General features: G+C 45.6%; 2 protein-coding genes across 3 annotated transcripts; one reads left to right on the top strand and one right to left on the bottom strand.

Moving 5' to 3' along the window:
• Positions 1–24,414: 24,414 nt before the first annotated feature.
• alg11 (ALG11 alpha-1,2-mannosyltransferase) lies at positions 24,415–36,886 on the top strand. Of its 2 annotated transcripts, XM_085999437.1 has the most exons (5): positions 24,415–24,855; positions 27,475–27,648; positions 33,109–33,342; positions 34,233–35,161; positions 36,453–36,886. In XM_085999437.1, the coding sequence occupies exons 3-5, from the start codon at positions 33,122–33,124 to the stop codon at positions 36,728–36,730; spliced, it is 1,428 nt and encodes a 475-aa protein (XP_085855563.1). In that variant the 5' UTR covers positions 24,415–24,855; positions 27,475–27,648; positions 33,109–33,121; the 3' UTR covers positions 36,731–36,886. The 2 variants fall into 2 exon arrangements, with proteins under 2 accessions (XP_085855563.1, XP_085855562.1); XM_085999436.1 differs by lacking the exon at positions 27,475–27,648.
• A 1,163-nt stretch (positions 36,887–38,049) lies between these two features.
• nek5 (NIMA related kinase 5) lies at positions 38,050–136,621 on the bottom strand. The gene is made up of 22 exons (XM_085999435.1): positions 135,793–136,621; positions 128,954–129,094; positions 121,642–121,738; positions 117,016–117,113; positions 109,389–109,472; positions 107,909–107,979; positions 99,338–99,424; positions 96,257–96,311; positions 94,107–94,307; positions 93,621–93,705; positions 78,670–78,794; positions 77,699–77,883; positions 77,061–77,139; positions 76,851–76,961; positions 75,620–75,703; positions 73,629–73,733; positions 72,214–72,294; positions 68,568–68,633; positions 67,153–67,294; positions 64,989–65,141; positions 56,903–57,020; positions 38,050–38,693 (listed from the first exon to the last, which is right to left on the bottom strand). The coding sequence occupies exons 2-22, from the start codon at positions 129,068–129,070 to the stop codon at positions 38,438–38,440; spliced, it is 2,400 nt and encodes a 799-aa protein (XP_085855561.1). The 5' UTR covers positions 129,071–129,094; positions 135,793–136,621; the 3' UTR covers positions 38,050–38,437.
• Between the last annotated feature and the right edge of the window lie 498 nt (positions 136,622–137,119).

Here is a 137,119-nt window from a genome sequence, read left to right as displayed (position 1 = left end):
AGCTCGGGTGTTGCGCTCTGCACCGCCGGCTTAGCGCCTAAAGGTAGTAGTGGAACGCCTCTTTTCGCGCTCCACCAACCTCTTAGGGCGAAGCCACTGAATTTCCGGCAACGGGGCGCTACTTTGGGGCGGGCGCTAACTTCGGGCGGGCGCTAAGGTTAGCGCCCCAAAACTGTCTATACTGAAAATCTAGGCCATATTGTTCTAAAAAAAAATGATTTAGAAACGAATTAACTTATCTAATCTCATTAATTTTCCTACCTTTCCCCGTTTTTCCAGGTAGTCCTCGAAGCCTCGGCTTCTCCTCCGCACCCACGCCCGAGCTAGGCACCTCCCGGCCGCACTCGAAGGCTGGAGGGGCGGGCCTCAACCCAGCGCCGCTACCTTACTAAAGGGTGCGCGCACAGCAGGAGCTGAGACGCGGCATCTCTATCTGGCTCGGCCGGGGGGCGGGGCTTGCTGAGCGTCAAGCGTTACCCTGGCAACCGGGCCCGCCGGCCGTCTCGCACAGCCGCAATCGGCGGTCTTCACCTCGGGGGGGGGGCGCGACCCTCGGGGGGGGCCGCGACCCTCGGGGGGGGGGGGCCGCGACCCTCGGGGGGGCGCGACCCTCGGGGGGGGGGGCCGCGACCCTCGGGGGGGCCGCAACCCTCGGGGGGGCGCGACCCTCGGGGGGGGTGCGACCCTCGGGGGTGCCCCCCGCACTCCCTCCCCTCCCTCCTCCCCCCCCCGCCCCCCTCCCACCCCCCTCCCTCCCCCCCGCCCTCCCTTCCCCCCCTTCCCCCTTCCCCCCTTCTCTCCCCCCTTAACTCCCCCTCCCTTCCCCCCCGCCCTCCCTTCCCCCCTCCCTTCCCCCCCTTCCCCTCCCCTTCCCCTCACCTCCCTTTCCCCACCCCCCTCCCTTCCCCCCCTTCCCCCGCCCCACCCTCCCTTCCCCCCCCGCCCTCCCTTCCCCCCCCCGCCCTCCCTCCCCCCCCCCAGTCGCTCTCTCTCTCTCTCTTCCAACAACAACATGCCCTCGAAAAAGCCTCGGCACCGCCGGGCACTTCAGCTAGTATCCTATGTAATTGCAACTGTATGATTTAGTTAACACTGCACAGCAAGAAATGATTCTTAAGATTCCATAAATTCTCATTCATTCAACATCAAATGGGATTAAATATAATTTTACAGACATTCTGCAAAGCACAAAGTATGTCCCTGTTTATATTGCCTGTCACGAGCTATGGGAAGGTGGGGGTGGGGAGGGTGGGGGCTGGTGGGATGGGGACTACAATTGACTTCAGTACTCCAGGCTAGAGAAGGGAAGAGCCAGTTGAACAGCCAGTTCGAGTCCTTGCTCCCAATTGCTATGCAGTGATCCCTATTGGCAAGTGTGTGTGTGTGGAAGTTGAGCAAGGGCATGCTGAAGCTCAGGCACAACTGAAATGTTCCCCATAGTCAAGTGGTCTACCACCATTCATTGTTTAGGCTAACCCAAGAAAAACGAACAATTGGGCAAGACACTTGATGGCTACAGATGCGTGTGGAAGCACAAACCCTTTATGAGTCAGTGACTCAGAGTGGAATGGTAAAAATTGGGGGGAAAGTAAGGATAGTATTTTCACAGCATTAACTGGATTCTTTAGTTTAAAAACAGCCATGTTTAAAGTACTGCTCAGGGTTTTATAGGCTTTATACAAAAACTACGGGGATGAATTTCCATAGGGGATCCCCAGCTTGTCTGCCATAATAGCCAACTGAAAACTGTAAAAAAAAAATGGCGTGAATGGTCATATACAGAGTTTGTGCCATTTTTCCAGGGTTTCCACAGCTCTTCCTCTGATGGATATGATCGACAAGGAGAACCCCCATGGAAATTCACTCCATATATTATTTCCAGAGGAGCTTGCATTGATTTACTGTGTCCAATGTTTAATTCTATTTGTTTTACATTTCAAAGTGCTCAATAAATATTACATTGCTAATTTGAATGGATTCTGCTGTGTGTGTTTTGGCACACAGTACATCAGAAAGAGCACTAAGGATGAAGCAGCATTGTGTGATGTACCACCTTTCCCTTGTGAACAAAATTTTTTAATTAAATATATTTTAAGAAATATGTTCGGGGATTTTGGTTTTAAATTTACATGTCAATGTTTGACAAACCTATTGGAGTTCTTTGAGGATGTAACTAGTGGAGTAGACAAAGGGGAACCGGTAGATGTGTATTTGGATTTTCAGAAGGCCTTCAATAAGGTCCCACACAAGAGATTGGTGAACAAAATTAGGGCACATGGAATTGGGGGTAATACACTAGCATGGATTGAGAATTTGTTAACAGACAGAAAACAAAGAGTAGGGATAAACGGGTCTTTTTCAGGATGGCAGGCTGTGACTAGTGGGGTACCGCAAGGATTGGTGCTTGGGCCCCAGCTATTCACAATCTATATCAATGATTTGGATGAGGGGACTAAATGTAACATTTCCAAATTTGCTGATGACACAAAGCTAGGTGGCAGTGTCAGTTGAGAAGAGGATGTGAAGAGGCTTCAAGGGGATCGCGACAGGCTCAGTGAGTGGGCGAGAACATGACAGATGGATTATAATGTGGATAAATGTGAATTTATCTACTTTGGTAGAAAAAACAGAAAGGCAGAGTATTTCCTAAATGGTGAAACTAGGCCTGTATTCTCTTGAATTCAGAAGAATGAGCGGGGATCTCATTGAAGCATACAAAATTATTACAGAGCTTGATAGGGTGGATGCTGGGAGAATGTTTCCCTTGGCTGGGGTGTCTAGAACCAGGGGCCACAGCCTCAGGATAAAGGGTAGGCCATTCAGGGCTGAGAAGAGAAGAAATTTCTTCACACAGAGGGTGGCGAATCTTTGGAATTCTCTACCCCAGAGGGCTGTGAAGGCTCAGTCATTGGGTATATTCAAAACAGAAGTTGATAGATTTCTGACTAGTAAGGGCATCAAGGGATATGGCGATAGGACCGGTGAATGGAGTTGAGGCAGAAGCTCAACCATGATCTCACTGAATGGCGGAGCAGGCTCGAAGAGCCGAATGGCCTACTCCTGCTCCTATTTCTTATGTTCTTATGTTCTTTTGTCAATAAATGGCACACTACAAAAGAATAGCAGTAAGTGGCATGGCAAGTGCACACTTTATTGTAAACTAATAGCTGGAGGCTACATTATGTTAATCTCTACATGCATCTGTGATGTCAACTCAGCTGGTATCACTCGTGCCTCACAGTCAAGAGACTGTGGGTTCTAATCCGACTCTAGGTCTTAAGCACATGACCTGGATGGGCATTCCAGTTCTGAGTGTTGAATGTTAAATAGGAAAGTACAAGACTGGAAAAGATTATACAGTCCATCTGACCAGTCCGAATAACTAAGATGCCTCAATAGCCCACTCTCTCTATCAAATTCTCCCTTACATTTTCCACATGACCTGTGTCCACTGATTGCTTAAGCATTCCATTCCACATGTTCACCACCCTCTGCGTAGTTAAATCTAAACTTGCCCTTCTAAGCTTAAGCCTAAAATTTAAGCAAATTAAATCTTGAATATATTATCGTGCCTTAATTAGTCAATTGCCTGAATAATCTTCAATAAACTCTCCCCTGAGCCTTCTCTTCTCTGGAGTAAACAGCCCCAGGCTCTTCAACTTCTCATATCTCAGTTGCCCTAAATTAGGTTAACAGTTTAGAGTCACGGGGGTAAGAATTCAGTAGCTCTGCGCCTCCCGTTAGCACCCTAAGAGGGCGCTAACGGGGCGCAAAGCAACTAGCACTCGGGCGCAGCGCCGCCAACGCCTCCCGTGAAATTCAGCGGGTGATTGGCAGTGGTGGTAACCATTAGCGCCCTGCGGCGCTGTGCTGCTGGCGATGATGTCATCGCCGTGCGCAACGCCCCGCTCATGGGTAGTGTCCCGACTTACCACCGGACGCTATGTCTGACGGGGTCAGGGGGGCCTACCTGCAGCCGGGGCGGCGTTAATTAAAGACGAGGTGCCGGGCGGCCATTTTTGTTGCTGGCCGCCTGCCAGCACCTGCCCTCTCTGCCATCCCCGGCCTCCTGACCCACCTCCCCCCGACCCCCACCGCGGACTGCCGGCTGCGTTCAGTGAGCCTGGCACTTCTCTTGACTGCCGGGCTCTTTTGTCGGCACTTCGATCCCTGGTTGCCCAGCTGGGCCCCGGGTCGCACTGTGCAAGGCTCCTTCCCTTTAAGAAGGGGAGGAAGGCCTGCAGTACCGCGGCGCAACGTGCCGCAGCATTCCCTCACAGCGCCCCAAGAGGGAGGCGGGGCGCTTCCAGTAGTGCCACACTTCCCTCTTGGGGCGCTACCACTCAATTTCGGCTGCGGGGGCGCTAATGTTTTCGGGGCACTAAAAGTAGTGCCCCGGCGAAGTTAGCGCCCCAAAGGGGGCGCGACTCAATTTTTCCCCCCATAGAGTCATAGGGGACGATTTTGCCGGTGCTCAGGTTTGGAGGCGGGATTGCTGGCAAAATCAAACGATTGGTAGTGGGTCCCGAACCAGCTTCCAACTTGCCTCCAATCAATCTTCCCAGGAGTCGGGCCCCTGAATTGCGCACACCGGTGGCAGCAGCGAGAGCGGCCCTGGGTGGAGACTGAGCACGGAGACCAAGGAGTTAACGAGCAGGGAGAGAGAATGCGGCCCAGGCACACTGGCAGCAGCAGCGAGAGCGACCCTGGGTGGAGACTGAGCGCGGAGACCGAGGAGTTAATGAGCGGGGAGAGAGCGAGCGGCCCAGGCACACCGGCGGCAGCAGCGAGAGCGGCCCTGGGTGGAGACTGAGCGCGGAGACCGAGGAGTTAATGAGCGGGGAGAGAGCGAGCGGCCCAGGCACACCGGCGGCAGCAGCGAGAGCGGCCCTGGGTGGAGACTGAGCGCGGAGACCGAGGAGTTAATGAGCGGGGAGAGAGCGAGCGGCCCAGGCACACTGGCAGCAGCAGCGAGAGCGACCCTGGGTGGAGACTGAGCACGGAGACCGAGGAGTTAATGAGCGGGGAGAGAGAGAGCGGCCCAGGCACACCGGCGGCAGCAGCGAGAAGTAAAAAGTAATCGAAGTGTGACGTCACCAGAAAGCAGGTAAGCGATTGGTTGGTGAGTATTTCTCTCTTTCTTCCAAACTTAATTTTTGTGGTTTAAAGTTTCTAGGGTATCTGTTGTGTAGCGGGGAGTGGTAGCAAACTAGGGCCCTTGAGTATATCATTTAATTGTAGTGTAATTAGTGGTATTGATTTGATTTAATTTAATTTAATTTGAATTAATTAAAGGGTAATTCATGGCTGAACAGCTCGGCCCCGTGGCATGCTCTTCCTGCAATATGTGGGAAATCAGGGACACTTCCTGTGTCCCTGACGACCATGTATGCGGGAACAGTATCCAGCTGCGGTCACTGACAGACCGCATTGCGGCGCTGGAGCTGCGAATGGATACATACTGGAGCATTCGCGATGCTGAGAACATCATGGATAGCACGTTTAGGGAGTTGGTCACACCACAGGTTAAGGCTGCACAGGCAGGAAGGGAATGAGTGATCACCAGGCAGAGTAGTAGGTGCAGGCAGGTAGTGCAGGGGTCCCCTGTGGCCATCCCCCTTTCAAACAGATATACCACTTTGGATATTGTTGAGGGAGGGAGGGAGCAGCAGCCAACTTCCTGGCACCGTGGGTGGTTCTGCTGCACAGGACGGGAAAAAGAGCGGGAGAGCTATAGTGATAGGGAATTCTATTGTAAGGGGAATAGATAGGCGTTTCTGCGGCCGCAAACGAGACTCCAGGATGGTATGTTGCCTCCCTGGTGCAAGGGTCAAGGATGTCTCGGAGCGGCTGCAGGGCATTCTGGAGGGGGAGGGTGAACAGCCGGTTGTCGTGGTACATATAGGTACCAACGACATAGGTAAAAAATGGGATGAGGTCCTAAAAGCTGAATCCAGGGAGTTAAGAGGTAAATTAAAAAATAGGACCTCAAAGGTAGTAAGCTCAGGATTGCTACCAGTGCCACATTCTAGTCAGAGTAGAAATAGGATATTTCAGGTCAATATGTGGCTAGAGGAATGGTGCAAGGGGGAGGGATTCAAATTCCTGGGACTTTGGAACCGGTTCTGGGGGGAGGTGGGACCAGTACAAACTGGATGGTTTGCACCTGGGCGGGACCGGAACCGATGTCCTAGGAGGAGTGTTTGCTAGTGCTGTTGGAGAGGGTTTAAACTAAAATGGCAGGGGGTTGGGAACCTGTGCAAGGAGACAGAGGAAAGGGAAGCAAGGATAGAAACAAAAGACAGGGAGGAAAAAAGCAAAAGTGGAAGGCAGAGAAATCAAGGGTGTAAATCAAACAGGGCCACAGTAAATAATAATTCTAAAAGGACTAAGAGTGTTAAAAAAAACAAGCCTAAAGGCTTTGGCCTAGAAATTCAGTGGCCTGCGCCCTCAGTTTGCGCCCAAAGAGGGCACTCAGTGGCTTTTGCGCCACTGGCCACACCTACCGCGATATTTAGCGGGGCGCTAATGGCGGCGTTAGCCTGTAGCGCTGCGCCGCCACCGATGACGTCATCGGTGTGCGCAGCACCCCGCTATCGCCCCGATGGCCATATTTGGTGGCGCCCGCCTCTTCAGCGCCAGCCGCAAATAGCAACTGGTACACAGGGGCCTACCTGTGGCGGTAGTGGTGCCAGTTAAGGTGGAGGTGCGGCCGGCCGCTTTTTCGGCGCCCGCCTGCCCGCACCTCCGTCCCCGGCCTCCTACACCCCCCCCACCCGCGGCATTGCCGGCTGTTTCCTGAGAGCCCGGCACTTCTCCTTGGTGCCGGGCTCATTTGCCGGCACTCGCGAGCGGGGGATCGCGCTGTTGCAGGCACCTCCCCCTTAACAGTGGGAGGAAGGCCTGCAGTGCCGCAGCCTGCCGTGCCGCCGCGCCGATATTCAGTTTCAGTGCCCCAAGCGGGGCGCGGGAAGCCTCGTTTAGCGGCCCTCTTCCATTTGGGGCGCAGAAACTGAATATCCGGATGGCGCAAGTGGCTCCGCACGCAGTGCTAATTCCGGCGCCCAGGCGAGCTTGTCGCCCCAAACTGAATTTTTAGCCCTTTGTGTCTTAATGCGAGGAGCATTCGTAATAAGGTGGATGAATTAGCTGCGCAAATAGATGTAAACGGATATGATATAATTGGGATTACGGAGACATGGCTCCAGGGTGACCAAGACTGGGAATTCAACATCCAGGGGTATTCAATATTCAGGAAGGACAGGAAAAAAGGAAAAGGAGGTGGGGTAGCATTGCTGGTTAAAGAGGAGATTAACACAATGCTAAGGAAGGATATTAGCTCTGATGATCTGGAATCTGTATGGGCAGAGCTGAGAAATACCAAGGGGCAGAAAACGTTAGTGGGAGTTGTATACAGACTCCCAAACAGTAATGCTGAGGTTGGGGATGGCATTAAATGGGAAATTAGAGGCATGTGCAATAAGGGCACAGCAGTTATCATGGGTGACTTTAATCTACATATAGATTGGGCTAACCAAATTAGTAACAATACTGTGGAGGAGGAATTCCTAGAGTGTATATGGGATGGTTTCCTGGGCCAATATGTCAAGGAACCAACTAGAGATCAGGCCACCTTAGACTGGGTATTATGTAACGAGAAAGGATTAATTAGCAATCTTGCTGTGCAAGGCCCCTTGGGGAGGAGCAATCATAATATGATCGAATTCTTCATTAAGATGGAGAGTGAAGTAGTTGACTCAGAGACTAGGGTCCTGAATTTAAATAAAGGAAACTACGATGGTATGAGGCATGAGTTGGCTAGGATGGATTGGGGAACGATACTTAAAGGGTTGGCGGCGGATAGGCAATGGCAAACATTTAAAGATCGCATGGATGAACTACAGAATTTGTTCATCCCTGTCTGGCATAAAAATAAAACAAAAAAGATGACTCAACCGTGGCTAACAAGGGAAATTAGGGATAGCATAAGATCCAAGGAGAGGACATATAATTTGGCCAGAAAAAGCAGCAAACCTGAGGTTTGGGAGCAGTTTAGGATTCAGCAAAGGAGGACAAAGGGATTAATTAAGAGTGGGAAAATAGATTATGAGAGTAAGCCTGCAGGGAACATAAAAACTGACTGTAAAAGCTTCTATAGATATGTGAAGAGAAAAAGATTGGTGAAGTCAAGCGTAGGTCCCTTGCAGTCAGAATCAGGGGAATTTATAATGGGGAACAAAGAAATGGCAGACCAATTAAATACATACTTTGGTTCTGTCTTCACAAAGGAGGACGCAAATAACCTCCCAGAGATGTCGGGGAACATAGGGTCTAATGAGAGGGAGGAATTGAATTAAATCAGTATTTGTAGGGAAATGGTGTTAGGGAAATTGATGGGATTAAAGGCCGATAAATCCCCAGGGCCTGATAATCTACATCCTAGGGTACTTAAGGAAGTGGCCCTAGAAATAGTAGATGCATTGCTGGTCATCTTCCAAAATTCTATAGACTCTGGAACAGTTCCCATGGATTGGAGGATAGCTAATGTAACCCCACTATTTAAAAAGGGTGGTAGAGAAAAAACAGGGAATTATAGACCGGTAAGCCTGACATCAGTAGTGGGGGAAATGCTAGAGTCCATTATAAAAGATGTAATAGCAGAGCACTTGGAAAACAGTGACAGGATCAGACAAAGTCTACATGGATTTACAAAAGGGAAATCATGCTTGACTAATCTACTGGAATTTTTTGAGGATGTAACTAGTAGAATAGATAAGGGAGAACCAGTGGATGTGGTGTATTTGGACTTTCAGAAGGCTTTCGATAAGGTCCCGCATAAGAGATTAGCATGTAAAGTTAAAGCACATGGGATTGGGGGTAAGGTACTGTCTTGGATAGAGAACTGGTTGGCAGACAGGAAGCAAAGAGTTGGAATAAACAGGTCTTTTTCTGAGTGGAAGGCAGTGACTAGTGGGGTACCGCAGGGATCGGTGCTAGGACCCCAGCTATTCACAATATATATAAATGATCTAGACAAGGGAACTAGATGTAATATCTCCAAGTTTGCAGATGACACAAAGCTGGGTGGGCCTGTGTGCTGTGAGGAGGATGCAGAGAAACTCCTGTACAGGTTGGGTGATTATACTGCATTTGCAATGCATCTGCCCAATGTGGATAAATGCGAGGTTATCCACTTCGGTGGCAAAAACAGAAAGACAGATTATTATCTGAACTGCAATAGATTGGGAAAAGGGGAAGTGCAACGAGACCTGGGTGTCCTTGTGCACCAGTCGCTGAAGGTAAGCATGCAGGTGCAGCAGGCGCTTAAGAAGGCAAATGGTATGTTGGCCTTCATAGTGAGAGGATTCGAGTACAGGCGCAAGGATGTCTTGCTGCAGTTGTACAGGGCCTTGGTGAGACCACACCTTGAGTATTGTGTGCAGTTTTGGTCACCTTATCAGAGGAAGGATGCTCTTGCCATGGAGAAAGTGCAGCGAAGATTCACCAGACTGCTACCTGGGATGGCAGGAGTGACGTATGAAGAGAGATTGGGTCGATTAGGCTTATATTCGCTAGAGTTTAGAAGAATGAGAGGGGATCTCATTGAAACTTATAAAATTCTAACAGGACTAGACAGGAAGGATGTTCCCGATGGTGGGGAGTCCAGAACCAGGGGTCACAGTCTAAGGATAAGGGGGAAGCCATTTAGGACAGAGATGAAGAGGAATTTCTTCACCCAGAGAGTGGTGAACCTGTGGAATTCTCTGCCACACAGGGCAGTTGAGGCCAATTCATTAAATATATTCAAGAAGGAGTTGGATATATTTCTTGAGGCTAAAGGGATCAAGGGATATGGGGAGAAAGCAGGGACAGGGTACTGAATTTGAATGATCAGCCATGATCTCATTAAATGGCGGAGTGGGCTCGAGGGGCCGAATGGCCTACTCCTGCTCCTATCTTCTATGTTTCTGTGATTATAGCCACTTAACTGCTTGTTAACAGGTAGTTAACAGGCAGTTAAGAGGCTTTTTCCAATTTTGCCAGGTCAACTGCAGGCATCCCGACGTCCGGACACCACGCCAGGTAAGTGTGGCATGTTGCGAGTCTACTGTAATGTTTCTTCATTGATGACAGCTGCAGAAGTGGTGTAAATGATCCCATGGTACACTGGTGAGTTTCAGAGGTAAGGAAATGCTGGGGAAATCATTTTTAATGTATTTAGACTTTTCTGTAGGTAATAAGGTTTGTAGTGTTTCTGAAAGCCCACCTCATTGGGAGAACCTCTCTCACCAGTGACAGATCGCTTCTGTAACCTCACCTGCAGCTGCCATCTGTTTTCTCCTAAGGAGGGAGTCTCTGGAGAGCCTGGGTGTAAGAGCTCATCTTTGTACAGTGATTGGCAGTGTTTGCAGCACCTCAATGCTGTCAAACACTGAAAAATCATCTGTCAAACAAAAATAAGTGTGTCCCCTTTAAGAAAAGCGGCAGATGACATGTCATCAACTGACATCATCTGACACCGGCTTTCTCTTAATTGGCGGGCTTAACAAGGCCAATTGACGCAAAATAGCGTCTGTGCGTCGGGCGTCATTGGGGGCGGGATTGGAACCCGCAAGTCAGGTGACCCGCTCCCAACTCACATCTTCAGGTAAGATCACGGCCATAGAGTCATAATGGCACAGAAGGTGGTCATTCGGCCCATCGAGTCCGTGCCGGCTCTCTGTAGAGCAATCCAGTCAGTCCCATTCCCCCGCTCTATCCCCGTAGCCCTGCAAGTTTATTTCCCTCAAGTGCCTATCCAGTCTCCCCCTTGAAAACAATGAGTGTCTCCGCTTCAACCACTTTCGTCGGCAGCGAGTTCCAGGTCCTCACCACTCGCTGCGTAAAACAGTTTTTCCTCACATTCCCCCGGTACCTCTTGCCCAAAACCTTAAATCTGTGTCCCCTAGTCCTTGTACCATCAACGAGTGGGAACAGACTTCCCCTGTCTAGCATATCCAAACCCGACATAATCTTGTACACTTCTATTAAATCACCCCTCAACTGCCTTTGCTCTAATGAAAACAAATCCAGCTTCTCCAACCTGTTTTTGTAGCTAAGATCCCCCATCCCCAGAACCATTCTGGTAAATCTACTCTGCACCCCCTCAAGGACCTTCACATCCTTCCTAAAGTGTGGTGACCAGAACTTCATGCAATCTTCTTCTTCTTAGGCAGTCCCTCGGAACCGAGGATGACTTGCTTCCACACTAAAAATGAGTTCTCAGGTAACTGATGATTCCAATGCGGGACCTACCGTCTCTGTCACAGGTGGGGCAGATGGTGGTTGAATGGGCGGATGGGTGGGGTGCTTGAGTTGACGTGCGCTCCTTGCGCTGCTTGCGCTTGGCTTCCGCTTGCTCCCGGTGAAGAGACTCGAGGTGTTCGGCGCCTTCCCGGATACTTATCCTCCACTTTGAGCGGTCTTGGGCCAGGGATTCCCAGGTGTCGGTGGGGATGTTGCACTTTTTCAAGGAGGCTTTGAGGGTGTCCTTGAGCGTTTCCTCTGCCCACCTGGGGCTCTCTTGCCGTGTCGGAGCTCCGAGTAGAGCGCTTGTTTTGGGAGTCTCGTATCGGGCATGCGAACAATGTGGCCCGTCCATCGGAGCTGATTGAGCGTGGTCAAAGCTTTGATGCTGGGGATGTTGGCCTGTGCGAGAAAACAAACATTGGTGCGCCTATCCTGCCAATGGATTTGCAGGATCTTGCGGAGGCAGCGTTGGTGGTACCTCTCCAGTGATTTGAGATGCCTGCTGTACATGGTCCATGTCTCTGAAGCATACAGGAGGGCAGGTATCACAACTGCTCTGTAGACCATGAGCTTGGTGCTGGGTTTGAGGTCCTGGTCTTCAAACACTCTCTTCCTCAGGCGACTGAAGGCTGCACTGGCACACTGAAGGCAGTGTTGGACTTCATCATCGACGTCTGCCCTTGTTGACAATAGGCTCCCGAGGTATGGAAAGTGGTCCACGTTGTCCAAGCCTTGTCATGGATTTTGATAATCGGGGAGCAGTACTGTGTGGCGGGGACAGGTTGGTAGAGGACCTTTGTCTTATGGATGTTTAGTGTAAGGCCCATGCTCTCATATGCTTCAGTGAAGGTGTTGACGATGGTTTGGAGTTCGACCTCAGAGTGTGCGCAGACGCAAGCATCGTCTGCATACTATAATTCGATGACAGAGGAAGGGACAACCTTGGATCCGGACTGAAGTCGAAGGAGGTTGAACAGTTTCCTGTTTGTTCTGTAAATTAGCTCCACTCCAGTGGGGAGCTTACTGAGGGGGAGATGGAGTTTTGCAGCCAGGAAGATTGAGAAGAGTGTTGAGGCGATGACACAGCCTTACTTGACCCCGGTCCATACTTGAATTGGGTCTGTGGTGGATCCGTTGGTCAGGATCATGGCTTGCATGTCATCGTGAAGCAGGCGGAGGATGGTGACAAGCTTTTGAGGGCAGTCGAATTTGAGGAGGACACTCCATAATCCCTTACGGTTGACGGGGTCGAAGGCCTTTGTGAGGTCAAAGAAGGCCATGTACAGCGGTTGGTTCTGTTCCCTGAATTTCTCTTGTAGTTGACGTGCGGTGAAGATCATGTCCATTGTGCCCCTTAGAGGGCAGAATCTGCATTGCGACTCTGGGAGGAACTCTTCAGCCGCTGGCAGAAGGCGTTTGAGGAGGATTCTTGCGATGATTTTCCCTGTGGCAGACAGCAGGGAGACTCCTCTGTAATTACTGCAATCGGCCTTGTCACCTTTCTTAAAGATGGTCACGATTACGGCGTCTCTGAGTTGCAATATTCCAGTTGTGGCCTAACCAGCGCTTTATAAAGGTTCAGCAAATCTTCTCTACTTTTGAACTCAATACCTCTATTTATGAAACCCAAGATCGCATATGCTTTGCTAATCACTCTCTCCCTATGTCCTGCCACCTTCCAGGACCTATGTACATTAACTCCCAGGTCCCTCTGTCCCTGCACACTCTTTTAAAACTGTGCCATTAAGTGTATATTGCCTCACCCTGTTCCTTCTGCCAAAATGCATCACCTCACACTTCTCTGTATTAAATTCTATCTGTCACTTCTCTGCCCATGCTGCTAGCCTTTCTATGTCCTGTTGCAGTCGATTGGTATCATCCTCACTGTTTGACACACCCCCAGGTTTAGTGTCATCGGTAAATTTAGAAATTCTATATTGTATTCCAATATCCAGGTCAATATATCTCAAAAAAAGCAGTGGCCCCAGCACTGACCCTTGGGGAACACCACTGTCTACCATACTCCAGTCTGAAAAACAGCCATTTACCACAACTCGCTGTTTTCTGTCCTTAAGCCAATTCTTTATCCAAGCTGCCACTGACCTACCTATTCCATGAGCCTCAATTTTGTTAACCAGCCTTCTATGTGGTAGTTTGTCAAATGCCTTCCGAAAATCCATGTAGACAACATCCATTGCATTTTCTTCATCGATCCTCCCTGTTACTTCATCAAAAAATTCAATTAGATTAGTCAAACATGATCTGCATTTTACAAATCCGTGTTGGCTCTCCTTAATTAGCTTAAACCTCTCCAAGTGCCCGTTAATTTTTTCTTTGATTATTGTTTCTAAAGCTTTACTCACCACTGATGTTAAACTGACCGGCCTGTAGTAACTAGGATTGTCCTTACACCCTTTCTTGAACAATGGTGTCACATTTGCCACTTTCCAATCCCCAGGCACCTCCCCCGCATCTAGGAAGATTGGAAAATTATGGCAAGCCCTTCCGCTATCTCCTCCCTCAATTCCCTTAGCAACCTGGGATGCAAACTATCTGGACCAGGCGACTTATCCACTCTAAGCATACCCAGCCTTTCTAGTACATCCTATCAATTTTCACCTTTTCCACTTCTATCGATATTTTGTCAGCATCCACCTCCTTAATAAACACTGATACAAAGTACTCATTGAGTATTCTAGCCTTGCCCTGCGCCTCTAAGCATATATCACCTTCTTTGTCGCGAATAGGCCCCAGCCCACCTCTTACTACCCGCTTACTGTTTACATGCCGGTAGAAGATTTTTTGGGTCCCTTTTATGTTAACCGCCATTCTACGCTCATATTCTCTCTTTGCCAATCTTATTTTCATCTTCACTCCCCCTCTCAACTTATTGTACTTGGTCTGGTTCTCCCTTGAAGAATTCACCTGACATGCATCATACACCCTCTTTTTATGTTTCATCATCTTCTCTATCTCCCTCGTCATCCAAGGAGCCCTTGCTTTGGTTCCCTTACCCTTCCCTCTTGTTGGAATGTACCTAGCCTGTACTTGGAACATCTCCTCCTTAAAGATCACCCATTGTTCCGTTACAGTTTTTCCTGTCAGTATGGTTCCATTTTACCCTGGCTAGATCCTTTTGCATCCCTTTGAAGTTAGCCTATTTTAGTTTAGAAGTTCCACTCTAGATTGTTCCTTGCTCCTCTCCATTGCTAATCTAAATCTTATGATATAATGATCACTCATACCCAAGTGTTCTCCCACAGACACTTGGTCGACCTGGCCCACCTCATTCCCCAGCACCAGTTCCAGCAATGCCTCCTTCCTAGTTGGGCCAAGAACATACTGGTCAAGGAAATTCTCCTGAACACATTTCAGAAATTTCTCCTCCTCCTTTCCCTTTACCCTTGCATTATCCCAATCGATATTTGGGTAATTAAAGTCCCCCAGTATCACCACTCTATAGCTCTTGCATATCTCTGCGATTTCCCAGCAAATTTGCTCCTCTACCTCCCTCTCACTATTTGGAGGCCTATAGAATACCCCCAATAGCGTGATCATACCCTTTTTGCTCCTCAACTCTAACCAAATGGATTCTGTCTTTGTCCCCTCAATAACATCTGTTATGTTCATTAATAACTAGTCGTTTTTATTAAGAACAGCTAGCTTTTGCTAGACACTTTATTGAGCACATGTGGACTAGGTACAGTATCTGTAGAGGCATCCATCTTGACTGCTGCCTTGTGGGTAGCCTGGTGCATCGTGGGTAGCCCACTCTTATATACATACAGCACCACTTAGTGTACCATTCCAGAATGACAGGTTACTGATCATTACATCCCCCTTTCTTTGAGGTTAAACAAAATCAGTATCAATCAATATCAATCAATAACAACATAAACATCTTCAACAGTCAATACATTTTCAATGTAGTTTTCTTTGTACTCAAAGATTAAGTCTATCAGGCTTTTTTACTTCACGTGTGGATCTTTTCAGCACAGGTAAGTCTGATGTGTTTTCATGAGAGCCTGTATGTGTATTTGTGTTAGATTGTTCTGGTGGTGAGTGACAAGGTTCAGTTGCGGCATTGTCATCGATTTGCTCTTCGATAGTCTCTTGTGTTTTTAGGAGGGAACGGCGGTTCCTCCTGAGAATCTGTCCTTCCTCAGTTCTAACAGTGTATGACCTTGGTCCTACTTCCTCAAGAACTGTAGCTTTCCTGTTCCATGCATCTGGATCTTCAATCCTGACAACATCATCCCTTGTCAATGGTTTCAGAGTTTTGGAAGACTTGTCATAGTATGATTTCTGTTTCAGCTTTAACAGTTGAAGTCTCTGTCTCAGTTCCTTACTCTGCTTTTCTTTTGCACAGCAGGGTAGCGTGGTACGCAACTTGCGACCCATTAGGAGTTCAGCAGGTGAAGAACCAGAGTCTAAAGGTGAGGCTCGGTAGCTCAGCAGGGCGAGATAAGGATCAGACTTGCTTTCTGTCGCTTTCTTCAGTAGCTGCTTGAGAAATTGAACACCTTTCTCTGCCTTACCATTCGACTGAGCATACAAAGGACTGGATGTGATGTGTTGAAAGTCATAATGTGCTGCAAACTGTTGCCACTCCTTACAGTTGAAGCACGGACCATTGTCGCTAACGACAATCCTGGGAATTCCATGTCTGGCGAAAATGGATTTCACATGCATTATGACACTGCTTGCTGTGGTGCTTGAGAGCAGCGCCATCTCAGGATAGTTAGAATAGTAGTCAATCACTATTAGATAGTCTTTACCATTTAAATGAAAAAGGTCCATACCAACCTTTTGCCATGGTGCTGTTGGTATGTCAGCTACTATCATTGGTTCCTTTGCTTGTTTGTTTTGGTGTTTCTGACATGTCTCACATTTGCCTATCATGTTCTCAATGTCCTTATTTATGCCAGGCCAATAAACAGTGTCTCTTGCTCTCCTTTTGCATTTTTCAATTCCGAGGTGTCCCTCATGAATCCTTTTGAGCATGTCTTGACGTAGAGCCTGTGGAATGACTATTCTGTTCTGTTTTAGTAATAGTCCACTTGCGACACTCAATTCTGACCTTATGTGAAAATATTTTGGACAGGAACCTTTTGGCCAACCACGATGAATGTTCTCTATTACTGTTTGTAATACTGTATCTTTTACTGTTTCTTCTGCTATTTGCTTTGATTTTGTGTCTGACACGGGCAGCGCAGCAGTGACCATACTCACATGAACATCCACGTCTTCTTCAGTAGAGCTCACATGACTCATTGTGGGTGCTCGGGATAGTGCATCTGCTAACACTATGTATTTGCCTGGTGTGTAGATCAGTTCAAAGTCATATCTTTGCAACTTCATCATGAGTCGTTGAATCCTTGGAGACATCTCATTCAGGTTCTTTTTTATGATGGCAACCAGTGGGCTGTGGTCTGTCTCAACTGTGAAGGTGGGAAGTCCATATATGTAACCATGAAACTTTTCTAGTCCAACTACCAAGCCTAGACATTCCTTTTCAATCTGGGCGTATCGACACTCAGTATCAGTCATAGACCTGGAGGCATAAGCAACAGGCTTCCAATCTTCACCCTCTGCTTGTAGCAAGACTGCACCTAGGCCATCTTTTGATGCATCCGTTGACACTTGGATTCTTTTTGTTGGGTCAAAGAAGGTGAGTACAGGTGTGGTTGTCAGCACTGTTTTGAGGTTTATCCACTCTTGTTCATGTCTTTCTGTCCATGCGAACTCATTTGTTTTACGTAGCAGGTCTCGCAGACAGGCTGCCTTGGCTGACAAGTTAGGAATGAACTTTCCAATGAAGTTTATCATCCCCATGATGCGTAGCACTCCTTTTTTGTCAGTGGGTCGGGGCATTTTGAGTATGGCGTTTACTTTTTCCATATCTGGCTCTATTCCTTTACCAGATAGATTATCTCCGAGGAAAGTGACTTCCTGGATGCCAAACTGACACTCGGCTTTGTTGAGCTTCAGTCCATTCCGGCGTATGCTCTGTAGCACTTTAGTCAGTCTCTAATTGTGTTCTTTCAGTGTGGAGCCCCAGATGATGATTTCATCAACATAGACCCGAACTCCTTCCAGACCTTCAATTATGTGTTCCATCGCTCTAGGAAAGATTTCAGATGCAGATATTATCCCGAAAGGCATTCTGAGGAAACAATACCTGCCAAATGGTGTGTTGAAGATACAGTATTTGGTGCTCTCTTCATCCAGTTTTAGTTGCCAAAATCCTTATGAGGCATTGAGCTTTGTAAAGTATCTGGCACCTGACATTTCACTGGTGATTTCTTCTCGCTTGGGAATCTGGTAGTGTTCACGTTTTATGTTTGCATTTAAGTCCTTTGGATCCATTCATATTCTTAGATCATTGTTCTTTTTCTTTACACATACCATGGAGTTAACCCAGTCTGTTGGCTCTTCGACTTTCCTGATGACTCCTAGTGTGGTCATTCTGTCCAGTTCATTCTTAAGCCGGTCACGCAGGGGTGCTGGAACTCTTCGTGGAGCATGTACCACTGGCTGAGCATCCTCCTTTAGCTGGATCTTGTAAGTGAATGGTAGAACTCCAAATCCTTTGAACACATCCTGGAAATGATTCACTACAGAATCCACCGAGTCATCTGGTCTGCTTATAGCACAGTTTATACGGTAGACTCTCTTGACCAGTTCTAAGTCCTCATGAGCTTTGTCACCCAGTAGTGAATCAAGTCCTTCAGCCACAACAGAAAACATGAGATGATGCACTTTGTCTTTGACTGTCACTTTAAGTCTGCATACACCTAAGCTATCTATTTTCTGTCCATTATAGTCCTTCAGTAGTACTGACTTTTTCTGTATTTTGGGCTTTTCTTTCATATTGTTAATGTCACTCATACTGATTAAGTTTGCTTTTGCCCCAGTGTCTAGTTTCAATGTAACTAATGTTCCATTTACCTGCAGTGGGATCATCCGTTTGTCCTCTTTTACTGCATTAACTTTATGTTCAGCATTGTTACTTCCTGAGGGCTGCACATTTTCTGTATCCTTTTTGATATTGTCACATGACACCATTCCTACAAAACATGTCTCACTTAAATCAGTGTCCTCAATCACATTAACTCGTTGCCCTTTCTTTGTTTTTACTTTTGAAAAGCATTGTTTGGCAAAGTGATTCTTTCCATTACACTTTGTGCACATTTTTCCAAACGCTGGGCATTGTCTTAACTGGTGTTTGTAACCACAGCGTTTACAATTAAAAATGTCATCCTCTGATTGCTTTTCATTTCTGTTCTGCCCACGTTTCTTCCCCTTGTAGGACACAGCACCGACAGCAGCATTATCACTCATTACAATCGCATCATTATTGATTTCACTGAAAGTCTTCGCGTGCTTTCGAGCTAGCTCGCTGGCTTGGCATATTTTCACAGCAATTTCCAATGTTAGTTCAGTTTCTCTCAACAGACGTTCCCTGACTTTTTTATCATGAATACCAAACACAATCTGGTCACGAATCATAGATGCTTTCAGCTCAGAGAAATTACATGTCTGTGCTTTCAGTTTCAGATCAGTCATAAAGCTATCAAAAGTCTCATTTTGCTGCTGTGTCTGAGAACGGAAGATGTACCTCTCATAGGTTTCATTCTTTTTGGGAGAACAATGTGTATCAAACTTCTTTAGCACATCGTCTAATTTTTCTCTGTTCTCCTCTGGATTAAATACAAATGTATTAAATACCTCTATCGCCTGTGGGCCTGCAACTGTGAGCAGCAACGCTATTTTCCTTGCATCTGGCTTCGTACCGTACCCGATGGCAGCAATGTAGAGTTCGAATTGTTGTTTAAAAGTCTGCCAATTGTAGTCAATATTTCCTGTGAGTTTCAAACGCTCTGGTGGCTTCAAATTCTCCATGTCGCGTTGCACAATATTCAGCAGATCTTACCAATCCTGGTACCATGTTATGTTCATTAATAACTAGTCGTTTTTATTAAGAACAGCTAGCTTTTGCTAGACACTTTATTGAGCACATGTGGACTAGGTACAGTATCTGTAGAGGCATCTTGACTGCTGCCTTGTGGGTAGCCTGGTGCATCATGGGTAGCCCACTCTTATATACTTACAGCACCACCTAGTGTACCATTCCAGAATGACAGGTTACTGATCATTACAACATCCTCCCTTTCCAACACTACAATATCTTCCTTAATCAGCACAGCCACCCCACCTCCCTTTTTTCCTTCCATATCTTTTCTGAACACCTTGTATCATTTAATATTAAGTGCCCAATGTTATAAATCTCATCATCAAGAAACTACTTATGGAATAACGCTGGACGGCCAGCTGGTGGCGCCGTCCAAGGAGTATAAATACTCGGGCGTGGGCCCCAGCTTTGTAAGACAAGGAACTAGTGAAGTACAACTAGACCTCCATGTTCTGAAACAAGTTGATTAAAGCCTTACTTTATACTCAAACCAAGTGCGTAGTGAGTTTTATTACGTCACCCAGTCTTCACTGTTTTTAAGCCACATTTCCGTTAGTGCCACAACATCATATTGCCACACGGCTAATTGTGCTTGTAGCTCACCTTATTCACCACACTTTGTGTGTTTACGTACATGCATTCTAAACCCATTTTTGAATTTTCCGTAGTCTTTCTTAGTCTGCTCCTATCTAATATGGTACTACTTCTGCCTCTAGTACTACTTTCTTCTCTAGTACTATCCAACATACTCACTCTTTTATGCACCTTATTCCTCTTTTCTACTCCTATATGCTGGTGCCCATCCCCCACCAAGCTAGTTTAAACCCTCCCAACAGCACTAGCAAACCTCCCCACGAGAATATTGGTCTCGGCTCTGTCGAGGTGTAACCCATCCGGCTTGTACAGGTCCCACCTTCCCCAGAAACGGTCCCAATGCTTCAGGAATCTAAAGCCCTCCCTCCTGCACCATCTCTCCAGCCACACATTCATCTGTTTGATTGCTCTTTTCTGCACTGCTTCCAATGCCTGGATACCATGCTGTAATATAGCAGCCAGAAGAGTATACAGTACTCTAGTTGTGACCTTACACAACAACTTGCATTTACATAGTGCCTTTAAGGTACAAATATGTCCCAAGGTACTTCAGAGGTGTAATCAGACAAAAATAGGTGCCGATGCTTAGAAGGAGATATTAGGAGAGGTAACAAAATCTTGGGCAAAAAGAGGTGTGTTTTAAGGGGGGGGCTTTAAAGGAGGGGGAGGCGGAGGAGTTTAGGGAGGTAATTTCAGAGCATGGGCCTGGATGGCAGAAGGTACGGCTGCCAATGCGGGTGTGAAGGGATGGGGGAATATGCAAGAGACCAGTCAATTATCACCTCCTGAATTTGTGCTCTATGTCTCTGACTATACATCTCAAGACCTAGTTAGCTTTCCGTCCTGTTGCCACACACTGTTGGTTTCAGCAAACTAGCCACCAATATTCTTAGATCTATCTCATTCATTGTATGCTTTAGCCTAGGGCCATTTTGTTTATATCCCTACTCATCTCATTGTTCTGCATTTGTTCAATTTAAATGGCACTTGCTTGTCATCAATCCACCTTGCCGAATGATCTGGTTCCCTTTGTATTTGGCTTGCCTTTCCCTAATGTTTAAACCCCCAATTTGGTGTCATCTGCAAACTTAGACAGCTTTGTTTCAATCCCCAACTTCAATACACACTGTAAACAGCAATAGCTCAGTGAACCAGTGGTCAATCTATGGAACATGCGCCCTAGGGAGTCGGTGGAAGCCAATGGTATTGGTTCATTCAAAAGGAAATTAGATGGATTTCTCTCAGGAAATAACATTTTTGGATACAGTATGGGTAATTTGAGACATAACAGATGACAAGTGTACAATTAGTCAACAACTCCATTACTGTTGCATCATGCGACTACCAGAATGGTAGACGGCGAACTAGATGGACCTTGGCCTTTTCTCATCTAGCAATTCCTGTGTTCCACTGATCCACTTGAACAGCAATGGCCTCAGCATTGATCCCCATGGCACCCTGCTAATGATCCCTTGCTGTGAAGGCACAGCACTATTCACAGCCACCCTTTGCTTTCACTGCTTTAGCCACTTTTCAATCCACCTCACATGCTTCTCGCCTTTTCCACTGCTGAAAGTACCATCCTTTGGATGAGATGTTAAACAAAGGCCCTATCTGCATAGCCCTGTGATTTGGGTCGATAGTAAAGATCTTATAGCAATATTTGAAAAAGAGCAGGATACTCTGGTCACCATTCTTATCTCAACCAACACCACCCAAAACAAATGAACTAGTCATTCATCCAAATGCTCTTCATAAGATGTTGCTTTATGTAAATCTATGTTTTCTTCAAACAAAGCAGATGATTTAGGTAAGTCACTTCAAACAAATCTATTGTACATTATGCGCATGGGGATTTTTCTGAGAGGTACCTTATGTGCTGTGGAAGCGCATTCATATTATTATACCACAAAAGATGTAGAACAAATCAAATAGAAAGGGTAGAATGAGTAAAATTATGCAAGCCATAGAAAATCCATTTGTATTGTGAACTATGACACAGATTCACTTTTGCAACAGATTCACTTTTGCAACAATGCAAATAGATTTGATAGAGGTGTTTAAAACCATGAAGGGTTTAGATAGAGTAAATAAAGAGAAACTGTATCCAGTGGCTGAAGGATAGAAGGGTCAAAAACAAGAGGACACAGAGTTTAGGTGATTGGCAAAAGAACCAGAGGCGACATGAGGAAGAACATTTTTACGCAATGAGCGGTTAGGATTTGGAACGCGCTGCCTGATAGGGTGGTGGAAACAGATTCAATAGTAGCCTTCAAAAGGGAATTGGATAAATACTTGAAGGAGAAAAAAATTGCAGGGATATAGGGAAGAGCGGGAGAGTGGGACTAACTGGATTGCTCTTTGAAAGAGCCGGCGCAGACTCGATGGGCCGAATGGCCTCCTTCTGTGCTGTACTATTCTATGATTCGATGATTCTATACAAAATTGCTTTGACCAAAAACTAATTATTTGAAATTCCAAGCATGCTTCAAAATACAAATGTGAGGTTGGACAGTTACTGTTCCATATTGTTTTTAAGATATATTTAACTACCAAAATGTTGCTGAATGTTAAAATGCAGCAGCTATATAATCTTCTTACAATAGCAAAATACTGCGGATGCTGGAAATCTGAAATAACAACAGAAAATGCTGGAAAGCCTGCTTAGTTTTTCCAGCGTTTTCTGCTGTTATATAATCTTCTTCCCTGATATCACAGGCAGAACCACCGATTACTTAGACCATCCTCTGCTCCAATCCAAAACTACAGGTAGTATCACAGCATCTGCAGATAGCACAAAGCCAATGTCTTGTGAACATGCACAACAACAAAGCATAAAAATAAGACTGAAAGGTATCAACAATACAAATATCGTTTCAAAGCCACAGGAAAGTCTTTGCAATAGATTTTAGACTTGGAATAGATTTTAGGACTACGGAAGGGAGAATTGATACATTATGTATACCATGAATTTTTGCAAAAACTATTGTTTTACTATTATCTCCCCAAAAACATACATTAAATATATTTAAGAGCCTTTTATTTAAGAGCGGGAGAAGCAGGCCACCACACGTGGAGCCGGCAACAGTGAGGAGGAGGCCGCGGTGAAGAGGAGGACGGAGCGGCTGAGGGACATCGTGCTCCCACTGCCACGGGAAGCCATTGTATTGACTCTGAACGCGGCGCTGTATGTATCGCTGACGCGTCCCTACGGGGAACAAGCATTCCATTGTACTTGTTACATATGGCAAATAAATCTAATCTGAATCTGAATCTGAATCTGAATCTGAATAAATTTAGATTTACAATTTTAACAAAATCTCAACTGATATAATGTAATTAGTTTGAGCCACAATATTTTAATAATTCAATTACAGGAATTGGTCAATTCTCCTAGCCTCTACCTCTCTCTCCTCCTTAAAAACCTACCTCTTTGACCAAGCTCTTGGTTACCTGTTCTAATATCTCCTTATGTGGCTCGGTGTCAAATTTTGTTTGAGAGCGCTCCTGTGAAACACCTTGGGACGCTTTACTATGTTAAAGGTGCTATATAAATGCAAGTTGTTGTTGTTTAAAACATACTAACTTCACTCCAGGTTAATATGCATATCAAAAAAAAAACTCTGAGCTTGTGTTAAATGGCACACAGCTCTTCTCCATCACGAAAATAAGTTTGGCAGACAATTTTTTTCCCCATGGACAGAACTGCCCCTTTAAATAAAAACTTTTTTCAGTCAGTACGTGTACATATTTTAATATAAAGCAAAGTTCCTCCAGATTGGCTACCCACCGATAAGAAAAAAAAATATGCAATATCCCAACAAGGACAAAAGCAGCCAAGCAAAAGGATAACAACATACACCCAATTACTTGAGAGGTTGCAGCCCCTCTTTCATTACTGCGATAAATGGCAGTTGGAAAGGTTACCTGTAAACATCTGACATGATTCTCTGACTATATAAGCTGTGTCTTTATGCATTTCTCCACTTCACCTGAAGAAGGAGCAGCGCTCCGAAAGCTTGTGATTTCAAATAAAGCTGTTGGACTATAACCTGGTGTTGTGTGACTTCTTACATCATTACTTGAAGGGGCTGCTCCTCGATTTTTGGTTGCACTTCAGTCCCACGCCCCTGATCTACGGTCACCTGGTGCGGAGGGGAGCGGGCAGGTTGGAGGACCTCCTTGTAGGCCTGCTCCTGGGCCTGGCTAAAAAAGCCATCAATTGGTCCAGGCAGCAGGCAGTCGAGGGGGTCGTTCAGCCAGATTGCCTGCCTCTCTTCCGCGGCCATGTTCGCGCCCGGGTGGCCCTGGAGATGCAGCACGCGGTGTCCGCCGGCACGCTTGAGTACTTCCGCGACCGGTGGGCGCCGTGGAGACTGGAGTGCGTCATCGATTTGGATAACACAATTTTAATTTGATTTGTTAAGGTTCATTTAAAATGTGATTAATTTACAGACAATTTGTTTTTGGTCCAATCAGAAGGGTACACCCAATTACAATACTTAGTTCCCGAGGTTTTATAAACAAAGCAGTGCCACACTCCGACTGTCCTAAACTCTAAAACATTTGCAAAATCAGAAACGACAACAGAACCGGGTTGCGGGACTGCAACAGCGCGGCGCCGCAGGGGGGCAGCGCATTCCACTCGCCTGTCACTCACCCACATCTGCCCCGGGCGGCTCCTGTTGGAATCGAAGGAGCGTGACGCCATCACGTCGCCCATGTTGAGCATGACGTCAACAGCTGGAAAAGAACGTTTTAAAAAAAACGGTTGCTAGGCGATCGCCTAACTTTTTTTTTCTTTTTGTTTAAAACAATGATTTTATGGGTTTTTTAATTGTAGAATCAATATATGTATAAATCCGGACAAGCAAGTTAAAAAAAATCCGCACCCAGCAGTTGGCAGATGCGAGAGCAGTCGGTTCCGGGGTTGAAGGTCAGCGCGCTGCGGTGTCGGAGATGGCCGCCGGTGGCTGGTGTCTGTGCGGCTTTCTGAGGTGAGCAAAGCGAAGCCCGTCTGTTCATCGGGTGGCAGCAGCCTGCCTGCGCGGGCCCGTGGAGCTGCTCTGCGTACTGAGGGCGCGCACATATTTTGGCTGTAAACTGTGCTCTCCCTCTCTGTCATTCTGTCAGATCAGGATATTGGATTACAACAGAAAGCGTTGTTCAAAAAGCACCAAGATGGGAGAGTTGGGGTATTTTCGAGGGATGAGCTTCGATGGGACGAATCATAGAAATTTACAGTACAGAATAAGGCCATTCGGCCCACCGTGCCCGTGCTGGTCGACAAAGAGCTATCCACTCTAATCCCACTTTCCAGCTCTTAGACATAGAAGATAGGAGCAGGAGTAGGCCAGTCAGCCCCTCGAGCCTGCTCCACCATAGCTGATCATCCAAATTCAGTACCCTGTCCCTGTTTTCTCCCCATACCCCTTGATCTCTTTAGCCTTAAGAAATATATCCAACTCCTTCTTGAATATATTTAATGTATGTATTGGCCTCTACTGCCTTCTGTGGTAGAGAGTTACACAGGTTCACTACTCTCTGGGTGAAGAAATTCCTCCTCATTTCTGTCCTAATTGGCCTACCCCTTATCCTTAGACTGTGACCCCTGGTTCTGGACTCCCCGACCATCGGGAACATCCTTCCTGCATCTAGTCTGTCCAGTCCTGTCAGAATTTGGTCCGTAGTCTTGTAGGTTACCGCACTTCAAGTGCGGTAACCTACAAGACTACGGACCAAGTGCGTATCCAAATACTTTTTAAATGTGATGAGGGTCTCTGCCTCTACCACCCTTTCAGGCAGTGAGTTCCAGACCCCCACCACCCTCTGGTTGAAAAATTTCCCCTCTAAACCTCCAAGCAATTACTTTAAATCTATGCTCCCTGATTATCGACCCACCTGCTAAGGGAAATAGGTCCTTCCTATCCACTCTATCTAGGCCCCCTCATCATTTTATACACCTCAATTAGGTCTCCCCTCAGCCTCCTCTGTTCCAAAGAATACAACCCCAGCCTATTCAATCTTTCCTCATAGCTAAAATTCTCCAGTCCTGGCAACATCCTCGTAAATCTCCTCTGCACCCCCTCTGTCTTGTTTTGCACACATTGTACAAAAATAATAACTTGCAGGACAATGGAGTATTACAGTTTAACTCTTTTATTAAGCATTAGGTCTGATGATCTTACTCATATCGGCACCGTGGGGAAAAAGCCTGGCATTAGGACCCCTAGCCTGGGTCTTCAAAACAATAGTAGTCCTTACAGATGCCTGCAGGCCAATGATAATTCACTATGCAAATGTTACACCCTCTAGTGCAATCACATCTTTCCTGTAATGTGGTGACCAGAACTGTACGCTGTACTCTAGCTGCGGCCTAACTAGTGTTTTATACAGTTCAAGCATAACCTCCCTGCTCTTATATTCTATGCCTCGGCTAATAAAGGCAGGTATCCCATATGCCTTCTTAACCGCCTTATCTACCTGTCCTGCTACCTTCAGGCATCTGTGGACATGCACCCCAAGGCCCCTCTGATCTTCTGCACTTAAAAAAAAAATGTTTATGGGACGTGGGTGTCGCTGGCAAGGCCATCATTGCCCATCCCAAATTGCTCTTGAGAAGGTGGTGGTGAGCCACCTTCTTGAACTGCTGCAGTCCGTGTGGTGAAGGTACTCCCACAGTGCTGTTAGGTAGGGAGTTCCAGGATTTTGACCTGGTGATGATGACGAATCAGCAATATACTTCTAAGTCAGGATGGTGTGTGACTTGGAGGTGGTGGTGTTCCCATGCACCTGCTGCCCTTGTCCTTCTAGGTGGAAGAGGTCGCGGGTTTAGGAGTTGCTGCTGAAGAAGCCTTGGCGAGTTGCTACAGTGCATCTTGTAGATGGTACACACTGCAGTCACGGTACGCCGGTGGTGGAGGGAGTGCCAATCAAGCAGGCTGCTTTGTCCTGGATGGTGTCGAGCTTCTTGAGTATTGTTGGAGCTGCACTCATCCAGGCAAGTGGAGAGTATTCCATCACACTCCTTACTTGTGCCTTGTAGATGGTGGAAAGGCTTTGGGGAGTCAGGAGGAGAGACAATCGCCGCAGAATACCTAGCCTCTGACCTGCTCTTGTTGCCACAGTATTTATGTGGCTGGTCCAGTTAAGTTTCTGGTCAATGGTGGCCCTCAGGATGTTGATGGTGGGGGATTTGGTGATGGTAATGCCATTGAATGTGATGGGGCGGTGGTTAGACTCTCGCTTGTTAGAGATAGTCATTGCCTGGCAGTTCTGTGGCATGAATGTTACCTGCCACTTATCAGCCCAAGCCTGAATGTCATCCAGGTCTTGTTGCATGCGGGCATGGACTGCTTCATCATCTGAGGAGTTGTGAATGGCACTGAACACTGTGCAGTCATCAGCGAACATCCTGATTTCTGACCTTATGTTGGAGGGAAGGTCATTGATGAAGCAGCTGAAAATGGTTGGGCCTAGGACACTGCCCTGAGGAACTCCTGCAGTGATGTCTTGGGATTGTGATGATTGATCTTCAACCACCACAAACCTCTTCTTTGTGCTAGGTATGACTCCAGCCAGTGGAGCGTTTTCCCCCTGATTCCCATTGCCTTCAGTTTTACTAGGGCTCCTTGATGCCACAATTGGTCAAATGCTGCCTTGATGTCAAGTGCAGTCTCTCTCACCTCACCTCTGGAATTCAGCTCCATGTTTGGACCAAGGCTGTAATGAGGTCGGGAGCCGAGTGGTCATGGTGGAACCCAAACTGGGCATCAGTGAGCAGGTTATTGGTGAGTAAATGCTGCTTGATAGCACTGTCGATGACACCTTCCATCACTTTGCTGATGATTGAGAGTAGTCCTACCATTTACAGTGTATTCCCTTGTCTTGTTAGCCCTCCCCAAATGCATTACTTTACACTTCTCCAGATTGAATTCCATTTGCCACTGTTCTGCCCACCTGACCAGTCCATTGATATCTTCCTGCAGTCTGCAACTTTCTTCTTCATTATCAACTACACGGCCAATTTTTGTATCATCTGCAAACGTCTTAATCATACTTCCTACATTCAAGTCCAGTACTGAGCCCTGCAGAACCCCACTGGAAACAGCCTTCCAGTCACAAAAACAGCCATCGGCCATTACCTTTTGTTTCCTGCCTCTGAGCCAATTTTGGATCCAACTTGCCACTTTGCCTTGGATCCCATGGGCTTTTACTTTTGTGACCAGTCTGCCATGATGGACCTTATCAAAAGCCTTGCTAAAGCCCATATAGACTACATCAAACGCACTACCCTCATCAACCCTCCGTGTTACCTTCTCAAAAAATTCAATCAAGTTAGTCAGACACGAACCTCCCTTAACAAATCCATGCTGACTGTCCCTGTTTAATCCGTGTCTTTCTAAATGAAGATTTATACTGTCCCTCAGAATTTTTTCAAATAATTATCCCACCACCGAGATTAAGCTGACTGGCCTGTAATTACTCAGTCTATCCCTTTCTCCCTTTTTAAACAAAGGTACCACATTAGCAGTCCTCCAGTCCTCTGGCACCACACCTGTAGCCAGAGAGGATTGGAAAATGATGGTCAGAGCCTCTGCTATTTCCTCTCTTACTTCTCTTAACAGTCTGGGATACATTTCATGCAGGCCTGGGGATTTATCCACTTTCAAAGATGCTAAGCCCCTTAATACTTCCTCTTTCACTATGCAATGTTTGCATCGTCCCTCTCTTTTGTAAAAACGGACGCAAAGTATTCATTAAGAACCATACCCATGTCTTCTGCTTCCACACACAGGTTATTATGGTTCCTAATAGGCCCTACTCTTACTTTAGTTATCCTCTTGTTCTTAATGTATTTATAAAACATCTTTGGGTTTTCCTTTGATGTTACAGTACTTGCCAATATTTTTTCATGCCCTTTGCTTTCCTAATTTCCTTTTTACTTTCACCCCTGCACTTTCTATACTCCTCTAGGCTTTTTGCAGTGTTGAGCCCTCGGTATCTGTCATAAGCTTCCCTTTTTTTCTTTATCCTACCCTGTATGCCCCTTGACGTCCAGGGAGCTCTAGATTTGTTAGTCCCACCCTTTTTCTTTAAGGGACCATGCTTGCTCTGAACCCTCACTATCTCTTCCTTGAATGTCTCCCACTGCTCTGACACTGATACACCTTCAAGTTTCTGTCTCCAGTCCACTTTGGCTAAATCACCTCTCAGCTTCGTAAAATTATGTTTTCCCTAATTGATAACTTTTCTTCCTAGTCTGTCCTTATCCTTTTCCATAACTACCCTAAATCTAACTGAATTATGAATGGTCTTTCTCCTTTTGACTTGTCTTGCTGTACACGCACCTATCGCCAAGATTTCTGAGGCTCACATAGCTCTATATATTGAAACGGCTTTCCAGTTTACTGCTCTTGTAAGTGTCATTAATATTTCTCTGATGTTGACAGTTCTAAATGTTGAGTGTGAGTTTTATAATCAAAGAGTACACCTGGCGCATCTCCTGAATATTGATTTAAAATTTTGCACTGGTTTGATGTTTAGAATTTAAAAGTTAAATTTTGCTCCTATTGTTTCTATCTGTTCACAATCTGTGTCACTTGCTGCTCATAGACATTGCTTCTAAAATTGCCCCCAATGTTGAGAGTCTTGAGAAGCATTCTACGTGATCAAATTGCACAGTTTCAGACTATGCAAAGTTTATCGGAAATAAGATTGTCAGTATCTTAGGGCCTAGGTGGCTGAAGGGAACTTTCAGCTATGGCCTAAAACAGGCGATAGCGGATCATCCGCCCATTATACACCCCGCCTGAATTTCCTTTCCATTGACTTCAATGAAAGGAAAATTGGACGATTGTTCTGATATCACCTTGTTTTATGCCATCACCAAAGGTTAAAATTACTGTCCCCCTCTCTCTCGATGTTGTGCAATATTTCTTGCCTTGCTCTATTTTGACAATCAACATGGGGAGGTAGCATGCCTGCATGCTGGTCACATGTTCTGTTTCCATTCAAAATGAATCAGCACACTACTTTCCTCTGAATGTGATAATGATCTCTGAATTAGCTCGGTACTGTATGCAAGTCTACTTGAGTATATGTTTAACAAATATAATATGGAAATATTCAGGAAAGATAGGCAAAAAGGAAAGGGAGGTGGGGTAGCATTACTGGTTAAAGAAGGGATTAACACAATTGTAAGGAAGGATATTAGCTCTGATGATGTGGAATCTGTATGGGTAGAATTGAGGAATACCAAGGGGCAGAAAACGTTTGTGGGAGTGGTATATAGACCTCCAAACGGTAATGCGGAGGTTGGGGATGGCATTAAAAGGGAAATTAAAGAAGCGTGCAATAAGGGCACAGCAGTCATCATGGGTGACTTTAATCTACATATAGATTGGGCTAACCAAATTAGTAACAATACTGTGGAGAAGGAATTCCTGGAGTGTTTACGGGATGGTTTCCTGGACCAATATGTCGAGGAACCAACCAGAGATCAGGCCATCTTAGACTGGGTATTATGTAACGAGAAAGGATTAATTAGCAATCTTGTTGTACGAGGCCCCTTGGGTCGGAGCGATCATAATATGATCGAATTCTTCATTAAGATGGAGAATGAAGTAGTTGACTCAGAGACTAGGGTCCTAAATTTAAATAAAGGAAACTACGATGGTCTGAGGCGCGAGTTGGGTAGGATTGATTGGGGAATGTCACTCAAAGGGTTGACGGTGGATAGGCAATGGCAAACATTCAAAGACCGCATGGATGAACTACAGAATTTGTTCATCCCAGTTTGGCATAAAAATAAAACAAAAAAGGTGACTCAACCGTGGCTAACAAGGGAAATTAGGGATAGCATAAGATCCAAGGAGAGGACATATAAATTGGCCAGAAAAAGCAATAATCCTGAGGATTGGGAACAGTTTAGGATGCAACAAAGGAGGACAAAGGGATTAATTAAGAAGGGGAAAATAGAATATGAGAGTAAGCTTGCTGGGAACATAAAAACTGACTGTAAAAGCTTTTATAGATATGTGAAGAGAAAAAGATTGGTGAAGTCAAGCGTAGGTTCCTTGCAGTCAGAATCGGGAATTTATAATGGGGAACAAAGACATGGCAGACCAATTATAAATACATATTTTGGTTCTGTCTTCACAAAGGAGGAATCAAATAACCTCCCAGAGATGACGGGGAACATCGGGTCTGATGAAAGGGTGGAACTGAAAGAAATCAGTGTTTGTAGGGAAATGGTGTTAAGGAAATTGATGGGACTGAAGGCCGATAAATCCCCAGGGCCTGATAATCTACATCCTAGGATACTTAAGGAAGTGGCCCTAGAAATAGTAGATGCATTGCTGATCATCCAACATTCGATGGAATCTGGAACAGTACCCATGGATTGGAGGGTAGCTAATGTTACCCCACTATTCAAAAAAGGTGGTAGAGAGAAAATGGGGAATTACAGACCGGTAAGCCTGACATCGGTAGTGGGGAAAATGCTAGAGTTCATTATAAAAGATGTAATAGTGTAATAGCAGAGCACTTGGAAAACAGTGACAGGATCGGACAAAGTCAACATGGATTCACAAAAGATAAATCGTGCTTGACTAATCTACTGGAATTTTTTGAGGATGTAACTGGTAAAATAGATAAGGGAGAACCAGTGGATGTGGTGTATCTGGACTTTCAGAAGGCCTTCGATAAGGTTCCGCATAAGAGATTAGCGTGTAAAGTTAAGGCACATGGGATTGGTGGCAAGGTATTGACTTGGATAGAGAACTGGTTGGCAGACAGAAAGCAAAGAGTTGGAATAAACGGGTCTTTTTCCGAATGGCAGGCAGTGACTAGTGGGGTACCGCAGGGATCGGTCCTTGGACCCCAGCTATTCACAATATATATAAATGATCTGGACAAGGGAACTAGATGCAATATCTCCAAATTTGCAGACGACACAAAGCTGGGTGGGCGTGTGTGCTGTGAGGAGGATGTCAAGAAACTCCAGGATGATTTGGACATGTTGGGTGATTGGGCAGAAACATGGCAGATGCAATATAACGTGGATAAATGCGAGGTTATCCACTTTGGTGGCGAAAACAGGAAGGCAGATTATTACCTAAATGGCAATAGATTGGGAGAAGGGGAAGTGTAACGAGACCTTGGTGTCCTTGTGCACCAGTCGCTGAAGGTAAGCATGCAGGTGCAGCAGGCGGTTAAGAAGGCAAATGGTATGTTGGCCTTCGTAGCGAGAGGGTTTGAGTACAGGAACAAGGATGTCTTGCTGCAGTTGTACAGGGCCTTGGTGAGACCACATCTTGAGTATTGTGTGCAGTTTTGGTCGCCTTATCTGAGGAAGGATGTTCTTGCCATGGAGGGAGTTCAGCGAAGATTCACCAGGCTGATACCTGGGATGGCAGGAATGACGTATGAGGAGAGATTGGGTCGATTGGACTTGTACTCGCTGGAGTTTAGAAGAATGAGAGGTGATCGCATTGAAACTTATAAAATTCTGACAGGACTGGACAGACTAGATGCAGGAAGGATGTTCCCGATGGTCGGGGAGTCCAGAACCAGGGGACACAGTCTAAGGATTAAGGGGTAGGCCATTTAGGACAGAAATGAGGAGGAATTTCTTCACCCAGAGAGTGGTGAACCTGTGGAACTCTCTACCACAGAAGGCGGTGGAGGCCAAATCATTAAATATATTCAAGAAGGAGTTGGATATATTTCTTAAGGCTAAAGGGATCAAGGGGTATAGGGAGAAAGCAGGGACCGGGTACTGAATTTGGATGATCGGCCATGATCGTATTGAATGGCGGAGCAGGCTCGAGGGGCCGAATGGCCTACTCCTGCTCCTATCTTCTATGTTTTCTATGTGTGAAAAGATAAATTGTTCCAGATTTTTAGGTGCTTTGGGCAGATTTGAGGAGATAGCACAGTGGCTGGACCACCGCCATGCCGCTGTGGGAGGTTGCTAGCCAAAAGGTCGCTAGCCAAAAGGTCAGCCATTTCCTATGTGAGAGAGTATGAAAAAAGAGGTCCAGTCACCCCAACATACTTCTGTTCATGTGGCTGTCTGCAGAGCAGCATTTATCTGAACAGGTATCCAAACTGGGAAAAGCTTACAAGCAGCGGTGGCAAGAAAAATCCAATTGTAATGTATAAATTTATATATACTGTATTTGCAATATATGTAATTCTATCCCTATAATGATTAGCTGTTGATAACCTGTTGTTCTTTCTGTTAGGTTTTTGTTTTCGATGATCATTCCTATGCTTTTCGTAACCGCTGGTTTATCATTCATCCTCATTGCTGTTTTGCTGTATATTCGATTCTGGATCTGTCCAAAGAAGAAGATATCACAGAGTCTGGGAAAAGATGGCAAGACGCCTCTCGTGGTGGCATTCTTTCACCCATACTGCAATGCCGGGGGTGGAGGAGAAAGGGTGTTATGGTGTGCAATAAGAGCGTTGCAGAAGAGGCGAGTCCCAATTTCTTCATTTGTCTAGTTGGCATTTTTGGTCATTTGCATCCAAAGGATAATATAGTTGTGGAATAATTTTAAATATATAGAATACTAAGTGAAATAGAAAAAATAATCCTGAGCACTATTTCAAGTCCAGTCATGACTGCAGAACGAAGGAGCAAACTGGTAAAAGGGCAAAGGCACAACAAAGCAATGCCTCATCCTTGTGTTCAAATCTCTCCCTGACCTTCCTCCTTCCTATCTGTGACCTCTTCCAGCTTTACATCCCTCCGAGGACTCTGCGTTCCTCCAATTCTGGCCTCCCATGAATCCCTTCACCGCGCCATTGGCGGCCGTGCCTTCTGTTGCCTAGGCCCTAAACTCTGGAATTCCCTCCCTAAACCTCTCCACCTCTCTTTCCTCCTTTTAAGAAGCTCCTTAAAACCTACCTCTTTGACCAAACTTGGTCACCTGTCCTAATGCCCCCTTTGGCTTGGTGTAAAAAAAAATTCTGATTATGCACCTGTGAAGCACCTTGGGACATTTTCCTACATTAAAGGTGCTATATAAATGCAAGTTGTTGTTGTTGTGCAAACATTTCCACAATGTAATCCACACTGGAGAAGTTTATACTGCAGCAAATATTTGCATCAATGTAAAGTTTGCAATCAGGTTTTGCAAATTTTTCTCTTTTTTTTGTAATTAAAATTGAGACAAATTTAAAATGCCTGATAGGATTACTACTGCAGTGATGGAATCACATCACCAATATTGTTAATGCATCCTTCTGTATATCAGAACTGTCAAGTATCCTGCAAAGCATTTTCCGTAACACTGCTACACATTTAAAGTCAAAGTCAGTGATTGTCCTGTTCTAAAAGATAACTTTTTTTTAAAATTCACAGTTATGAAGATATTATAATTGTCATTTATACTGGCGATCAAGATGCCACGGACCAAGAAATTCTTGATGGAGCTTACAGACGTTTTAACATCAAACTACCTCAACCTGTTCAGTTCATTTTCCTTAAAAAGCGCTATCTTGTGGAAGCTAGGCTTTATCCATATTTCACTCTGCTAGGTCAAAGTCTGGGGTCTGTTTTGTTTGGATGGGAGGCCCTTATGAAGTGTGTTCCTGATATCTTTATAGATTCCATGGGCTATGCATACACACTTCCTCTCTTCAAGTACTTGGGAGGCTGCCAAGTGGGTTGCTATGTTCACTATCCTACTATTAGCACAGACATGCTCTCTGTGGTGAGGGACAGGAATCCAAGGTTTAACAATGCAGCTTTTATATCTACAAATCCTATATTGAGCAATCTCAAACTTGTCTACTACTACATCTTTGCTTGGATGTATGGATTGGTTGGTTCTTGCAGTGACATTATAATGGTAAATTCCACATGGACTCTGAATCATATCCTTGCTCTTTGGAAAGCTGGTGACCGAACCCACATTGTCTGCCCACCTTGTGATGTACAGACGTTCTTGGATATTCCATTAGAAGATGACAGTAAAAAGACAGAACATTCCATTGTTTCAATTGGCCAGTTTCGGCCAGAGAAGGACCATTCTCTACAAATCAAAGCTTTCCGACAGTTCCTTCAGATGAAGAATGCTCAGCAGTTGGCAGTGAAGCTAATACTGATTGGAGGTTGCCGTAACGCAGATGACGAAGAGCGAGTATCTCGCCTAAAAGAACTGTGCGAGAATCTGGGAGTTAAAGAAAATGTTGAATTTAAGATTAACGTTTCATTTGAAGAACTCAAAAAATATCTATCTGAAGCCACTATTGGACTGCACACCATGTGGAATGAACATTTTGGTATAGGTGAGAATGCTATAATCATGTACATTTTACTTTAATATTGACTATATTTCAGGGATGGTTATTGCTAGATTAGTGTTCTCTTATTTTGACTTATAGGCCATTTTAAAGAACCTTACATACAAGTCTTGTGAAATTTAGTATTGTGCAACTCTGTACTTCAAATGCAGTTCTAAACAAACACGTTCGTCTTATTACTAATTATATAGCTATAATGCGATTCTTGGATGCATAACATTTTTTACAGTTATAGAATGTTTCTAGTTGGAGCAAATTAGCATGGTCCCTTGCTGTACATAAGTGTTAGCTGTAATATTCCATAATAGCGAACTGTCATCAGCTCTCCTTCCATGATTCAGGCCGATTGGCTCTCTTGCTCTCTCTGCTCTAATCGTGTTTGCACTCAATTTGGAAGGTAGCAAGCAATGAATTCCTAAAACAATTCCAGTATCTGGTTTCTGTTTACAGGTTGAGTTTGATCTAATTAATGATGCATCTGCTTAAAGGGAGTATTGGGTCAGGTGTTAATTCATTCCTGATGCACTGTACACTCAATAGGAACAATAGGCAAAGGAAATATTTTGTTGCCACTGGAACGTTTCCATTAAGAGGTATTTCGAGGTGTAGTAGCAGTACTTTTGTCTTTTAAGGCTTTATTGCCACAACCCAGCAAAGCCTCAACAATCCATTCAGTAGTAGCAACTGAGAGGAAAGAGATGTGGTCACAAAGGAGATTGAAATTTCAGTTGGGTGAAGGAAAATTGAGGCTACTAAATAAAGAATGAGGCCAGAATAGAGCCTCAGAATTTCGGCTTCAGAATCTTGTGGAGTGAATAGAGTTTTGGTACTTTTTTTACTAACTGCCTTGGTGGGCCTGACTAAGGCTAGGAACTCACTGTGCGCAAATCTGTATCCAGGCATCATTTAACGGCACACCATAAAGCTTCTGTACAAAGGGCGCCTAGCATCTTCCTGGAAAAAGTAGGGCAGTGGAGAGATAATTTTATTAGTCTACTGGACCAATACTTGATGGTTTTGAAATATTCAGATTGCCATTTTACAACAGGCTGTTTAGTGTTGCCAGTGTTACAGCATGGTTGTTCAATTTAAATGGAGCTCCTAATAAGTTTAAAGAAAAGTGTAGCTGCATTTTTATTTACAGAATAAGTTCATTGTACTTCAAACTGATATTTGCTGGAATATTTCCAGCAATGGTAACTATTGTGACTTACAATTCATGACTGGTGTATGCTCTATTATTGAACTATTTAATCATTCTGTACTTTTTTTGCAGGTGTGGTTGAATGCATGGCAGCAGGAACTATTATTCTGGCCCATAATTCAGGAGGCCCCAAGCTAGATATAGTTGTATCACATGATGGGGGTGAGACGGGTTTCCTGGCAGACAGCGAAGAAAGTTATGCTGACGCTGTGAATACCATTCTATCACTGTCGCCTGAAAAGAGGCTGGAGATTAGGAAGAATGCCCGCCAGTCTGTGAGCAGATTTTCTGACCAGGAGTTTGAAACATCATTTATATCTGCTGTGGAACTATTTTTTAGCACAAGATAATGTCATATGTAAATAAATGAAACAGTTCCCCACCCCCCTTTGGAAGAGGGAGGGGAAGTAAAATAGTGCACTGTAATGCCATGGTTTCTGTGTATTTGTAAATGTTACATTGTCTGTGTTGAAATATTTATATAATAAAGTAGCTTGTAAAACAAACTTGTACTTTGCTCTTATTTTGTATACAGGGAGAAAGAGAAAATAAATATGAAAAACCTATGTCTATGTTGACTTTCAGAACTTTAAAAACTTCTGTTAGCAACAGTAAATATATCCATAAGTGCAAATCTATTCAGATCAGATTTAAAGTTGTTCAGCGCAGGTTCAGGTTCCTTGTTTGCTGTTTCTCTATCCAGCAACACATCTGTGTGTCAGGAAGTATAAAGGAAAAAAACATGAATCACTGCTAGAATATTGATGAGCCGTAACTGGAAGATTAGTGTATTATTGTTAGATGAAGATGAGCAATAGCTGCTCAGTCACTCTCCTGCAAACTGATGTAATCCATGTCATTACACTGATTGGGGGCCAGCTAACTTCCCTGATAGGGAGAGAGAAGACTGGGGCAGTGATGTGGTCGTAGGCCTCTACGCCCCACTTACTGCCACTAGGTCACTCATGGAGGAAAATGCAGTCGGTAGTATACAAAATATTCTGGACATTTCCAAAAATAATATATTTAGCTGTTCAGACCTCTGTGTCCACACAGGTGTTTTCCAGTAGGGGTCAAAAGGTTTAGAAATGTTTGTACAAATATTGTTAAGTTTGAAGAGCAGCATCAATTAGAACTGCCCATGGCAATGTGTGCAGGGAGAGTAGTTGCGGCAGCACCAATAGGGCAAAACTGAATTTTGAAGATACATATCTGAAGATACTACAATTGGTCTGATTATGATTAGCTGCTTTCCTGTCATTTGTAATGTAAACTAAAATCATGAATCCTTTCGGATGAGAAATTAAACCAAGGCCCTGTCTGCTCTCAGGTGGACGTAAAAGATCCCATGGCACTATTTCAAAGAAGAGCAGGGGAGTTCTCCCCGGTGTCCTGGCCAATATTTATCCCTCAATCAACATCACAAAAACAAATTATCTAGTCATCATCACATTGCTGTTTGTGGGAGCTTGCTGTGCGTGAATTGGCTGCTGCATTTCCTACATTACAACAGTGACTACACTTCAAAATGTACTTCATTGGCTGTAAGGTGCTTTGGTGCGTTCGATGGTCATGAAAGGTGATACATAAATGCAAGTCTTTCTTAAACCTGCCAATCCCCTCCATGTTGTTTTTAAATCTTTCATAAACAGGACAAATTACATCTCAATATTTTTTAACATGTATTTTTGAGCATATATAGAGAGGCATAAGAGTTAAGATAATCCACATACGAATGACTGGAAAGCTACTCTTAAAAATGACTAATCGTTACTGATTTTTAAATAATGACTATACAAGTTAGCTGGATGGGGAACATCACAAATTAATTCTATCCTCAGTGAATAATGATAGGAAGAGGTTTCACAGTTGGTGGTTGTCTCGGAAACCATAGTCAAACGAAAAATGCACGTGAAACATTCAGCAATGCATTTTCACTCAAGTTTTTGTTTGAAATACAGGTATAGTTTTAGACAAGAGTGTGACAGCTTGTGTTTCAAGTGACTCTTGGTATTTCATCGGCTGTAAGAACATCAGATTAACCATTTGTATCATTTTCAAGCAGTTGTCACAATTTGATTTGTATAATCCTTGTTTGGATCAGGTGCAGTTATGTCCTTTTGATCACAGCAGTCCTCCGGCTTTTTTTCAGTATCAACAGCGAGCATTTCCCTGTGGCCTTCACTCTCCTGCTCTCTCTCTTCATCAGCTGTACTTTGGCTGATTCCTTTCTCATCCTGTGGATGCAGAATTAGGTCTTGCAAGGACTCCACTAGCTGCTCTCTCAGTTCATCTTCTGATTCTTCAAAATTTCTAAAGAAACAATAAATTCATACATATGTCAACAAGAATTCTACCAAATTAACTTGTGCAGTCACAATAATAAAATTTAAAGTGGTTAAATATTACAATATTGGAAGATTTTGGCAACACACAGCTGAAATGCCCATGGGTGCAAATCGTGAATAAAACACTAAAGAACCATCGAAGTTTACAACACAGAATAAGGCCATTCAGTGTTCTGGAGAGGTATTTACACAGGTTAGCTCATTTGCAAATCCGTTGTAGTGATTGGCGTAAAACCTGAAATAGATCACGCCCTAGCAGGAGAAGGCCATGGACCTCAGGGGGTGTCACTCTGCTCTTGCTGTGGGAGATGGCAATGTCGGGGGAATATTACCCATGCCGGGTGTGTGGTTATGGCGTCCCATGAAGAACTAGACAACCACAAGCCAGCATAAAACTGGATGGCCCTATCCTGCTGCTGCCTTGCTGTGATGGCAAAGGTAATAAATTCCCCAGCTCTTCTATAAAGTGCATCACCAACAACAACACCTTGCATTTATATAGCTCCTTTAACATAGTAAAACGTCCCAAAGCACTTCACAGGAGCGTAATCAGACAAAACTGAGCCACATAAGGAGATATTAGAGCAGGTGACCAAAAGCTTGGGCAAAGAAGTAGGTTTTAAGGAGCGTCTTAAAGGAGGAGAGAGGAACAGAGGCGGAGAGGTTTAGGGAGGGAATTTCAGAGCTTGGTGCCTAGACAGCTGAAGGCATAGCTGCAAATGGTGGAACGAAGGAAATCGGGGAGGCACAAGAGGCCAGTATTGGAGGAACGCAGAGTTCTCGTAAGGTTGTAGGGCTGGAGGAGGTTACAAAAATTGAGAGGGGAGAGATTTGAATACAAGGATGAGAATTTTAAATCTGAGGCTTTGCTGGACCAGGAGCCAATATAGGTCAGCGAGCACAGGGGCGATGGGTGAATGGGGCTTGGTGCGAGTTAGGGTACGCCCAACAGAGTTTTGGATGAACTGAAGTTTAGGGAGGGTGGAAGACGGGAGGCCGGCCAGGAGAGCATTGGAATAGAGCGTTCTTCGGTCATTTGATGAATGCATGCTCATACTGCAGCCTGCCTGATGTTACAGAGACCCCCTTGACTGCCTTTAATGAACCTGTGCCATAGAAGTTGAGTGTAGTCATCACCTTCACGGCCACTGGGAAAGTTAGTGCGGGCAGATGGCCGTGGCTGCAGGACCTCACGCAGTAGGTGGCAAAGCTATCCTATTGCCTCTTATACACATCTCCTCACTAAGGTCCTCATAAAACCTATGTTGTCTGTATATGCTACGGGGGGAGTGGGGATAATGGCCCAGAAAGTCGGGTCTCCACGGGTGAGTACACACGAGGTACTCACCCATAGGCCCAATGGAAGTGCCGGTTTCGTGCATGCACTGCGCATGCGCGGGAAACCGGAACTTCCATTCCCTTAAAAGGAAGGGGTTCAGAGGTGGAACGCGTGCACAGGAGAGGCAGCGCGTGCGCATCGAACTTACGTTTCTTTTGCAGGGTTTCTCCGGGAGGGTAAGTCTCCAGCAGTTACACTTTTAAAAAGCAGGTGCAAGGTAGGTGGTGAATTAATTAAAATTAAAACATTTTTTCCACAGGTTTATTATTTTTAAATACTTTAAAGAAAGGTAAGTTTATTTTTAGCCCCATTAGAAAATGTAATTAATTTTTTCAAAAATTTAAATTATTGTTTAAAATAGTTATTTCATGTAATTTATAGTTATTTTAAAAATGTGATTTAAAAAAAAAATTATTTGAAGTTTTAGTGATGTTTTGGGGCTTATAGTATTTATAGGTTTGACAGCTCTTCCTGTCAAACTTATGAATGAAGCATTCCCTGCTACCATTGGCTCTCCATGTTGCTGCCAACAAGAGTTATGTGTTTTAATTATCCATTGAAATGAGCTGAAAACAGCATGGAAATTCTCCGCCGAATTTTTGATTAGCTAGTTTTCTTATCAGTAGCAGGGATATTACTGTTTCTGCCAAAACCTGTACATAAAGAAATAAGGTTTTTGCACATCTGTAGAATTTTGCTGTGCTGAGCCAAAACATACATAAGTGGATACAGCATGAAAATGTCAAATTCCCGCCATTCAATGTTGTCTCTAATTTTTTTCCGTGCGCGATCCCTTGTGCGGAATCTTCCAGCGGCAACAGCTTGTGAGCGACCTGCGCGGGACCTCCCGATTGATGCGCAGCCGCATACAGCGGCACAATCCACACACAGCACCACTATCCAGACATTGGCTGAGAGCCTGCCCACTTCCTCCAATCCACACACAATGACACCTACCCGGCCCTGGCCCAGAGCCTGCTCACCTCCTCCAATCCACACACAATGACTCCTACCCTGCCATTGCTCTAGAGGCTGCTCACCTGCTCCAATCCACACCCACTGACTCCTACCCACCCATTGGCATAGAGCCTTATCACCTCCTCCAATCCACACCCACTGACTCCTACCCTGCAATTGGCCCAGAGCCAAGCCACACCCACTGACTCCTACCCTGCAATTGGCCCAGAGCCAATCCACACCCAGACTCCTACCCTGCAATTAGCCCAGAGCCAATCCACACCCACTGACTCCTACCCTGCAATTGGCCCAGAGCCAATCCACACCCACTGACTCCTACCCTGCAATTGGCCCAGAGCCAATCCACACCCACTGACTCCTACCCTGCAATTGGCCCAGAGCCAATCCACACCCACTGACTCCTACCCTGCAATTGGCCCAGAGCCAATCCACACCCACTGACTCCTACCCTGCAATTGGCCCAGAGCCAATCCACACCCACTGACTCCTACCCTGCAATTGGCCCAGAGCCAATCTACACCCACTGACTCCTACCCTGCAATTGGCCCAGAGCCAATCCACACCCACTGACTCCTACCCTGCAATTGGCCAAGAGCCTGCTGACCTCCTCCAATTCACACACTGACTCCTACCCGCCCATTGGCCCAGAGCCTGATCACCTCCTCCAATCCACACACAGTGACACCACCCATTGGCCCAGCTGCCAAGGCCCTAAACTCTGGAATTCCCTCCCTGAATCCCTCCACCTCTCTTTCCTCTTTTAAGACGCTCCTTAAAACCTACCTCTTTGACGAAGCTTTTGGCCATCTGACCTAATTTCTTCGTGTGGCTCGGTGTCACATTTGTTTTATAAAACCCCTGTGAAGCGCCTTGTGACGGTTTACTGCTTTAAAGACGCTATGTTAATATAAATTGTTGTGGTTGTTGCTGAGTGATTGGAGAGCTACAGACCTCTATCTGAATAGGTGTTGCATAATGGTGCGACATCAATCGTTGATCAGTGAAATCAGACTGATGGGTTTTTGTTGGGTGAGGTTATGAAGGCATATGGAGCAATGGTGGGTGAATGGAGTTGAGGTACAGATCAGCCAGGATCTCACTGAATGGCGGAGCACACCCGAGGGGCTGAATGGCCTCCTTCTGTCCCAATGTTCCTATCTTCCTGTAAGAGGTTTTTTGCAGGGGTGGACGCAGATGGAAATAAGGTTGGAAGGTGGTAGGGGGTTACGGGTGGTAAAATGAATGGTCAGAGATGGTCTTTGTCAGTGATTGAGACCATGCAAGCAGTGAGGCCAGGAGAGACGGCAAAGTAGAGGGGAGTATGTGATGGGTAGGGGTGTTTAAGGGACAACTGGAGGGCAGTAAAATTGGAGGAGAAAGGACAAGGGGAGTTGAGACGGAGATTGAAATGACCGAGGATGAGGAGTCACTGAGTGCAGAGGCTGAAGGAGGAAAGCAGGGAGGATATGTGGGTGAGAAATCTGGGGTGGTGGGCAACAGACAAGGATTTTAAAGGAGAGAAGAGTGGAACAAATGTCACAATGGACCGCTCTGATGTCACAACAGACTGCTCTGATGTCAGAGCAACTTCCTGATGATGACATCATTAAGCAGCTTCAATCCCTGACACATGAAGATCCCAATTTTTGGGGCAATTCTGCAAGAAATGTCTGTCCTACACTCCCATTTCCACATCTTTTGTCACAAGTACTTTGAGTGTCTGTGCAGTGGGTTCTTTATTAGGAACAAACAGCTGCTCAATCCAATATGGCTGCCAAGGGTTGGGAATGTTGCCTTGTCCGTATGGTCTGTATCTCAGGTCTGGTCCTTAACCCCCAGCACCAACCTTAAATGGCCAATCTGCGCAATTTTCCCTTGATTGACCTTGTTGAGCCCGCCCAGCGGGCTCAGCAGGCCAATTAAGGGCCACCTGGCAACAGGTGACATCACAGACTGCAATTTCATCTGTCAAGATTTCTGACAGATGAAATATCAGTGTTTTACAGCTGTTTGAAGCTGTCAAACACTGACAGTCTGATTTCTAAGATGAGTCCTTCTGCGCAGACTCATTTAGAAATCTCAGCAGCACTAAAAGCTGAAGGCTGTCACTTTTGACAGATCGCAGCCGTTCAGCTTTCAGTTCCGGCTGAGTGCTGCGCTCCCGACGGCTACAGGAAGAAAAGCTGCTAAGGTAAGTAAAGGTAAGTAAAAGTTCTTTACACACACCAAACACACTTACCTTTGCACTCATGCACCCATCACTCACTCACCTGAGCGCCAACATCGCGACCCCTCCAACTCATTCAACCCGACGGCCCGCTGCTCTAACCTGGCGTGGTTTGGAGCCGTCGGGAAACCCACACGAAACCCCTCAAAATGGGGATTAGGCTAAAAACTGCCTGTTAACTACCTGTTAACAGGCAGTTAATTGGCACTAATCCCTTCCCGCCTGGTCTCGGCGGGTCCCAGTGCGGGGCAGGTACCCGCTGCCCCTGAAACTTACGTGGGGCGGGGTTTTGGGCAGGATGGTGTCGGGAACCCCCAAGTCGGGATTTCCCCCCCCCCCCACACGCCTGAAACCCCGCCTGACGGCTCCCCGAAAATCTAGCCCAAAGTGTCTTAGGCTAAAATCACAAATGGGCAACCTGATTAACAAGCTCCACCAGCAGATTTGTTTTTCAACGGAGTCTACTGATGATCTTGCAGTGAAGAACCAGACTGAGATCCTTTGCTGTTTCAGAGTTTTGGCCCCAGCTTATGCAGACAAAATGGTGGAATTTCTCCTCTCTCAGTTAGAAAACGCTGACCAACAAATGAGTAGGAAAACGCACTGTACTAAAGCACCTCATCACATTGGTCTTATCGCATTTGGAGAGGAAGAAGGCTCAGATTGTGGCTGCAATAAAACCAGTCCTTCTAGACAAGAGCAGCAATCAGGAGAAGCAGCTGATTGCCCAGGTAATGTGTGTCATGGCCCAGCAAGGTTACCTTGAGCCCGAGGGAATAAAGGCAATGGTGCAATTCCTCATCCAACAGTGTGCTGCACCCATTGGTTCAGGGACCCTGGAACCACCCAATCATCAGCCATACCCAGTAACAGATGAAGAATTAGCCACACTGTGAAAGAGTGATGTGTTTGATCACAACTGCAGTGAAGATGGAGGATGACCTGCAGTGCAGTTATTCAGCACATATTGGGAAAAAGAAACTGCGTGCCGGTAGTGAAAGCTTTTCCTTTACTTACAATGAAGATGCCAATCTCCCTAAAGCCCAGGCACTGCTGACCCGGCTCCTCATTGTGTCTTGTTGCCCTTATCAGGGAGGAGGCCGAGGAGCTGCGACACTGAGTCTACTGAAAGTCCTGAGTCTCAAATGTCCACTCAGAGTCAGTGAGGTGGTGGGAAGATGAGCTGGCCCCATTAGTTGACCATTTACTGGTAAATTCAGAGGACACTCTGTCCCAATTGGAATGGGAGAATAAATTATTGGTGGTCTTGTGCCGAGCTTTAAATACGATTGATAACGAGGAATGGACATGTCAGCTCGCTGATGAAATATCAAAACAACTTAACACCGATCATCATTCCCCACAAGAGAAGGGCTTTATATATAAATCTCTTGCATCAGTGCTCCGCCAGACCCACACTAAGAATATAAGGCAGGAGCTTCACTAAATGCTACTGAGTGTGCAGCACAGTGAGAGTGCGGAGAGAGAGGGAGCAGCCCTCGCCATTAGTTTCTGTGCCATGGCACATTTTGATGAAACACTCAGTAACCTGGAGGAGTTTGCTAACTCCCACAGATTTAGGGTCAAGGCTGATGAGGAATCAGATAAAGCCAAGAGCATACTGCTTCTGTGCTTTGGGAACATGGCAGTCTGTGCACCTGAGGAACTGCACTTCACAATCGAGAGCCACATTCTGCCAGCTCTTAGTCATTTAATTACAAGTGGGCAGTGTAATGATCAATAACATGTCATTCTATAGTGGACACTAGGTGGAGCCGTAGAGCTGTATATAGCTGTATGTATAAGACTACACTACCCAGCTGTATGATATTAAGACTACATTACCCATGAGGCACTAGGCGACCCACAAGGCGGCAGTCAAGATGGAAGCCTCTACAGATACAGTACCTAGTCCACATGTGCTCAATAAAAGTGTCTAGCAAAAGCTAGCTGTGTTCATAATAAGAATGTCTATTTATTGATGAACATAAGAGGGGGGATAAAGGCTGAATCCAGGGATCTCACACTAAAGCTCAGCCTAATACAGACCGTGACTCAGATAGCCAGATCCCTATATATAAATCACTGGAGACTTCCCATCAACTTTATTAGAAACAGGGTGCTGCTCACATACCTGCAGGATCTTATCGAGGCCGAGCCACCAGAACTGCTGCAGAGCCCTGTTCAACAGTTAGCCATGAACGCCTGCACGCATCTCGTGAAACTACACAGTGAATCAATCCAAGCCGACACCTGCCAATTGATTCAAACCTGCCTGATCAGTACTTTTGGCTTGATACCTCCAGAACTGAACAATGACGAGGACACAAATGATAATACAAAGGAGACGGCCACGCTTTATACCCAAACCACAGATTCTCTGCAAAACTTTCTGAAGCAAGTATTACTTCAGCACCTGTCCCCTCAAGGACTTGAGGGCATTTTCAAACATGTAGAAGCCTGGATCAGTTCAACAAAAGACTATGAACGAGAGAGAGAGCCATGGAAATGACCTTGGAGCTTCTGAAACTTTACTGGAGGAAGCTCAATGCTAGTAATGTAGTTGATATACCTATCAATTCGTCCAATAAAAAGTGACGAGTTAGGAACGTAACTAAAGGTTTTTATTGACTAAATAACAGAGCCCACCCTCGTGGGTGATCGGGTCCAACAAGGAGGAATACCAGCCAGTCGACTACCTTTATACCTGGGCAGGTAGGTGGAGCCATGGGCGGAGTCGGAGGTGGTCAGCCCAGGTATAACAGCGCGACAAGAGGCGACCTCGTATAGTGATACAACAGTGAGAACAATACAACAGTGATAACTATAGTGTAACGATAGTGAACGATAAAAGTGGTTTACCACATTCACCCCTTGTTTAGATTTGAGTCCGGCGGGGTGAAGTGTACTACCAGTTCTGGTATGTCAGTCTGTCCGGAGGCCTCGTAAGCCTCTCCGATCGTCGCAGCGGCGGTGCTGCATTATCCAGTGTTAATGCTGGTGTCTGCGTGGTCGGCGAAGGCTCGTGGGGTTCCAGCATGCCGTCTACCTGGGCTGGAATTGGGGGGGTGGTGGGGGGGGGGGGTAAAGGTGGTGTCTCCGGAGTGCCCGAGGGTGCGAGGTCTCGTAAGGAGACAGTGTCCTCCCGCCCGTCTGGGTAAGCCACGTAGGCGTACTGGGGGTTGGCGTGCAGGAGGTTCACCCTCTCGACCAGGGGGTCCGTTTTATGGGCCCTCACGTGCTTTCGCAGCAAGACGGGCCCCGGAGAGGTCAGCCAGGTTGGTAGAGTGGTTCCCGTAGTCGACTTCCTGGGGAAAACAAACATTCGTTCATGGGGGGTGGCGTTAACGGCAGTGCAAAGTAGTGACCGGATGGAGTGCAGCGCTGTCGGGAGGACTTCCTGCCAGCTGGAGGTTGGGAGGCCCTTAGACTTTAAGGCTAAGAGGACGGCCTTCCATACCGTCACGTTCTCTCTTTCCACCTGGCCGTTCCCTCGGGGGTTGTAGCTGGTGGTCCTACTTGCTGCAATACCTCTCGCTAGTAGGAACTGACGGAGTTCCTCGCTCATGAAGGAGGAGCCCTGGTCACTATGTATATAGTTCGGGAACCCGAACAAGGCGAAGAGGTCGTTCAGGCATTTAATGACCGTGGTACTGGTCATGGCTGGGCAGGGGAAGGCAAAGGGGAAACGGGAGTACTCATCAACGATGTTGAGGAAGTACACATTGCGGTCAGATGACGGTAGAGGCCCCTTAAAGTCGATGCTCAGGCGCTCGAAGGGGCGGGTGGCCTTGATCAGGCTCGCTCTGTCCGGCCTATAGAAGTGCGGTTTGCACTCGGCGCAGGTCTGGCAGTTCCTGGTCATGGTCCTGACCTCCTCGATGGAGTAGGTCAGGTTGTGGGCCTTAATGAAATGGTAAAGTCTGGTGACCCCGGGGTGGCAGAGGTCGTTGTGGAGGGTCTGAAGTCTATCAATATGCGTGCTGGCGCATGTAATTCGTGAAAGAGCATCAGGGGGTTCGTTCAGCTTACCTGGCCGGTACAAGATATCATAATCGTAGGTGGATAGCTCGATTCTCCACCTCAAGATCTTGTCATTCTTGATTTTGCCCCTCAGCTTGTTATTAAACATGAAAGCAACCGAATGTTGGTCGGTGAGGAGGGTAAATCGTTTGCCTGCCAGGTAATGCCTCCAGCGCCGTACCGCCTCCACAATTGCCTGGGCTTCCTTCTCGACCGACGAGTGTCGGATCTCGGGGCCCTGTAGGGTCCTTGAGAAGAAGGCCACCGGCCTCCCCTCCTGGTTAAGGGTAGCGGCTAGGGCGAAGTCGGATGCATCGCTCTCCACTTGGAAGGGGATGGGCTCATCCACTGCGTGCATTGTGGCCTTGGCTATGTCTCCCTTGATGAGGGAGAAGGCCGCGCACGCTTCCTCCGTGAGGGGGAAGGATGTGGACTTCATGAGGGGTCTGGCTTTGTCCGCATAATTGGGCACCCATTGGGCATAGTAGGCGAAGAGCCCCAGGGTTCTCTTAAGTGCCTTAGGGCAGTGGGGGAGGGGTAGCTCCATGAGGGGGCGCATTCTTTCGGGGTCGGGGCCGATGAGTCCGTTCTCTACTACACAGCCAAGGATGGCAAGGCGCGAGGTGTTAAACACACATTTCTCCTTATTGTAGGTGAGGTTCAGCCATTGGGCCGTACGGAGGAATTTCTCCAGATTCACGTCATGGTCCTGCCGGTCGCGGCCGCAGATGGTGACGTTATCTAGATAGGGGAATGTGGCCTGCAGTCCGTTCTGGTCAACCATCCGGTCCATCTCCCTTTGGAAGACCGAGACCCCGTTGGTGACACCGAAGGGGACCCGAAGGAAGTGGTATAGGCGCCCATTCGCCTCGAAGGCGGTGTACTGGCGGTCCTCGGGGTGGATAGGGAGTTGGTGGTAGGCCGACTTAAGGTCGATGGTCGAGAATACACGGTATTGTGCAATCTGATTGACCATGTCAGATATGCGGGGGAGGGGGTATGCGTCCAGCTGGGTGTATCTGTTTATGGTCTGGCTGTAGTCGATGACCAGGCAATTTTTATCGCCGGTCTTAACGACCACGACCTGGGCACGCCAGGGGCTGTTGCTCCCCTCGATAATGCCCTCTTTCAGGAGGCGCTGCACCTCAGAGCTAATGAAGGCTCTGTCCCCAGCGCTGTACCGCCTGCTCTTGGTAGCGACGGGTTTGCAGTCGGGGGTGAGGTTAGCGAACAGGGAAGGTGGCGGCACCTTGAGGGTGGATAGGCTGCAGGTGTTACGCGGTGGGCGGTTTAACATTCGCTGGTTGTCGACTGTGAGTGGGGGGAGGGGTCCACCGTATGCTAGGGTTACACTTTGGAGGTGGGATTGGAAGTCCAGCCCTAGTAGGACGGCAGCGCAGAGCTGGGGGAGGACGAGGAGTTTAAAATTTTTATACTCCGTACCCTTAACCGACAAGGTCACAACACAGTAGCCGCTAATGTCCGTGGCGTGGGACCTCGATGCCATCGAGATTCGGTTGCGCGTTGGCAGGACAGGGAGGGAGTAGTGGCTCACCGTGTCTGGGTGGATGAAGCTCTCCGTGCTTCCGCTGTCGAACAGGCAGGTCATGGCGTGGCCGTTTACTTTGATGTCCATCATCGACTTGGACAGGTGGTGTGGGCGGGCTTGATCCAGAGTGACGGAGGCTAGTGTGTAGGTAAGCGAGCCGTTGTCGTCTGCGGGCGAGGCGGTCGTCGGGTCCGGAGGCCCGGTGGCAGTCGGGCGTGGTGGGTAAAATGGCGTCTCCCACGAGGTAGGACAAAATGGCGGAGAAGATGGCTGCTCCCATAACTCACATGAGGCACTATTGGGGTCGGTTGCCTTGATCAAAGATGGCCGCCCCCATGACTCACGTGTGGGGATGCTGGCCTCAGTTGCCTTGAAAGAAGATGGCCGCCCCCACAGTTCGCATGAGGCACTGCTGGCCTCTGAAGATCCGCTCCTGCAGGCCTTAGAGAAGTGGCCTTTCTTCCTGCAGGTTGAGCAGGTAGAGTTCCTGGCTGGGCAGCGCGACCTCGGGTGCTTCTCCTGGCCGCAAAAGAAGCAGCCGGCGGCCCGATCGCGGGTGCCCGATGTCGGAGCCGGTACCGGGGGTGGCGGTCCCGGTCGGGTCCGGGACGCCGACGCTGAGGTAGGTCCCGGGGGCGGCGCTGCGAAGGGTATTGCGGTAGGGGTCGGGCCCGAGTCCCAGGGTCGCGAGCAGTACCTGGAAAACGCCTCCTGGTCCTGATGGGCCACCTCTAGGGAGAGAGCGAGGGCTTCAGCTTTGTCCAGGTCGAGGTCTTTAGCTTCAAGCAGTCTTTGCCGTGAGTGGTCGGACCGTAGGCCTTTCACAAAGGCATCGCGGATATTATCTTCCGTATTTTCAACAGCCATCACCGCTTTAAAGTCACAGTTCCTGCCGAGTGCTCTTAGCGCCCGTAAAAATTCAGCTACAGACTCTCCTGGCTGTTGCGGGCGGGATCTTAGGAGGTGCCTGGTGTACATGTAATTTACTGGGCTCCGGTACTGCTGTTTCAGTAGGTTGATAGCGGCCTCGTATGTAGTCGTGTCCTGGATGAGTGCGTATACTCTCGGGCTCGCTTGGGCGTTCAGAACTCTTAGTTTGGATCTCTGAGGGACGCCGGATTCTTCCAGGTAGGATTCGAAGCAGCCCAGCCAGTGTTTGAAGTCGAGGGCTGAGTTTGCTGCCTGTGGGTTTAGATCCAGGTACGGTGGTTTGAGGGCTTGCAGCCAAGCCGGCTGGTGTGGCTGGTGTAGCCCGGTGTCTGAAAGCTGCTGTGGCTGTGCTTCTGGGAGGGCTTCTGGCTGGCCAGTAGTAGACATCTTTAAAATTTAGTCAATAAAATTGATATACCTATCAATTCGTCCAATAAAAAGCGACGAGTTAGGAACGTAACTAAAGGTTTTTATTGACTAAATAACAGAGCCCACCCTCGTGGGTGATCGGGTCCAACAAGGAGGAATACCAGCCAGTCGACTACCTTTATACCTGGGCAGGTAGGTGGAGCCATGGGCGGAGTCGGAGGTGGTCAGCCCAGGTATAACAGCGCGACAAGAGGCGACCTCGCATAGTGATACAACAGTGAGAACAGTGATAACAATACAACAGTGATAACTATAGTGTAACGATAGTGAACGATAAAAGTGGTTTACCACAGTAGTGCCTGGAAATAACACAGGACTCTGATTGGGCGACTGATGCCGCGTTGTGCAGACCCATCGCTTCCTGTCCAACAGATGGCCCTGGATTCTTTGGGGGAAAAATTGAGTCGCGCCCCCTTTGGGGCGCTACCTTCGCTGGGGTGCTACGTTTAAAATTAGCGCCCCCGCTGCCGAAATTGAGTGGTAGTGCCAAAAGAGGGAAGTGGGGCGCTACTGGAAGCATTGCTAGGGAATATTGCGGTGCGTGGTACTGTGGCACGTCGCGCCGCGGTATTGCAGGCCTTCCTCCCCTTCTTAAAGGGGAGGGGCCTTGCGCAGCACGACCCGGGGCCCAGCTGGGCCACCGGGGATCAGAGTGCCGGCAAAAGAGCCCGGTACTCAAGAGAAGTGCTGGACTCATGGAGCACAGCCGGCACTCCACGGGGGGGTGGGGGCGGGTCAGGAGGCCGGGGACGGCAGCGGAGGCAGGTGCTAGCAGGCGGACAGCAACAAAAATAGCCGCCTGGCACCTCGCCTTTAAATAGCGCCGCCCCAGCCGCAGGTAGGCCCCCCTGACCCAGTCGGACATAGCATCCGGCGGTAAGCCAGGGGACGCTACCGAAGATCGCAGCCGGGGCGCGAGTGGGGCGCTGCGCATGGCGATGACATCATCGTCGGCGGCGCAGTGCCGCAGGGCGCTAACGGTTTGCGCCGCCGCTAACCTTCCGCTGAATTTCGCGGGAGGCGTTGGCGGTGCCGCGCCCAGGCGCTAGTTGCTTTGCGCCCCGTTAGCGCCCTCGCTAACGGAAGGCGCAAAGCAACAGAATTTTTCCTCCTTTGTACATAATCCTGGCCATCCATTCACCAATCTAGTTCAGCAATCGGAGCAGTTAGAGAGACTGAAAAGAGTCAGAGAACAGTTGGTTAACCCTGACAATTCAGTCCTCTTGAACTCATGCTCTCAAATCACAGAGGTCATTTCCAAATGTTTGCCCCATGACCAGCTGGGCAACTTACTCTTCATGATCTTCAAAGGACTGCCCGACCAACACCCCAGCTGTTCCAATGCAGCTGCTGTTCTCATACAAACCACAATTAAACTACGAGGTAGTGAACTTGGGGACCAGGTCTCGGAGATAATTGACGCACTGAGACTTCAATTGCAATCAATTCCTTAGGAGCAGGTGAAACTTTCAGTTCTGTGTAATGTAGCCATTCTGGCCTCACACAACACAGCAACAGTTGTGTCCTTTCTCCTCACCTACTCTGTCCCTTTGGACAAGTACATCGGTGACATGTGGCGATCACTGGCTGAGGACACAGAATGTGCCATGAGAACAATGGGAGAGCTGCTGGACACACTGAAAAAGCTGTTGCCATTTGGGATGAGCAGAACCTGTCCCGTCAGTGAGAACGCGCCAGAGTATTCAACCCTCGAATCCCTGGCTGCCGGCTGTGGGCTGCGACAGATGATTACTAAGCCCGAGTCTGTATTATTCCCGCAGTTATTAAGCACCCTGCTCATTCATTGCAACTGTTCCATTCATGTTTCTCTGCTCAACAGTTTTGCTCCTGGTGATAAATTCAACCAGAGACAATTCTCAGCTGCGTTTGAAACACCTAAATGTAGAGATGTGTGTGTGAACTGTGTGAGGACATTAAAGGACCTGCTGGCTCGGACAAACAATAAAGAAGTAGCTACTTACATGGTGAACAGTGGAGGGTGGGACCAGATGAAGGACCTCTGCATATTTGGCAAGGGGGTTGTCTTGCTGGCCAGAGCAATGGTGCAATTTGCTGGCATCAGCCTGCCTGGCATTGTGGAAGAGCTGGCAGCTCAAATCCATACCATCCTTCTTTGGAGAGTTATTAAAATCTCCACTGGTTTCACAGCTGCAGCTCACAGACACTCTGGGGGGCACATTGCTAAGGTGTTTGCGTGATGTTTGTCCAGTTGCCCAGTTGCTGTGAGTCAGGGGCCTGGGCAACATTACAATTGGAGCCCATTGCTGGTCTCATCAAGTGCTGAGTCTGCTGGGGACCAAGGAGAACCAAGAGGAAGTGCTAACATTTGAGGTGCTGTCGTGCCTCTCCAAGAATGTAACTAAATTGAGAGGGAACGCCATCCAACACTTTGTAAAAAAAATCCTCACCAGCATTCAACCACTCTTTGACTTCGAGTGTGATCCAGTGTGGGCTGAAGTGATCACCATGTTGGGGAACTTGACTAAATGTGGAATCGGAGATTCCAGATCCTTCTTCTACCGACTGATCCATTCCAATCGTGTGCGTTTGTTGCTGCACCTGGACAGAGAGTGAGGAGGTCACCAGGTCTTGCAGTTTGACACTGCAACTGGTTGTCCCCTTCATTGGATCGGCCGAGGCTTCCTCATTAATCATGAACTATCTAGGGGAGCCTAAGGGAAACTACATGGATCTCCTAAGGGACCTTTCACGACAGCTGGTTGAAGATTTCCCCAACAGGATCACTTCCTATGCCATGGATTGCCAGTCCTTCCTCCACAACCCCCAGGAGCAGCTCCGAGCACATGCAGCGGCCTTTTCAACTTTACTTCTCCAGCAGTCAGAACGTGTCTGATCCACCCGGTGGCTCACCTGGTGGAACAGCTGCCTAAGGAACTGCTGCTGTCGCCGTCAGAATGAACCCTAAACACACAGGCCCCGATCGTCCTCCACCTCCTCGTCTTTGCATCAAACTGATCAATTTTCCAACATGACTTGTCAATATGTAAATTCATGAATTATAAATAAATAGATATCGTGTTGTTGCAACTCTCGGTCGATCTTCAAACAATGCAGGTTCCGTGGCTGTGTGACTGGAAGAGTGTAAACATACACACGCACACGCACCCTCACACACGCACCCTCACACACGCACCCTCACACACGCACCCTCACACACGCACCCTCCCTCACACACACACACACACACACACACACACACCCCCACACCCGTACTGAAACCACTCTTAGCAAAATCACAAATGACATCTTATGTGACTCTGAAAAAGGTAAACTATCCCTCCTCGTCTTTCTCGACCTGTCTGCAACCTTTGACACGATTGACCACTCCATCCTCCTCCAATGCCTCTCTGTCGCCGTCAGCTGGGTGGGACTGCACTCGCCTGGTTCCATTCTGATCTATCTAATCGTAGCCAGAGAATCACCGGCAATGGCTTCTCTTCCCACTCCCGGATCATTACCTCTGGTGTCCTCCAGGGATCTATCCTGGGCCCCTCCTATTTCTCATCTACATGCTGCCCCGGCCACATCATCTGAAAACACATGTACGCTGATGACACCCAGCTCTACTTCACTACCACTTCTCTCGACCCTCCACTGGCTTTAAATTGTCAGATCGCTTGTCTGACATCCAGTACTGGATGAGCAGAAGCTTCCTCCAACTAAATATTGGGAAGACCGAAGCCATTGGGCTGGATTTAGTGGGGGGTCAGTGGGCACGATTGATGGTGGGTCGGGTGGGAAAGTGTTATTTTCCCCAGCGGGTCGGGACCCCACTGTGAACCCACTGTCACACGCCTTTCCCCGATGTCGGGTCTGTCAGCGCTGAGCAGACCCGACACACAGCGGCGGGTTCACAGCAGGGGATCCAATTCAGGAAATTAGTGGCTTGTTTAGAGCCACTTAAGAATGAATTTCAGCTCACCTTCTGCATTTGACAGCTGGCCCACAAGCTCCACGCTGGTCGTGCACCACATCTGTCAAGCTGAGGCGGGGGTTCAGTGGCCATGAATCAGCTGTTGAGTTGACACAGCTTCAAATGTACAGTAAAAGCTCCCACCTTACAGAGATATCTTCCCTCAGCCACAAACTCTTCCTCACTGCATTTCCACAACAGATTCAACATGCTGCAAGTCTTTACACAAGTATCCATCCAGTCTGCCCTCATTACCAAAGTTCCTCTAATTTTTATTTGTACTGAGTGCACCACAAACTCCTCCGAGGGACTTTTTAGTCCCTGGGCAAATTTTACCACAACTTTCATTCACCTGAGCTAAATGGACAGCCAAGGGATGGAGTCTGAGATTGTTTAAAGTATGTCCTAGCAATCGTGCGTACCCTGAGCAAGCTTGTGAGTGCTAGGGAAGGATTCAAAGACATTGACAGACATTGCTGCACGCTGCCGCTCTGCCTTGATACAACTGTCCCTCAAGTCTTTGGCTCAATTCTACACCACAAAGCAACGTATTGAATCACAGAGAATAGCACAGCACAGAAGGAGGCCAATCGGCCCATCGAGTCTGCGCCTGCTCTCTCTCGCAGAGCAATCTAGTTTGTCGCACACCCCCGCTTTTTACCCATATCCCTGCATATTTTTCTCCAAGTGTTTATCCAATTCCCTTTTGAATTCCCTCAAGAAGTGCATTCCAAATCCTAACCACTCATTGCATAAAAAAGTTTTCCCTCCTGTCGCCTCTGGTTCTTTTGCCAATTGCCTTAAACCTGTGGCCTCTGGTTATCAGCATATCAGGAAACAGTTTCTCTTTATTTACTCTATCTGAACCCTTCACGATTTGAAACACCTCGATCAAAGCTCCTCTTGGCCTTCTCTGCTCCAAGGAGAACAACCCCCGCTTCTCCAGTCTGTCCACTTATTATTCTGCATGCATCTTAAAATATAATATTTGTCATTAGACCTGTCAATGCCCTGTTAATTTTTCTCCTTTAATGCGTAATGTTCACTCACTCTTTTTAGTTTTGTTGAGCGGAAAGACCCTTTCAGTCCAGCTGGCCAGCCCTGAAGTTCCAAAAATACAATCCTGTCCTGTTAAGTGCTGATGATTGAAGCCTCAGGATTCTAACGAGCAATTTTTGGTCGGGGTGGGGAGGGAGGAGAAGCTGCATGGAGCGATCCCAAAGACTGGGGATGGAAAACCGTGCCATAGGGGGGCGGGGGTGCTCCCCGACAAGGGGAAGGAAGTATTCGAAAGGTTTTCAATAAGGATTTGGGATATGTGACCTTCAGACGGTTTGCCACAAGGACCTAAGGTAGAGAAGCTCTGCTGGAAATTACATCCCAAAATGAGCACAGAAACTCAAATTCAACTAACAAACCCAGCACAAGATGTCAGAAAGACCCACATCCAAACTGAAGAGCTTCACTTGATTTTCTACCCGAGACCATCAGACCTCAAAACCCTTTCCCATAATTAGAGGCAAAATCTCAGCTTCAACATTACAAACGCAAACATTAGCCAGTTTGTTTTGTGGAGGGAGCACTTCAGATATGAAGCCGATAGAACTTGCTCGCAGCTACAGGGGACTTTGCTGCACGACTCAGCAAGTTTGGAGCAGGATTAACTTCGGTCCCCCGTGCTACCTGCAAGTGTTCAATGCTGCAATCTCTGCTTGGCAATTAATGTTCTACTCAAAAGCAGTTTCTAAAACTCATGGGGAGCACCACGGTCGTGACAAAGACTTTACACAAGACACACAAAGCCTGGCAGGATTAACGTCGATTTTACACCATTAATAGAAAACTATAAGCTGCACATTTATAAAATGATTTGTGGTCTACACAATGCAACTCTTGTTAACATAAGAAAGTGAGAGAGGGAGAGAGAGAGCGAGGGAGAGAGCGAGAGAGAGGGAGAGGGAAGAGAGAGAATGAGAGAGGGAGCAAGAGAGAGAGAGAGGGTGAGGGGAGAGAGAGCGAGAGGGGGAGATATAGAAGGGGAGAGAAGGAGTGAGATGGAAAGAGAGACCTAGAGGGAGAGGGGGAGAGAGGGAAGGAGAGAGGGGAATGACAGAGAGAGAGAGGGAGAGAGAGGGAGAGGGAGCGCGAGACAGAGGGAGAGAGAGGGGGGGGAAGAGAGAGAGGGAGAGAGAGAGAGAGAGAGAGGGAGAGAGAAGGAAGTCACAGAAATCACAGAAACCCCACAGTGCAGATAGAGGCCATTTCGGCCCATCGAGCCTGCACCGACACTAAGTGTGAGAGAGAGAGGGGAGAGAGTAAGCGCGAGACAGAGAGAGGGAGAGAGAGAAGGAAGTGAGAGAGAGAGGGAAGTGAGAGAGAGAGAGAGGGAAGTGAGAGGGAAGAGAGAGAATGAGAGAGAGTGTTCTTTCAGTGCTTTACTGAAATCCTAGGCTGATCTACACTCGCTACCACAAGGAGCTCTTGAGGCGAATAGCATTGATGCTAGATAAACACATGAGTGAGAAAGTAGATAAACACACGAGGGAGATGAAGGACTAAAAGGTTATGCTGATAGGGTTAGATAAAGAGGGGTGAGAGGAGACCCGTGTGGAGCATAAACACCAGCACAGACCAGTTGGGACGAATGGCCTATTTCTGTGCTGTACATTCAATGTAATATGTAATTAACTTTTGATTGTTTGAATGTTGGGAGGTTAACACTGAAAAAAGTGCAGTTAGTTTACGTGTCATCATCATCAGATCTGGGCTCCAGCCGTTCCTTATCTATTTCTATATCAGAGGCAGAATTTGATTCGGAATCACTGTTCTCTTCTGTTGGTTTCAAAGGAGTCAGTGTGCCATCTGTTGAACAGAAACACAGATTGATCAATAACCTGCACTGTGTGAAAGGGCAAGGCTGACTCAGCACACAAACAATTCATCTCCATAACCGTTCTCTCATTTTCATGTACCTGGTGTCAAAACAATAAAAATATTGATGGAATATTTGAATCCTAAACCTAATAAACATTTCCATTGATGGCTCAATTTGTTTATGCAATATATATTACATATGTAACTTTAATATATAAATAAATAAATATATACATATATAATATAGATTGTAATTTTGCTCAGGGGCTGCAACAGTGCCGCGGGACAGGACTCATTGGGCTCGATTTTCATTGGGCCGTTGAGGTGGGATTGGAGGCGTGTAGGGGGTTAAAATCGTGAAATCGGGGGGCACGAACCCATCCCGCCCCAAGCCATCAGCATTGCTTTCATCCTTATGCTGGTTCCGTTTGTGAAACTTGAATCTTTCTGCTATCAGCAGCGGTGTGGGGTTTAAATGTTCCTGTAGTATCGTTACTATGTCTTCAAAACTCTTTTCCATTGGCTTCGTTGGGGTTACTAGATTTCGTAATAAACCATACGTCTTTGCACCCATTAAATTTAACAATACAGACGCTTTCTTGTCATCTGACACCTCATTTGCCTTGCAGTATACCTCTATTCGTTCAACATATGTAGTCCAATCTTCGACTTCATTGTCAAATGCGGTGATACTGCCACTCTTCGGCATTTTGGGTGTGGTTTAAAATGGCGTCTCCCAATGACTTAAAATGGCGTCTCCCGCGCTTTCCTTCCTCCCCTGCTGCTGCCAACGGCACTCTCGGCGGTCCTTGTGGCAATGGCGGCACCTCGTGGGTTTCTGTGCATCTCTCTCTCCCTCTCTCCGATGCTGCTCGGCCCCTGAACACCGGCTGCGCCCTGTGCGCTCTGCCCTCTCTCTCTCTCCCCCGTCGACGCTGCTCGGCCCCTGAACACCGGAGCTGTGCCGCTCGGTCGGGCTCTAGCCCGCCGCTGTCTGGGAAGGGTCTGCGCACTACCTGTTGCCAGCCCGTTTCGCTGGACCACCTCGACTGGAAAGCCAAGCCTGGCTCTTGACAGCCTCCCCCGCAATTCTCGAGTCTCTGCTGGATGACTGGGCGGTTGCCTGTGGTTGACACCCGAGTCTCTGGCCTTGACCTCCAATCCACTGATCTCCAGGAACGAATCCCCGGGAGGTGATGCAGAGTTGCAGGTAGGTTCGAACTTGCCTTGTCGCCAATGTTGTGTCTGTGTATAATAAGACACAGACTGCAGGAGAAACGGTACAACAGGTGTTTACTCAACGTCGCTCACACTGAACTGATCTGTACAGATTACTACTCAGTGCTATATACAGGTATGGTCACTGCCGGTACTGCAGTATACATGAGCTGTAAAACATAGTTCCCCCCCTTAAAGGTATATACATTACACCTTCCTTCAGTTCTTGGGAGTCCCTCATCTCACCGGCACAGAAAGCAGAATGGACACAAGCTGTCAAGTTGCAGCATTCAGCTTTCTGTTCTGGAGAGATCTCTAAATCAGCCCGAGTGGAAGGAATTAACTTGGAGTACAGATTGTCAGTGTTTGACAGCTTCAAAGAGCTGTCAAATGCTGATATTTCATCTGTCAAAAGCTCTTGACAGATGAAATGTCAATCTGTGACATCACCTGTTGCCGGCTGGCCCTTAATTGGCCTGCTGAGCCCACTGGGCGGGCTCAACAAGGTCAATCAAGTGAAAATCGCGTGGGTTGGCCACAACTCGATGGAGGCGGGACTACAACCCCAAAAGTTGTAGTCCCGCCTCCTACACGCCTCCAGTATCAAAATCCAGCCCATTGTGTACGCCACTGACCCATGCCCATTTCCTGAGGTCAGCTCTTTATAATTATATTGAGTGGGCACACAACGTTGGGTGGGCACACAACGTAAGTCCCACCATCCATTTGTTTAATGCAATGGGGCTTGGAAAGGTCTGGCTGCTGCAGGGTTTAAAATTTAAAATCCTGTAGGGTGAATGGTCAGGCAGCAACTGGAAGACTTCTGAGAGCAGCACTGTAACAAAACAGGAATTATGGCAGCAAAGCCACCTCTGCTCATTTTTCAGATCTGCATCGGACCTGTGTGGGAGCAGCGGCAGCTTAAAACCGGCGGCAGTGAACGAGGCCCGACCAGAGCATTGGACCTGTGTGGGAGCAGCGGCAGCTTAAAACCGGCGGCAGTGAACGAGGCCCGACCAGAGCATCGGACCTGTGTGGGAGCAGCGGCAGCTTAAAACCGGCGGCAGTGAACGAGGCCCGACCAGAGCATCGGACCTGTGTGGGAGCAGCGGCAGCTTAAAACTGGCGGCACTGAACGAGGCCCGACCAATTCAACAGCGGGGAGAGAGGTAAAAAGTAATCAAAGTGTGACGTCACCAGGAAGCAGGTAAGTGATTGGTTGGTGAGTATTTCTCTCTTTTTTAAACTTTAACTCTGGTTTATAGTTACTAAGGTCTCTCTGGTGTAGCGGGGACTGTTGGTAAGCCAGTTAACTGTAGTGTAATTAGTGGGATTGATTGATTTAATTTAAATTAAATTAATTAAAGGGTAAGTCATGGCAGGAGAGCCCGGCCCCATTGTATGCTCCTCCTGCGGTATGTGGGAACTCAGGGACACTTCCTGTGTCCCTGACAACTACATGTGCAGGACGTGCATCCAGCTGCAGCTACTGACAGACCACATTGCGGCACTGGAGCTGCGATTGGATGCATACTGGAGCGTTCACGATGCTCAGGACATCGTGAATATCACATTTACGGAGTTGGAAACACCGCAGGTAGAGGTTGGACAGGAAGAAAGGGAACAGGTGACCAACAGGCAGAGTACTAGGTGCAGGCAGGTAGTGCAGGGGTCCCCTGTGGCCATCCCCCTCTCCAACAGATACACCACTGAGTACTGTTGGGAGGGATGGCTTATCAGAGGAAGGCAGCAGCAGCCAACTTCCTGGCACCAGGGGTGGCTCTGCTGCACAGAATGGGAGGAAAAAGAGGGGTAGAGCTATAATAATAGGGGATTCAATTGTAAGGGGAATAGATAGGCATTTCTGCGGCCGCAAACGAGACTCCAGGATGGTGTGTTGCCTCCCTGGTGCAAGGGTCAAGGATGTCTCCGAGCGGCTGCAGAACATCTTGGAAGGGGAGGGTGAACAGTCAGTTGTCGTGTTGCATATAGGCACCAATGATATAGGTAAAAAGCAGGATGAGGTCCGAAAAGCGGAATATAGGGAGTTAGGAGATAAATTAAAAAACAGGACCTCAAAAGGTAGTAATCTCAGGATTGCTATCAGTGCCACGTGCAAGTCAGAGTAGAAATAGAAGGATACTTCAGATGAATACGTGGCTAGAGGAATGGTGCCAGGGGGAGGGATTCAAGTTCCTGGGACATTGGAACCGGTTCTGGGGGAGGTGGGACCAGTTCAAACTGGATGGTTTGCACCTGGGCAGGGCTGGAACCGATGTCCTAGGGGTTTTGTTTGCTAGTGCTGTGGGGGAGGGTTTAAACTAAAATGGCAGGGGGTTGGGAACCTGAGCAGGGAGACAGAGGAAAGGGAAACAAGGATAAAAGCAAAAGATAGGAAGGAGAAAAACAAAAGTGACAATCAGAGAAATCAACGGTTTAAATCAAACATGGCCACAGTAAATAATAATTCTAATAGGTCTAAGAGCGTTAAAAAAACAAGCCTGAAGGCTTTGTGTCTTAATGTGAGAAGCATTTGTAACAAGGTGGATGAATTGGCTGCGCAAATAGAGGTAAACGAATATGATTTGGTTGGGATTACTGAAACGTGGCTCAAGGATGGCCAAGACTGGGAACTCAACATTCAGGGGTATTCGATATTCAGGAAAGATAGGCAAAAAGGAAAGGGAGGTGGGGTAGCATTACTGGTTAAAGAAGGGATTAACACAATTGTAATGAAGGATATTAGCTCTGATGATGTGGAATCTGTATGGGTAGAATTGAGGAATACCAAGGGGAAAAAAACATTAGTGGGAGTGGTATATAGACCTCCAAACAGTAAGGCGGAGGTTGGGGATGGCATTAAAAGGGAAATTAAAGAAGCGTGCAATAAGGGCACAGCAGTCATCATGGGTGACTTTAATCTACATATAGATTGGGCCAACCAAATTAGTAACAATACTGTGGAGGAGGAATTCCTGGAGTGTTTACGGGATGGTTTCCTGGACCAATATGTCGAGGAACCAACCAGAGATCAGGCCATCTTAGACTGGGTATTATGTAATGAGAAAGGATTAATTAGCAATCTTGTTGTACGAGGCCCCTTGGGTCGGAGCGAGCATAATATGATCGAATTCTTCATTAAGATGGAGAATGAAGTAGTTGAATAAGAGACTAGGGTCCTCAATTTAAATAAAGGAAACTACGATGGTCTGAGGAGCGAGTTGGGTAGGATTGATTGGGGAATGGCACTCAAAAGGTTGACGGTGGATAGGCAATGGCAAACATTCAAAGACCAAATGGATGAGCTACAGAATTTGTTCATCCCAGTTTGGCATAAAAATAAAACAAAAAAGGTGACTCAACCGTGGCTAACAAGGGAAATTAGGGATAGCATAAGATCCAAAGAGAGGACATATAAATTGGCCAGAAAAAGCAATAGTCCTGAGGATTGGGAGCAGTTTAGGATTCAACAAAGGAGTACAAAGGGATTAATTAAAAAAGGGAAAATAGAATATGAGAGAAAGCTTGTAGGGAACATAAAAACTGACTGTAAAAGCTTTTATAGATATGTGAAGAGAAAAAGATTGGTGAAGTCAAGCGTAGGTCCGTTGCAGTCAGAATCAGGGGAATTTATAATGGGGAACAAAGAAATGGCAGACCAACTAAATACATATTTTGGTTCTGTCTTCACAAAGGAGGACACAAATAAACTCCCAGAGATGCCGGGGAATATAGGGTCTGATGAAAGGGTGGAACTGAAAGAAATCAGTATTTGTAGGGAAATGGCATTAGGAAAATTGATGGGACTGAAGGCCGATAAATCCCCAGGGCCTGATAATCTACATCCCAGGGTACTTAAGGAAGTGGCCCTAGAAATAGTAGATGCATTGCTGGTCATCTTCCAGAACTCGATAGACTCTGGAACAGTACCCATGGATTGGAGGGTAGCTAATGTTACCCCACTATTCAAAAAAGGTGGTAGAGAAAAAGCGGGGAATTATAGACCTGACATCGGTAGTGGGGGAAATGCTAGAGCCCATTATAAAAGATGTAATAGCAGAGCACTTGGAAAGCAGTGACAGGATCGGACAAAGTCAACATGGATTTACAAAAGGTAAATCATGCTTGACTAATCTACTGGAATTTTTTGAGGATGTAACTGGTAAAATAGATAAGGGAGAACCAGTGGATGTGGTGTATTTGGACGTTCAGAAGGCTTTCGATAAGGTCCCACATAAGAGATTAGCGTGCAAAATTAAGGCACATGGGATTGGGGGCAAGGTATTGACTTGGATAGAGAACTGGTTGGCGGACAGAAAGCAAAGAGTTGGAATAAACGGGTCGTTTTCCGAGTGGCAGGGAGTGACTAGTGGGGTACCGCAAGGATCGGTCCTAGGCCCCAGCTGTTCACAATATATATTAATGATCTGGACGAGGGAATTGGATGTAATATCTCCAAATTTGCAGACAACACAAAGCTGGGTGGGAGGGTATGCTGTGAGGAGGATGTCGTGAAACTCCAGTACGATTTGGACAGGTTGGGTAATTGTAGTGCATTTGCCATGTCTCTGCCCAATGTGGATAAATGTGAGGTTATCCACTTTGGTGGCAAAAACAGGAAGGCAGATTATTATTTGAATGGCAATAGATTGGGAGAAGGGGAAGTGCAAAGAGACCTGGGTGTTCTTGTGCACCAGTCGCTGAAGGTAAGCATGCAGGTGCAGCAGGCGGTTAAGGCGGCAAATGGTATGTTGGCCTTCGTAGCAAGAGGGTTCGAGTACAGGAACAAGGATGTCTTGCTACAGTTGTACAGGGCCTTGGTGAGACCGCACCTTGAGTATTGTGTGCAGTTTTGGTCGCCTTACCTGAGGAAGGACGTTCTTGCCATGGAAGGAATGCAGCGAAGATTCACCAGGCTGATACCTGGGATGGCAGGAATGACGTATGAGGAGAGATTGTGTCGATTGGGCTTATACTCACTGGAGTTTAGAAGATTGAGAGGGGATCTCATCGAAACCTATAAAATTCTGTCAGGCCTGGACAGACTAGATGCAGGAAGGATGTTTATGATGGCCGGGGAGTCCAGAACCAGGGGTCATAGTCTAAGGATAAGGGGTAAGCCATTTAGGACTGAAATGAGGAGGAATTTCTTCACCCAGAGAGTGGTGAACCTGTGGAATTCTCTGCCACAGAGGGCGGTGGAGGCCAGTTCAAGAAAGAGTTGGATATATTTCTTAAGGCTAAAGGAATCAAGGGATATGGGGAGAAGGCAGGGACAGGGTACTGAATTTGGATGATCAGCCATGATCTCATTGAATGGTGGAGCAGGCTCGAGGGGCCGAATGGCCTACTCCTGCTCCTATCTTCTATGTTTCTATCTGGAGATCCTCCTTCAACAGATGCAGCAGAAGAGGGGACTGTTTGGGGCAGGGGATTGTAGAGGAACCCATCAAAGTCTATGGTTTGAGCCATGTGGAGGGCAATGGCAGGAAACCCGATAGTGAAAGGGAGACGGGAGCTACCGGCTCCACAAGGAAAGTTCCTATCTCAGCACTCCTTGTGAGTCAGTTGGAACAGGTGTGCTCTCCCCTGGCCACTCAAGGAAGCCTTCGGCCTCCCCCCTGCCGATTGCTCCCTCTCTTGACCCACTTCCGATCGCAGTCACTCTCTCCCCCATGCCATTCACTGCCTCTCTCGCCCCACTGTCGATCGCAGCCTCTCTCTCCTCCCTCCCAATCGGCAACCTCCCCCCCAGCCCCATTTGCCGTTTGATGATCGTCGGCCTTCCCCCCTCTCGATTGCCGGGGACTGTCCCCAAGAGCCCCCAGCTGCAGCCTCCTGCCGCTGGTGTTCCCTCCTGGCATTCGGCTAGGCTGTCAATTTGGCTGGTTACCGGGCAGGAAACGGAACAAAAAAATGACAATGAGCTCCTGGCGTTAAGTTCAGCAGGAGTTCCATGTCCCCGGCCTTGCCGGGTTCTTCGGCTGTTTTCAGTCTCCCCGCACCCTCCTCGCCTCCCTGTAAATATCGAGGCCAAGGACTTGGTAGCCAAAATAGTTTTTACCTACTTTGTCACTTTAACTGATACTTTTGCCTTGGACTGTTGATCCTAGTAAGATGGTACACCTACTTTAGATAAGCATGCATAATGTTTAGTGCAACTGAAGTGACACAAAAATGACAATATTATTTGCCTATGTTTGCAGACATGTGGATTGGTGCTTTTTGCACCCACTGTCACATCCAGCATTTCATACATTACAACAGTGACTACATTTCAAAAGTACTTTATTGGCTGTAAAGCGCTTTGGGATGTCCTGAGGTTGTGAAAGGCGCTGTATAAATATAAGTCCAAGTCTAAATACTGACTCATATAAAAAAGGGCAGGGACTGAGGTTACGTTAGTTATGCCATTTTAATGTCATCCCCACAATGTTTGTACTTAAGTGATATGTTGAAATACTGATAAGTGGTTGCAAAAATGATCAGATATAAATCATTGTATTATTGCACAATAGTAACCACTGTGTATACCACAGGAAAATACTTTGAGTTTACTAAATTACAGTCATTTTTTTTTAAACTCATTTTAGGAACAGACAAATTTATAATAAATATATAGTTTAGGCTTTCTAATGTAATTGGTTTATTAGATCATATTTCATAATGTGGGTCATACTTTTAAATATACAAGTCCTGGTTTATCTTATCATATCTAAATGCGAGCTGTTTATTTACCAATTTTAGCTGCAGACATGGTCAGACAAACTGATGACAGCTGAGCAGCCACGAGTGCATTCAGGAGAGTATCCGGTGGTCTTAGCTCCCACTGATTTCTGTTTCTTGGAGCATCTGCATTCATCACCGTAACCTGGTCAGCTACAGAGGTAGCTAAAGAAATGAGAAAGTCAGATGCAGTAATAGCCATAACAGTTTACACTGGCCCAGAATTTGCTGGAGCATTAGTTAGACTTTTTCCCTCATCCTTTAGCTCCAAAAAATTTTGCGCTGCAAATTGCCGGAAGTGCGAATTGATAACGGTGCAGCGAGGGCGACGGGGCATCTGGGACCTTGATGAGCGACGGGACTCACAGTCTATCTCCAATAAGATTTAAGGATTGAGAAAGAAACAGAGGAACAATGGAGAAAGGAATAGGGTGAATTAGAGTCAAATCAGGTACAGAAAGAGAAATAAAGAGAGGGAAAGATTTGATTAAGAGACAGAGAAAAAAATAGACAGAACGATAAGTAAGAAAAAAAAATTAAAAACAACAATTTACTACCTGCAGGTATGAGACTCCACAGTTTCAATTGTTCGCTTTCTGGGTTGGAGAGGTTGAGTGACCTTGCAGGAACATAAATCTGGTCATTAAGTACCAGCCCAAACTTTCAGTGATGAGTTTAATTGGTAATTAATGCGCAAATGCAACAATTTCTTGAAATTCACAGGGAGGTTGGTGGAGATGCCGTTTTCATGAGGCGAACAGCGGAGCGGCGCAAATCATCCAACAATTTGTGGCGATTCACAACTCTAGGGGTAACTCTTCCTCACCACAAATTGCTGGACGATTTACATGTTAATAATAGTGTGTATTAAACTCGCTGTTATTTTGCCAGCAAATTCTGGCCCAATATGTTTACAAAACCACACTCTGGGTATTTTGATACATTTTTCAAAGTTAAAAGTAGACTGTTAAGATGTTCAGGAAGCTAAATGTAATAACTTGTAAACGATTCAAGTGCTGCTTACTAGGGAATCAGGATTATATATTGGCCCTGAATTTGTGACCGGAGGCTTCCCATGGGGAAATGCCTCTGATCCACAAGTAAAATGCCCGCGTACCTGGTGGTCTAGGAGGGACGGAAACTCATGGTCCTGGGCCTCTCCGGGTACCCGTGGGTAGAGGCCTCCATATCCCGGGAGTGCAGGCGGTTCGCAAGCGCCCCTGAGATCACACAGGCCGGCCCAACCAATGACAGAAGGGAATCCCCATTCATGCTTATGGGGATTCTGTATGTACAGAAACCCCATAAGCATGAATGGAAATACCCCAAAAAATACATCTACGCATCAAATAAAAAAATTTAAAATTACATATTTAAAATTAATTAAAATGCCATTTAATTAAATACTTAAAACAAAAATTTATTTTTTTGAAAAGTACATTTAAATGTTTTAAAAGGGCTAAAAATAAACTTACCTTATTTTATAGGTTTTTTAATGATGGATAAACATTTTTTTTTTTAAACACGCTGGTAAAAGCAGGCCTTATGCCTGCTTTTACCAGGTGTAAGAATTTCACGGGCATTCATTGGGCAGAAGCTGGGCAAATAGCCCAACTCTCCGCTCGCGGATGCCCCTTTCCCGGGGATGCATTGGGTCTGGGTCTGTCAAGAAGATTCTTGACAGATCGCAAGTTCCGGGTTTTCGTGCATGCGCTTTGCATGCCAAAATCTGGAACTTGCGTGGCACTACGGGCGCGTACACTCCTCGTACACAACTGTAGGGGCTGCAAATTACAGCCCATTGTAATCTACATCATCAACCTGAGGAAGTAAGCAAGAACTCCAAATGCAGTTATTATCACTCATTCAACTAGGATTACTGAAGAATGACTTAGACCACAGGAAAGCTCATGGTCTAACATTTTCCAGGTTTTGCTTTGCTCAGTAAACATCAAAGTTTGTGAGGCATTTATCCTTGTTATAGCTACCTCTTGTGGAACTTAAGTTATGTGACACAGGAATATGCATTAGACAGATAATGGCAGACGTCCGTGAATTGTTACATTTTATTCAGATATATTGTATCAATAAACATAAATAATGGAACTGATTTATGGATCAAGAAATGTATTAATAGAGCAAAACATAAAGGACAAATAGTAAAATTACTACGTACCTTCCATCTGAGAAGATGTTACTTCTAAAGTTTTGTTTGCAAGGTCTTCTAGAATACTTTCTGCCTCAGCGAACTGCCATTTCTTCTGTTTAAGGTTGTCTCCTTGTTCGTGCGTCAGTCTTTCATTTAATGTATCCAATTCCTAAAATATATTGGCATCTAAACTAGCTGCGCTAATTTATCATTAAAATTAATAAAAAGACAATTTTTAGCTCAGGCTTAAGGCTGTGTTATAATTTTGGCGTAGGGACTGACTTCAAATCATCATCATTCTGTTTACGGAGGTGCTCTATAATACTGGTTATACTGCCAGCATCTGCATTATTTCGGTTTCTCTGACTGTGGTCTTTTGTGCATTCCCCTCCCTTTACCCACCATTGGCAGCAGAGCTTTCAGCCACATGGGTCCTACTCTTTGGAATTCTCTCCATAAACCTCTCTACCTCCCTCGCCTCCTTTAAAAACCTTCTCAAAACCTATCGCTTTGGCCATCCCTGCTAATCTCTCCCCTCCTGGTTTGGTATCCATTTTCCTTATCTGTGAAGCACCTTGAGATGTTCTTTACTTTAAAGGCACCAGGTAAATGTAAATTGTTGTTGCTGTTTGTAATTTTATAATTCAACATTTCTTTCTGAATTGTTTATTACGTTTAAAACGTTTAATGTAATGTAAACTTGAGCTCATTCAAAACTCTGCTACTCACACCAAGTCCTTTTCACCCATCACCCCTGTGCTCGCTGATCTACATTGGCTCCCAGTCCGGCAACGCCTCAATTTTAAAATTCTCATCCGTGTTTTCAAACCTCTCCATGGCCTTGCCCCTCCCTATCTCTGTAACCTCCTCCAGCCCTACAACCCTCCGAGATCTCTGTACTCGGAGCAGATAATGTGGAGATGAACAGCTGCTCGTGTCTGTCCTGGCAATTCCAGCACCAGCACAAATGTGATGCCGGGCCGATTTCACATGGCAGCTGGGTTTTGTATACCGGGGTCCAGGCCAGGACCTGCAGGTGGTCCTTCTGACATACCGATTGCCTGGCATAACATGGGGAATTCCCTTCCCCACAGCCAAGCCACCTCTGACATACATGTCATGTTTGCAGATGGAGGTTCTATCCCAAGCAGATCCCCCAAATATTCAGAGCAAAGGCCAGACCTCAGTGACTTGGGTCCCAGCATCATTTCTGGATCAGCCACCAGAAAGGCCTGCTGAAATTTGGGACCTTGCAAGTTAACCCCATTCTTTATTAGTTAGTCGCTTTATTATAGGTCCCCGAAAACAAAAATGCATCAGGTTGTTTGATGTACCATACTTGGTTGTCTCACGTTGTATGGTTATTTAATTGATCTACAGAATTATTTTAGCTTATTGTACATTGATTTTTCTTTAGAAAACATCACAATCATTAATCTCACCTCCTCTTGCTGGGAATCTTCATGGGACAACTCTCCATCCAACCTTATCTCAAATTTAATTCCACCCTTTTGGGAAAGAGAAGCTTGTTTACGATATTGCACATTATGACATATGTTGGATTAGTGATTTCCAAACTAGTCTGTATTTGGGATCCACTACAGTGACATGCGCCCAAGAACTCACAGCAAATATTGACACATTTATACAGAACTCCTAAGGAGGTGGATGCTGACAAAATATCGGTAGCAGTGGAAAAGGTAGAAGCAATGGAAGGGGTGGAAACTGATAAGACAGGATGTACTAGAAAGGCTGGTTATGCTTAGGGTGGATAAGTCGCCTGGTCCAGATGGCTTGCATCCCAGATTGCTAAGGGAATTGGGGGAGGAGATAGCGGAAGGGCTTGCCATAATTTTTCAATCTTCCCTAGATGCAGGGGGAGGTGCCTGAGGATTGGAACGTGGCAAATGTGACACCATTGTTCAAGAAAGGGTGTAAGGACAATCCTAGTAACTACAGACCGATCAGTTTAACATCAACGGTGGGTAAAGTTTTAGAAACAATAATCAAGGAAATAATTAACAGGCACTTGGAAAGATTTAAGCTAATTAAGGAGAGCCAACACGGATTTGTAAAAGGCAGATCGTGTTTGACTAATCTAATTGAATTTTTTTGATGAAGTAACAGGGAGGATCAATAAAGGCAATGCAGTGGATGTGGTCTACATGGATTTAAGGAAGGTGTTTGACAAAGTACCACATAGAATACTTGAGGGAAATAAACTTGCAGGGCTACGGGGATAGAGCAGGGGAATGGGACTGACTGGATTGCTCTACAGAGAGCCGACACGGACTTGATGGGCCGAATGGCCTCCTTCTATGCCATTATGACTCTATGGGCTGGATTTTGTCAATGGGGAGCTTTTGGAGGCGGGACTCCCACTTGTTGGGTTTTAGTCCCGCCTCCATCGACTTCTTGTGGCCAACCCACGCTACTTTCCCTTGATTGACCTTGTTAAGCCCACCCAGCGGGCTTAGCAGGCCAATTAGGGAAAGCCAGTTACAGGTGACGTCAGCGAGTGCCGTTTCATCTGTCAAGAGCTTTTGACAGATGAAATGTCATCGTTTGACAACTCTGTGAAGCTGTCAAACACTGACGATCTGTCTTCTAAGTTGAGTCTTTACTCAAGACTCAATTAGAAAGTCTTCCTGACCAGAAAGCAGAAGGCTGCAGCTTTTGACAGTTCAGCAGCCATTGTGCTTTCTGTGCCGGTGAGCTGAGGGACTCCCGAGACCTGAAGGGAGGAAGCCTGCAGGAAGAAGTAAAGGTAAGTAAAACTTATTAAAACACTTTACACACACCTCACACACCTACCTCTGCACACATGCACCCATTACTCACCTGCACACCGGACATCTCGGCCCCTCCGACCCCCGCAGACCGACGGCCCGCCTCAATGACCCTGGTGAGGTTCGGAGCCATCGGGAAGTCCACACTTCAGGGCTCAAAATAGGGATTAGCCAAAAAACTGCCTGTTAACTACCTGTTAACAGGCAGGTAATTGACATTAATCCCCTTCCCGCCTCGAGGAGGTGGGACCCGGCGCGGGTTGGCTACCCGCCTCCTGGCAAGATGGCATGGAGGCGGGTTGGGGGCAGGTTGGGCACCCACCCCCAAATTCTGCCACTTTCCCAGCAGTCCCGCCTCCAAACCCGCCTCCCCAGGGCTGGCAAAATCCAGCCCTATGACTCTATGGGCTGGATTTTCATTGAGGAGGCGTGTAGGAGGGGGGACTACAACTTTCGGGGTTGTAGTCCCGCCTCCATCGAGTTGTGGCCAACCCACGCGATTTTCACTTGATTGACCTTGTTGAGCCCGCCCAGTGGGCTCAGCAGGCCAATTAAGGGCCACCCGGCAACAGGTGACGTCACAAATTGACATTTCATCTGTCAAGAGCTTTTGACAGATGAAATACCAGTGTTTGACAGCTGGTTGAAGCTGTCAAACACTGACAATTTGTACTCCAAGTTAATTCCTTCCTGTCAGGTTGATTTAGAGATCTCTGCAGAACAGAAAGCTGAATGCTGCAACTTTTGACAGCTCGCGGCCATTCTGCTTTCTGTGCCGGTGAGATGAGGGATTCCCGAGACCTGAAGGAAGGAAGGCTGTAAAGGTAAGTAAAACTTCTTTAAACACTTTACACACACCAAACACACTTACCTCTGCACTCATGCACCCATCACTCACCTGAACACCGGACATCTCGAACCCTCCAAGTCCTTCAGCCCGACGGCTCGCCTCGCTAACTTGGCGTGGTTTTGAGCCGTCGGGAATCCCACACTTCAGCAATAAAAATAGGGACTAGGCTAAAAACTGCTTGTTAACTACCTGTTAACAGGCAGTTAATTGGCACTAATCCCCTTCCCGCCTCGGGGAGGCGGCTCCCAGCACAGGTCAGGTATCCGCCTCCTTTGAAACTGGCATGAAGGCGGGTTGGGGGCGGGATGGGTTCGTGCCCCCCGATTTCGAGATTTTAACCCCCCACACGCCTTCAATCCCGCCTCCACGGCCCAATGAAAATCTTGCCCTATGACTCCTGTTCTAATATCTAAAAGACAGTGCCAGTTTTAAAAAAAACTAATATACAGTAACAGATATGTGTTAGTAAGTCAAAGATACAGAAAAAGTATAAAATACAGAATTCTTGAGACACTGTGCTCGGTTTACAGTAATAACCTCGTAGAACTCCTAGGGTCCACAGACCTCAGTTTGAAAACCTATGAGTCAGATTATTGAAGAATCTGATTGAAGTACAGTACTACAATAGCTTGATGCCCCTATTCACTGTATCAGTGTGAAATGGTGGGAACAGGGGTGGAACAGGACATAGGTATATCTTGCTTTGTCTATAAATTTTAAAAAATTAAACTCTTATAAACCAGTTTCAGAGAAGTCTGATAGCTGGATTAAGTGTGAGTGATGTAAACTTTATTGCATCTCCCTCATTCATTCATGCTAGAACTCTTAATATAACAAGCACACAAGGGATGCTTTTGAGTGCTCCCATCATCACCATCTTCTACATTCCAGACACCTTCTTCCAAAACATTCAATACCTTAAAATCAATCCTATCCATTCCTCATAATTCATCCTCCCCACTATCTCTCAAGACATTTATCAAGCCCTCTACATTCCACAGCCATTTAACAGTACCTGTCCCAAATGTCACAAGCTTTTATTTGGCTGCTCTGGCCCATACTTTCTCCATAATCTGCCCCAATGTACCTCAGCCTCACCTTACTTTTTGGTAGGCTACTTTTTTCTTGGAATATGCATAAAAACTACAAAAAAATTTAAAATAATTTAATAAATTTTGAAATTCACATCTACATTTAGTTATTTGTATCTTAATGTATTTTGTAAATAGATGCATGATGGAAGGCCCTGTGATCGGGGTCTATATCATGATCATAACTCACTCTGTAGTTTGTCACATGAATTATTAGGTCAGATGGGTCACAAGGTATTAGCTGTATCCCACAGCTCCTCACAATTATTCTTTTATGTAGTTTGTAATGCAAAACATTTCTGTATGTTACTATGTTTGTTGATAATGGTGGCTATAATCTGGGAGGAATCGCCTTTACCTTTACTTTGTGTTTGTGCTCTAGTGCTTCCCTTTCCATTCGGTGATGAAATCTTATTTGTTTCAGATCTTCCTCAATGACCTATGGAATGTAAAAAAAATTGAAGTCAAAAAAGGTTTCAACATGGAGGTTCGTGCATCAGTAGTATTACATTGTCAAATCTTTCATATTGCTACAGAATATTGTGATATATAATCTATTTAAATGTGCTAAGATGTTTGTATTTTCACTGTAATGGCCCAGAAGAAAATTGCTCGTAATGCCTGATGGTGTTAATGTGCTAATTTTCTGCATCTGAATTATGATCTGGATTTAGCTCTATTCTTGATGCATATTTTACTGTTTCCTGGAATTTGTCAGTTTTGGGAGGAAGATGGCTTTATAAACAGTGCAATATTTTTATATTTTACTTGTTGGGCAGTTTTTTTAAACCTGCAAGCTCTACCACCTAGAAGGACATGGCCAGCAGGCACATGGGAACACCACTATCTCCAAGTTCCCCTCCAAGTCACACACCATCCTGACTTGGATTAGTATCGCTATTCCTTCATCGTCACAGGGTCAAAATCCTGGAACTCCCCTACCTAACAACAATGTGGGAGTACCTTCACCACACGGACTGCAGCGGTTCAAGAAGATGGCTCACCACCACCTTCAAGGGAAACTAGGGATGGGCAATAAATGTTGGCCATGCCAGCGACGCCCAAATCCCATGAATTAATATATTTTAAAAAAATTACTTTGCAGATGATAACAGTGAATCATATGACAATCTTGTCCTGAAAATTAGCATACATTAAAAATGGACACTGGGACTTTTAAAAGAAAAATTATAGACCTTCAAATATTCATCTTTACAATAAGTTACTGCAGTAAAAAGCGATATGCAGGTGGTAATGCAAGACGTGATCGGTCAGTGTGGTGTGATACACATATCTAGTTGCCTCCACTCATTGACTTCCCAGTCTCAGTCATATTGATGTTGACATGTCCTAAGCAGAGATCAGGCACTTTGGTATCGGAGAAGGAGCAAACCTGGGGGGAAAGTTGTACCTCCTGGTGGTTGATTTAGAGCAGCATTAACAGATATCTAGAAGCTGGTCACTTGCATGCTCAGTACACCAAGGAAATCTTTCTGTGTATCTTGCATGAGAGATGCTACAAAAGCCTCACGGATATGAGAATGATAGTCAAGTCTTGAATAGACCTGGGCTTTACAGAGAATTAAGAATTATTGAAAAATAAATATTTAAATACAAAAATCTAATACCACAGCACACCAACCAATTGATTATTTGTAAAAGTTCAGTTAATGCATACATTTTTATCTCATCACTTAAACAATGAATAAAAAATAATAATAGTATTCCTCCAGCTATGGTAGTTGTATCATTTCCAATAGTAAGCTGTGGTACCTGAACAGGATCTTTCGCTCTGCTGGGTTCCTGGAGCTCAGTCACTTCTTCTGCTGGTTTCTCTCGATCAATGTGATAAGTCTCAGCTGATATACATGGATGATCCTAGATCACACGCACACAAAAGTGGAACAAAGCCATTATGTTTATCAGTTTCATTTTCACAGAAATTATAAAAAAGTGTGGTTACAACAACAGCACAGTAGCAGAGCAAGTTACAGCCATCTACATCACAGAGTGATGAGCGATGGATTTGTCTCTGCAATTCTCATACACTAATTTCCTGATTCACAGAGTGGCAGGAAAAATAGGGAGAGTCATACTGTGGTCTTTCTTGCACATCCATTAGTGGTTAGTTGCAGAGCAGGGGCAGATTAACGTATGGGCCTACAGAACCTTTGCCCGGGGCCCCCAGCCACATATGGAGCCCTCGGTAAAGCTCACTGTAATGCAGAAAAACTGCAGCAGTTCCATTTCAGCGTAGTATATTGCAATATGATTTTGTTTATTATTATTGCAGTGTGTAAACATTCCATGGACATATTTCTTCATGCATTTTACTGTACGTTTGTGTTTTAATAGCTCGGGGGGGGGGGGGGGGCGTTGTGCAGGGGTGTTGAGGGGGCGGGGATATGCATGGTGTGCACGGGGCTCCGAATGTTCCTGGTGCCAAGGGTCCCAAGAATTCTTAGCGTGGTTCTGTTTCACAGCAGCATTAGTATATGGTGAGGGAGACCATGAATGTAGGAGAAAATTAATGCATAAACAAGAGAGCAAAATCCTAAAATGGTACATAGAGAAAGCAGTTTAGGGTTAAAATGAACACAAGAAAACATAGAATGAGAAAAACCATTTGGCTTAACATACCCACCCGATGCATTATTTACAATATGGACCCTACACTTTATTATGAACTCTACCCCTACCCATTTAATCTTCTAAAAGGGAAGTTATGCATCTCCAGAGGTAATTAAGCTAAACTCATTCATTTTATGATCATCTCTCCGGGCCTGCTGTCCTCCAAAGACAGCATTAGTCCCCCATTTTCCAGATGCAGCGGCAAAGAATCATTGCTGCATTATTTAATCACACTCCCCCCAATAATTTCCAATCCCATTCCCAACCAGATGTTTGCCGAGTTCCTCTTTGAAGCAGTAGATTAACTCAGCCCTGAATGCTTTATTGTAGTCTGTTCCATATATCAACTCTGTGTGGGGAAAATAAGTTTCAACAGTGCCAAAAATGTTGCAGGAGTGATCAAAGTTCATCTAATTCTTTGCGGCCTGTCGGGCACACGATCCCACTCCCACTGTGCTAGTGAAGTCAGCATTGACCCCATGCACAGCCGCTTCTGCATGTGAAACATGTTTACGTTTTTTAACTCTTTGCAGACCAGTCCCGTAAAACAAATGGACCAGTTTCCTGCTTATTTTCCTCTATATTCTTGGAATGGTTCTTTAATTAAACCTCCAATTATTATTATCTTTAAAATAAAATGATTCCACGAAGATAATGTAATTTTTAAATTGAAAGTAACAACAACTTGCATTTATACAGCACCTTTATCATAGAAAAACATCCCAAAGCAGTTCACAGAGGTGTAATCAGAAATCAATTCCTTTATACTTTTTATTTTGTTCCTGACTTTGGAGAGAATAATCATCTGCTGTTAGAGGTGAAAATGTAAAACTAGAATGCAGTCTGAGAGTGCCTCAATAATTATACCAAATTAAATAGAGCTGTTCAACAATCCGTGCCTGAAGCTTGACCAGGTGTAAAGCCAGGTAGCAAAATTATTGTAATTAGAATCAATGATTGATAGGTTTCACAGGCATCAACCTGTGTCTCAATACTCTGTAGCACTGTACATTGGTATTTCAACTTTATGTCATTGAGCCAGTGTTCTGTAATTGACTGTGATCCCTATAATATTTACAAAGTACCGAATCAATGTTGCACCTGTTCAAGCAGTTCCATTTCTGTATGCTTACCTCCTTTACTTCCATTTTTCCTTTAATTTCTTTTACCTCATACTGATACTGCTGCCTTATTTCCTTCAGTTGCTGGCAATATTCCTAAGAAATAAAAAGTCAATGTTTTAAAACTACATTTTTTCTATGTTAGTTGTAAAAGAACATGCCACTGACACACGGCTAGAGTTTCAGATTGTGTGGGCAGGGCCTGGTAAACCCACTGCAGTATAATTCATTTTGCCCTCCTAGGAAAATTTAAATAAAGGAAAATGATTTTGACCCTTTGAAATGCACAACATTATGACTGGATTCCAGTTTCACTCAGGACGGGACTACATTACCATGCACAGTGGAGATGCTGTGGTGAGGATAAGAGCTTCCTCTGACTGGTCTTCGATCTACTGCTAGCAGCTCTAGCCTCAAAATGGTAATAGAGAAAAAAAGCCCAGTGTGCGGTGTGAGGAATTCTAGGACTGCCCAATTTCAATTCATAAGAGATTCAATAGTTTGTCTTTTTATATGAATTTTGAGCTTGACCTATGCATTAAAATGTTTAAAAGGGGGAATCCATGGCTCTCTCTTTCCTAAGCTTGAGAGCCAGTAGGCCAAGTGAAACACACACCTCTGTCTATGACCTGAGCCTAATTACATCAAATCTTGTCTCTGATCTGTCACTACAAAATTTAATTTGAAGTATGACAGCTTCAAGTAATTGTGAAGAATACTTTTTATATTCCATTATACCAGCTTGGACATCAATGAAAAGAGATATATATTATATATGACCAGGCTGCCTGGTCCTCTCCAGTTTTATATTTCACTACGCCGCTGTACATGCCAAGGACTAATAGGGCTCTCGAAGGATCATTTCTCAAGTAAAGCTTTTTAATCTTAGATTAAACTTTAGTTTAATTTTCAGTACATTCCACAATGCTATAATGGTTCATTGTATAATTAGGCCTGTGGCTCAAGTTCCAAGAAATGTTGCACCGTAAGTCATTTTGGTGTGGACTACCCGCTTGGTAGCTCATTTTTGTGGACAGCATGAATAAAGAGTATTGGGAAGTAGCTTGAATTGTAATACTTCGGTCAGTACATCTATAAGCCTACCGTTTTCCCTTAGAGTTGAGTACAACCGAGCCATGAAACCTACCCCACTTATGAAGTAAACTCACTTCCTTGTACATCCTCTGTGTGCTACTCTCTCATTAGCTAGAGTGAACAACTTTTAACATCTCAAATGATTTACCTCATCTTTTGCTCCTTTTTTCTTAGCTTGCTGCTCAGCACCTTGTCTAGCCTGCACATCCGGATTCTGGATTTGATATTCATAAGGGTCTGATGAACGCGGACGTATTCCCTGTGGAATACAACAAATCCGGATGATAAAAATCCTTTTCTTTAAGAAGCATAAACAAAACAACTCCAGTGTGATCAAATTTTCAATGCAGCCACTTACCAACTGTTTTTCTGCTTTTATTTTATACTGTTGTGCTTCCAGTTTTCTCTGAATGTATTCTTCATGCACTGCATATGGCCTGAAACAAACATAATCCAGTGATGTTTGCTAAGGTTTTCCAGTGCTGGTTTTCATTTTGTTAATTGCCTCCTCTGCCCTCAATAAAATAGCATTATTTTCATTTCATGATTAACCAAATGAAAGTGTGAAACACCTATTTTGTTACAAAATGTACATTATTTCACTTTACAAATATCCATCTAAGAAGTTAATATTATATATAGTAGATGCCAAAGTACCAGGTCACAACTTCACTGAATGGTATAGTACAGCTTCTTGCCCACCATCCTCCACTCACAGAGTTACTGATTTCCCAAAGGCAGGGAAATAAAACTGTGAGGGACACGTTTGGTTGCATTCTAAGGGTTAGTTCCAAGGCAGGCTTCTCCCTATCACTTATCAGTGGAGCAGGTCCAGTTGTTTTGAGAAAACATTGGTCAACTGCTCATTCAATGGTTAGGAATCTGCTGAAAATGATGATGGAAACAGTTACTAATGGACGAATGTACTTAGTTGGCTTCTAAAACATAAAAACTGCATAAGAAACGTTTGCTTCAGAACAGAATACAGATGTGTACCACTGGATTGGATCATGATTCACTCTCTGTCTGTAATCTTCAATTAGGTAGTTGTAATGATGAGTAGGTGGAGATATGTGGTCATTTGGTCTCCTCTCCATGTAATCTAGATAACCATGATAGTGTCCATATCGTCCTTCGATCTTGGGAGAGGCTGGCTTTGCAGCTGATAGATGGTTAAATTGCTGAAGAAAATAGTTTATAAATATGAAAACTGTTTTAGGGATTTTATTTTTATCAATATTTGTATCCTACATTCAGAATTTATGTATATCTGAAATAAAATAAATTGAGTTGAGTTTCTCAATGGCAGCAAATAATTTTTGTCTAACTTCAATCTCAAACAGGTTATGCTGGAATATTAGCCAGGCCAATGGGAGAACTTCCTGCTCTTCTTCAAAAAGTGGCACGGATCTTTAACATCCACCTAACATTTCAAAAGTACTTCATTGGCTGTAAAATGCTTTGGGACATCCCTGAGATTGTGAAAGACGGTATATAAATGCAATTTCTTTTTTTTCTTTAAATCATCAGAATAGACAGTGAGGTCCTTGGTTTAACATCTTATCCAAAGGACGACAGCTCTGACAGCAGAGACCTCCATCAGCACTGCACTGGAGTATCAGCTCAGTTTATGTGCTCAAAACCTGGAGCAGCAGCTTGTATCCACAACTTTCTGACCCAGAGGCAAGAGAGCTACCAACGGAGTTAAGCTGACACAGAACATTAGTTAATACTCAGTGGAGACTTAGAGGGGGAAAAGAGAAAACTCAAAGAAGACCAGTCTGTGTGAAACCAGCAAAAGCCAGTTCTGGATTTTGAGCAGCAGATGTACTGAGGAAATTCCTCTAGGTAATTCCACTACACCACCTCCGTTCCACACAGTTTGCCTGACGGTAGCTTCTGATAATTCATGCACTCATTAGCTGAGTAAGTTTTACCTCAGTACAGGCATATTCTATATACCACACCTTGATATTTGGCCTGTTGACCACTGCTAACGGTTTCCATTCACGACGAGCTGGTGATTGCTTTTTATTCACAAGTGGCCTTGCTGGGTGCTTCACCTCACATTTAGCTTTATGCATCTTTGGAGCTTGCAAGTAAAGACCACAATAAACAAATTAATAAAGATATTTTATTAATATTTTGTTAAATTCTTGGGTGACTGGCATATATCCAAACTATCTGCAGTAAATTTTAATGTATCAATTCCTAATTTTGTAAAAGAAAAGTACCCACGTAAAAGGTATCCTAATACAATCAAATTGGAGAAAAAGGGGGAGAAATTCCCCAGGTTCGTGCCTCCCGTTAGCGCCTGCAGGGGCTGGTAACGGGGCGCTAAGGGGTTACCGACCAGGTGCGGTGAATTCACCGATGCCCACGAACTTCGCTGGCGGATTTGCGTTGGCGCTAAGACTTACCGCCTCACTCTCGTGCACTGAAGATCGTGACGTCATCATGTGTGCAGCGCCCCGGAAATGACATTCGCTCCCGTCCCCTGCAGCATCGCCGGGCGTCAACAATGGCAGCAGCAGGAGGTGTTGTCCCCTCAGCTGGCCGCATGGGGGTGCTATTTAAAGGCAGTGGTGGTCAGATAGGGCAAAATTTATTTATGTCCCCATTCTGATGCCTCCTGCTTTCTTTTGCCCCTGCGATTGCTCAGCTCTGCACTCTCTTAGAGTGCTTGGGGCTGCTATGTGCGTTACACAGAGGTGCAGTCGCCCAACAGACACAGCCTGAAGATTCATTCAACGCAGCCTTGGCCCTTCCCTTTACGGGAGGGAAGCAGCCTGTAAAGACGGCAACGCTGCCCCGAACATTGATCAGCACTCTGCCAATACCGCCCCTCTCACTCCCTTTAGCGCTCCATTTCCCTCTTGGAGCACTAAAGCGAAGTTCCTGGCAGCAGCAAATCTTTTTCACCCGGCGACACTTTTGTGCTCCCTGAAAAGTTATCACCAGAAACGGGACGCTACGTAATTTCTATCCCATTCTTTTTCAAAAGCTTCAAAAGTTTTGAAGCTGATATATCAGTTTATTGTTGAATTAATGGCAAACCAAGTTGTATTCGAAAAGAACATTATATGAAAACCAGCTTTAGTGCACAGCAGTGTAGAGTAATGGGACACAGATTACTGTCAGCAGCTCACCAGACAGCTGAGTTATCAATCTCAGGCATGGCAGCATAAAGGGGGTTACTAAGCCGAGACCAGGTGCTTCCCAAAACAGAGACAGAGGTATCATTGGATCATTCTTGCATAAGTCATAGGGGGAGAAATTGGTTGAGCAGCGCCACCTGTTAGTGCCTAAAGAGGCAGTCAGTGGCTGTAGCGCCACTGGCTGCGTCTCCCGCGATATTCAGTAGGGGCGCTAATGGTGGCGTTAGGCTTTTGCGCTGCGCCGCCACCGATGACGTCATCGGTGTGCGCAGCGCCCCATTCATGCCCCGTTCGCGATATTTGGTAGCGAACGCCGCAGTTGCGCCACTCGCTACCCGCGCCCGGTTCACGGGGCCTTACTGTGCCGGCAGCGGCGCAAGTTAAGGTGGAGGTGCGGGGCGGCCGCTTTTTCGGCGGCAGCCTGCCAGCACCTCCGTCCCCGGCCTCCTAACCCCCACGGCATTGCCGGCTGTTTCCCGAGAGCCCGGCACTTCTCCTTGGTGCCGGGCTCATTTGCCGGCACTCGCGAGCGGGGATCGCGCTGTTGCAGGCACCTCCCCCTTAACAGTGGGAGGAAGGCCTGCAGTACCACAGTGTGCCGTGCCGCAGCGTGTGGCGCTGTGGCACGTTGCGCTGCGATAATCAGTTTCAGCGCCCTAAGAGGGACGTGGAGCGCCTTGAGCCTCGCCCCGTGTCCCTCGAGGGGCACTGAAACTGAATTTCTGGTGGTCGGAATTACTCCGATCGCTGCGCTAAATCCTGCGCTCAGGCGACTTTTGCGCCCCAACCCAATTTCTAGGCCATAGAGCTGGATTTTCATTGAGGAGGCGGGACTACAACTTTCGGGGTTGTAGTCCCGCCTCCATCGAGTTCTAGCCAACCCACGCGATTTTGACTTGATTGACCTTGTTCAGCCCGCCCAGCGGGCTCAGCAGGCCAATTAAGGGCCACCCGGCAACAGGTGACGTCACAGATTGATATTTCATCCGACAAGACCTTTTGACAGATGAAATATCAGTGTTTCACAGCTGTTTGAAGCTGTCAAATACTGACAATCTGTACTCCAGGTTAATTCCTTCCTCTCAGGATGATTTAGAGATCTCCCCGGAACAGAAAGCTGAATGCCGGAACTTTTGACAGATTGTGGCCATTCTGCTTTCTGTGCCGGTGAGATGAGGGACTCCCGAGACCTGAAGGAAGGAAGGCTGTAAAGGTAAGTAAAACTTATTTAAACACTTTACACACACCAAACACACTTACCTCTTCACTCATGCACCCATCACTCACCTGAACACCAGACATCTTGACCCCTCCAAGCCCTTCAGCTCGACGGCCTGCCTCGCTAACTTGGTGTGGTTTGGAGCCATCGGGAGTCCCACATTTCACCAATGAAAATAGGGATTAGGCTAAAAACTGCCTGTTAACTACCTGTTAACAGGCAGTTAATTGGCACTAATCCCCTTCCCGCCTCGGGGAGGCGGGTCCCAGTGCGGGTCGGGTACCCGCCTCCTTTGAAACCGGCATGGAGGCGGGTTGGGTTCGTGCTCCCCGATTTCGGGATTTTAACCCCCCTCGCGCCTCCAATCCCGCCTTCACGGCCCAATGAAAATCCTGCCCATAGAGTCATAACGGCACAGAAGGAGGATATTCGGCCCATCGAGTCCATGCCAGCTCTTTGTAGAGCAATCCAGTCAGTCCCATTCCCCCTCTCTATCCCCGTAGCCCTGCAAGTTTATTTCCCTCAAGTGCCTATCCAGTCTCCCCTTGAAAACATTGAGTGTCTCCGCTTCCACCACTTCTGTCGGCAGCGAGTTCCAGGTCCTCACCACTCACTGCGTAAAAAAGTTTTTCCTTACATCCCCCTGTATCTCTTGCCCAAAACCTTAAATCTGTGTCCCCTAGTCCTTGTACCATCAACTAGTGGGAACAGCCTTTCCCCGTCTAGCCTATCCAAACCCATCATAATCTTGTACACCTCTATCAAATCACCCCTCAACCTCCTTTGCTCTAATGAAAACAAATCCAGCTTCTCCAACCTGTCCTTGTAGCTAAGATACCCCAACCCCGGAACCATTCTGGTAAATCTCCTCTGCACCCTCTCAAGGGCCTTCACATCCTTCCTAAAGTGTGGTGACCAGAACTGGACGCAATATTCCAGTTGTGGCCTAACCAGCGCTTTATAAAGGTTCGGCATAACTTCTCTACTTTTGTTCTCAATACCTCTATTTATGAAGCCCAAGATCATATATGCTTTGTTAACCACTCTCTCACTATGTCCAGCCACCTTCAGGGACCTATGCCCATTAACTCCCAGGTCCCTCTGTCCCTGCACACTCTTTAAAACTGTGTCATTATGTCCTTCTAGCTATTCAAGAGCAGCATTGATAGAAGCCTCAGGGGAGGCCATTTGTTTATTCTCCTATAAGAATATAAGAAACAGGAGCAGGAGTAGGCCATTCGGCCCCTTGAGTCAGCTCCACCATTCAATAAGATCATGGCTGATCTGATCTTGGTCTCAACTCAACTTCCCTGCCTTTTCCCCATAACCTTTGACTCCCCTGTAGCTAAAATATCTGTCTCTCCACCTTGAATATATTCACTGACTCTGCCTCCACAGCTCTCTGAGGTAGAGAATTCCCAAGATTCATGACCCTCAGAGAAGAAATTCCTCCTCATCTCCGTCTTAAATGGGCGACCCCTTATCCTGAAACTATGCCCCCTAGTTCTAGATTCCCCCACGAGGGGAAACATCCTCTCCGCATCTACCTTGTCAATCCCCCTCAGAATCTTATATGTTTCAATAAGATCACCTCTCATTCTTTTAAACTCCAATGAGTATAGGCCCAACCTGCTCAACCTTTCCTCATAAGACAACCCTTTCATTCTCAGGAATCAGCCTAGTGAACCTTCTCTGAACTGCCTCCAATGCAAGTATATCCTGACGTAAGAAAACTACTAGGCACTTGGTCAGAGTATTAAACAAGGCTTTAATCAACTGTTTTTCAACATGGAGATCTAGTTGTGTCCTTCACTAGTTCCTGTTAAAGAATTTCCTGAGCAAACTGGCCCCATGCCTGAGTATTTATACTCTCCCTGGACAGTGCCACCAGCAGGCCGCCCAGTATTATTTCATAAGTCATTTCCCATGAATGACAAGATTCATGTCATATCCCTCCTTAAATAAGGTGACTAAAACTGTACGCAGTACTCCAAGTGTGGTCTCACCAGCACACTGTACAGTTGTAGCAAGACTTCCCTACTTTTATACTCCATCCCCCTTGCAATAAGGGCCAACATTCTGTAATGATCAATAACATGTCATTCTATAGTGGACACTAGGTGGAGCCATAGAGCTGTATATAGCTGTATGTATATTAAGACTACACTACCCATGAGGCACTAGGCTACCCACAAGGCAGCAGTCAAGATGGAGGCCTCTACAGATACTGTACCTAGTCCACATGTGCTCAATAAAAGTGTCTAGCAAAAGCTAGCTGTGTTCATAATAAGAATGTCTATTTATTAATGAACATAAGATGGTACAGTTTTGGTCGCCCCATCTGCGGAAGGATGTTCTTGCCATGGAAAGAGTGCAGCGGCGATTCACCAGGCTGATACCTGGAATGGCGGGAATGACCTACGAGGAGAGATTGAATAGTTTGGGCTTGTACTCACTGGAGTTTAGAAGATTGAGAGGGGATCTCATCGAAACATATAAAATTATGGCAGGCCTGGACAGGCTGAATTCAGAGAGAATGTTTCCAATGGCAGGGGAGCACAGAACCAGGGGCCACAGTCTAAAAATAGCGGGCAAATCATTTAAAACAGAGATGAGGAAGAATTTCTTCACTCAAAGAGTGGTGAGCCTGTGGAATTCCCTGCCACAGAGGGCTGTGAAGGCTAATTCAATAAATATTTTCAAGAGAGAATTGGATATATTTCTGAAGGCTAAGGGGATTAAGGGTTACGGAGAAAAGGCGGGGACGGGGTACTGAACTGGTAAGATCAGCTAAGATCTCAGATGAAGATCAGCCATGATCTCATTGAATGGCGGAGCAGGCTCGAAGGGCCGAATGGCCTACTCCTGTTCCTATCTCTATGTTTCTATGTACCAGGAGTGGGGTGAAGATCTGCTGAAAATTGTGAAAAGCGACATGGAGAATTTGAAGCCACCAGAGCGTTTGAAACTCACAGGAAATATCGACTACAATTGGCAGACTCTTAAACAACAATTCGAACTCTACATTGCAGCCATCGGATTCGGTACAAAGCCAGATGCAAGGAAGATAGCGTTGCTGCTTACGGTTGCAGGCCCACAGGCGATAGAGGTATTTAATACATTTGTATTTAATCCAGAGGAGAACAGAGAAAAATTAGAAGATGTGCTAAAAAAATTTGATGCACATTGCTCTCCCAAAAAGAATGAGACCTATGAAAGATACATGTTCTGTTCAAGGACACAGCAGCAAAATGAGACTTTTGATAGCTTTATAACTGATCTGAAACTGAAAGCACAGACATGTAATTTCTCTGAGCTGAAATCATCCATGATTCGTGATCAGATTGTGTTTGGTATTCATGATAAAAAAAGTCAGGGAACGTCTGTTGAGAGAAACCGAACTAAATTTGGAAAATGCAGTGAAAATATGCCAAGCCAGCGAGCTAGCTCGAAAGCACGCGAAGACTTTCAGTGAAATCAATAATGATGCGATTGTAATGAGTGATAATGCTGCTGTCGGTGCTGTGTCCTACAAGGGGAGGAAACGTGGGCAGAACAGAAATGAAAAGCAATCGGAGGATGACATTTTTAATTGTAAACGCTGTGGTTACAAACACCAGTTAAGACAATGCCCAGCGTTTGGAAAAATGTGCACAAAGTGTAATGGAAAGAATCACTTTGCCAAACAATGCTTTTCAAAAGTACAAACTAAGAAAGGGCAACGAGTTAATGTAATTGAGGACACTGATTTAAGTGAGACATTTTTTGTAGGAATGGTGTCATGTGACGGTATCAAAAAGGATACAGAAAATGTGCAGCCCTCAGAAATGGACAATGCTGAACATAAAGTTAATGCAGTAAAAGTGGACAAATGGATGATCCCACTGCAGGTAAATGGAGCATTAGTTACCGTGAAACTAGACACTGGGGCAAAAGCAAACTTAATCAGTATGAGTGACATTAACAATATGAAAGAAAAGCCCAAAATACAGAAAAAGTCAGTACTACTGAAGGACTATAATGGACAGAAAATAGATAGCTTAGGTGTATGCAGACTTAAAGTGACAGTCAAAGACAAAGTGCATCATCTCATGTTTTCTGTTGTGGCTGAAAGACTTGATTCACTACTGGGTGACAAAGCTTGTGAGGACTTAGAACTGGTCAAGAGAGTCTACCGTATAAACTGTGCCATAAGCAGACCAGATGACTCAGTGGATTCTGTAGTAAATAATTTCCAGGATGTGTTCAAAGGATTTGGAGTTCTACCATTCACTTACAAGATCCAGCTAAAGGAGGATGCTCAGCCAGTGGTACATGCTCCACAAAGAGTTCCAGCACCCCTGCGTGACCGGCTCAAGAAAGAACTGGACAGAATGACCACACTAGGAGTCATCAGGAAAGTCGAAGAGCCAACAAACTGGGTTAACTCCATGGTATGTGTAAAGAAAAAGAACAATAGTCTAAAAATATGCATGGATCCAAAGGACTTAAATGCAAACATAAAACGTGAACACTACCAGATTCCCAAGCGAGAAGAAATCACCAGTGAAATGTCAGGTGCCAGATACTTTACAAAGCTCGATGCCTCACAAGGATTTTGGCAACTAAAACTGGATGAAGAGAGCACCAAATACTGTACCTTCAACACACCATTTGGCAGGTATCGTTTCCTCAGAATGCCTTTCGGGATAATATCTGCATCTGAAATCTTTCATAGAGCGATAGAACACATAATTGAAGGTCTGGAAGGAGTTCGGGTCTATGTTGATGACATCATCATCTGGGGCTCCACACTGAAAGAACACAATGAGAGACTGACTAAAGTGCTACAGAGCATACGCCGGAATGGACTGAAGCTCAACAAAGCCAAGTGTCAGTTTGGCATCCAGGAAGTCACTTTCCTAGGAGATAATCTATCTGGTAAAGGAATAGAGCCAGATATGGAAAAAGTAAACGCCATACTCAAAATGCCCCAACCCACTGACAAAAAAGGAGTGCTACGCATCATGGGGATGATAAACTTCATTGGAAAGTTCATTCCTAACTTGTCAGCCAAGACAGCCTGTCTGCGAGACCTGCTGCATAAAACAAATGAGTTCGCATGGACAGAAAGACATGAAGAGTGGATAAACCTCAAAACAGTGCTGACAACCACACCTGTACTCACCTTCTTTGACCCAACAAAAAGAATCAAAGTGTCAACGGATGCATCAAAAGATGGCCTAGGCGCGGTCTTGCTACAAGCAGAGGGTGAAGATTGGAAGCCTGTTGCCTATGCCTCCAGGTCTATGACTGATACGGAGTGTCGATACGCCCAGATTGAAAAGGAATGTCTAGGCTTGGTAGTTGGACTAGAAAAGTTTCATGGTTACATATATGGACTTCCCACCTTCACAGTTGAGACAGACCACAGCCCTCTGGTTGCCATCATAAAAAAAAAACCTGAATGAGATGTCTCCAAGGATTCAACGACTCATGATGAAGCTGCAAAGATATCACTTTGAACTGATCTACACACCAGGCAAATACATAGTGTTAGCAGATGCACTATCCCGAGCACCCACAATGAGTCATGTGAGCTCTACTGAAGAAGACGTGGATGTTCATGTGAGTATGGTCACTGCTGCGCTGCCCGTGTCAGACACAAAATCAAAGCAAATAGCAGAAGAAACAGTAAAAGATACAGTATTACAAACAGTAATAGAGAACATTCATCGTGGTTGGCCAAAAGGTTCCTGTCCAAAATATTTTCACATAAGGTCAGAATTGAGTGTCGCAAGTGGACTATTACTAAAACAGAACAGAATAGTCATTCCACAGGCTCTACGTCAAGACATGCTCAAAAGGATTCATGAGGGACACCTCGGAATTGAAAAATGCAAAAGGAGAGCAAGAGACACTGTTTATTGGCCTGGCATAAATAAGGACATTGAGAACATGATAGGCAAATGTGAGACATGTCAGAAACACCAAAACAAACAAACAAAGGAACCAATGATAGTAGCTGACTTACCAACAGCACCATGGCAAAAGGTTGGTATGGACCTCTTTCATTTAAATGGTAAATGTAGTGTATGTGCCTTTAAGAGCCCCATGTGTGCTGTAATGCCAGTAATGGCCACTCGGGCTATATAAGCCTGTATATTGTGTTATATCCGTTAGTACCCCTCCAGACTTTGCTTAGTAAACAAATATGAACCAACTCCTGTCTTCAGTGTCTCTATCAACACACGGACACAACAGTGGCGACGAAGTGGAAACGGACTTACCTGCAATTCGGCAGCACCTCAAGGACATCGATTCCTCTGGCGTCCAGAAGACTCAAGAAAGTGAAAGAAGCTGTGGTTTCACCAGCTGGCCAAGCTGGTGGCAGGTACTGCGCTAATCCTTCCTGGGCGTCAGGCGGAGGCTCCAGCGGCTGGCTCTACAGCTGGGACAAGCAGCGAAATCGGAGGCAAGCAATAACAGACGGGGAGGGAGCACTCGGGAGACGGCCGGCGCGGCAAGCAGGTCGGCGTTCAGACCTAGAGAGAAAGTCCGGCGGGAACGAGTCTCCAACTGTAAATAAGTAAATAAAAAAAGAACGGAAACCGCGGGAAACAGCGTTGTCATCGGCAGCAGCGGTGGGAAAGCGCGGGAAGCGCCATATCTTTTCTGCAGAAAAGAAAGAAAAGCGCGGGAAGCGCCATATCTTTTCTAAGATGCCTAAGTCTGGCAATATTGATGCTTTTGATAGCGAAATAGAGGATTGGACCACATATATGGAAAGAGTGGAGGTATATTGCACTGCAAATGGAATAGAAGATGAAAAAAAAGCTTCAGTACTGCTGAAGCTAATGGGCGCAAAGGCATACGGGCTGTTACGAAATTTAATCACGCCAGCCAAACCAAAGGACAAGGATTTTAAAGAAATTGTTGATACCCTACAGGAGCACTTAAACCCAACACCGCTGCTGATAGCGGAACGATTCAAATTCTTCAAGAGAAATCAACACAAGAATGAAAGTAACGCTGATTACCTCACCGAATTAAGAAAGCTATCAAAACACTGCCAATTCGGGGCAGGACTAGCAGATTATCTTCGAGACAAATTCGTCTGCGGTCTCTTAAGTGAAGGAACACAAAAAAGGCTGCTTTCTGAAAAAGATTTAACACTGGACAAGGCTTTCAGTATGGCTGTATCATACGAAGCAGCAGCAAGAGGAGCTGCAGAGATACAACAAAAGACACAGGACTTCGGCACCCATGAAATGACACAGGATTGCGAGAGATGTTATCACTGCGGCAGATCCACCCATAACCAGAGGGCCTGCTGGTTCAAGGACAAAGCATGCAGGCAATGCGGAAAGATTGGACACATTGCACGGGTATGCCGATCTGGACAAAATAAATCCAGAGACAGGTAAAAAAAAAAATCAATAAAGAAAAGTACAGAAAGGTACAAATGATGACGGACAGTAGCTCCGAAGGCCAGAAGAGCGATAGCGACTCCGAAAACAAGAGACTAAGCTGTCTCAAATTACATAATGTACTTGCCAAAGATGATTACCAGACCATTTGGGTTACCCTCACGATAGCAGGGTCCCCAGTTAAAATGGAGCTAGATACAGGATCAGCTCTGACCGTAATAAATCGACGGGATTACGAGAGGCTATTTCCGCATATACCTTTAAAAGACACATCCATTATCTTAAAAACATATACGGGGCAGAAAGTATACCCAAAAGGAAAAATAAGGGTGCCTGTTGTATACAACGGCAAGGAAATACAAAAGTTGTATTTATACATTCTACAAGATGGTAGCCCACCGCTGTTAGGACGTGAATGGATCAGGAAAATACGTTTAGACTGGCACTCCATTCAGGCACTGACGGTGACCAGTAAGAAAAAAAACGATGATGACGTCATACCTGAACGATTAAAAGACATCTTGGCCAACGCCAAAGAAGTGTTTCAAGAGAAACTAAGAACCTTGAAAGGCATCACCGCCTCAATAAAAGTGGAAGATGCAGCAATTCCCAAGTTTAAAGCAAGACCAGTGCCATACGCAATTCGTCCAGCAGTCGGGGCAAAGCTGGAGAATTTGGAAAATGCAGGCGTATTATCCAAAATAGATTGGAGCGAGTGGGCAACACCCATTGTTCCAGTCATGAAGAAAGCATTGAATAATAATAAATCTGAAAAACAGAGAAAAATTCGCATCTGTGGAGACTTCAAGGTGACGGTAAACCCGGTCCTTCACACGGTACAGTATCCTCTTCCGAGGATAGAAGATATTTTTGCATCACTATCCGGAGGGAAACGTTTCACCAAAATTGACTTGGCACAGGCATATCTACAGATGGAGGTTGAAGAGGCCTCTAAAAAATATCTCACGATAAATACACACAAAGGTCTGTACCAGTACAATCGACTAGTTTTCGGAGTAGCATCCGCTCCAGCTATCTGGCAAAGAGCTATGGAGCAAGTCCTCCAAGGGATTCCGGGGACTCAATGCTACCTAGACGACATCCTTGTAACAGGAGAAAACGACAACGAGCACCTTGCCAACTTGGAGCAGGTGCTCACTAGGCTGAGAGAACGGGGCCTACGAGCAAATCGCCCCAAGTGCGAATTTTTCCGAAATCAAATATCATATTGTGGCCACATAATAAATAAGGAAGGGTTGCATAAGTCACCTGAAAAAATTGAAGCGGTCATAAAAGCCCCAGCACCTGAAAATGTTTCACAATTAAGGTCGTTCCTGGGATTAATAAATTACTATCATAAATTTTTACCGAACTTATCAACTCTTCTACACCCTCTTAATGAACTGCTACAAACAGGAGTAATTTGGAAATGGAACAAAGACTGTAAACGTGCCTTCCATAAATGCAAAGACTTAATCACATCCAAAGAAGTTTTGGCTCATTACAACCCATCACTGCCAATCAGACTGGCGTGCGATGCATCCCCTTACGGCATAGGAGCAGTATTATTGCATAAATTCCCTGATGGCTCGGAACGGCCGATAGTTTTTGCGTCATGCTCATTGAACTCAGCTGTGCGTAACTATGCCCAAATCGACAGGGAAGCACTCAGCCTGGTATGGGGAGTGAAGAAATTCAACCATTACCTACACGGACAAAAATTTACCTTGTTGACTGACCATCAACCCCTCATCTCCATATTCAACCCTAAAAAGGGTGTTCCCATTATGACAGCGCAAAGGCTACAGAGGTGGTCCCTTTTTCTAGGGGCACACCAATACAACATAGAATACAAAGGATCAAAACAGCATGGGAATGCTGACGGTTTATCGCGCCTACCATTGCCAACGGTAGAAGAGGCATCTACAGTAGACCCAGTGGAGATGTTCCACTCTACCATAGTGGAATATCTACCAGTAACAAATTCTGCCATTGAAAGGGAAACGAGAAATGACCCGACTCTCTCACGGGTCTACGATTTAACAGTGAAGGGATGGCCAGCACATGGCGAACCACTGTTGCCAGCATTCTCGCAAAGAGGAGAACAGCTGTCAGTGTGCCGAGGAACCTTGATGTGTGGATCCAGAGTGGTGATTCCACCCAAACTCCAGGATAAAGTGCTAAAGGAGCTTCACGAGGGGCATCTGGGTGGAGTGAAAATGAAGAACCTAGCCAGGGTGTTTGTATGTTGGCCAGGTATCGATGGAGACATCGAAGAAATGACCAAGAGCTGTCTAGGATGCCAGAAGGTCCAAAACGCTCCACCACAAGCCCCTCTACATCCATGGGAGTGGCCCTCATCTCCCTGGCAAAGGGTACACATCGACTTTGCTGGTCCATTTATGGACTCAATGTTCTTAATCGTGGTTGATGCACACTCCAAGCGGCCGGAGGTAATAAAGATGTCCTCCGCCACCACGGAAAAAACCATCACAGTATTAAGGACCATATTTGCCAGGAATGGGCTGCCGGAACAGATCTGTTCTGATAATGGACCGCAATTTGTGTCCGAAGAATTCAGGAAGTTCTTAAAAAACAATGGAGTTAAGCACTACACGTCCGCCCCATACCATCCCGCCACCAATGGATTGGCTGAAAGGTTTGTCCAGACCTTCAAGAAGGCCATAAAGGCCATGGGTAATGAAGACATAAAACTTCAGCACAAGGTGGATAACTTCTTGTTCGCATACAGGAATGCAACACATATGGTTACCAACCAAACTCCCGCCATGATGTTCTTCAATAGAAACCTAAGATGCTGGCTGGATTTGGTCAAGCCCAACATCAGAAGGGACGTGGAGAACCGGCAGTTTCAAGGCATGAATGAAAGGCCAACTAGAACCTTCCAGATAGGTCAACAAGTTTTGGCCCGGGACTACCGTACCGAGAAATGGCAGCCTGGAACTATCTGCACACGACTAGGACCACTGATGTATACCGTGGACATCGGAGAAAGCATAATAAGGCGCCATGCTGACCAAATCATAGAGTCATCCGAAAAAGGACAACCTACACCACAACTCTATACGCCTAACGATGAAGTAGAGATACCCATATCTACCTCCGATCCGGTGATACTGGAACCCGGTGAACCCGACACTGGCATTCAAGCCGAATCAGCCTTGCCAAAAGAACCTACTACACCACCAGAAACTACTACACCACCGAGGCGTTATCCGGACCGAGTCAGGAAGCCTCCAGAGAGACTGACTTATAATTAATTAACTACAGCAATGTGTATATTATTTTTCTTATAACATGTAATTAATAATTACTTAAAATTTGATGTACTGGTTAGCTAAAAGGGGAGGAACTGTAGTGTATGTGCCTTTAAGAGCCCCATGTGTGCTGTAATGCCGGTAATGGCCACTCGGGCTATATAAGCCTGTATATTGTGTTATATCCATTAGTACCCCTCCAGACTTTGCTTAGTAAACACCTATGAACCAACTCCTGTCTTCAGTGTCTCTATCAACACACGGACACAACAGTAAAGACTATCGAATAGTGATTGACTACTATTCTAACTATCCTGAGATGGCGCTGCTCTCAAGCACATCAGCAAGCAGTGTCATAATGCATGTGAAATCCATCTTCGCCAGACATGGAATTCCCAGGATTGCCATTAGCGACAATGGTCCGTGCTTCAACTGTAAGGAGTGGCAACAGTTTGCAGCACATTATGACTTTCAGCACATCACATCCAGTCCTTTGTATGCTCAGTCAAATGGTAAGGCAGAGAAAGGTGTTCAAGTTCTCAAGCAGCTACTGAAGAAAGCGACAGAAAGCAAGTCTGATCCTTATCTCGCCCTGCTGAGCTACCGAGCCTCACCTTTAGACTGTGGTTCTTCACCTGCTGAACTACTAATGGGTCGCAAGTTGCGCACCACGCTACCCTGCTGTGCAAAAGAACAGCAAAGTGAGGAACTGAGACAGAGACTTCAACTGTTAAAGCTGAAACAGAAATCATACTATGACAAGTCATCCAAAACTCTAAAACCATTGACAAGGGATGATGTTGTCAGGATTGAGGATCCAGATGCATGGAACAGGAAAGCTACAGTTCTTGAGGAAGTAGGACCAAGGTCATACACTGTTAGAACTGAGGAAGGACAGATTCTCAGGAGGAACCGCCGTTCCCTCCTAAAAACACAAGAGACTATTCAAGAGCAGATTGATGACAATGCCGCAACTGCATCTTGTCATTCACCGCAAGAACAATCTCATGAAGACACATCAGACTTACCCGTGTTGAGAAGATCCACACGTGAAGTAAAAAAGCCTGATAGACTTAATCTTTGAGTACAATGTAAAGCTTTGAAAATGTGTTGACTGTTTTGAAAATGTTTATGTTTATAGAGCACTAACAAAAGTGTTACTGATATTATCTTTATTGTTTTCTTGAAAGTTGATTGATATTATTTTGTTAAACCTCAAAGAAAGGGGGATGTAATGATCAATAACATGTCATTCTATAGTGGACACTAGGTGGAGCCGTAGAGCTGTATATAGCTGTATGTATAAGACTACACTACCCAGCTGTATGTATATAAGACTACATTACCCATGAGGCACTAGGCTACCCACAAGGCAGCAGTCAAGATGGAGGCCTCTACAGATACTGTACCTAGTCCACATGTGCTCAATAAAAGTGTCTAGCAAAAGCTAGCTGTGTTCATAATAAGAATGTCTATTTATTAATGAACATAAGACATTCCATTTGCCTTCCTAATTACTTCCTTATCCCAGCTTGTGTGTGCATATTCCAAATAGACCATAGGGGGAGGGGGACAAAATAGCTTGAGAAAAGAAAGGTATGTGCCATTATTCAGATTTCTTTAGCAACTAAATTGCAACTGGAGAAATAGTTAAGACGAATTCAATTTTACGGGAGATCAAACTCGGGAGAGATGTAAAATGGGCTGCCGATCTGCTATCACCCATTTGACACTATCGCACAGAGTTAAAATCAACCCCCATGAATTTTCACTCGCTTTTACGAGGGCAGTAGTGGGCCATTAACTCATCTCTGGAACCCATTGTAGTTAAAATTAAGATAAGCCTTGTTCTACCTGGTTGTTGAGTAGCGGCAGTAGGTCTAGGAGCAGGTGACTTCTTTCTATGAATGACTGTATGGCTAAATTCTTCTTTTATTAGCTGCAATTTAAAAAAAAATACAAACACAGAGAATTTTGTTTATTTTACAGCCAGGAAATATAACCAAAATCATAAAGATCAGGAACAAGATTTCACTCACTGTAATGCTATTTTTCTCACAGGAATCATTTTATGATTAAGTCTTTTATTTTACAGCAATTTCTAGTTTGCTAATGAATTATCCAGGAGATGTGGATAGTAACCCCTGATGAGATGGTAATGAAGTCCATGTGGTTAAGATATCTTCCAATAAAGTCTAGTGTACGCTATCTCACTGCGTGTGGACCTCTAGACAATATCATTAGCATTCTTATTTAAAAAGGGACATTAAATAAAACTTACTGCAGATCTATTGAAAATTATTTATACTCCAAATAAAATTTAAAAGAACAGAAACTTACCTCAGGACTTAGGTATTTTCTAATACGCTTTTCTAAGAACTGCTTTTTTAAAATTGAATTGATGGACGGTCGATCACGGGGGTTAACTTTAAACAGCTGGGCCAATAAAATCCGCATGTCATAAGTATATCTGGGATTTATTGGAGCATAGCGACCTCTGCAGATTTTCACCACTAATTGATGCAAATTATTGCCCTCAAACTGTAAAAAGAACATTTACTGAAATCATTTCCACAATAAAAAGTGATAAATAAAGATACAAATAACAATCATTTAAACAGACTCGGAAGATTGTTATGTATTTTCTTTTACATTCATTCTTAAATCACTTCTACTTTTATTCTCTCTTACATCTCCATGGCCAGAAACCACCATTGATGAGAAAAACAGATGTACCAACAAAATTAAACCCAGCAGTAAGTCTGTTGTTCACTGCTTTGGGGAAACTCAAAATCCATATTTTCTAGTATTTGACATAAAAGCGGAGAGATCAAAATGAGGCATTTTAAAACAATATATATTTATTTATTCATGGGATGTGGGCGTCACTGGCAAGGTCAGCATTTATTGCCCATTCTTAATTGCCCTTGAGAAGGTGGTGGTGAACCGCCTTCTTGAACTGCTGCAGTCCGTGTGGTGAAGGTACTCCCACAGTGCTGTTAGGTAGGGAGTGCCAGGATTTTGACCCAGCGACGATGAAGGAACGGCGATATACTTCCAAGTCAGGATGGTGTGTGACTTGGAGGTGGTGCGGTTCCCATGTGCTTACTGCCCTTGTCCTTCTAGGTTGTAGGGATCGTGGGTTTGCGATGTGCTGGGGTGCCAATCAAGCGGGCTACTTGCACTCATCCAGGTAAGTGGAGGGTATTCCATCACACTCCTGACTTGTGCCTTGTAGGTGGTGAAAAGGCTTTAGGACGTCAGGAGGTGAGTCATTCGCCGCAGAATGTGGGGGTGCAGCAAAAAGGATAGAAAAAGGAACTTAGAATTCTGGGTTTATACACAGCAGCACTGAATTCAAGAGCAAGGAAACAAAGTAGATTTGCACGAGACATTGGTTAGATCACAGCTGGAATATGGCATGGAAATCAGAGCCCCCATTATGGGAAGGATATTAGAGCCATGGAAAGGATAGAGCAAATTTAGTAAAATGATGACAGGAATAAAAAGTAGCAGCGATGAAGAAAGGCTAAGAAAATTGACTTTTCGCTGGAACAGGAAAGGTTAAGGGGGGTCTAATTTGGGTTTTCACGGTCATACAAGGTTTTTAGAAGGAAAATTGTGCAAGATTGATTCCACTGTTTGGCAAATTGGCAACAAGGGAAATTGGGCCAAGAAATTTGATGGCAGCACGCCTGTTTATCAGGCACGAAATGAGCACCTAAACTTCCAATATGGCAGGCAGGAAGCACGCACGCAATACAAGCTGGCAGCGCGCTACCTGCCATATTGGTATAGGCGTCCAGGGCCCACGCTTGAAACAATATCCATAAGGGGCTGTTTAAGGCCCTCACTGTAAAATTGGGTTGCACTGAACGCAGTCAACGCTGGGCTGGCTGTGTTCAAGAAAACCAGATGAAGCAGCCAGTAATTCCATAATTCTTCACCGGCGAGCTGCCTGGGGATGCCCAACAGGTGTTTGGAGCTCGCCGGTCTGATGTGAATGAGGCCCGAGGCCCAATATCAGGTGTGCCTCTGGCCTACCCGTTCCAGTACAGGGATTGTTCCCTGTGCCAAGTCGGCAGGCCAGCATAAACAAATTTCTAAGCCATAGACTCAAGATTATTACTACTGTAGAAGAATGAATATGGAAATTTGGAATTTTTTTCACACAAAGGAATATTAGAACATAAAATGCTGTTTTTTTACCATTATCTATTGAGGCAGAAACTATTAACATGATTTAAAATAGAATTGGATAGGTATTTGAAAAGCAAAAATATAAAAGGCTGCAGGGAGGGATAGGGAAATGGGTTTATAGTAGATAGTTTTTGTTGAAGCGCTAACACGAATAGTAATGTCATCATTTATTTACTTATACATGTTTGATACCCTTATTCTTGAATTTATGGTGTGTGTTGGCTTTCTAATACACTAAGCTGTCCTTAAATCTGTACCTTTGCTATAAGTTCGATAATTACTGTACTTACTGGATGATTCAGAGTGGATAACTCATACAGGACACATCCAAGAGACCAAATATCACTAAAAAAAATCAAAAATGATTACATGTAAATCAAAGCAAGAGAGTTTATATATACAAAAAGGTTATACTGAGGTATAAATAGTTGTGTTCAGATTGTGTCTCCTCTTCACTACACAGATTTCCACATAGTTATGACATTATTACAACAAAAGATTTTCACATAGCTTGACTTATTATCACAACAATACACATTTTAAGGTATTAAATTTGAAACTGGGTGAATGCATTGATCAGCACAACATCATAATTGAGCCTCCCTCTGTAGCATATCTATTTAAATAATGCTGACAAAGTTCTGACGAAGGGTCATCGACCTGAAACGTTAACTCTGTTTCTCTCTCCACGGATGCTGCCTGACCTGCTGAGTATTTCCAGCATTTTCTGTTTTTATTTCAGATTTCCAGCATCCGCAGTATTTTGCTTTTCCATTTAAATATTATTTGCCACTAATCAAACAAAGTACCTTTACAATGACACAGAATCATCTTCACACTCTAACACTGCAGCTTCTGCCTGAACTCTTTGAACGTTACACTCCGATTTTAGCAGGTTCTATTTAAAATGGACAATATATACACCCTGTATGAAGAATCAAACAGCTATTCACAAAAGGAGAGGACTAAAAACTCTCATTCTCTTTACAGTTGTATTTTGTGACTTATTATGTTTTTGAATCAAAACTTTCTGTCCTCGAAAAGCCTCCTAAAACAGAAACTTGCATTTATATAGCACTCATCATGTGGAAGAGTGCCTTTCAACAAGGGGGACGATTAGGTATTAAGCATGAGGAAAGGGAAGAGAAATAGAATGGCTAAGATAGGGAAATTAAGGTACAGTTGAAAAGGAGGGTTTTGAGGAGGTTTATCAAAAGAAGCAGAGAGGTGGCAAGGCAGAAGGAACTGGGTAGCGAATTCCAAAATGTAAGAACATAGGGGCTGGAACAGGAGCAGCCAATGGTGGAGGTGAAGAAGTGAAGATTGAGGAGTTTTGATGTTCGAAGAGTGAGGAATGCATGCAAGGATGTAAGGCAGGAGCAGATCACTAAGGTAGAATGGCCTAAAGCAATGACGTGATTTGGATACAAGGATGGGAATTTTGAAATCAACATGCTGTGACGCAGGTGCCAGTGGAACTTGGGAAAAACTAGGGTGATGGGAATGTGTGGGTCTTAATGAGGTTGAGGACAACAGCTTTGGTTGATGGTGAAGGTATGGACTAGGGTTTTGGCAACAGAAGAGGTGGAGATGGGAAATATTGTAGAGATGGAAGAAAGTGATCTTAGTGATGTAATGGATGTACAGGAAATTTCAGAGAAACTTCTAGTCAGAAAAGTGTGTTTAGCCTGCTAACATGGACAGTGCGATGTGCTTTGATATTTTTTAAGTTATGAGGTGCATTATGAAACATTGTTCCATTTGCTCACCTATTTGCAAAATAACCTGTTGGTTTACAATTGGCCTTGTCTCACTAGAGTGTGTATCAATCTGCCTTTTGGAAGATAGGAGAAATGTTCATGGAGGCACGTGCAAGATTACAGTATTCAGTTCACATAACAACGGGGTTTCAATTACAACCAGTTACAAGTTGTGCAATCCTTATCACCATCATCTGATTGGCTTCCTTCAGTCAAGCCTCAATGGGCTTGCCCTCAACTGATTATGAATATGAACACCAACATCAATGCAGAAAGCATAAACTTTACTTCAACGACTCAATTGAGATTTGAATAATAGTTAACTGGAATAATTAAAAAATCACCCTTGCACAACCCCCTAGTGCCCGTCTTGTGTGCTCGATTATCTAACCTAGTGCTCCTACAAGGTGTATCCCCAGTGACTACAACCTGAGAGGCGGAGGGCTGCTGAGTTTCCATGGAAGACACTTCAGATGGCCATGATGGGTGATCTCGAGCAGTTCTCAACCTTGAAAGCCCGGCTACAGACTGCAGCTTCTTGGTGTGGGCAGTCTGACCCAGCTGGCTGTGTGGTACTGACAAGGGCACTGGCAGAGTGGATGGCGGGGGGGGGGTGGCAGGTGCCTCGTCCATGCAGCCAATGCCGCTCTCCTGGGACTGCGCCTCAGCACTACTATAGCTCTGTGCAAGAACAGAGTGCAGGAGTGATGTGATGCTCTGGAAGCCCCTTTAAATGCTGCCCCCCAAAGCCAAGATGGCAGTCATCTGAGGTTCCATGGCCGCAGTGCGAGCAGCCATGGAAGCTGTCACAGCTATCGTCAGAGGCTCCATCATAGTGGGCCCACTGTCATGCTCATGGAGCTGGCTGTTCACTTCCTGCTTGACAGAACGATCTCCATGCTCTGCACGAAGCCTCAACACAAGTTGGAGGTGGACTCCTCCATGCAAATAATCTCCATGTTAGAAAAATAGGAGCAGGAATAGGCCATTCGGCCCTTCGAGCCTGCTCCGCCATTCAATACGATCATGGCTGATCCTCTATCTCAATACCATATTCCCGCTCTCTCCCCCTACCCCTTGATGGCCTTTTGTGTCTAGAAATCTATCTACCTGTATCTCCTTCTTAAATATATTCAGTGTCTTGGCTTCCACAGCCTCTGTGGTAGAGAATTCCACAGGTTCACCACCCACTGAGTGAAGAAATTTCTCCTCATCTCAGTCCTAAATGTCCTACCCCGTATCCTGAGACTGTGACCCCTCGTGCTAGACCCCCCAGCCAGGGGGGGTCTAGAAGACACTTCAAATGGCCATGGTGGAATTTGAATATCTGACCATTTAATTTTTTTTTAAAAAGGACGGTCAGTCAAGTACAATCACACAGCATTGTTTAAGTTTGAATTACTCCTCTCTCCAGCCTGTAATTGATGAAGCTTACAATATTGTACTGGCATCTGAACTGCAGTCATTTTTTTCAATCTTCGGTGACTCCATTTAAATGAATGAGTAGCAAACCAAAATTAGACAACAAAATCCAATTTTTGTTACCAAGCACTATATAAATGCAAGCAGTTGTTGATAACACATTTTACAGGACAGTTGCAAAATAATTACCTTTTGTTATTGTATGGTCGATTCTCACATATCTCAGGAGATAAATAGTATGGTGTTCCTATACACGTATGTGCTAACTCCATGGTACTAGACAAAGAGTATAAAATAAAAGCAAACTAAAATAAAAAACATTAGCACCAAAATCATATGATGCAATATAAATGACTTGATATATTTTCAAACTACCTTCAACTCCAGTTTTTAATGTAAAACCACATGCACTCAGTTCCTCTTAAGAGTAAAACATTTGAAAGTAATTAGCAGTTTAATTGATTTAAAACACAACACAGTATTTTCAAATAATGACATCTGCACTCTCAACAGTTACACCCCAAGAAAAGGACGTACAATATCTTCAGACCTTTGTGGTCCACTGCAACTGAAATAACACATTGCATTTATAAAAGAAGTGAATGGGGAAATATGAACTTTTTGCTTAAATTAGGTGAGTTTTCTTTGCTTGCTACAATTAAGCTCTTGAGAACTTGCCCATTCTACAGTTATGCAAGCTACAACAACATCAAACTTGAATGCAGAGATTCAAACAGGGCATTGTGGGAGAGGTGGGCATGGATTTGGGAGGTGCTTCTTTTCCCAGAGAATAGGGGACCTCTGGAACAGGCTGCCGTCTCATGTGGTGGACGTGGACTCGCTGAATTCCTTCAAGTGAGAGCTGAATTTGTTTCTGGCTGGGGTGGAGATCACCTCTTACAGAAGACAACACATTAAAGGACTTTGGAGAGGAAAGGGAGGTTGGAGATGGGGCGGTAGTTTGCAAGGGCAGAGGAGTCAAGGGTTATTTATTTTATTTTTTTGAGGATAGGGGTGGTGATGGCAAATTTGAAGGCAAGGGGGGACAGAGAAGGACCTGAGGAGAGAGAACCGTTAACAATGTCAGTTGACATGGGAGCCAGAAAAGGAAGTTGGTTGGTCAGCAGTTTAGTGGGAATAGGGTCGAGGGAGCAGGAAGTGGGTCTCATGGACAAGATGAGTGCGGAGAAGTCATGAGGGGAGATTGGAGAGAAACTGGAGAAAGGTGTGAGTTCAGGGCTCGGGCAGGGGGAACCTTAGAGGAAGTTTGGCCCGGCAGGCTAGGGGAAGGAAGGGAAGTAGCAGAGGCAGCTGATCGGAAGGTCTCGATCTTGGAGACAAAGAAGTCCATGAGCTCCTCGCACTTGTTGTTGGAGGCAAGGTGGAGGAGACAGGGGAGAGGGGTTTAAGAAGACGGTTAGCAGTAGAGAATAGAAGCTGGGGGTTATCTTTGCATTCCGGAATGATCCTGGAATAGTGAGCAGTTTTGGCAGACGAGAGCAGGACCCGATAATGCTTTATGTGGTCCAGCCAGATCTGTCAGTGAATGGCTAAACCAGTTGTCCGCCATATCTGTTCAAGTCTGCGTCCCTTGGACTTAAGGGAGCGAAGATGAGAGCCATACCGGGGGGAACAGCCAAGGTGAGAGAGAGTAATGGTTTTAATTTGTTTTCCTATAGATAACAAAGTTATACACAATCTATTTTTACATTCAAGTCCAATTTCCATTATTGCCTCAGAACCTATGCCTGAGGCTGTGATCTCCTCCATCAAAAGTTTAAAATATTTAGGTCCAAGACAATTTCATTTTTTGTTCTTTTCTAACCAACAGCCAAATGCAGATGAAAGCATGGCAAAATCAGACAAATGGAAATATTGTCTCAAAATTTAGTTCTACATCTTTACATACCAAAGCATGAGCTGTAGTTCAAAAGCTAATTTTAAATTTCCATACAGTTAATCAATACCATGGCACTTTATGTTAATCCTTGTGTACTGCTGTTCCTATTGCTCAGCTCTTCCAAAATTGATATCAGGAGATATCTAATTGATTGATCTGCACATTTGTCAAAAACAGGCTGCTTCATCCTCTGGGGTTTAAAAACAAACTGGAGTCCACCAAATATAATACGAGGGAACCAGACTCCAAATACTGGAGCTATGTGCTCAGGGGGTATGTCATTGTTCATAGAAATCCTTTTTTTAAATTCATTCTCGGATATGGACATCACTGTCAAGACTGGCACTGAATGCCCATCCCTAGTTACCCTTGAGAAGGTAGTGGTGAGCCTTATTCTTGAACTGCTGCAGTCCACATGGCGAAGGTAATTCCATAATACTGTTAGATAAAGAGCTCCAGGATTTTGACAGTGATGTTGAAGGAACGGCAATATATGTCTAAAACAGGTTGGTTTATGACTTGGAGGGGAACTTGGAGGTGATGGTGTTCACATGCATTTGTTCACCTTCTCCTTGATGCTGCCGAAGAAGCCATGATGACTTGCTGCAGCGGATCCTTTAGATAGTGCAAACTGCATCGGTGGTGGAGAATGTGGCTATTTAAGCTAGTGGATGGAGCACTGATGAAACGGACTGCTTTGCCCTGGATGGTGTCGAGCTTCTTGAGTGTTGCTGCAGCCGCACCCATCCAGGCAAGTGGAGAGTTTTTCATCACGCTCCTGACTCGTACCTTGTAGATGGTGGAGGGGCTGTGGTGAGTCAGAAGATGAGCCACTCACTGCAGAATACCCAGCCTCTGACCTGCTCTAGTAGCCGTGGCATTTATGTGGCTGGTCCAGTTGAGGTACTGGCCATTGGTGACCCCCCAGGATGTTGATGGTGGGGGAATTCGCTGATGATAATGCTATTGCATCATAAGGGGAGGTGATTAGGCTCTCTCTAGTCCGAGATGGTCATTGCCTGTCACTTATGTGGCATGTTACTAGCCACTTATCAGCCCAGGCCTGTATGTTGTCCAGGTCTTGCTGTACACAGGCATAGAATGAGGAATTGCAAATGGAGTTGAATACTACAATGGTATGAGGCGCGAGTTGGCTAGGATGGATTGGGGAATGTTACTTAAAGGGTTGATGGTGGATAGGCAATGGCAAACATTTAAAGATCGCATGGATGAACTACAGAATTTGTTCATCCCTGTTTGGCATAAAAATAAAACAAAAAAGGTGACTCAACCATGGCTAACAAGGGAAATTAGGGATAGCATAAGATCCAAGGAGAGGACATATAAATTGGCCAGAAAAAGCAGCAAACCTGAGGATTGGGAGCAGTTCAGGATTCAGCAAAGGAGGACAAAGGGATTAATTAAGAGGGGGGAAATAGAATATGAGAGTAAGCTTGCAGGGAACATAAAAACTGACTGTAAAAGCTTCTATAGTTATGTGAAGAGAAAAAGACTGGTGATGTCAAGCGTAGGTCCCTTGCAGTCAGGATCAGGGGAATTTATAATGGGGAACAAAGAAATGGCAGACCAATTAAATACATACTTTGGTTCTGCCTTCACAAAGGAGGACACAAATAACCTCCCAGAGATGTCGGGGAACATAGGGTCTAATGAGAGGGAGGAACTGAATGAAATCAGTGTTTGTAGGGAAATGGTGTTAGGGAAATTGATGCGATTGAAGGCCGATAAATCCCCAGGGCCTGATAATCTACATCCTAGGGTACTTAAGGAAGTGGCCCTAGAAATAGTAGATGCATTGCTGGTCATCTTCCAACATTCTATAGACTCAGGCACAGTTCCCATGAATTGGAGGGTAGCTAATGTAACCCCACTATTTAAAAAAGGTGGTAGAGAGAAAACGGGGAATTATAGACTGGAAAGCCTGACACCGGTAGTGGGGAAAATGCTAGAGTCAATTATAAAAAATGTAATAGCAGAGCACTTGGAAAACAGTGACAGGATCAGACAAATTCAACATGGATTTATAAAAGGTAAATCATGCTTGACTAATCTACTGGAATTTTTTGAGGATGTAACTGGTAGAATAGATAAGGGAGAACCAGTGGATGTGGTGTATTTGGACTTTCAAAATGGTGTATTTGGACTTTCAGAAGGCTTTCGATAAGGTCCCACATAAGAGATTAGCGAGCAAAGTTAAAGCACATGGGATTGGGGGTAAGGTACTGACTTGGATAGAGAACTGGTTGGCAGACAGGAAGCAAAGAGTTGGAATAAACGGGTCTTTTTCCGAGTGGCAGGCAGTGACTAGTGGGGTACCGCAGGGATCGGTCCTAGGACCCCAGCTATTCACAATATCTTTTAATGATCTAGACGAGGGAACTAGATGTAATATCTCCAAGTTTGCAGATGACACAAAGCTGGGTGGGCATGTGTGCTGTGAGGAGGATGCAGAGAAACTCCAATATGATTTGGACAGGTTGGGTGATTGGGCAGATGCAGTATAATGTGGATAAATGTGAGGTTATCCACTTCGGTGGCAAAAACAGGAAGGCAGATTATCTGAACGGCAATAGATTGGGAGAAGGGGCAGTGCAATGAGACCTGGGTGTCCTTGTGCACCAGTCGCTGAAGGTAAGCATGCAGGTGCAGCAGGCGGTTAAGAAGGCAAATGGTATGTTGGCCTTCATAGCGAGAGGATTCGAGTACAGGAGCAAGAATGTCTTACTGCAGTTCTACAGGACCTTGGTGAGACCACACCTTGATTATTGTGTGCAGTTTTGGTCGCCTTATCTGAGGAAGGATGCTCTTGCCATGGAGGGAGTGCAGCGAAGATTCACCAGACTGATACCCGAGATGGCAGGAATGACGTATGAGGAGAGATTGGGTCGATTGGGCTTATATTCACTTGAGTTCAGAAGAATGAGGGGGGATCTGATTGAAACTTATAAAATTCTAACAGGACTAGACAGACTAGATGCAGGAAGGATGTTCCCGATGGCCGGGGAGTCCAGAACCAGGGGTCACAGTCTAAAGATAAGGGGTAAGCCATTTAGGACTTAGATGAGGAGGAATTTCTTCACCCAGAGAGTGGTGAACCTGTGGAATTCTCTACCACAGAAGGCAGTGGAGGCCAATTCATTAAATATATTCAAGAAGGAGTTAGATATATTTCTTAAAGCTAAAGGATCAAGGGATATGGGGAGAAAGCAGGGACAGGGTACTGAATTTGAATGATCAGCCATGATCTCATTAAATGGCGGAGCAGGCTCGAGGAGCCGAATGGCCTACTCCTGTTCCTATCTTCTATGTTTCTATGTTACTGTGCAAGTAACACTGTGAATCCCATTTCTGTCCTTATGATGGAGGAAAGGTCATTAATGAAGCAGCTGAAGATAGATGGGCCTGAATAACTCATGATAGGGTGGTAATTGGCCGGGTTGGATTTGTCCTGCTTTTTGTGGGCATGAGATATCTGTGCAATTTTCCACATTGTTGGGTAAATATCAGTGTTGTAGCTGTACTGGAACAGCTTGGCGAGAGGCGTGTCTAGTTCTTGAGCCCAGGTCTTCAGCACTACAGCTGGGATGTTGTTAGGGCCTGTTGAAGACTGGCACTTGTGATGGTGGAGATCTCAGGAGGAGGTTCCTCCTGTTAGTTGCTCAATTGTCCACCACCATTCGCAACTGAATGTGGCAGGACCACAGAGCTTTGACCTGACCCATTGGTTGTAGGTTTGGTATTGCTGTCCGTAGCATGCTGCTTCCGCTGTTTAGCATGCAACCTATTCTGTGCTGTAGTTTCACCAAGTTGGAAGCTCATTTTCAGGTATTCCTGGCACTGCTCCTGGCATGCTCTTTTACACTCCGCATTGTTAGTCATCTGGTTGAATGGTGATGGAGGAATGAGGGATATGCCGGGTCATGAGGTTACATGAGATTGTGGTGGTATACAATTCTGCTGCTGCTGATGACCCACAGTGCCTCATGGATGCCCAGTGTTGAGCTGCTAGATGTTCTTAATCTATCCCATTTAGCACCATGGTAATGCCACATGGCATGATGAAGGGTGACCTTAGTGTATAAGACAGTGTCTGAAACTATGTTATTTCTGCAAGATTAACTAATAATAATATACATTGGGAAATTTGGGGATATTCAACATGGTAGTGGCCATGAAATTTGTATCTTCAATAGTTAAAAAAAATATAATTCAAAAATATTACGTGATCAACTGAGCTGGTGTCTGTTACAGTTTTGCAATATTTGCAGGAACTATACACGGTATCATCTTTTCCAATACAATTGATTTTGCAGCAATGATTTTAGTTGGTAACATGGCAATTTTAGTTGGTAACCTAGTAAAACTGAAGTCAATGGGAATCAGGGGAAAACGTCCAACTGGCTGGAGTCATACCTAGCACAAAGGAAGATGGTTGTGGTGGTTGAAGGTCAATCATCACAGCCCCAGGACATCGCTACAGGAGTTCCTCAGGGCAGTGTCCTAGGCCCAACCATCTTCAGCTGCTTCATCAATGAACTTCCCTCCAACATAAAGTCAGAAATGGGGATGTTCGCTGATGACTGCACAGTGTTCAGCGCCATTCACAACTCCTCAGATAATGAAGCAGTCCATGCCCGCATGCAACAAGACCTGGACAACGTTCAGGCTTGGGCTGAAAAGTGGCAGGTAACATTCGCACCACAGAAGTGCCAGGCAATGACTATCTCCAACAAGCGAGAGTCTAACCACCTCCCCTTGACATTCAACGGCATTACCATCGCCGAATCCCCCACCATCAACATCATGCCGGTCACCATTGACCAGAAACTTAACTGGACCAGCCACATAAATACTGTGGCAACAAGAGCAGGTCAGAGGCTAGGTATTCTGCGGCGAGTGTCTCACCTCCTGACTCCCCAAAGCCTTTCCACCATCTATAAGGCACAAGTCAGGAGTGTGATGGAATACTCTCCACTTGCCTGGATGAGTGCAGCTCCAACAACACTCAAGAAGCTTGACACCATCCAGGACAAAGCAGCCCGCTTGATTGGCACCCCATCCACCACCTTAAACATTCACTCCTTCCACCACTGGCGCACCGTGGCTGCAGTGTGTACCATCTACAAGATGCACTGCAGCAACTCGCCAAGGCTTCTTTGGCAGCACCTCCCAAACCCGTGACCTCTTCCACCTAGAAGCACAAGGGCAGCAGGCACATGGGAACACCACCACCTCCAAGTTCCCCTCCAAGTCACACACCATCCTGACTTAGAAGTATATTGCCGATCCTTCATCATCACTGGGTCAAAATCCTGGAACTCCCTACCTAACAGCACCTGGGAGTACCTTCACCACACGGACTGCAGCGGTTCAAGAAGGCGGTTCACCACCACCTTCTCAAGGGCAATTAGGGATGGGCAATAAATGCTGGCATTGCCAGCGACGCCCACATTCCATATACGAATTTTTTAAAATCAAAATTAAGACAAAAGGAAGCAATAGTACAGATTACTGGAGTTTGTAACCGAATATTCTAAAAATGCAGCTAAGCAACAGCATAAAAATGATAGTCTGTAGCTTAGCAACATTTTCTTGTTAATATTAAAAATTATGATGTACAAACAGTTTATTATGAGCTACTGATTTAGGTATGGAATAAAATTAAAAGCACAAATTTTAATCCCTGTTTTACAGACATTCTTTCTGGATTTCTGAAGGCCAGCCAGACTAAAGGTGGTAGATTTTCAACTTCCATGGCAAAGAAAATAGGGCAGTTTCTAGAATAGGCATTTGATCCACAATGCCAGTTTTATCTCCAGATGGCAAATTGAAAATCTACCCCCTCGAATCTCAAGAGCTATTTCCCATGAAATGGCCAATTTAAGAAAAACAACAAACAACTATGGTTATTGCAAATGGCTGTAAAAAGGAATTTAAAGAGCATCTGGTTCTTAAGTGGTCATTATAGTTGAATGTTATTTTAAATTGCTACTTATACTATCGTATATACTTAATATCTTGCTTCTATGTATGAAGTATAAATAATTTGTTATTATAGTCTTTACAAATCTGGTTTAGCTTTTCATATTTTCTGCCATTCCATAAAATGAAGCCAGTGTTATAATCCTAAGTAAATCTCAGAAAGCAAGATACCACAATGAGGATTAAATTTAGACCTTCGCTACATTATCTCTGAGACAAAAAGCAAAAGATGCAGATTTAAAACCATAAGGGATGTAGTCCACTTCTGCAGGCGCCAGGCGGTTGTCACAGAATCATGGAATCATAGAAATTTACAGCACAGAAGGAGACTATTCGGCCCGTCGTGCCTGTGGTGGCTCTTTGAAAGAGCGCTTGTGCTTAGTCCCACATCCTGCTTTTTGTTCGTAACCCTATAAGTTCCTCATCCCAAATACCTGTCCAACTCTCCTTTAAAGTTATTTATGGAATCAGCTGCCACCACCTTTTCAGGTAGAGCGTTCCAGATCCCGACAACACGGAGTGAAAACATTTCTCGTCTCCCCTCTAGATCTTTTGCCAATGATTTTAAATCGATGGCCTCTGGTTATTGACCCACTCACCAGAGGGAATAATTTTTCTCCAACTACTCTTATCAAAACCTCTCAGCATCCTGAAAACCTCTATTAGGTCACCTCTTAACCTTCTCTGTTCTAAGGAGAGCAGTCCTAACTTATCCAATCTTTCCTCATAACTGAAGTGCCTCATCCCTGGTAACATTCTGGTAAACCTCCTTTGTACCCTTTCTGACAGGTCACTTGAATGAGAAAACCGAGTTTTAAAAGCCCATGCTGTAAAGGTTTTAGTTAAAGGAAACTTACTTGCTCAACACTCGTGCTATTCCAAAGTCTCCAAGTTTTACAGTCACTCCTTTATTACAAAGAAAAATGTTCTATGGATAAAAATATATTTTATTTTATTCACAATGCTAAACACAGTAGCTTAAATTCCCATGACACCCACAGCTTCTGCTCTGAGCAAACTACGTTAATTTTTTCAATGCTCAAAACTATTGTTTAATTCCAGATATGAAATTCTGCAGACACCTATAACATTTATTGATGAGAATACATAACATACCTTTATATACCAGCCAATGTCATTAATGCATTTTAGGATAAAGAAAGGAACATAAAGATGATCGCACTGCGGTTCGGTTCATTGGAATTCTAGGAAGTGGTTTTCAGCCGTGCTACAGCAGGGGGGCATTGAACAGAGGCTAGGCATCCTACCAGAAGGAGGGGGTGAAAGGTCAGAGGAACCATTCCTTGGGCCACTCTTACAGGCTAACTGGTGACCTATGGCCTTTGCCAAGGTAGTCTGATCTCCATAAGGAAGTGGCAAGTGGAAGGAGAAAAGGAAGGAAAAGTAAATTAAATTATCAAAATTATCAAAACATCATAAGGAAAGGTGCTGAAAGGTTGAAAACCATACAAAGGAGCAAAAGGCCTATAAAACATCACAGCTAGCAGCCAGCCACAGCTTGCATCGACGAAGCCTCCTGCTTGCCTCGATGACGACTCAATCTTACCCTCCAACCTCAACTCTCTCTTAATGTGCAGCGATCTCAAAATGTGCGCAATTATTTGATAATGTTAATGTATCTCCCTTGGAGCACCCTCTCAAAGTGTAAAATGTAAGTTGTACAATATCTTAACCGAGTATGTAAATCTTCTACATGCCAAAAGAAACAAAGAAAAATCAAATCAAAGAAAAAACACAAAATGACGAAGAATTTGGACTCCAATAACAGAGCGAGCAGGATGCACTGAATAAGAACATAAGAAGTTATAGTATTAAACCAGTATCTCCAGTATAAAGGGACCATAAACCATACTCAAAAGAGACTATGGGCTGAGAACAGAATGTGCAGATAAGGAACTTGCAGGAATTCACACAAATTTAGGATCTTAGAATTTGGGAAACTCTCATTACGTTAATAATAAGGTTAGAGAGGCACAGCATAGAGCTACCTGTAATGGCTTTCACTTAAACTATTCAAATCTATTAATTTAATAACTGAAATCTTGCCATACTAGCTGGTAATTTTATCAAACCCAGTCCAAATGTTTGCAATATGTCAGTAATATTTTAATTAAAACTACTGGGAATGATTCATTACCTGAGCCTTTTAAGTAGGTATTATCTAGATTTGATAGAACATCAATGTTTACAATCATAAAATGTTTTAAATGTAAAATGTTCTCTAAAACAACAGAAAAAATGCTGCCATAGTTCCAAAAGGGTTAAATACATCCGATTATTATTACATGCTTAGTTATGTGCCTTTCCGACATTTACCTGTGTTTTGATATCTCGGTGCAGGATCTTCCTGTCATGAATGTGTTTCAGCCCCAAACAGATTTGCACAAACCAGTCCAAGACCTAAAAAAAAAGGTTATGGAACGTCAGCCATGTATTTTTGATTTTTAAAGCACAAAAACATTTAATTATGAAAACCTAATGTAGTGTCCGAGGATCAATAATACTCAGACTGCAGGAGAACAATAAAACAGGTATTTACTGAACAGAGAGTAATTCAAGACTGAAGTACAGAAGCCTGCTATGGCTTTATATACAGGGGTGGTCACTGCCGGTACTGCAGTATAGAATCAGTTCTTCTCTTAAAAGGTACATACACAACAATTCCTCCCCTTTTAGATAAACAGTACATAACATTCATTTAACAACTAAATAACTAATTACAAATACAATTTTCTCTGTACTATATACAGGTAGACTATCCTTTATCCGAAAACCTCGGGACCAGCCGAGTTTCGGATAAAGGAGAATTTCGGATTTCGGAAGGTGGGTCGGCGGGGGTCCGCGGGGGTCCGCGGGGGGGTCGGCGGGGGGTCGCGCGCACGACTTACGCTGACGCTCAGCGTAAGTCAGTCGGGGTCCGCGGGGGGGGTCGGCGGTTGTCGGGGCCGGCGGGGTCCGCGGGGGGGTCGGCGGTTGTCGGGGCTGGCGGGGTCGGCGGTTGTCGGGGCTGGCGGGGTCCGCGGGGGGGTCGGCGGGGGGGATCGGCGGTTGTCGAGGCCGGCGGGGTCCGCGGGGGGGTCGGCGGTTGTCGGGGCCGACGGGGTCCGCGGGGGGGTCGGCGGTTGTCGGGGCTGGCGGGGTCGGCGGTTGGCGGGGTCGGCGGTTGTCGGGGTCGGCGGGGTCCGCGGGGGGGTCGGCGGTTGTCGGGGCCGGCGGGGTCCGCGGGGGGGGTCGGGGCTGGCAGGGTCGGCGGTTGTCGGGGCCGGCGGGGTCCGTGGGGGGGTCGGCGGGGGGTCGTGCGCACGACTTACCCTTTATCCGAACTTCCGAAACCGGAACCCTCTAAAAACCGAAGGTTTTTTCGTTCGTACGCACGACTTACGCTGAACGAAAAAACCTTCGGTTTTTAGAGGGTTTCGGTTTTCGGATGTCCGGATAAAGGGTAGTCTACCTGTACATCAACTGAAATAATCATTTATAAGTTCAGTCTTTGAGGAGGCTTCCTGATCCTGACTGGATAACGTCTTTCTCGAGTATCCTGTTCTTGCGGCGGAGTTGATTCTGGCTCATTGTCATTGGTTGGTTCGTCAGCTTCCAATACCACTGCTTCTGAGGTAGACGCAATCTGCACTTCGGGTTCATTACCAGGTGCACCTGCTCGTGGTATGGGTTTGGCTTGTTCCTGTGACTCTAGAATCTGGTCAGCATGGCGTCTCACGATGCTGTCTCCAACGTCCACCGTGTACATTAGTGGTCCCTGCTGTGTGCATATCGTTCCTGGCTGCCATTTTTCTGTTCGGTAGTCGCGGGTCAAGACTGGTTGCCCTATCTTGAAGCTCCTGGTTGGCTTCTCATTTATGTGCTGGAATTGCTTATCCTCAACATCTCGTCTTATGTTTGGTTTGAGCAAATCCAGGCGACATCTTAGCCTTCGGTTGAAGAACATTATGGCTGGAGTTTGGTTGGTGACTGCATGTGTCGCATTCCGGTAAGCAAACAAGAAATTATCCACCTTGTGTTGTAGTGGTATGTCGTCATTATGCATTGCCTTTATTGCCTTTTTAAAGGTCTGAACAAACCTCTCAGCCAATCCATTTGTGGCTGGATGATATGGGGCAGATGTGTAATGTTTCACCCCATTATTCCTCAGAAACCTCCGGAAATCCTCGGACACAAACTGTGGCCCATTGTCGGAGCAAATCTGTTCTGGCAAGCCATTCCTGGCGAAGATGGTCCGTAGGACTGCAATAGTTTTCTCCGTGGTGGTGGAGGACATTTTGATGACCTCTGGCCATTTTGAATGGGCGTCCACAGCGATGAGGAACATTGAGTCCATAAATGGACCAGCAAAATCAATGTGTACCCGTTGCCATGGAGAGGAGGGCCACTTCCATGGATGTAGCAGGGCCTGTGGTGGAGCGTTTTGGACCTTCTGGCATCCTGTGCATCTCTTGGTCATATCCTCGATTTCTTTATCGATTCCCGGCCACCACACAAACGCCCTGGCTAGGCTCTTCATTTTTACCCCTCCCAGATGACCCTCATGAAGCTCATTGAGCACTCTATCTCTCAACTTGGGTGGAATTACCACTCGGGATCCACATATCAAGGTCCCCCGGCACACTGACAGCTGTTCTCCTTGGCGAGAATGCTGGCAACAGTGAGTCGCCATGTGCTGGCCATCCCTTCACCGTCAAATCATAGACCCGAGAGAGTGTTGGGTCATTTCGGGTTTCCTTCTCTATACTTGAGTTTGTAACAGGTAGACATTCGACTATGGTCGCATGGAATATCTCAACAGGGTCCACTGCAGGTGCTTCCTCTACCATAGGCAACGGTAGGCGCGACAGCCCATCAGCGTTTCCATGCTGCTTCGTACCCTTGTATTCTATGTCGTACTGATGTGGCCCTAGAAAAAGTGACCATCTTTGCAGCCGTTGCGCCGTCATCACCGGAACGCCCTTCTTTGGGTTAAAAATGGAGACCAGGGGCTGATGATCAGTCAGTAGGGTGAATTTCTGCCCGTGCAGATAGTGATTGAACTTCTTCACCCCCCACACCAGGCTGAGGGCCTCCCTGTCAATCTGGGCGTAGTTACGCTCGGCTGAGTTTAACGAGCGTGACGCAAAGGCTATTGGCCTCTCGGAACCGTCAAGGAATTTGTGTGACAGCACCGCTCCGATGCCGTAGGGAGACGCATCACATGCTAACCGAATCGGTAGTGTTGGATTATAGTGGGCCAATACTTCTTTTGAAGTGATTAGGCATTTACATTTCTGAAAGGCACGCTTACACTCATCACTCCATTTCCATGTTACTCCAGTTTGCAGTAGGGCGTTCAGTGGGTGCAGAATTGTAGATAAATTCGGCAAGAACTTATGGTAGTAGTTCACCAACCCGAGGAACAACCTCAGTTGCTGGAGCCTTGACTACAGCCTCAATCTTGTCCGGCGACTTATGCAACCCTTCCTCATCAATCATGTGGCCACAATACGAGATTTGTCTCCTGAAGAACTCGCATTTGGGGCGGTTGGCTCGTAGCCCATATTCCTGTAATCTCGTGAGCACCTGCTCCAGGTTGGCAAGGTGTTCACTGTCATTTTCGCCCGTAACCAGGATGTCGTCCAAATAACACTGGGTCCCCGGGATCCCTTGCAGGACTTGTTCCATCGCCCTCTGCCAATTGGCCAGGGCTGATGCTACCCCGAATACCAGTCGATTGTACTGGTAAAGGCCTCTGTGAGTGTTTATCGTGAGGTATTTCCTAGATGCTTCTTCCACCTCCATTTGTAGATACGCTTGGACCAGATCAATCTTTGTAAAGCGTTTCCCTCCAGATAGTGAGGCGAAAATATCTTCTACCCGTGGAAGTGGATATTGTACTGTGTGCAGGACTGGGTTCACAGTTACCTTGAAGTCCCCACAGATGCGAACCTTCTTCGGTTCCCCAGGCGTGCTGCTCAATGATTTCTTCATTACAGGAACGATGGGTGTGGCCCACTCGCTCCAGTCCACCTTGGACAGCACACCCGAACGCTCCAGACTCTCCAGCTCTGCTTCAACGGCTGGGCGGATCGCGTAAGGTACCGGTCTGGCCTTAAAAAATTTTGGGTTTGCGTTATCTTCGATTTTTATCATTGCCGTTACTCCTTTTAGAGTCCCAAGTCCTTGTTGGAACACCTCTTTCGCGTCAGTTAGAATTTTTGACAGTCATCCAGGTGTGACGTCATCATCCTTTTTATCAGTCACAGTTAGCGCCTGAATGGAATGCCAATCCAATTGTATTTTTCGGATCCATTCACGTCCCAATAATGGTGGTCCTCCATCTGGTAGTATATATAGGTACAGTTTCTGTGTTTCCTTGCCGTTGTATTCAACTGGCACCCTTATTTTTCCTCTGGGGTAGAATTTTTGCCCCGTGTATGTCTTCAATACAATGGACGTGTCCTTCAAGGGTATGTGTGAGAATAGCCGCTCATAGTCTCGTCGATTCATGAGAGTTAGGGCTGATCCTGTGTCCAATTCCATCTTTACTGGGGCCCCTGCTATCATGAGGGTGACCCAAATGGTTCGGTGATCCTCCTTTGCGATCACGTTGTGTAACTTTAGACAACTTAGTCTCCTGCTCCCGGAGTCCTTATCACTCTCCTGATCTTCCGAACTACTGTCTGTCAATTTCTTTACTTTCTTGTACTTTTCCTTAGTAGTTCTTGTAGTGTTGGTTTTCTTTCCCGACCTGCAGACTCTTGCTATGTGTCCCATTTTCCCACATTGCCTGCATACTTTGTCCTTAAACCAGCAGTCCTTCTGATCATGGGTTGTTCTGCCGCAGCGATAGCACTTTTCTGCTCCATACGCCATTTCGTTAGCGCTGTATTCTTGTGGTTTCTGTTGTATTTCCGCAGCTCCCCGTGCTGCTGCTTCGTAGGATACTGCCACGCTGAAAGCCTGTTCTAGCGTCAGGTCCTTTTCCGAAAGTAGTCGTTTCTGGGTTCCTTCACTCTGGAGCCCGCAGACAAACTTATCCCGTAAGGTGTCTGCCAGTCCTGCTCCGAACTGGCAGTGCTTCGATAACTTGCGTAGTTCCGTAAGATAGTCAGCATTGTTCTCATCTTTGTGCTGGTTTCTTTTATGGAACTTGAATCTTTCTGCTATCAGCAGCGGTGTAGGGTTTAGGTGTTCCTGTAAGATATTAACAATCTCTTCAAAACTTTTCTCCATTGGTTTAGCTGGGGTAATTAAATTCCGCAATAGGCCGTACGTTCTCGCGCCCATCAAATTTAATAATACCGACGCCTTCTTTCCATTGGCCACCTCATTGGCATTGCAGTACATATCAATTCTTTCCACATACGTGGTCCAGTCTTCTACCTCGTTGTCGAAATCAGTGATACTGCCACTCTTCGGCATCTTGGGTGATTTAAAATGGCGCCTCCCGCGCTTTTTCTTCTTCCCCAATGTAATAAAATGGCGCCTCCTGCGCTTTTCCTTCTTCCCCAATGGAATAAAATGGCGCCTCCCACGCTTTTCCTTCTTCCCCTTGCTGCCACGCTGCTCCTAGCGTTCTACAGGGTAATGGCGGCGACCCGCGGCTTCGGCGCGTCTCACTTTTCCTTCCCCGCGTTCTATCCTCTCCACGCTGCCCTGTTCTTGAGCACCGACCGCGCCCTGTGCGCTCCACCCTCTCTCTCTCTCTCTCTTCCTCCCGACGACGCTTCACGGCCCCTTTGCAGAGCCGCTCGATTGAGCCCGAGCCCGCCGCAGTCCGGAAGGGTCAGCGCACTACCTGCTACCAGCACGACTTGCTGGAACACCTCGACTGGGGAGCCAGGCCCAGCTCTCCACAGCCTCCCCTGCAACTCTCCGATGGATCCCTGGGCGGTTGCCTGCGGTCGACGCCCGCCGTTCTGACTTCGACCTCCAAGGAGCTTCTCTTCAGGGAAAAGATCCCCGTGAGGTGATGCAGTACTGCAGGTGAGTTCAAACCTGCCCGTCGCCAGTGTAGTGTCCGAGGATCAATAATACTCAGACTGCAGGAGAACAATAAAACAGGTATTTACTGAACAGAGAGTAATTCAAGACTGAAGTACAGAAGCGTGCTATGGCTTTATATACAGGGGTGGTCACTGCCGGTACTGCAGTATAGAATCAGTTCTTCTCTTAAAGGTACATACACAACACCTAATGGCCAGGATTTTAACCCCCCTCACCCAGCGAGAATGGTGTATGGGAGGGGTTAAAATTTGAAAAATGTAGCTCCCAGCTCCAACCATCACGTTCCCAGCCACTGTAATTTTTATGACGGCTTCTCGAGGCATCAACGAGGCTCCCGCTAAAGGCAGGTGGGAGCCTACTTAACATTCAAAAGTCATAGCCCGATGACATAATTGGCATGGCGATGCAATCTTTACTTCAAGTCAGGGGGAGTCCCGCACTGTCTGCTGCCCAGCAGAATCATAGCAGGAGAGGCCAAGGCAAGCTTCCTAAAATTACTTTTCTCAGAAATCCTTGTGGGCCTGGCCTCCCCCGATCGCCATGGAACCCCCAACCCCCCTTCCCCCCACCGATCACCTCCAGCCTCTGCTTTCACTGACTGCCGGGCTGCAGTCTCCTGCCGCCAAATTGCCGCTCCCGCAGGTGTCGGTAAAACTCTGAAAACTTTTATTTAAATGGGGCCCTGCCGTCAAGATCGGCAGGGCCTCCAGGTTTGCACATTATTCGGCTGCGCCACGCACTTTGAGGCTCGCACGCACAGTTCCCGCCCCCCCCCTTTTAAAATCGGGGCCAATGTTTTAGTAACTACAGTGATTGGTCAACTACAACAATTTGCATCCTTAATATACTCAAACATCCCAAGGCACTTTGTATAGGAAAACACAGGCTGAGCAATAGTAAAGGAGTTAGGATACTTTACCAAATGCGTGGTTGAAAAGAGAAACAAGCCAAAAAGAGATTTAGAGAGAGAGTTCCACAGGGTAGGAATGGCTGAAAGCTCTCTACTCGTTGAGGAGCAGTAGGTGGGATAGTAGGTGGTCAGAGATACAGGAATCAAGTGTTGGAGGACTGTCGGGCATTGGCTGTTATGCAGGGCTGGAGAAGGCTGCAGAGATAGGATGATAAAAGGCCGGAGGGACTTGTAAACAAGGACAATGATTTTGAATTCCATTCATTGTGACTGGGAGCCATTGGAGGTAGTGAGGAAAAGGTGATGGATGAGTAGAACTTAGTGCAAGAAGAGATGCAGGCAATGGAGTTTTGTACAAATTGGCGTTTATGTAGAGTGAAGCTCTGGACAGCGTTTTAAAAAAAGTTTTAAAGAAAGGTCTCGAAAAATAAATCACAGTGAATAAATATAAACTAGCGCCAAAAGTCCAGGGGCCCTATTCTGCCATCGGAAGAGCAGAATAGCAGTCTCTCGGCTACCAATGGCCATTGATGTTGACCCCATTCCAAGTTCCAAAAAGGGATAATTTACATAGTCTGATGGAGCAAATAAGAGGGCATGTGAAGGAACAAAAACTGGTGTTTCATATTCTTCTTTTCCCTACAGGGATAAGATGGGCAGAATAGAGAAGGTAACCGATTCCCTCTTACTCTGCCATTCTTGGGACCTTACTAGGCTCTCAGCTGGTATGGCTTCCATTGGGCTTATGGAGATCATAATAGGTGGAATTCCTGGGATAGCCTAGGAACTCCCCCAAAACCCCCCATAAAGCATTCAGTGGATTTAGGGAAGGTGGGAGACTTGTCGTCCTCCAGCACCTGACCAGAATCTGGGTTGCAGGATGCATGGGCAGAAGTCCGGTGGATTCAGGTTCCACCCCAAATTGCAGACTCACCATCTCCCTCACCCCCACCCACCCCAAAGACAATCTGGTGACTTCCCCCCTCCCACCCTACTGGAATTTCTAAATAAGGAGTAGAGTTCTTAATTAGTCCTTACCTGCTCCTCTTCAAACCAAACTCCATGCTGCTTGTTGACTCTGTGCATCAGGTCACCACCATCACAATACTCCATCACTATGTACAGGTTTTGGTTCTCTGTAAATGAGAGTCGAAAATCAATCCTTTTGTAAATCATTCCCAAGATATATTTGAACAATTTTTTTTAATTTTTTTATAAAGGCGAATCCTATAAGCAAACATATCTGCTTTATCTGTACACCTCTAAATGGAATTTTTTTAAAAGTGTGCAAAAGGAAAAGGCATTCAATCAACAAGCCCTTTCCAACCACAGACCATGGAGTTGATTTTAACTCTGGACAATTTTTTGTGTAGGCAGGGGGGCAAGGTGAGTTAGAAACTCACCTGCAACAGCAGAAAACAGGCCAAGGCTACTTTTAACTCCTGGGCTTCATTAATATGTCGCCGGCAGGAAGTGGCTGCTGTCCTCCAGACAATTGGGTGGCCCTTGGTCGCCCATTAACCTGAGGGTAGGTGTGGGAAGGGGGCTCTGGGATGGTCTTGCGGGATGGATGGCAGGGGTAGGGAATTGGGGGCATGGGAAGCCTATAGCTTCCTTGGTTGACCGAAGGAGCAATCCTGCTCCTCCTGGCCCCACAAAGGAAGTAAAAAAATACTTACCTGTTTGGGCCTCTTCATCTTCTGAAGGACAGCACCTATGACAATGCAGCACTCGCTGAAGTGTCAGCCTAGATTATGTGTTGAAGTCCATCATGTTGAAGACATTAGTTTGTAGTTTTAATGCAACCCTTTTACATGCCTTACGGATTCTGGGTTAGCCCTACCTCCTCATAGCATCTTATTGCTATTGTAAGGGGAATAGATAGGTGTTTCTGCAGCCGCAAACGAGACTCCAGGATGGTGTGTTGCCTCCCTGGTGCAAGGGTCAAGGATGTCTCAGAGCAGCTGCAGAACATTTTGGAAGGGGAGGGTGAACAGCCAGTTGTCGTGGTGCATATAGATACCAACGATATAGGTAAAAAATGGGATGAGGTCCTAAAAGCTGAATATAGGGAGTTCGGAGGTAAATTAAAAAATAGGACCTCAAAGGTAGTAATCTCAGGATTGCTACCAGTGCCACGTGCTAGTCAGAGTAGAAATAGAAGGATATTTCAGATGAATACGTGGCTAGAGGAATGGTGCAATGGGGAGGGATTCAAATTCCTGGGACATTGGAACCGGTTCTGGGGGAGGTGGGACCAGTTCAAACTGGACGGTTTGCACCTGGGCAAGGCCGGGACCGATGTCCTAGGGGGAGTGTTTGCTAGTGCTCTGGGGGAGGGTTTAAACTAAAATGGCAGGGGGTTGGGAACCTGAGCAGGGGGACAGAGGAAAGGGAAACAAGGATAAAAGCAAAAGATAGGAAGGAGAAAAACAAAAGTGGCAGTCAGAGAAATCAACGGTTTAAATCAAACATGGCCACAGTAAATAATAATTCTAATAGGTCTAAGAGCATTAAAAATACAAGCGTGAAGGCTTTGTGTCTTAATGCGAGGAACATTCGTAATAAGGTGGATGAATTAGATGCGCAAATAGAGGTAAACGAATATGATTTGATTAGGATTACGGAAACATGGCTCCAGGGTGGCCAAGGCTGGGAACTCAACATCCAGGGGTATTCAATATTCAGGAAAGATAGGCAAAAAGGAAAGGGAGGTGGGGTAGCATTGCTGGTTAAAGAAGGGATTAACACAATTGTAAGGAAGGATATTAGCTCTGATGATGTGGAATCTGTATGGGTAGAGCTGAGAAATACCAAGGGGCAGAAAACGTTAGTGGGAATGGTATATAGACCTCCAAATAGTAATGCGGAGGTTGGGGATGGCATTAAAAGGGAAATTAGAGAAGCGTGCAATAAGGGCACAGCAGTCATCATGCATGACTTTAATCTACATATAGATTGGGCTAACCAAATTAGTAACAATACTGTGGAGGAGGAATTCCTGGAGTATTTACGGGATGTTTTCCTGGACCAATATGTCGAGGAACCAACCAGAGATCAAACCATCCTAGACTGGGTATTATGTAACGAGAAAGGATTAATTAGCAATCATGTTGTACGAGGCCCCTTGGGTCGGAGCGATCATAATATGATCGAATTCTTCATTAAGATGGAGAATGAAGTAGTTGACTCAGAGACTAGGGTCCTGAATTTAAATAAAGGAAACTACGATGGTCTGAGGCGCGAGTTGGGTAGGATTGATTGGGGAATGTCACTCAAAGGGTTGACGGTGGATAGGCAATGGCAAACATTCAAAGACCGCATGGATGAACTACAGAATTTGTTCATCCCAGTTTGGCATAAAAATAAAACAAAAAAGGTGACTCAACCGTGGCTAACAAGGGAAATTAGGGATAGCATAAGCTCCAAGGAGAGGACATATAAATTGGCCAGAAAAAGCAGTAAACCTGAGGTTTGGGAGCAGTTTAGGATTCAACAAAGGAGGACAAAGGGATTAATTAAGAAGGGGAAAATAGAATATGAGAGTAAGCTTGCTGGGAACATAAAAACTGACTGTAAAAGCTTTTATAGATATGTGAAGAGAAAAAGATTGGTGAAGTCAAGCGTAGGTCCCTTGCAGTCAGAATCAGGGGAATTTATAATGGGGAACAAAGAAATGGCTGACCAATTAAATACATATTTTGGTTCTGTCTTCACAAAGGAGGACACAAATAACCTCCTAGAGATGTTAGGGAACATAGGGTCTGATGAAAGGGAGGAACTGAAAGAAATCAGTATTTGTAGGGAAATGGTGTTAGGGAAATTGATGTGATTGAAGGCCGATAAATCCCCAGGGCCTGATAATCTACATCCTAGGGTACTTAAGGAAGTGGCCCCAGAAATAGTAGATGCATTGCTGAACATCTTCCAACATTCGATGGAATCTGGAACAGTACCCATGGATTGGAGGGTAGCTAACGTTACCCCACTATTCAAAAAAGGTGGTAGAGAGAAAACGGGGAATTACAGACCGGTAGGCCTGACATCGGTAGTGGGGAAAATGCTAGAGTCCATTATATAAGATGTAATAGCAGAGCACTTGGAAAACAGTGACAGGATCAGACAAAGTCAACATGGATTTACAAAAGGTAAATCGTGCTTGACTAATCTACTGGAATTTTTTGAGGATGAAACTGGTAAAATAGATAAGGGAGAACCAGTGGATGTGGTGTATTTGGACTTTCAGAAGGCTTTCGATAAGGTCCCGCATAAGAGATTAGCGTGTAAAGTTAAGGCACATGGGATTGGGGACAAGCTATTGACTTGGATAGAGAACTGATTGGCAGACAGAAAGCAAAGAGTTGGAATAAACGGGTCTTTTTCCAAATGGCAGACAGTGACTAGTGGGGTACCGCAGGGATCAGTCCTTGGACCCCAGCTATTCATAATATATATTAATGATCTAGACAAGGGAACTAGATGTAATATCTCCAAATTTGCAGATGACACAAAGCTGGGTGGGCTTGTGTGTTGTGAGGAGGATGCCGAGAAACTACAGGATGATTTGGACAGGTTGGGTGATTGGGCAGAGGCATGGCAGATACAATATAACGTGGATAAATGTGAGGTTATCCACTTTGGTGGCAAAAACAGGAAGGCAGATTATTATCTGAATGGCAATAGATTGGGAGAAGGGGAAGTGCAACGAGACCTGGGTGTCCTTGTGCACCAGTCGCTGAAGGTAAGCATGCAGGTGCAGCAGGCGGTTAAGAAGGCAAATGATATGTTGGCCTTCGTAGTGAGAGGGTTTGAGTACAGGAACAAGAATGTCTTGCTGCAGTTGTACAGGGCCTTGATGAGACCACATCTTGAGTATTGTGTGCAGTTTTGGTCGCCTTATCTGAGGAAGGATGTTCTTGCCATGGAAGGAGTTCAGTGAAGATTCACCAGGCTGATACCTGGGATGGCAGAAATGACGTATGAGGAGAGATTGGGTCGATATGGCTTGTACTCGCTTGAGTTTAGAAGAATGAGAGGGGATCTCATTGAAACTTATAAAATTCTGACAGGACTAGACAGACTAGATGCAGGAAGGATGTTCCCGATGGTCGGGGAATCCAGAACCAGGGGTCACAGTCTAAGGATAAGGGGTAGGCCATTTAGGACAGAAATGAGGAGGAATTTCTTCACCCAGAGAGTGATGAACCTGTGGAATTCTCTACCACAGAAGGCAGTAGAGGCCAATTCATTAAATATATTCAAGAAGGAGTTGGATATATTTCTTAAGGCTAAAGGGATCAAGGGTTATGGGGAGAAAGCAGGGACCGGGTACTGAATTTGGATGATCAGCCATGATCGCATTGAATGGCGGAGCAGGCTCGAGGGGCCGAATGGCCTACTCCTGCTCCTATCTTCTATGTTTCTATGTTTGCTGCAGAGGAAGGAAAAGGAGAAGAGTCTCAGCTCTGTCAAGATTTCACAGCTGGGAAGACAGTCAATAGAGGCCCAGAGGTACATGGAGCAACAAATTTTCTGAGGGACAGAAGTGATGGGTAGATGGGTCACAAGTGGCTTTCTTGGCCGATATTATGAGTACTACGATTTTAAACCAGCAAACAACTAAAAATCCACAGTATTTTGCTTTTGTTTCAGACAACTAAAGACCTTCAAATGAATCCAAAAACGTAACAATGTTGGGGTGCTTCATTTTTTCCAGAAGTATCACTTCTTTAAGAGAAGCCTCTCTTTCTTTCTGGCGCATCTGAAAGTAAACACAAAAAAGGAAATCTATAATGAGCAATAAAAACAGAAAATGCTGGAAATACTCAGCAGGTCTCTGGAGAGAGAAACAGAGTTAACGTTTCAGGTCATTGACCTTTCGTCAGAGCTGGCAAAGGTTAGAGATGTTACAGGTTTTAAGCCAGTACAGAGGCAGGGAAAGGGGAGGGGTGGTGGGGAGGCGGAGAAAAGAACAAAAAAGGTTAAGATAGGGTGGAAGGCAGGAGTGAGTAAATGACAAAAGGGATGATGGGGCAAGGCAAAGGGGGATGGTGATGGGACAAGTAAAGAAATAAAAGATAGGTCTGGAGGAGCTGCAAATGGCAACAGCAGAATCTTTACCAGCACCCGCTGTCCGAAAAATTGGGAGCAGTGGCTATGATCTGAAATTGTTGAACTCAATGTAAAGTGCCTAATCGAAAGATGAGGTGCTGTTCTTCAAACTTCCGTTGAGCTTCATTGGAACAGTGTAAGAGGCTGAGGACGGAGAGGTCATTATGGGAGGGGGATTAAAATGGCAAGCGACTGGAAGCTCAGTCACGCTTGCGGACTGAACGGATGTGTTCAGCAAAGCAATCACCCAATCTGCGTTTGGTCTCCCCAGTGTAGAGGAGACTGCATCATGAGGAGCAAATACAGTATACTAAATTGGAAGAATTACAAATAAGTTGCTGTTTCACCTGGAAGGAATATTTGGGGCCCTGGACAGTGGGAAGGGAAGAGGTAAAAGGGCAGGTGTTGCATCTCCTGCACTTGCACGGGAAGGTGCTATGGCAAGGGGAGCAGGTGTTGGGAGTGATTGAAGAATAGGCCAGGTTGCCGTGGAGGGAACAGTTCCTTCGGAATGCTGAAAGGGGAGGGGAGGGGAAGATATGTTTGGTGGTGGCATCGCACTGGAGGTGGCAGAAGTGATGATCCGTTGAATGTGGAGGCTGGTGGGGTGGAAGGGGAGGACAAGGGGAACCATATTGTGGTTCTGGGTGAGGGCAGAAGTGCAGGAAATGGGACGGACACGGTTGAGGGTCCTGTCAACCATGGTGGAGGGCAATCCTCGGTCGAGGAAAAAGGAAGGCATATCAGAAGCACTGGTGTGGAAGGTGGCATTGTCAGAACAGATGTGACAGAGACAGAGAAACTGGAAGAATGGCATAGAGTCCTTACAGGAAATGGGGTGGGAGGCATTGTAATCAAGGTAGCTGTGGGAGTCAGTGGGCTTATAGTAGATGTTGGTCGATAGCCTATCCCCAAAAATGAAGATAACAAAGTCAAGAAAGGAAAGGGAAAAGTCGGAGGTGGACCATGTGAAGGCAAGGGAGGGGTGGAAATTGGGAGCAAAGTTGATGAAATTTTCCAGTTCAGGCAAGAGCTGTAATTGGCACCGATAGCATCATCAATGTATTGGAAAAAGAGGTGAGGGAGGAGACCTGGAATAAAGAATGTTTCACGTATCCCACAAAAAGGCAGGTATTGCTAGTGCCCATACGGGTTCCCATAACAAGAACTTTTATTTGGAGGAAGTGAGTGGAGTCAAAGGAGAACTTGTTCAATGTACGAACAAGTTCAGCCAAGCGAAGGAGGGTGGTGGTGGATGGGGACTGGTTGGATCTCTGTTCAAGGAAGAAGTGGAGGGCCTGTATACTGTCCTGGTAGGGTTGGTGGTGTAGAGGGAATGGGCGTTCATAGTGAAAAGAAGCTGGTCAGGGCCAGCAAACTGGAGGTTGTTAAAGTGGTGGAGGGCGTCGGAAGTGTCGCAGATGTATTTTTTTTTTATTCGTTCCTGGGATGTGGGCTTCGCTGACCAGGACAGCATTTATTGCCCATCCCTAGTTGCCCTCGAGAAGGTGGTGGTGAGCCGCCTTCTTGAACCGCTGCAGTCCGTGTGGTGAAGTACTCCCATAGTGCTGTTAGGGAGGGAGTTCCAGGATTTTGACCCAGCAACGATGAAGGAACGGTGATATATTTCCAAGTCAGGATGGTGTGTGACTTGTATAATGAGATTTTTATTGTGCCTCCTCGGTGGATGAACAAATTTTGTTACAACCATTACAGCTAAATGAATCTGTCACACAGGTGGATCTGGATCACAGGATTATTTTTCACAAGCAAGAACAATTATGGGATAAATATTAAACTGTGCACCAGTACAAGCCTCAAGCTTTTTAAAAATTGACCAGTATTGTTTTTAAAGTAACGATCATAAAAGTCAATGAGAGGGGAATCAGCAAAGCAGATAAAATATTAGATACAAAGGTAGTCATTTTAACCCCCAGAAATAGGAGGGTATGGTTCGAGCGGGAGATTAAAAAGCTAAAAATCTGGGGGAAATTTTAAACCCAAAAAAACGGGCGGGTTTGGGTCGGGTAGGAGGTTAAAGTGTTAAAAATCTGAATACCGACCCCAACCGGCCTCCAACCTGCCCATTTCCAGGAGGCGGGTTGGCACTTTCAATATGATAATGAGGCTGGAAGCCTCGGATTTAACCTGTGATGTGCCTCAATAATTCCGAGACTCGAAGGTAGCAGAACAAAACAAGGCTTTTATTAACTTAGAACGAAACACGTAAGCGAGAGAGATGTCGTCCTTCTGGAGATTGGGGCTAGACTGAAGCTAGCTTACAAACGGGGCCAGGTATGGGCGGAGCCCTACACACAGCACATTCCAGCACATTCCAGTATACAATACAGCACATTCCAGTACACAATACAATGAGGTCTGGGGGAAGGGAAATGACACTGAAACCGATCTCAGTCACAGGCAGTGATGAATGGAAATATTTCATCACAACCTGCATTGCAGGTTTAACTGTAGCCAGCTGGGTTTCCCGAGCATCAGGAATCCCAGCACCTGCAGCGAGGCGAGGACAACCTCGGGGAGTACTTTCCCCTGACCCCCCAAGCTCCCCCACTATCAGCCCCCCTACAAACCCCCCCTTGGGGTCTGACCCCCCTGGGGTCGGGGATCGCACCACCCCGCCGGGGTCGGGGCTGTGGCCTCTTCTCCAGCATTCCCCGCCTGACTGGAAGCCAAGCCTGTCAATCAGGCTGACTTCCGGGCAGGAACCTGTCACTGACATCCCACGCACATTAAAACTCCACAGCGTGTGGGTGTCAGCTGTGGCTCAGTGGGTAGCCCTCTCGTCTCTCAGTCAGAAGGTTGTGGGTTCAAGTCCCACTCCAGAGACTTAAGCACAAAAATCTAGACTAACACTCCAGTGCAGTACCGAGGGAGTGCTGCACGGTCGGAGGTACCGTCTTTCGGATGTGACGTTAAACCGAGGCCCCATCTGCCCGCTCAGGTGAATGTAAAAGATCCCATGGTGCTATTTCAAAGAAGAGCAGGGGAGTCCTGGCCAATGTTTATCCCTCAATCGACATCACTAAAAACAGATTATCTGGTCATTTAATTCATTGTTGTTTGTGGGAGCTTGCTGTGCGCAAATTGGCTGCCGTGTTTCCTACACGTCAAAAATTACTTCATTGGCTGTAAAGCGCTTTGGGACGTCTGGTGGGAGTCTTTCCTCCAGGCCAAACAAATTTATCAGTAAACCCCCAAACGCCCTCCCGCCCACCCCCAACCTGGCGATCATACACCACCCCGCCCCGCGACCACCATCTGCTCCCTCCGACAACATCTGCTCTTCCCCGACCACCATCCTTTCCCCACCCCCCACCACCACGCTCTCTCCCACCCCCACGAGACCTACCTACTCTCAGCTCAGCTATGGCTTTGTGCTGCAGGCTTTCCCATGCGACAGCCAGGCATCATGCCAACCAGGCCGGCTGTGGGCAAGAAACCTACAGAAAAGACGTCCTGCATTTAACTGCAGGATGTTCGGGAAACACGTACTTCTGGGTTTCCCATTCCTCGCATGGAACACGTCTCGGCGATAAGATCGGGGCCTAAGTATCCCTTTCACTTGAGTAGCTAAAATTGCAACGGATTTTCTGCTCAATGAAAAAATACTGACATTAACTATTTAAGGACTGACTGCAGTATCACTTCATACCGTATAAATACACAAAGTTATTCTAGTTTATTCACAGAGGAATGGTCTATGTGTATGTTTCTCATCCTTGTGTTTAAATCCCTCCCTGGCCTCGCCTCTCCCCATCTGTTTCTTTCCCCAACCCAAACGTTCTGTTCCCGACTCTTGCCTTTGCAACACCTCTCCTTTTGCCGCACCATTGGCAACCATGCCTTCAGCCATCCACCTCATATCCACCTCCCTCTTTTCCTTTAGGTCCTCCCTGAAATTCATCCCTTTAGACCAAGCTTTTTGTTCACCCCTAAGAATCCCTCTTTGGCTTGGCATTCATAGAAACATAGAAGATAGGAGCAGGAGTAGGCCATTCGGCCCTTCGAGCCTGCTCCGCCATTCAATGAGATCATGGCTGATCATCCAAATACAGTACCCTGTCCCTGCCTTCTCCCCATATCCCTTTAGCCTTAAGAAATATATCCAACTCTTTCTTGAATATATTTAATGAACTGGCCTCCACCACCCTCTGTGGCAGAGAATTCCACAGGTTCACCACTCTCTGGGTGAAGAAATTCCTCCTCATTTCAGTCCTAAATGGCTTACCCCTTATCCTTAGACTATGACCCCTGGTTCTGGACTCCCCAGCCATCAGAAACATCCTTCCTGCATCTAGTCTGTCCAGACCTGACAGAATTTTATAGGTTTCGATGAGATCCCCTCTCAATCTTCTAAACTCCAGTGAGTATAAGCCCAATCGACACAATCTCTCCTCATACGTCATTCCTGCCATCCCAGGTATCAGCCTGGTGAATCTTCGCTGCACTCCTTCCATGGCAAGAACGTCCTTCCTCAGGTAAGGCGACCAAAACTGCACACAATACTCAAGGTGCGGTCTCACCAAGGCCCTGTACAGCTGCAGCAAGACATCCTTGTTCCTGTACTCGAACTCTCTTGCTACGAAGGCCAACATACCATTTGCCTTCTTAACCGCCTGCTGCACCTGCATGCTTACCTTCAGCGACTGGTGCACAAGGACACCCAGGTCTCTTTGCACTTCCCCTTCTCCCAATCTATTGCCATTCAAATAATAATCTGCCTTCCTGTTTTTGACACCAAAGTGGATAACCTCACATTTATCCACATTATAGTGCATTTGCCATGTTTCTGCCCAATCACCCAACCTGTCCAAATCGTACTGGAGTTTCACGACATCCTCCTCACAGCTTACCCTCCCACCCAGCTTTGTGTCGTCTGCAAATTTGGAGATATTACATCCAATTCCCTCGTCCAGATCATTAATATATATTGTGAACAGCTGGGGTCCTAGGACCGATCCTTGCGGCACCCCACTAGTCACTGCCTGCCACTCGGAAAACGACCTGTTTATTCCAACTCTTTGCTTTCTGTCCACCAACCAGTTCTCTATCCAAGTCAATACCTTGCCCCCAATCCCATGTGCCTTAATTTTGTATGCTCATCTCTTATGCGGGACCTTATCGAAAGCCTTCTGAAAGTCCAAATACACCACATCCACTGGTTCTCCCTTATCTATTTTACCAGTTACATCCTCAAAAAATTCCAGTAGATTAGTCAAGCATGATTTACCTTTTGTAAATCCATGTTGACTTTGTCCGATCCTGTCACTGCTTTCCAAGTGCTCTGCTATTACATCTTTTATAATGGACTCTAGCATTTTCCCCACTCCGATGTCAGGCTTACCGGTCTATAATTCCCCGCTTTTTCTCTACCACCTTTTTTGAATAGTGGGGTAACATTAGCTACCCTCCAATCCATGGGTACCGTTCCAGAGTCTATTGAGTTCTGGAAGATGACCAGCAATGCATCTACTATCTCTAGGGCCACTTCCTTAAGTGCCCTGGGATGTAGACCATCAGGCCCTGGGGATTTATCGGCCTTCAATCCCATCAATTTCCCTAACACCATTTCCCTACAAATACTGATTTCTTTCAGTTCCTCCCTTTCATCAGACCCTATTTTCCCCGGCATCTCTGGGAGGTTATTTGTGTCCTCCTTTGTGAAGACAGAACCAAAGTATGTATTTAGTTGGTCTGCCATTTCCTTGTTTCCCATTATAAATTCCCCTGATTCTGACTGTAAGGGACCTATGCTTGACTTCACCAATCTTTTTCTCTTCACATATCTATAAAAGCTTTTACAGTCCATTTTTATGTTCCATGTTAGCTTACTCTCATATTCTATTTTCCCTTTCTTAATTAATCCCTTTGTCCTCCTTTGTTGACTCCTAAACTGCTCCCAATCCTCAGGATTCTTGCTTTTTCTGGCCAATTTATATGTCCTCTCCTTGGATCTTATGCTATCCCTAATTTCCCTTGTTAGCCACAGTTGAGTCACCTTTTTTGTTTTATTTTTATGCCAAACTGGGATGAACAAATTCTGTAGCTCATCCATTCAGTCTTTGAATGTTTGCCATTGCCTATCCACCGTTAACCCTTTGAGTGCCATTCCCCAATCAATCCTACCCAACTCGCTCCTCAGACCATCGTAGTTTCCTTTATTTAAATTGTGGACCCTTGTCTCTGAGTCAACTACTTCATTCTCCATCTTAATGAAGAATTCGATCATATTATAATCGCTCCGACCCCATTTTCCCTCATGCCTCTGTGAAGCGCCCTGGGATGTTTTGCTATGTTAAAGGTGCAATATAACTGCAAGTTTTGTTGAAGATAATGATGATTATGATTAAACTCCTTATCTGCCTTATGGTTTTCTTGAAGCTGCCATTTTTGTTCAGCGAACTGTAATGATGACCCATTTTGACCTTCCCCCATTCCCCAGGCAGTATGCTGGCATCGTCCATTTCAGGTTGTATACCACATAGGACATCGGTCCTTGTTCCCAATTCTCCATATGCTGAGTTACCAAATCTTACCAATCAATCATGGAATAGGGAAGTATCAAGTGAGTCTGTATCTGCACCTGAATGGAGGACTATTGATGCTAAAAACTGAAAGATTCTAAGCATTATTTAACCATTAGAAATTCTCTCTACATCATCTTAAACAGAGAATTTTATTGTGCCATTTTAATAAGCTCTGTTAACAAAAAAATCATTGTAAACACAAAGCACAATCTGGCTATGAGAATTTCTGTTATTAGCGACATTAAACAATTGGCTTTGCCTCACAAAACTATAATACAGTGCAATACAAATAAGTTTCTTTCAGATTTCAGCCTCACCTTTGCAGTTTTAACTTCTTTTACTACAACCTGTCTGTTGTCATCTTTAGCTTTAACTAAGAAAGCTTTTCCAAATGCTCCTTCACCGATGAGTTTAATTACTTCATATTTATCCATTGTGGCAATTAATCTGTAAGAAGCCTGAAACAGAAAAATAATTTTTTTCTGGTTATAAACTGACTTACAGACCAGTTTTACTGCAGATTTTGCATTGATGTGAAGCGAAAATTGTTACAATTGACACAAAATGTGTGGTATAACCTGGATGCCAAATTGCCCAAATTAGGCAGGTAGTGTGAGGCCACTTTTAAGAGTCTCACACCACTTCAGCTTTGCTTCAGCCACAGTACAACTCCATATGTTGCGATAAGAATTTTAATGAAGTTCCCAGGCTATCCAGATCCATCTATGAACTTTTCAACATAATTTTTAAACTTTTGTTTAATGTTAGTAGAAAGACACCTGTCCTATTTTTGCCTTTTGCCAACATTCAAATGTAATTATTATTTGGATGCCCAATGAACAGAGCTCTGCCTATGCATGTAAGCAGGCACATTCAAAGCTCCTCTTTGCCTCGCCGGAGGAGAATGTAGACACAAAGAGGGTGAAAATTGTCTTGGGCAGTTGCATAAAATGGCTGATAGCAAATCGGCAGCCTGTTTCACACTCTAAACAATTTTCTTTTCCATTGACTTGAATTAAAAAGGAATTTAGATATAGTGTAAAGCAGCCTGCCGATTCGCTATCAACCATTTTTCTCTTCCGCCCAAGACAAGTTTCACCACTCCCCCCGCACCCCCCCCCCCCGCCCCCAAGCCTAACGGAACTATTGCCCAAACTGGTACACTTAGATGTAATACTTCTCACAGGGCAAAATAATGGCCTGGAATTTGTTGAAAAAATAATGGTATGTGAACAATGCACGCAGTTATTAATGTGCATATCAGTCAACAACTTGTGTCAAGGAAGAGATACCCCATGAATTATGAATCACCACAAGTTGCTGGCCAATTTCCACCACTCCGCCGTTAGCTTCGCAAAAATGGCATCTCGCGCTTAACCTCCCCATGATTTTCATGAAGTTGCTGCATTTGCACATTAATTGCCCAATAAACATGTTACAGAAAATTAAGTCTAGTAATTAACTGCGTAAGTACCCTTTTAACGTGATAATTGTTAATGACTGCCAATCAACCTCTCTTGCCCATAAAGTGAACAATTAAAAGTGTGGGGTCTCATTCCTTCATGTTGCGATTTGTTGTTGGAGATTTTAAAAATGCCAAATTTAATGTTTTTCTTATTTTTAGACACATAGAAGATAGGAGCAGGAGTAGGCCATTCGGCCCTGCTCCACCATTCAATGAGATCATGGCTGATCATCCAAATTCAGTACCCTGTCCCTGCCTTCTCCCCATATCCCTTGATCCCTTTAGCCTTAAGAAATATATCCAACTCTTTTTTGAATATATTTAATGAACTGGCCTCCACCGCCCTCTGTGGCAGAGAATTCCACAGGTTCACCACTCTCTGGGTGAAGAAATTCCTCCTCATTTCAGTCCTAAATGGCTTACCCCTTATCCTTAGACTATGACCCCTGGTTCTGGACTCCCCGGCCATCATAAACATCCTTCCTGCATCTAGTCTGTCCAGGCCTGACAGAATTTTATAGGTTTCGATGAGATCTCCTCTCAATCTTCTAAACTCCAGTGAGTATAAGCCCAATCGACACAATCTCTCCTCATACGTCATTCCTGCCATCCCAGGTATCAGCCTGGTGAATCTTGGCTGCACTCCTTCCATGGCAAGAACGTCCTTCCTCAGGTAAGGCAACCAAAACTGCACACAATACTCAAGGTGCGGTCTCACCAAGGCCCTGTACAACTGTAGCAAGACATCCTTGTTCCTGTACTCGAACCCTCTTGCTACGAAGGCCAACATACCATTTGCCTTCTTAACCGCCTGCTGCACCTGCATGCTTACCTTCAGCAACTGGTGCACAAGAACACCCAGTTCTCTTTGCACTTCCCCTTCTCCCAATCTATTGCCATTCAAATAATAATCTGCCTTCCTGTTTTTGACACCAAAGTGGATAACCTCACATTTATCCACATTATAGTGCATTTGCCATGTTTCTGCCCAATCACCCAACCTGTCCAAATCGTCCTGGAGTTTCACGACATCCTCCTCACAGCTTACCCTCCCACCCAGCTTTGTGTCGTCTGCAAATTTGGAGATATTACATCCAATTCCCTCGTCCAGATCATTAATATATATTGTGAACAGCTGGGGTCCTAGGACCGATCCTTGCGGTACCCCATTAGTCACTGCCTGCCACTCGGAAAATGACCCGTTTATTCCAACTCTTTGCTTTCTGTCCGCCAACCAGTTCTCTATCCAAGTCAATACCTTGCCCCCAATCCCATGTGCCTTAATTTTGCACGCTAATCTCTTATGTGGGACCTTATCGAAAGCCTTCTGAAAGTCCAAATACACCACATCCACTGGTTCTCCCTTATCTATTTTACCAGTTACATCCTCAAAAAATTCCAGTAGATTAGTCAAGCATGATTTACCTTTTGTAAATCCATGTTGACTTTGTCCGATCCTGTCACTGCTTACCAAGTGCTCTGCTATTACATCTTTTATAATAGATTCTAGCATTTTCCCCACTACCGATGTCAGGCTAACCGGTCTATAATTCCCCGCTTTTTCTCTACCACCTTTTTTGAATAGTGGGGTAACATTAGCTACCCTCCAATCCGTGGGTACTGTTCCAGAGTCTATCGAGTTCTGGAAGATGACCAGCAATGCATCTACTATTTCTAGGGCCACTTCCTTAAGTACCCTAGGATGTAGATTATCAGGCCCTGGGGATTTATCGGCCTTCAGTCCCATCAATTTTCCTAACACCATTTCCCTACAAATACTGATTTCTTTCAGTTCCACCCTTTCATCAGACCCTATGTTCCCCGGCCTCTCTGGGAGGTTATTTGTGTCCTCCTTTGTGAAGACAGAACCAAAGTATGAATTTAGTTGGTCTGCCATTTCTTTGTTTCCCATTATAAATTCCCCTGATTCTGACTGCAAGGGACCTACGCTTGACCTCACTAATCTTTTTCTCTTCACATATCTATAAAAGTTTTTAATCAGTTTTTATGTTCCAGGCTAGCTTACTCTCATATTCTATTTTCCCTTTCTTAATTAGTCCCTTTGCCCTCCTTTGTTGAATCCTAAACTGCTCCCAATCCTCAGGATTATTGCTTTTTCTGGCCAATTTATATGTCGTCTCCTTGGATCCTTTCTGTCTCTTTTTCTTTCCTCTCTCTCTTAAGCCAATTTTTCTTTCCTTCTCTATTTCTCTTTCTGTACCTGATTTGACATTAAAATTAGCCACTCTAATTCATTCTCCTTCTCAATCCTTTCTCTGTTTATTTCTCAATCCTTTAATCTCATTGATTAAGGAGATACACTGTTTGTCCCATTGTTCACCAAGGTCCCAGATGCCCTGTTGCCCTCGCCTTGCTGTTATCAGCTCGCACTTCCAGCACTTCTTTGTGGGCAATTTTTAAAAAAATTGAAACGCACATGAACAAGTCTAACTAACAGGGCACGCCATGAGATGCCCTGCTGCTGCAAAATCTGGGACATTAAGTTTGCAGATCAATAGCAGATAAAATTTAAATACAGATAAGTGTAAAATACTCAGCTAGGAAAAAAATGGGCACATAAGTACTCCATGTCACTACTGGTATAAATGGCCAATTTGATCTCATTAATGTTTAGAATACTTCTTATAAACTATGGACCAGCTATTCTGTAAATTAACATGAAGCAAACATTGCCTACTAGCAGAATTGTTTTTGACATGTAAGAACGCAATCTCAATATATTTAATGTTGTGTTCAACATATATTCAATAAAATCTGTCATTGTGAAGATTATTAGACTAGAAATATATCTCCAGTAGTAGTGAGGATTAATTTCGTCCTTACAGTTCTTTGTATTTTCTTCAGGATTTTTCATTCATCTTCTCTAAAGCACTTATATTCCTTTAGAAGGTTTAATTAACTACATTGTAAAGGTGTTTTTATTAGGTTGTCTCTTGATTTGACAAAATATAAATGAAACCTAACTGCTTTCCTCACATTGATTAGCCTCTTGAATGCAACAAACCAAAGCAAAACCTAAATAACAACAGAAAATGCTGGAAAAACTCAGCAGGCCAGGCAACACCGTGGAGAGAAATTAGAGTTGACGTTTCGGGTGAACCCTTTTTCAAAACTGGAAAGGAAATGAAATAGATCGAAGGCAGGGCTGCGATAGAACAAAAGAAGTAAAGAGCCATTAAGAGGTATTCAAAACCAGACGAGATGGTAATAGGACAGTGGAGACAAAAGATGGCTCAGATTAGGTGTAAAGTGTACTGGCAGGATGAGAGACAGCTGCCATGTGGGAGAGAGAAAAAAAGGAAAGGGGGGGGGAAGGGAAAACCCAAAACAAAGGGGTGGAAAAAAAATATAAGTAAAAATGTAATAGGGGCAGAGGTTATGATCTGAAATTGTTGAACTCGATATTGAGTCCGGAAGGCTGCAAAGTGTCTAATCGGAAGATGAGGTGCTGTTCCTCGAGTTTACGTTGAGCTTCCGTGGAACAATGCAAGAGGCCAAGGACAGTGAGGTCCGAGTGGGAATGGGGCGGTGAATTAAAATGACAGGCGACCGGAAGCTCGGGGTCACCCTTACGGACTGAACGGAGGTGTTCCGCAAAGCGGTCCCCAATCTGCGTTTGGTCTCCCCAATGTAGAGGAGACCGCATCGTGAGCAGCAAATACAGTATACTAGATTGCAAGAAGTACAAGTAAATCGCTGTTTCACCTGGAAGGGGTGTTTGGGGCCCTGGACAGTGGGAAGGGGGGGAGGTATAGGGGCAGGTGTTACATCTCCTGCGCTTGCACGGGAAGGTGCCAGGCGAAGGGGAAGGGCTGTTGGGGGTGATAGAGGAGTGGACTAGGGTGTCTCGGAGGGAGCGGTCCCTACGGAATGCTGAAAGGGGAGGGGAGGGGAAGATGCATTTGATGGTGGGATCACTTTTGGAGGTAGCGGAAATGGCGGAGGATGATCCGTTGAATGTGGAGGCTGGTGGGGTGAAAGGTGAGGACAAGGGGAACCCTATCGTGGTTCCGGGAGGGAGGGGCAGGGGTGAGGACAGAAGTGTGGGAGATAGAACGGACACGGTCGAGGGCCGTGTCAACCACGGTAGAGGGGAATCCTCGGTTGAGGAAAAAGGAAGACATGTCGGAAGCACTGGTGTGGAAGGTGGCATCGTCAGAGCAGATACGGCGGAGACGGAGAAACTGGGAGAATGGAATAGAGTCCTTACAGGAGGCGGGGTGGGAGGAAGTGTAGTCCAGGTAGCTGTGGGAGTCAGTGGGCTTGTAGTGAATATTGGTCGATAACCTATCCCCAGAGATGGAGACGGAGAAGTCGAGGAAGGGAAGGGAAGAGTCAGAGATGGACCATGTGAAGGTGAGGGAAGGGTGGAAATTGGAGGCAAAGTGAATGAAATTGTCTAGTTCGGGGCGAGAGCAGGAAACGGCACCGATACAGTCATCTTCTTCTTAGGCAGTCCCTCGGAACTGAGGATGACTTGCTTCCACATTAAAAGTGAGTTTGCAGGTGACTGATGAGTCCAATGCGGGACCTACAGTCTCTGTCACAGGTGGGGCAGATGGTGGTTGAAGGCAGTCATCAATGTATCGGAAAAAGAGGTGAGGGAGGGGACCCGAGTAGGACTGGAACAAAGAGTGTTCCACATATCCCACGAAAAGGCAGGCATAGCTAGGACCCATGCGGGTACCCATAGCAATACCTTTGATTTGGAGGCAATGAGTGGAGTTAAAGGAGAAGTTGTTCAATGTGAGAACAAGTTCAGCCAGGCGGAGGAGGGTGGTGGTGGATGGGGACTGGTCGGGCCTCTGTTCAAGGAAGAAGCGGAGCGCCCTCAGGCCATCCTGGTGGGGGATGGAGGTGTAGAGGGATTGTACGTCCATGGTGAAAAGGAAGCGGTTGGGGCCAGGAAACTGGAAACTGTTAAAGTGGCGGAGGGTGTCCGAAGAGTCGTGGATGTAGGTGGGAAGAGACTGGACAAGGGGAGAAAAGATAGAGTCAAGATAGGAAGAGATAAGTTCCGTGGGACAAGAACAGGCTGAAACGATGGGTCTACCAGGGCAGTCCTGTTTGTGGATCTTGGGAAGGAGGTAGAAGTGGGCTGTGCGGGGTTGGGGAACGTAATTTGCTGCAAAACCTAATTTGCTGATCAAAGGTCAATGACAAGCTCCAATGATTGGTAACCTTTTGATGAGGAATAAAGACTAGAAAGGTCACAAATTCAATTCCCAGTCTGTGTCGAGTTTTCTGATCTCAGCTTGGGTGGCAGTATGCTAGAAAAAGGAAAAATTAGCCAGGAATCTGCTTCTGATAACATTTCCAACATAAACTCATAACCCAGTAAAATAATTTAATATAACAAAGAAAACATTGACGTCAAAAGTCTATGACGACAAATACTTTCAAAACGAGGAGAAAGTTAGCAGCAGCAGTAGAAGATGGTAATTCCAAATACACAACTCAAACAAGTACAAGTAATAATGGGAAATAAATCAAAATAGAAGACTTGAATATAGATTAGAAAAGGGTTCAATGGGAGAGATGGAAGGCTGCAAACAACTTAACCCAGAGCATGTTACAGCTGAGGCTTCTTAGGAGTTTGATTTAAACCCATTTATTACCAACACTTCTGAAAAAACGAATTTCAAAATCGAGGTGAAGCCGAAGACTCACCTTCCAGCTCAATTCACTGCAGGTCGTTTCCAAATGTAGATCAGGGGGATGACTGGATCCCCGCCACCAAACTGCTACACTTTAGTAAAAACTACAGGATTAATTCCTCTGGCCTGCACATTTACTAATTGATTGTGACATTTCCAGTCCTTTTTATTTACGCACTGGTTTTCAGGCGCAGAATGATTTGCACCAAACATTCGCCTGTCCCAGACCGTTGCCATGACGACAGGGAAACACAAACCTCTCTCGCACCGTTCCGAGCACTTACGGACAAACAAAAACAATTGAACTCTCATTCTTTTGCCACCTTTTTTTTGGGAGGTCCCAGCGCCCACCTCCTCTGGTTGTAGTTAAAGGATCACAGCGCCCAGGTGCTCCCTCCACCCATCAGCTGTCCTGCGGCGGCCGAGCAGCCTGGGTCTTGGAGTCTCAGCGACCCTTGCTGCAAGAACACCAAGCCCGCTGCTTCATGCACAAGGACTACAATGTCCAGCATGCACTGCAACCTGGGTCCAGCAGTCACAGAGACAGTCAGCCATCCTGATTGGCCAATCATAGGAATCATAGAATAGTACAGCACAGAAGGAGGCCATTCGACCCATCCTGTCTGTGCCAGCCGAAAAAGAGCTATCCTGCCTGCCGAATCCCACTTTCCCGCTCTTGGTCCGTAGCCCTGTAGCTTGCGGCACTTCAAGTGCGTATCCAAGTACTTTTTAAATGTGATGAGTGTTCCTGCCTCTACCACCCTTTCAGGCAGTGCGAAAAATGTTCTCCTCAACTCCCTTCTAACCCTTCTACCATAGAATCATAGCCATTCAGCCCATCCAGTCTTTCCAAGAGCAATCCAGTTAGTCCCACTCCCCGCTCTTTCCCCATATCCCGGCAATTTTTTTCTCCTTCGAGTATTTATCCAATTCTCTTTTGAAGGCTACTATTGAATCTGTTTCCACCACCCTATCAGGCACTGCAATCCAAATCCTAGCGTTGCAGTTATGCCAACAATCGCGAGACACGCGATTTTTAATGGAAATTCTCCCCAACCCACAATCTTGCGATTCCACTCACATAAGTCATGATTTTTTTTTCCGGCTGTATTAATCTTCATCACCACCTCCTGTGATTGGCTGCTGGGAACACGTAGGTTGGGTCAGAGGTTCTCAACAGGTGACGTGTTGTGTCACCATCTGAGGAGTGCCACGTGCTGCAGGCAAAAGCTGTAGAGGAGCCGAGCTCAGCCGTTCAGAGCCGTTGAGAATTTTAGCGGGCTGTCTGGTCGCGGTAAAACTGGAGGGAAATCTAGGACCCCTTTCATCCAGAGCCGGCC

Source organism: Somniosus microcephalus, chromosome 10, assembly GCF_052327205.1.
Source record: "Somniosus microcephalus isolate GS21.2 chromosome 10, FLI_Smic_1.0, whole genome shotgun sequence".
Lineage (NCBI taxonomy): Eukaryota > Metazoa > Chordata > Chondrichthyes > Squaliformes > Somniosidae > Somniosus > Somniosus microcephalus.
This window is presented reverse-complemented; position numbering and strand designations above follow the sequence as displayed.

Coding starts and splice junctions, on each gene's coding strand:
- alg11 (XM_085999436.1), top strand. CDS start 24,818: ATGGCCGCCGGTGGCTGGTGTCTGTGCGGCTTTCTGAG. Junction 24,856..33,108: donor TGTCTGTGCGGCTTTCTGAG/GTGAGCAAAGCG, acceptor TCTTTCTGTTAG/GTTTTTGTTTTCGATGATCA. Junction 33,343..34,232: donor ATAAGAGCGTTGCAGAAGAG/GCGAGTCCCAAT, acceptor TAAAATTCACAG/TTATGAAGATATTATAATTG.
- nek5 (XM_085999435.1), bottom strand. CDS start 129,070: ATGGATAAATATGAAGTAATTAAACTCATCGGTGAAGGAGCATTTGGA. Junction 121,739..128,953: donor AAGAAGTTAAAACTGCAAAG/GTGAGGCTGAAA, acceptor GTTTACTTTCAG/ATGCGCCAGAAAGAAAGAGA. Junction 38,694..56,902: donor AGATCTGATGATGATGACAC/GTAAACTAACTG, acceptor TTGTTTCTTTAG/AAATTTTGAAGAATCAGAAG.